This window comes from Talpa europaea (assembly GCF_964194135.1).
Source record: "Talpa europaea genome assembly, chromosome: X".
Taxonomy (NCBI): Eukaryota; Metazoa; Chordata; class Mammalia; order Eulipotyphla; family Talpidae; genus Talpa; species Talpa europaea.
The window spans coordinates 17,762,859-17,907,037 of NC_140081.1; the positions used below are offsets into that span (position 1 = coordinate 17,762,859).

At 41.3% G+C, this 144,179-nt stretch overlaps 1 protein-coding gene and 1 pseudogene across 2 annotated transcripts; both read left to right on the forward strand.

The window, feature by feature from the left end:
- Window positions 1-23,714: 23,714 nt before the first annotated feature.
- On the forward strand, window positions 23,715-86,903 carry GK (glycerol kinase; the record flags this gene model as incomplete). Its single annotated transcript, XM_084258281.1, has 21 exons — window positions 23,715-23,792; window positions 34,651-34,724; window positions 36,765-36,871; window positions 43,457-43,534; window positions 51,351-51,434; window positions 54,705-54,781; window positions 56,948-57,085; window positions 58,874-58,983; window positions 59,456-59,522; window positions 60,583-60,600; window positions 62,756-62,791; window positions 63,202-63,269; window positions 67,329-67,371; window positions 67,851-67,931; window positions 79,017-79,095; window positions 79,492-79,588; window positions 80,124-80,208; window positions 80,706-80,826; window positions 80,939-81,082; window positions 83,588-83,668; window positions 86,779-86,903. 21 exons carry the CDS (start codon window positions 23,715-23,717, stop codon window positions 86,901-86,903), a joined length of 1,791 nt encoding a protein of 596 aa, XP_084114407.1.
- Window positions 86,904-102,748: 15,845 nt separating this feature from the next.
- LOC311187054 (small ribosomal subunit protein uS2-like) lies at window positions 102,749-103,814 on the forward strand (annotated as a pseudogene). The gene has a single exon. The product of its transcript is annotated as a small ribosomal subunit protein uS2-like (transcript).
- Window positions 103,815-144,179: the final 40,365 nt, after the last annotated feature.

Here is a 144,179-nt window from a genome sequence, read left to right on the forward strand (position 1 = left end):
TCAGCATTTGTCTCTACTTTGAAGAGTAAAATTTCTGGAACTGGAACCCTGCACTTAAGTTTCGGCTTAGCTCCCACCTCAGCCACACTGCCTCTCTGAGTAGGTCATGCTTGTTCATGATTAATCGCCCCCATTTTGATTCATATTAACTCCATTTCAGATGATTTTTCTCTGACCTTGTCTTCTATTCTGAGTTGGATACTACTAATTCCATAAAATTAGGGAATATTAAGCTTGGAGGAAAGATACATAACTATTCACCAAAATGTGCATTTGGGACATTGGAAAAGAATCAATATTCCTGAATGTGCAGTGTAATATCGGGTGAAGCCAGAGGTGGGGGTGAAAATTCACCAGACAGTGTGGAGAACTGAAAAGGTGAATTTATTGCAATATCCTTCAAGGAAGCAGCGGGTGAGATGGGAGATATATGTACGCAAGCGAAGGAGAATTTGCAGCTTCTTTTACATTATTTTCGTGGGCTTTCTTACTTGGGGGACCTATTTGCCCCAGTTATCTGCTGGGATGTCAGGTCCCTGGTGCTGGCATTGGCCACAGAATGTGTCCTGGCCCTGCTTCTACATTCCCAGAGCTGGGCTGGTTTTACTCATCCTGGTGGTCAGGCTTATGGCCCAGTTCCCATGGCAACATTATCATTTCTCTTATCTATTCAAGCTTCCAAACCTGCCAGCTGGGCAAGGAGTGGGGCTTAGTTCTAGCCTTATTACCTTATTAAATAATACCCCAACACTGAACAGTGTGATTTTAATTATAGAAGCAATTCTCATATTATCCCTCAACTTAACTTTTACTTCTGAATTTTGCATTGCATTTCTATTTTTTTAAGATTTATTTATGCATACAAGAACTGGGGTTCAGGGGTGAAAGGATTCACCAGAGAGTGTGGGGAGCAGAACAGGCAGATATACTGAAATACACTGCTGAGGGGAGCAGTGGGAGAGACAGGAGAGGTCTGCTGCTCCATGTGGGTAGCTCCCTGGCTGGCTGGGGATCAAACTCATGCTGCAGTGGCTAGCAATAGCTTGATAGTGATGTCTTTAACCCCTGCACCACCAGGGAGGCCCAGCATTTCTATTTTAAGCCAAATTGTATTACTTTCCTTTTCCCATCTAAACCGCCAAAGTCAATTGTGTGTGTGAATGTGTGATATATATGCACCTAAATAAGTGTTGCCAGCGCATACCTTTTGTCGGTGAGAGTGATGATGCCAATTAAGCATACTTCAAGAGAGACTCCAGTGGGTGCTAGAACTTTCTCAGGAAGCATGCCAAGGACAGCACTGTAGCATCATATTTTCACACTAAGGCTCTAGTTGTGTTGGTGGACACCACTAAGGGCAAAACCTCTGATGCAGACATAGAGCCAGCAAGTGAAGTCTGATTGCAGAACAGAGGCTACCAGAAGAGGAGGACTGAGGAGTAAAGGGGGGAGAGGCCCAGTGGACTGTGGTGGAGGATGATGGGTGCTTTGGTGATGGGTGTGGTATGGTCATTGTAATGGTGTGAACCTGTATCCCTAATACATATACACTGTTGTAAATCAATGTTACCTCCATAAACATAATTTTTAAAAAGACACTAGGAAGGGGCCTTCCTGGTGGCACAAGGGTTTGAGCACAGCAGCCTCTGCAGCAGGAGTTCCATCCCAAGCTGGCCGGGGAGATACCCACTTGGCGCAGCACAGACCTCTCCTGTCACGCCCACTGCTCCCCTCAGCAGTGTATTTCAGTAGATCTGCCTGCTCTGCTCCCCACTCGGTCTCTGGTGAATCCTGTCACCCCTGCACCTCTGGCTTACACCCCAGCTGTTGTATGTATAAATAAGTATTTTATAAAAAGACACTAGGAAAAAATAAAATGAAAGAGAATGGGAAAGTGATAAAGGAATGGAGCAATTGAGAGTCCTGTTTGCTTCCTGGTTTGAACCGCAGACAAAACTAGCGTGACAGGGTTTTCTTCAGGCTACACTAGACTGTGGTGCTATGAGCGTGAGATTGCAACGCCACATTCAGCCTTTCCAGATATAGTATGAGCATTCCAGCCCCTCTCTTTGGAACCGTGCCCAGATGGTCCCAGAAGTAGCCATTATCTTCACATCCTGTAGTAGAGAGAATGTGCTTTTCCCCCAAATGTCCATGTTGTAATACTGGGAGCCTGTGAATATGTATCCTCACGTGGTGAAGGAGGATTCAGGTTGAAGTTGAATTAAGGTTGCTGATCAGCTATCCTCATAATAGGGAAATCTTCCTCGATTTTTCTGTGGATCCAGTGCATTCTCATTAAAAGTGGGAGGGGGCCTCCCCTAGTGGCGCAGGCGGTTGAGCACAGCACTGTGAAGCTGTCCGTAGCCTCTGCAGCGGCGGTTCAATCCCGGCTGGCCAGCGAGGGTCCCTCATGGCGCAGCAAATCTCTCCTGCCGAGCCTGCTGCTCCCCTCAGCAGTGTATTTCGTCAGTCTGCCTGTTCTGTTGCCTGCTCTGGCTCTGGTGAATCCTCTCACCCTCCCACACATCTGGCCTGTACCCTGGTTCTCGTATAAATAAATAAATAAATCTTTTAAAAAATGAAAGTGGAAGGGGACTATAAAAGGGATGTGTTGTCATATTAAAAAAACTAGCAACAACAAATGCTGGCGAGGGTGTGGAGAAAAAGGAACTCTTCTACACTGTTGGTGGGAGTGCAAACTGGTCCAACCACTGTGGAAAGCCGTGTGGAGATTTCTGGACCTACTAAACATAGAGCTTCCATATGATCCAGCAATTCCACTCCTAGGTATTTACCTAAAGGACACAGATACATCAATTCCAAAGAACACCTGCACCCCTATGTTTATAGCAGCACTGTTTACATTAGCTAAGCTTTGGAAACAACCCAAATGCCCAAAAATAGATGACTGGATCAAGAAGATGTGGTCCATATATACCATGGAATATTACTCAGCATTCAAAAAAGATAAACACATGCAATTTGCAGCAACATGGATGGCGCTGGAAGGGATCATGCTCAGCGAAATAAGCCAAAAAGAAAAAGAAAAATACCGGATGGTCTCACTCATAGCAGGAATCTAGAAAACTTAAATAAGGGACCAGGAAAATGAATATAAGAAAGTGAAAATCAAAATCAACAAAAAACTATGAACCAGAGACACTTTTAGGGGGGCGGGGGTGGGAGGGGAGGGATTGGGGTCAGAATGGGGGGGCTGCAATTGTATGGGGAATATAACAATAAAATTCATTATTAAAAAAAAAGTGAAAAAAAAAAACGTTAAAACTATTAAAAAAAAAAAAAAGGGATGTGTTGTGAGAAAGACTGGACTTGTCAATGCTGATTTTGAAAATGTCCTACTCAAGGAAGACCTGCAGCCTCTAGAAGTTAGAAGAGGCAGAAAAAAAAAATGGGATTCTCCCCGGAGTCTCCAGGAAAAAAATACAGCCTTGACTTAAGTCCAGTGAGGTCGTTTTGGACTTCTGAACTCAGAATTATAAGATGATAAATATGTGTTGCTTTAATCCATTAAGTTTCTAGTGAGTTGCTACAACAGTGATAGAAAACTAACACAGACCTATTATAGCTTCTTGGTTATATTTTGAATTCTATGTTTTTACTTTACTGGATTTTTATTTTTAAAAAAGCTTTCTGTTCTTCCTCAACAATCCTGCCCATCTAAGGTTATAATGCAATAGTTATCCTTCCCCAGGTTTTTTTTTTTTTAAGTAAAAATTATACTTTGCAACCTGCATTTTTTTTTCACTTAAATTTCCATAGATATTTTTCCACTTCATTTGACAGGAATATAATTCAATATGAACATTAAATTTTTACTCCTAAAATCAGTGAAATATTAAGAAAATATGCAGACAAGTAAAAATTGAAGCAAGAAATATAAAGAATAAACATTGACCCATGATTCCATTAACTACAGAAGAGGTAGAAAATCTATATTGTAGATTGGTACAAGATATTAAGTGAAAACTTTCTTCTTTTCCTCCTCCACTTTCCTCTTTCCTTCCTCCCTCTCTCCAAATGCAGCTACTATCCAAAATTCCTTGTGGTTCCTCATGGTAATCACACATTAATATGAGTGTTTGTGTATATGTGTGTTTGTTTATGTACACACTAGGGACCATGCATGATTGCATACCTTGCCTTTTTTTTCTTAATAATTTTTTTATAGAGGCATTTTTTTATTGTTTGTTTGTTTGTTTTGTTTATACATGCACTGGGTACAGTCAGAAGCGTGGGAGGGTGAGAGAATTCACCAGAGCCAGAGCGGGGAGCAGAGCAGGCAGAAGGACCGAAGTACACTGCTGAGGGGAGCAGCGGGCAGCAGGAGAGGTCTGCGCGCCATGTGGGACCCTCCTCCGGTGGCCGGGGAGCAGCTGGGGATTGAACCCGCGCCGCAGAGGCTGCGGGCAGCTTCGCAAGCCAGCGCTCAACCGCTGCGCCACCGGGGAGGCCCTTTTGTCTTAATAATTTCTTATAGATCTTTCCCAGTTGGACATACACATTCTCATTTTTAGACATTGTATAGTATTCCATCTAAAGTACATTCCCAATTTATTTAAGCAGTTCTTGTTATTCCTGTATTATAATGTTGTAATGAACAACCTTTTGAACACACATTGAAGAATTTTTGCAAGTACATCTCTAGGGTAAATTCCCTAGCAGTGGGATTGCTGGAAGAAAAGTGCCCTCCAAAAATCACAGAAATCACTTCCTCCGACACAATGAGAATGTTTGTTTCCCCAAACTCTCACCATCGCTAAGCATTATAATGGATTTTTAATTTATTACTCATCTTATAAGTGATACACAACATTTTGTTATTTTATTCTTATTTCCTTGATTATAAGCAAGATTGAGGTGATTATGCTTTTTTAAAGATGTATTTATGCGTGCAAGAACTGGGGTACAGGCCAGAGGTGTGGGGGGTAAGAGGATTCACCAGAGACAGAGTGGGGAGCAGAACAGACGGATTGACTGAAGTACACTGCTGAGGGGAGCAGCGGGCGAGTCAGGAAAGGTCTGCTGTGCCTGTAATAATACTTTTGACATTTAATTTTTACTCCATTTGATGGATCATGTACTCGTGGGGGGGGGTCTGACAAATCTGTTTATAAGAAAATAAGTAATGTTTGTATATGATCTAATTTGTAATTGACAAGTCCTGTGACTTTGAGCAGTCCCTTAATTTCCCTGGGCCCCAATGTCTGCATTTTCAAAAACAGAAATGATAATCTCTGTTTTTGATAAAAAAGAAATGATAACCTCTTAGATAATCTCTAAGACTATATCTGTTCAAACACTACAGCTGAGTTGATAAAAGAAAAAAGGACCAAGGTATCACAATTATGAATAGTAAATGTCTTAGTCCATTTAGGCTAATATAGCAAAACACCATAGACTGGGTGGCTTATAAACAACAGAAATTTATTTTTCACCATTCTGGAGGTTGTGAATTCTAAGATTAGGTGTTAACCAATATAGTTCCTGATAAGAGCACCCTTCCTGGTTCAGCTGGCTGTCTTCTCACTATAACCTTATGAGAGCTGCTTATGGAATTCTCTGGATCCTCTTTCACAAGGGCACAAACCCCATTCATGAGGACTCCACCCTCATAATCTAATCAACTCCCAAAGGGACCACCTCCAAACACCATCACATCTGGGTATTGTTTCAACATCAGAAATTATTTATTAGCAGCAGAGTGCCTTCCACTCCTACTGCTTATTCTTTCATAAGGCTTATTTCATATTTTATAAAGCTAATGCCAACATATGTACACTTTGTGTCACTTAACATTGCTTTCTGTGTTTGTCTTCATGTATTTATTGATATACAGCCTTAACATTTGTCATTTCTAATGGGGATATTAATCCATTGCCTAGCAATTTCAACAGAGAGGTATTTCTTTTCTTTCGAAGAATTTCCTTAGTAGAGATTGCCCATATTCACTCAGTAATGTATCAGAATATACTTTTTTCCAAATAATGATAATAACAACAACAAAATTAGCAGGCAACCATAAATCAGAGACATTCTGAGAGGGAGGGGGAAGAAAAGGAATTAAAACTGGGGAGAGAAGAGCACAAGAGACTCTGGTGATGGTTCACGGGTGAACTGGAGGTGGGAATTTTACAGGGAATGCACAATGATGTAAAGATATAAATAATAAATTTTAAAAATATCATTAAATAAATAAATAAAAGGAATATCCTTTTGTTCCCACAACCCTATCAGCAATGACCTTATTCCAAATGATTTATTTTTACTAATTTAATATAATTAAGATACATCACAGTTGCTCTAATTCACAAAATTTAAAATTTTTCTGGAAGTTTAACTTTTGAATAATGCTTGATTATATATTTCTTATTATATAACTGTACATTTATATTCTTTGACCACAATTTCATTAGAAATTAGTTGTTGCCTTTATAAACCAGTAACTCATATATTGGGGAACTAAAATTTCTGCTCCTAAGTATCAATTACAAATATCTTCCTCGTTCATTTCTTTTCACTTGATTATTTATTGTTGTAGGGAAACATTTCACTTCTTATTGTACCCATTTCACCACAGATATTTTTATTACCATAATTGTCAAGAAATTATCCCTTTTTGACAACCAATTTAATACTTATGATTCCATTTTCTTCTAGCTTTGTTTGTAGATGGTGGTGTGGGGAAGAATTGGGGTGTATGTTGGAGGCACGGGGGTGAGAGAATTCACCAGAGACAGAATGGAAAACAGAAAAGGTGGATTTTTTTAAATACACTGCTAAGAGAAGCAGCGGGTGAGATGGGAGAGGTCTGCATGTGAAGAATAATTTAAGGCTCCCTTTTATAATCTGTTTCACCAGATTTTCATGACTGGGGAGAGTTGGTTTGGGTCAGTTAGTGTTGGGATGTCTGGTCTTGTGTCTTGACCTTTGACACACAATATGTCCTGGCCCTGTTTCCACATTCATAGTCAAGGTGGTCCGTCTTATGGCCTGTTTCCATAACAATCTTAACAATTCTCTTTACTATGCAAGCCTCCCAAATCTTCCTGCAGGGCAAGGAGTGGGGCTTAGTTTTTAACTTTAATAAATGATACCCTGAAGGATGGCTTTTTAACAGTTAGCTCTTTTACTAACTGGCTCTTTTACTAATATATTTTAGTTTTGATTCAAGATGTGCTACAATTTTTTTTCACATTCATATCTGTTTTGACACATTTATCAATGATCCATTTTTTTTTTTTTTTTTTTTTTTTTTTTTGAGTTCTTCATTGGTTTTATTTTTTTTTTTTTTATAAATTTTATTGTTATATTCCCCATACAATTGCAGCCCCCCATTCTGACCCCAATCCCTCCCCTCCCGCCCCCGCCCCCCTAAAAGTGTCTCTGGTTCATAGTTTTTTGTTGATTTTGATTTTCACTTTCTTATAGTTATTCATTTTCCTGGTCCCTTATTTAAGTTTTCTAGATTCCTGCTATGAGTGAGACCATCCGGTATTTTTCTTTTTCTTTTTGGCTTATTTCGCTGAGCATGATCCCTTCCAGCGCCATCCATGTTGCAGCAAATTGCATGTGTTTATCTTTTTTGAATGCTGAGTAATATTCCATGGTATATATGTACCACATCTTCTTGATCCAGTCATCTATTTTTGGGCATTTGGGTTGTTTCCAAAGCTTAGCTATTGTAAACAGTGCTGCTATAAACATAGGGGTGCAGGTGTTCTTTGGAATTGATGTTTCTGTGTCCTTTGGGTAAATACCTAGGAGTGGAATTGCTGGGTCATATCCATTTTTATTTTTGTCACTTGATTTGCAAAATAGTGACATCTTATTTTATTTTTTTAAAGATTTATTTATTTATACAAGCACTGGGTACAGTCAGAAGTATGGGAGGGTGAGAGAATTCACCAGAGCCAGAGCGGGGAGCAGAGCAGGCAGAGAAGTACACTGCTGAGGGGAGCAGCCGGGGATCCAGCCGGGGATTGAACCGGCACTGCAGAGGCTGCGGGCAGCTTTGCAACCCAGCACTCAACCGCTGTGCCACCGGGGAAGCCCAAAATAGTGACATCTTAAATGTTATTAGTCTACTTCTTATCTCTATTCTACTTCATCATTCTATTTTCTTTACTAAGATAGTACCAGAAAATGGTCATTTAGAAGTTTGACAGAGTAAATCATACACTACAGTCTTTTTTCCCTAAAGTATTCTTTGTGGCATGTTTTTCCATAAGTCATTTACTATAGTTATTCAAGTTCTGTTAAATACTCCACTGGGATTTTTTAAGACTTTTTTTTATTTATGTATGCATGCAAGAACTGGGGTGTAGGACAGAGGTACAAGGAGAGGGGATGAGCAGTGAGAGGATTCACCAGAGACAGAGTGGAGAGCAGAAGAACAGGCAGATCTGCTGAAATACACTGCTGAGGGGAGCAGCAGGTGAGACAGGAGGTCTGCTGTGCCATGTTGATCAGCTCCCTGGCCTGGGGACCAAACTCAGGCCACAGCTGCTGGCTTGATAGCACAAGACTTAACCCCTGCACCAACAGGGAGACCCTCCACTGGGATTTTAATTGGTAATGTATTGAATCTGTAAATGAACTTGTGAAATACCTTACTATATTGTCTCCCCTAACAAGAGCTTCTATGTTTCTATGTTCAGATTCATTTCTGCCATTCAAGTCATATTCTTATAGGTGAAAGATGTTCCTCAGATTAATACCCAAAGAGTTTAATGTTCTAACTATCCCCTACATTTCTAAAGCATGAGTTGCCAGAATTTGTTGTCACCATCTAATCACAACACATTGTTGATTGCTCAGCACTTTCTCTGCCATTATCTCCTTTGTACATCACACCAACCCTTGAGACAGGTCAAAGTCATGCTTGTGACTTCAGAGATGTAAAAAGTTAGCCCAAGGTCACTCTGCCAATAAGATCCAAGCTCTTTTCCACCTCCTTATTGGATTGTTTGAAGAAAGCAGTAAAAGGCCAAGTTTTTTATTTGTTATTATTACTCATTATCATTTCCTTCACATTAATAGAAACTCATGAAAGGCCACATGGTACCATAGAAAACATAAAAATCTTGGTTTGGTTAATTTTTACTCTTGTTATAAGCAAGATTTTAACTCTTTGAGCTTTATTTTTTTTTTATCTGTTAAATGGGAATACTACCTGTCATGTCTGCTTCACAAGGTTTCAAATATAAATGACAACATGTGTATAAAAATCCAAAAGAGGGCCTCCTCGGTGGCGCAGCCATTGAGAGCTGGGCTGTGAAGCTGCCCGCGGCCTCTGCAGCACCGGTTCGATCCCCGGCCACCGGAGGAGGGTCCCAAATGGCGCGCAGACCTCTCCTGCTGCCCACTGCTCCCCTCAGCAGTGTACTTCGTCAGTCTGCCTGTTCTGCTCTCCCTTCTGGCTCTGGTGAATTCTCTCACCCTCCCGTGCTTCTGACTGTACCCAGTGCTTGTATAAGTAAATAAATAAATTTTTTCAAAAATCCAAAAGAAATGTTATTGGGGAAAGTCACCAAATTTCTCTTAATCTAACTTTTAATGTAAAAGGTGAGGAGTGATCTCCAATTTTTCTTCCAACACACATATTCTATCATTTGAGGCCATTACAATAATTAGGGGAGCAATTTACATTTAGTTTAAGGATACATTGTTTTTACTTGATAACTGCAATTTTCACATTTTACTGAGGGTGGCACTGCCAGTCTCTGTAGAGAATTTTTGGCGTTACAACAATTTGTTAGATTTTTAAATTCCTTATTACCTCTCCTAAAGGTTTTATATGGCATATGTCTATTTTTTTAAGTAGAAATGAAGTGAAACTCTGTTTTCAGCTAGAATATAGTAATATCCTATTTTTTTAAGGTATACCTTTGGGATGTCACTGGTAATGATGGCTAAAATTTCAGTCAGGGGATTTGTGCAACACCAAGCCAGTTTTTTACTCTTGAATGTTATGACATTTTTTCTGGCTGCCATCAGTCACTTCATCCACGTCTGTTCTTTAAGTAGGTTAGAAGTCAGCCTTGCTTCCCCTCCCCCACCACCTTTTTTGTTTTTATTACCTATGTGAACAGCAGTGCCAACCCTTGAACATAGAATGGAATATCCAGGAAGAAAGAAATTAAGGCATTCTGGTCTACCTACTAGGCTTTTGATTTTTGTATACTTCATTAAGCAGTATTGGTCAGGGGCAAAAACTGTAACATATCTGTCATTTGTCTTCCAGCTCCTTACTTTTTTTGCAAAGCTTCTCCTTGACCTTTTGCTCAGTTCTCTCCTATCAGGAGAGCCAGAATGTAGTGGAAAGAGCACAGCTTTGACATCAGAAAACCTGTGTTGTCATCCTCACTCTACTGCTGTGAATTTGATTGACTCCAGATTAATCATTTGAACCCTGAGCCTGGTTTCCTCTTCATAAATTGGAGTTAATGGTGACTTATTAAAGGTTGCCAAAGATATAACAAATAATAAAGTATGTAATTTATACACTTAATTTATTCATTTGCCCGATTTTAAACAAATATTTGATATATTACTCCTTACAGCAAGTTATGATTAACCCCAGGGTATTTGTACAGGCTACTGACTCTGCTGGAATGACGTCTATCCTTTTCCCTCAGGATTCCACTTCTAGAAGGCTGGTTACAGTTCTTCTTAAAGACTCCCATAACACTTTTGCGTACTTCTATTTACTCTTTGAATGAGAATTGTGCATTCCCATTTACTTCTTTGCATCTCCCTCTAGACCATCTGGAATCTTTTGAGAGCAGAGACTTTGAGAACACCTATTTTTTTTTAAATCAGCATAACATTAGCTTACAACACCGCATGTGATTCAGAAGCATTGATTATACCTTCTCAGATGTCTATCACCATACCACACCCACCACCTAGGCACCCATAGTCCTCCACCAAAGTCCATTGTGCCCCATGCCCAGTATGTTTTCCAGTGTCCCCTATCCCATCTTATAGCCTATATTGGACAATCCGATTTCTAGGGTTTGTTAATGGCTTAGTTTTGTCTGACTCTTTGTTTTGTTTCTCTAAATCGGTGTATCACTGAAATCATCCTGTATTTGTCTTTCTCCTTCTGACTTATTTTGCTTACTATTATCCCCTCCAGTTCCATACAGATTGTCACAAATGGCAAGAATTTATACTTTTTATAGCCTAATAGTATTCCATTGTGTATACAGAACACATTTTTCTAATCCACTCCTCTGCCCTAGGACATTTAGGTTGGTTCCATAACTTGGTTATTGTGAATAGTGCTGCAATTAACATAGGAGCACATATATCCATTCAAATTAGTGTTTTTGTATTCTTTGGAGAAATATCTAGGAATAGAATTGCTGGATCATAAGGTAGATCTATTTTTAATATTTTGAGAAGTCTCCATACTAGTTTCCACAGGGGCTAGACCAGTCTACATTCCCACCAACAGTGCATGAGGGTCCCCCTTTCTCCACATCCTCCCCAACACTTGTTATTTCTAGTTTGTTTGATATGGGTCAATCTCACAGGTATGAGGTGGTATTTCTTTGTGGTTTGATTTGCATTTCCCTCATGATAAATGATGATGAGCATCCATTTCATGTGCCTGTTGGCCATCTGCATGTCTTCTTTGGAGAAATGAAAGACATGCACCTTAATAAACCCAGAGAAAATATAGGATGTGGGCCTCCCTAGTGGTACAAGGGGTTAAGCGTCAGCACTATGAAGCTATCCACAGCCTCTGCAGCACAAGTTCGATCCCTGGCAGGCCATGGAGGTGACCCACATGGCACAGCAGACCTCTCCTATCTCGCCCACTGCTCGCCTCAGCAGTGTATTTCAGTTGATCCATCTGTTCTGCTCCCCACTCTGTCTCTGGTGAATCCTCTCACCCCCCACACCTCTGGCCTACAGCCCAGTTCTTGTATGCATAAATAAATAAATCTTCAAAAAATAAATTAAAAAATAAAATATAGGCTGTCCAATAAATAACTAATACAGGGGAAAGAGGAGGGAAAGGATGGAATAAACACATACAGGGAATAAAAGTCATATTTGCTCGGGGAATCTACTTCATACATGAAGTAGAATTGGAGATAGGTCTTGAAGGATGACAATAATTTGACAGGCAAAAATTGGAAAGGCAATAGTGGATGGAAGGAACAGCACAATCAAAATCATGGAATAGGAAGAGAGCAAAACGTCTTTGGGGAATGGAAAGAGTGCTCATTGGCAGTGAGTAGGGTACGGATGGGATGTTGTGGGGCATGAGGCTGGAAAGGTGAACAGGAGCTTACTCCTAATTCAGAGATAAGAAAGTTCTAAAGAGTTCCCACTGCTGCTTGGCCTACCTCTATTCTTCCTATAAGCGCTTGAAGCAAGCTCCGCCCCTATTTCACCTAACACTTAAAATCGGACCATAGCCACCTTTCTGCCTAATGCAAGTAACTAGTTGGCATTAGGAACCTATTCTGAGACTATCAGAGCAAATCCCAATAATGGTTTGATTTGATTGCCTTTTTCTCCTATCATTGTTTATACTTATTGGGTCTTCTGACTTTGTGATCCTGATTTCTACTCCTTAAACAATCAAAATTAGGACCTTCCTGGTGGCACAAGGGGTTAAGCACTGCATTATGAAACTGTCCACAGCCTCTGCAGCATGAGTTTGATCCCCTGCCGGCCAGTGAGCAACCCACATGGCGCAGCAGACCTCTCCTGTCTCACCCGCTACTCCTCTCAGCAGTGCATTTCAGTAGATCCACCTGTTCTGCTCCCCATTCTGTCTCTGGTGAATCCTCTCACCCCCCCATCTCTGGCCTAGACCCCAGTTCTTGTCTGCTTAAAAATAAATTTTAAAAATCTTAAAAATAAAGAAAATAAAAATAAAATATAGTATTGCCCCATTAGCCTTGGGGCAGTGCTTGCTGCCTTATCTCTGACCCCTTCTATGTTGGTCAGACAACTGACAGTTTATGTGTAGCTTTCTTGATGTGCACAGAAGTTTTCTTATTCGAGGGAGTACAGCTATTTCCTGAACAACCTAACTGGTTCCTCTCCACTGAAGGTCTATGTCATGGTATGGAGATTACAACTATGACACCATATTGAATTTCCTGTAATATTGATCCAAAGAAAGTTCATACCCACCATGTCCCTTTAAACTCTGTCATTTTGACTGCTGACAAGTTTACAAACCATTCCTATGGATAAGTTAGTTTTCTCGCCCCCTGGACCCATCTCTTCTAGATCTTCACTCTTAGTCAGCATGACTAGAGTCTCTGTTGATCCAAAGATGAGATATCAAGACATGAAAGGGGAACATTACTAATTGCATTCCCAACTCATCATCCCTACCTGCATGTAGCCACTTGCCAGTTTCATCATGGGTGGAGTGGATTTCCTGCCACTTGGAGTTGGGCTTGGCCCTGGAACTTGCTTTGGTAAATGATATCTGATCTGAGTGATATCAGATGAAAGTGCTAGTGTGATAACTTCAAGTCTGGGCCAATATATGTGTAGCTTCCCATTTGTTCTTGTGTGCTTTTTAACATCACTGTAAGATGAATATGCCCAAGAACAAGCTATCTCCCTGGTCCATGGAGCAGAGCCAACCTATCCACTACACAACCTACAGTGAAAGGGTCACCCAAACCTGAAGTAGTGACACCCACCGAGTCCAGACTATATCAGCAGAACTCCAGACAACCAGGAGATGCACAAAGACTTTTTAAAAAAGATTTATTTATGCATACAAGAACTGGGGTACAGGCCAGAGGTGAGGGGTTGAAAGGATTCACCAGAGACAGAGTGGGGAACAGAACAGGCAGATCTACTGAAATACACTGCTGAGGGGAGCAGCAGGTGAGACAGGAGAGGTCTGCTGCGCCATGTGGGTAGCTCCCTGGCCAGCGGGGATTGAACTTGTGCTGCAGAAGCTGCGGATAGCTTCACAGTGCTGTGTTTAACCCCTTGCGCCACCAAGGAGGTCCTGCACAAAGACTTTTTGCACACCCTTTCTGTCCTGTGTCACCATTGCTAACCAGATCCAGGGATCACTTGATTAAGGGGAAGTTTACTACTAGGCAGGAGGCAAATGAATTGAGCCAACTGAATCTTTCTTTTGAGAGTTTGCATTTGGAAACAGATTATAATCAATAAAGGACATAGTCTTCTGGACATAGAGACTAGGGTGTTGTTTGCAGTTCTGTGCAACTTGATGGATCAGAAGAGCAAGGCAATCCACAAAATGAAGTTGGGAATTAGAAAAGATATTCAAAGAGTTTCAGAAAAAAAAGTCCCGAAAAGAGAGAAAACACATGGGACCTGTAGATTCAGTTCTCAGAAGCTTTTTAGCACCAGCAAACATAAAACCTGGCTGAGCTGCAGATCTTGCATCTAAGAAGTTTTCTGTTTTCAAAGAACTTTTGTTGTCAAAACCATATTTTGCCCCACACTCAGAACATACAAATGTGTGAATGCACACACACACATACACACATTCACACAAGCACACACAGTTGATTTTTTTTAAAGATTTCTTTATGCATACAAGAAATGGGGTACAGGCCAGAGGTGTGTGGGGGGGTAAGAGAATTCACCAGAGACAGAGTGGGAAGAAGAAGCAGGCGGATCTACTGAAATACACTGCTGAGGGGAGCAGTGGCGAGACAGGAGAGGTCTGCTGCACCATGTGGGTAGCTCCCTGGCCGGCTGGGCGGGGCATCGAATTCTTGCTGCAGAGGCTGCAGACAGCTTCAGAGTGTTGTGCTTAACCCCTTGTGCACCAGGGAGGCCCTCACACAGAGTTTAACTAAATTAACTTTTGTTCCTTGAAACCAAAGACTGGACTAAGGTAGTGTCCACACTGGAAGAAGAGTAAAGATGAGTGACCAATTGTACAATTATTGCTCTCTCACATGATAAAGAACCAAACTGACTGCATGTGAACTGTGTCATGTAGATTTTGCTGCATAACAAGCCATCTTGAACTGGAAAGGCTTACAATGACAGAATATTTTATTTAACTCATTCTCTGGGTTGTCTGTGATGGTCGGGCATTTGTTGTGGCTCTTCTACTCTTAGCGGGCTGGGCTGAGCCTGGGCATTGTAGGATGGTCTCACCTGTCTGGTGATTGTCAAGCTGGTTTTCCTCAGAGGACCTCAGTGGCAATGACTGCCTGTTTTGTGGGGTCTCTCATTCTCTAGCTGGCTAACCCAGGTGAAGAAACTCACTTTAAGCCTCTGCTCATGCCATAGTTACTATTGCCCCCTTCGCCAGAACGAGTCACCTGGTCAAATGTAGACTGGGGATGGATGGAGAGTAAGCAAGGGCTTGGATATAGGGAGGAGTGAACAAACTGGAAGCTATTATTGCAACAACATACCACGGACAGCAATGGACGTGAAGGGAGTAGAGAATATTGCTAAGGAACAACCTGGGGATCCAAGGTCAAAGTCCAGGGGACTGGTCTTTTTCAGGGAGTGGGTCTAAGAAACCCTCCAGTGTGTGGTATGTAACTTGACATATATACCTGTGAAGAGTAGAAGATTTTAATTCAGGACTCATAATTGTAAAGCATGGGAACACTGATCTAAATAATTGTGAAATATATATTAAGAATCTGTAGTATTTTCCCTCTCACTGGAGTATATAAGCTGCCTTTCCTCCTTTAGAAAAGAATTTCAGTACAATGAGAAAGAAGGTCACAAGAATGAAAATAGTCGGCCCTGAATGCAGTGCACATAACAAGCTCTCTTCTACCAGATAGCAGAGGAGACTCCCAAACAATAAACATAATTATAGGGGGAAACTATTCTGTCATAAAGCCCTTCACCAGGGGCATCACAGAAGGTACAAAAGCCTCACTTAAAATGGGGTTTGTTCTTTTAAGTTTCATGACCGTCTAGCTGTGAATCATAAGTTAAAAGTGATGATTCTCTTCCCCATCCCTAGAAACATCTGCTTGTCTGGGTGTCTGTATCTGAGAGAGTGGAAGACTAGAGATTTGGGTAGTCGAAGCAATATGGACTCTGACCTGTGGAACATGCAGGCATCCCAAAGTGTCTAGACATAGGCACTACATCAAAGCAAGTTTCCTTTAATAGGCAGAAATGTCGTATTACCCCATTCAGAACAGGGAGCCATGAGCGGGGCGTCATACAAACTATGGTTTCCTCACTAGACACGCTCTCATTTACAAATAGAAGTTATTTCCCCTTTAACCAGTTTCCTCTTAGGACGTTGCTTAATTTCAAACCAACGATTGTGACATCACTATCATTTCCAGACAGCCGGACACAAACTACAAAGAGAAAATTTCCATTCGTAGATGATAGTCTCATTAACCAGCAATAAGGGAAAGGACCGTGAAGAGGAGTAGAGAAGTTAAGGTAAATTTGAATATGGCAGTACAAAGTACTTGAAGTTGTCTTGAATGGCAAGGATTTGGGGACCTGTTTTTTTTTTTTTTAAAGATTTATTTATGCATACAAGGACTGGGGTACAGGCCAGAGGTGGGGGGATGAGAGGACTCACCAGAGACAGAGTGGGGAGCAGAACCAGCAGACTGACTGAAATACACTGCAGAGGGGAGCAGCGGGTGAGACAGGAGAGGTCTGCTGCGCCATCTGGGTAGCTCCCTGGCCGGCAAGGAATCAAACTTGTGCTGCAGAGGCTGCGGACAGCTTCACGGTGGTGTGCTTGCTTAACCCCTTGCGCCACCAGGGAGGCCCGGGACCTATTATTTTTAAAGGAAGAAAAAAAAAACCTATTCTCCAGAAATTAGTGATTTCACATTGTGCCAATATTTTACATAGCCTTATCTTTCAGAAATTATGAAACTGATGATTCAAATATCACTAAAAAAGAATTTAATGCTACTTATTTCATCATAAGCAAGGAGAGATAGCAATATAAGCAGTGTGGTCAAAAGTCAGGGAGGTTGAGACCAGAGGATGAAAGAGGCAATGAGAGAAAAAAGCGTGGTGATTTCTCAACTAAGGTAGTGAACGTTCAGCAACATGCAGTCAGCCAAGGAGGATAAATCAGGGACAGAACCTTCCAATCTCTCAGAACTGTCACTGCAGATTTTTAATAGATTTTATTTTTTAGAGTAGTTTTAGGTTCATTGAAAAATTGAGTGGGAAGGACAAAGAATCCCCACAGTGAGCCCTAACAGCACACATGGTATAGCCCCTCCCCACCTCACCCATTTATTAAAATCTATTAACCTACATTGACATAGAATTATCATCCAGAATCCATAGTTTACATTAAAGTTCATTCTTGGTATTTACTTTCTGTGGGTTTAGAGAAGTGTATAATGGCATGTCTCCACCATTAGCGGACCACAGGGGGTGGTTTCACTGCTCTAAAAATCCTCTATACTCTGCTTATTCATCCCTCTCCTCACTGCCTATCTCTGGCAACCACCAATCTTTTTATTGTCTACAGTTTTGCTTTTTCCAGAATGTCATAGATTTGGAATCAGACATTGTAGGAAGACTTTTCAGATTGGCTTCTTTCACATAGTAATATGAATTCAAGTTTCCTCCATGGCTTTCTTTTTTTTTTTTTTTAAGATTTATTTATTTATTTATTTATTTATTTATTTATTTATTTATTTATTTATTTATTTATTTATTTATTTATGCAAGCACTGGGTACAGTCAGAAGCGCAGGAGGGTGAGAGAATTCACCAGAGCCAGAGTGGGGAGCAGAGCAGGCAGACTAACGAAGTACACTGCTGAGTGGAGCAGTGGGTGGCAGGAGAGGTCTGCGCTCCATGCGGGACCCTCGCCAGCAGCTGGGGATCGAACCGGCACTGCAGAGGCTGTGGGCAGCTTCACAGCCCAGCACTCAACCCAGCGCTCAACCTCTGTGCCACCGGGGAGGCCCCCTCCTTGGCTTTCATGGCTTGAAAAGCCATGAGTTCTATAGTATTCTATTACCTGGTTGTTCCATAGTTAAGTTTTTCATTTACCTACTGAAGGACATCTTGGTTGATTCCAAGATTTGGCAACTAGCAATAAAGCTGATGCCAGTTTTTGTGTGCATATGTTTTCCATTCCTTTGAGTAAATACCAAGGAACACAACTGCTGGATCCTATGGTTAAGAATATGTTTAATTTTGGGGCCTCCCCTGGTGGCGCAGCGGTTGAGCACTGGGCTGCGAGGCTGCCCGCAACTTCTGCAGCGCCGGCTCATTCCCTGGCCGCCGGCGAGGGTCCCACAAAAAAAAAAAAAAGTAAAAAAGTAAGAATATGTTTAATTTTGTGAGAAACTGCCAAGTATCTTCCAAACTGCCATATACCATCTCACATTTCCACCAGCAATGCATGAGAGTTCAAACCAGTGTCTTGGTTGGAACCAAATATGACCAAGAAATAATTTCTGTGAGAAATAGAGAACACACTGAAATATATTCATTGTGTCACATATCTATTGCTTTTGTCAAATGACTCCAAAACCCAGTGGGTAAAAACAGTACCCATTTATTTCACAGGATTCAGTGAACTAGCTGGGCTGAGTGGAGTGGTTTTCCGGTTCTAAGTGATATTAGCTCAGGTCACTCATTCAACTGGGTCACTCATTCGGCAGCTGCAATGAGCTGCGAGCTCTACTGGAGGGCCACTATCCAAAATGGTTGCATTCACAAAGCCGGAAGTTGGTGCTGGTGGGCTAGAGTGCAAAGTTTTCCTTCACGTGGCCTCTCATCTACTAGTAAGTTCGACTGACTTTCTTATGGCGTGGTGGCTGAGTTCCAAGAGGGCAAGTCTCATTTTTCGTACAAGTGCTTATCAAGTCTCTGCTTGCATCACATTGACTGATAGCCCATTGGCCATGCAAGTCACATGGCCCAGGACTAGTCTTTTCTGTACCTGTGATGGGACTGAAGAAAGTTGTGACTAATATGGGTGGCTGAGACTAAGAAGAGTTGTTACAAGGAGAAATGAATGTGTGCAAGGTAATGGATGAGTTTTCCTTGCTTATCAAGGAAAATGATACCATTTCATACCAAAGGTATTAATAAAGGCAACCTTTGACACAATGTTTTCCAAAGAAACAAGTTATATTTTGAAATGGTTCTTACAAGCTTAGACTTTGTACCTATTGCTCTACTTGTGACAGTTATATACTTTTATTATGTATCCAAGCAGTAAAGCCTATACTATAACTTTTTTTTTTTTTAATGTGGGAGGGTACAACACAGGGCATTATTACCAGAAGGCATAATTCATTAGGAGCCACCAATCACATTCATTGATTGATTCCTTTATTCAATAAGCCTTTATAAAAGAACACCCAGACCCTAGGGTTTTTATGATAATCAGGACAAAATCTTCTAGGCTATTCTGATATAGGAAAAGTTCGAGAATCACTGCCTATCCTACCTTTATTAAAACTGCTTAAGGTGACACATCATTTTAGGTGGTGACAGATTATTAACATGCATGTGAGTGGATTCTTCAGCTTTTCTTTTGGGGGGGGTGCTCCCAATTTGGACATTTTTATCGATTTCCTCGGTTACCTTGGGCAAAACACTTCATGTGTCTGCCTACATCATCCCAGTTCCATAAAGTAAGAGTGTCTGTATTTACTATAGTCCTTCCCAGCACTAACTTCCCATATCTAAGTCCCTGTCTAAGTAATAATTAGAATAGCAAGGAACGATTAAGGAAAGGCTAGCTTTGCAAATAGGCTGGACCAGAAAAAATAAGCTGGGCAAATGTGTGAAGGCCAAGAAGTATTAATGGACCAAAATAAAAAAAAAAAAAAAAGATTCTCTAGGGAATTGTCTTTTTGTGTGTGTATAAATTCTGTGTGTATTCACAAGAACAGGAAGAACCAGAGTAGGAATAAGTGGAATACCTTAAAGACTTTACAAAGACAGTTGACTTTGACTCTTGCTCAACCAGCCAGAAATCCTCACAGTGAGCTTTAGGTGACTTGAGCTACTTAAATCATTTGCGTGGACCTTGGTCCTCACTGGTGGGCTTCTTTATCAGAAACAGGCTTACCAGTGAGACTGTGTCTTGCCTTTCAGGATAAACCAAGCTTCCTGGAGATTGCTTGCACAAGCATTATGTCATTTAAGTCTCACATTAACCCATCCAGTCTGTGACATTTTCCCTATTTCACAAGCAAGCAAAAGGAAGCAGCGGAAGGAAACGCGTTGCTCAAGGTGAGGGAAATGAAGTTTGAATAGCAAGGCCAAGGGAAGACCATGGTTCTTACTTTTCCAACCAGTGTTTCTTCTACTGCTTTGCCTTCGGATCTGGGACCACTGGCAGAGAGATCAAATGGGGAGATTCCTTTTCATTCATTTTCCTTCCTTATTTTCCAGTTTCTCTTTCCTCAGGCTTAAGGTGAGAGAAACTGCTTAAGGCGACACATCATTTTAGATGGTTACACTTAAATTATTAACATACATGTGAGTGGATTCTTCAGCTTTTTTTTTTTTTTTGGAGGGGTGCTCCCAATTTGGACATTTTTATCCATTTCCTCTATTACCTTGGGCAAAACACTTCATGTATCTGCCTACATCATCCCAGTTCCTTAAAGTAAGAGTGTCTGTATTTATTATAGTCCTTCCCAACACTAACTTCCCATATCTAAGTCCCTATCTAAGTAATCATTAGAATAGCAAGGAGCGATTAAGGAAAGGTTAGCTTTGCAAATAGGCTAGACTAGAAAAAATAGGCCAGGCAAATATGTGAAGGCCAAGAAGTATTAATGGACCAAAAAAAAAATTCTCTAGGGAATTGTCTTTTTGTGTGTGTATAAATTCTGTGTGTATTCACAAGAACAGGAAGAACCAGAGTAGGAATAAGTGGAATACCTAAAGACTTTCCAAAGGCAGTTAACCTTGACTCTTGCTCAACCAGCCAGAAATCCTCACAGTGAGCTTTAGGTGACTCGAGCTACTTAATGGGCACTTGGCTTGATTTCCTGAGACATCAGTTCTAGGCCCTCTTGCCACAGAAAGCTGGCTGGTCTCAGGTCACTTATGCTCTTTTGGCCTCAGGTTCACCACTGGGACTTCCAACTTGCTCTCAAAGGCAATATGAACAGTGGCACCAGAATATTCGTTGATTTTCATATTTATGTAGATTTGAGTTTCAGACTGCAGCTGAGGCTTGAAGAGATGACAAAGAGCAGATAAGGCAGACAAATGGGAGTATTCCAAAAGAATAAGAAAAAAAAAAAAAACCAGATTTCCGAGAGTCAGAGTAAATATTTAGGGTGTGGACTGAGACAGGCTGAACTAGTTCTCCATTTAAGACCCCCTTGTTGACCTTCCCTGATGGTTAAGAGAAAGCTTAGATGGGTGTGACTCATGACTAATACTCCGGCTGCTGTTCAGTTTTGTTTTGTTGTAGGAATGAGGTTGTGGAATAGACAATTGTGGGAATTTAAGAATCTCTCAAGCACATCTAGCCCTCCTTATTCTGAAATGTCTGAATCCTGATCCCCACTATCAGCAAACAAGTAATTTGCTGTGGTTGTGTTGTAGAGCAACCCCGATACAAAACGGGGTGCCTGACTGTGGGTCCTCACCCGCGCGCTTAAAAGGACTTATCAATGCTCTACTGCAGGCACACGTGAAAGGTTAATAAAAGGTTTATTTACAAGGGAAGGGGAAATGAGGAAATGTACAGCTCTGGGAGAAAAGCGGGAGACAAAGTTTTAAATGAGTCCTACCCGATCCGCGGATCAGGAATCCCAAAATGGCGCTCTGAGAGCTGGCCGCCAGCCAGGAGTGGTGAAGCCAGGAGGCAAGCGATCCCGAGCCAGAGAGAGCCCAAGGCCCACGTGTTTGGTTTTTTATATCCAACCTGGCTGCCCAACTCCACCCTCAGGTCCCAGCCACTCTCCCTTGGTGGTGATGGGATTTGTCTTTCCCAGAGTCTTGATGGCTTTAGTCTGGAGTGGGGGTGGAGTCCACAAAGCCTGTATGGGATTAACTCAGGACATCACTTCCCCCTAACAGTTGGAATTTGAGACTCAAAAGTGCGTGACAGTTGCAACACAATCAATGACTGTCATGGATCAATGTGGCAGTTTGGTGACTCTTTGTACCACACTCTAGATTCAGGGAAATCCTTGTCTTTATCATTCAATTCATGTTTTTGAGGCTGTTTACAGGCAAGTTAGCCTAATTCCTTGACTTTTGCTGGTATGTCTGTATGTGTCTTTTCGTCTTTCTGGAAAATCAGGAATACCCACTCGTCTGCACTGCTGTCTTAAATCAAGCCATTTATCAAGTGCACGGTCTCTCCATAAGCAGGCCTCATCTAGAATATCAGGATCCATTTCTAGACAGAATATGGGGACATCTCCTTCCCGGGCAAATGTGGTAAAATTATAAACAGAGTAAACAGAGATGAACAAGTGAGGTGGGGTAGAGTATGGGGGGTGGGGCACAACACTGAGAAATTGCAGAAAGGGGCGGAAGGAGAGTAGGAATAGTGCAGTTTCTGAAATTGAGGGAACATGGTTTACAAAGTCAATTTAGTGCTTTTCAACCAGCCTTTTTAAAAACTTATATGCAATAGAGTAAAAGAAAATACAGAGTGCATATAGCATGAAAGGATATTGTTTTGGAAACATCTTTCAATGTATGTAAACATCTAAGTGTATTTACATATGTAACTACATTTTATAAGTAAATGCACACGCACACACAACCAAGGTCGTTTTGTAAACTAGTTCTCGGTGAGTCTGGGTCCAAGGTTTGCCAGCCTCAGCAACGTAGGACCTAAAAGGATCCTGGCAAGGTAAGTTCAAGGTCAAATGAGAGCCTCTTTGCGCTCCCTTTGCCGAGCAGCAGTGAACCCGGAGAGAAGAAATGGCGTGAGGGACACCAGTGAGGTCGAGCGGGGCGCAAGGGCACTTCAGGACAAAAAGGTGCCAGGCGCCTTCTGCCCCGGGGTCAATCGAGAGAGGCTGGTTTTGAGCGTTTCCTTTCAATGCTAAATCGAAAGAACGTCCGCGTTGCCCGCCCCTGACAGCCCGACGAAGGAGAAAGCCTCTCCAGGCTCCGGGGCCCGCCGCACCCGGGGGCGTCCCAGTCCGGGGAACTATTACTACCCCGAGCGAGGGGCGGGGAGCGATCGCTCCAGCCCGTCGGGTCCTCGGAGACACTCACGCCGCGCTCTCAACAGTCCGCGGGAGGAGCAAGCAGTGGCGCTTTCGCCCCGTCTTCGGGAGGGGGCCCCGCGCCGCGGGCGGAGCGGCGCCCTTTCCGCGAGCTCAGAGCCAGGGCACCGCCGGCCTGCGCGCCGCGCCCCCCTCCGCCCCCGGCCCTGCGGGCCCGGCCCCCACGTGACCGGCGGCGCGGGCCACCGCCCCCGCCGCGCCCAGGCCCCGCCTCCGTGACGTCGGAACGCCCTGCGTTGGTCGGAACGTTCGGCCTCTCTCCGACGGCGCCGATTGGCCGGCCCGAAGGACAGCGCCCCCCCCGCCACGCCCCCCCGGGCTCGGGAAACGCGCGCGGGGGCGGGGCCGCACTGGAGGGGCGGGGTGAGAAGGCTCCGCGCGGGTAAAGGGGCCGCGGGCGGCGCGGGCCGAGCGTCTACCGCCCTGCCCTGCAGACTTGCCGCCCGCCGGTCCCCTCCCGCCGCCGTCACCCGGGAAACGGGCCGCGACCGCCGCTCGACCCGAAGCTGGTTTCATGGCAGCCGCGAAGAAAGCAGTTTTGGGGCCCTTGGTGGGGGCAGTGGACCAAGGCACCAGCTCGACGCGCTTTTTGGTGAGCCCGGGTGACATTGCAGGAGGCGCCGAGCTGGGGCGGGAGCCTGGGGACGCCGGGGCTGGGCGCCGTGTCCCCATCCCGCGCCTCCCGAGGCTCCGGGTCCCAGCCGCCAGGCAAGGGAAGCAGGCCAAGGCCCCCGGAGCGGGACCTTCCACGCTGGAGCTACCCCGCCCGGGCCTGGAGGACCTCGGCCTCTCGCGACCCCCGCGGCCGGCCGAGCTGTGCAGCCCCGGCCTTGGTGGTGGAGCCGGGTCACCTACTAATACGGGGACTCCTCCCCCAAAGAGAGCTAGGACACGCCGAGCATCCGTGCAGAGCGGCCCGCCTGCGGCCAGGGACAGGTGGCCACGCTGACCGCTACTGCGGTCTTCCCCTGGAGCATTTGGCCCGCGGGGAGCAGGACGTCCTTGGATGGGAGGAAGCTGTGTCACGGCTGTGATAGCCTAATACAGCGTCCTCTGGAGCAGTAGAACGAATAAAAGTATCAGCGTGATGATGCGTTGTCATCCTCTTCCCCAGAAATTGCACAAGGTAGAATGCTAAAGGGAAGAAGGGGTGGCGGAACACATTGAAGGAAAAAGTCACACTACAGTGCTTTTACCAGAATCTATTTAATTTTCAAGACTCCCCAATTTCTGTTCTGATACTTTTCCCATTACAAATAGATGATCGCCTTCTCTTCGCTGCATAGCATACAGCGACAGGGAAATTCTATTTCTCTCTTATTTGCCATGTATCAAAATGACAACAGAGTTTTACAAGGACCGGTGCTATTTAAGTCACTCTCCGCTAATTAATCTGTGCAGTCAGGAAACTAGTTTTTCAAGCCATCTAGCGCTGAGTTCAGTAAAGGGATTTGAAAGTAATTTAAATTTTAAAAAGCAATTTAAATAAACAGTTGTCCATAAAGACCCCATGCTTTCATTGCACATTTGACTAACCTGACAAGTTGTTGTAAATATTTCACGATTATTTAGCTCCTTCTTCACTTTAGCTCAAGTAACCTTTAACATGCATCATGTAGATGTATAATATGTATACTCTATGTATACATTATATATGATATATATATACACACATATATATTTCAAAGTTCTTCTTAGCTGATCACTTGCCTAAAACCTTCATTTGTGCCTTCCTTTTAACACTTGCCTCTCTTGTCTAAAGTTGAAACCTTTCAGTTTTGGTTTGAATTTTATTTAATGACTTATCCTGGTTTGAGCTGCCAAGAGAGTTCCACCATCTCTGGCATTGTTTATCTCTTGATCACCCAGAGCAGGTTTCACTTTGTCTTATATGCATATAAATGTTTATATAAAGTAATCCTGAATCATAAGTAAGAAAGTCTACCTAACTGGATTTAGTGAATATGTAAAATGCAAAGTCAAAATTACATATTCCTAAAGTAAGAAAGATCATTAAGATGTCTGTTAACTGTGGGTTGATTTTTTGAGTCATATTCAAGAATTGCCCACACAAATGCCTGTCTGGCCAGTCTGGTAGAGGCAGAAGGGCAGCCTGAAGAACAGACTCAAGCCAAGGGGACCGCCTGTAGCTGCCAACCAGGAACACAAGCCCAGTGTTGCCAGATCTTCAAATTCTTTAAGAAAAGCTGGTCATCCAGTTTTCAGTGAAATCTTTGTATTCTTAAATGTTGACAGCTCCTTCCTAAAGCTTTGTAGGGGCCAAACCAAACATATCAATTGTCCTCAAGTTTATACAGCTTTTGCCCTTTATGAAAGTGGGTAAAATATTTCCTAACTTGGTAGGTTTCCTTTTTAGAGCCAGCCTCTCTATGCTTGTCTTCCTTTGACTTTTCATGGTCGCTGTCCATATAGTGCAGCAATCTTTATTTACTGCAGGTTGTTCCTGATTCCTCAGATTCTGCTGCCCAAGAGGCATCTTTCTGCATTGATGGGGAAGGAATTAATCAGCTTCATATTGTCATATTCATTTGTCCAACATGAGCCTTCAAAAGTCGGATACTGTTTACTAGGCTCGGTATGATGTGTTCTCAATAAATAAATAAACTGAGGTACAAATTCAGAAGATTCCCACCCTACAATATGGAATGATGTACAAAAGTTGATCAACAAAGTTTTTCTGCTCCTTGAGAAACTTATGAGTGGATGCTTCAAAGGCAGATAAAAGACTGGAAAGTAGAGAAAAACTTGGTAATGGTTAAACAAGTTATTTCATTTTGGTTGTAAGGAAAGAGGTTGCTAAACCACTCCCTGCAAAATGCAAATAATAGATTTGCTGAACAAGTGCTTCAATCACAAGGTGATTCCCAGGACCTGTGCCAGTCATATTGTTCCGTGTTATAGTTATGACTCAAAAATAATTGCTTACCTTCTCAGGAAAAAAGACAGTGGATTAAAACTGTCATAGGAAGCTTTTAATGTTAAATGTATTTAAATAATTCCCTGACCTCATTCATTAAATTTGCATATCTAATTCAACTTTCACACGCCTGTTTTTTCCCTTTTCTCTGCTAGCAATATTAGCTTTCTCCCATAAGGGACACTAGATTTCTTTACTCATGTCCTTTCATTCAAGTGCAGTGTCTTCTGCAGATGTCTGCTTCTTGAAATTCTACATTACCTCCAAATAGTGGCTCAATTACCCTCTCTTAGTAGATTCTTCCTCAAAGCCCTGGACAATGTCTCCCCTTTCCTATTGCACTTTCTTGTACTTCTATTAATAGCTCTTGTCACCTTCTACATTATAATATAAATTTATGTCAGCTGTATTTAAGAGCAGGGACCTCTTTCTAAAGCTTTTTTTAAAGATTTATTTATGCATACAAGAACTGGTGTACAGGCCAGAGATGCAGGGGAGTGAGAGGATTCAGCAGAGACAGAGTGGGGAGCAGAACAGGCAGACTGACTGAAATACACTGCTGAGGGGAGCAGCGGGCGAGACAGGAGAGGTCTGCTTCACCATGTGGGTTGCTCCCTGGCCGGCTGGGGATCGAACTTTCGTGCTGCAGAGGCTGCGGATTACTTCATAGTGTGGTGCTTAACCCCTTGCGCCACCAGTGAGGCCCTCTTTTTAAATCTTGTCCATATGTGTATTTCTTGAAATCTTGTAAGCAACACAGCAAATGGACATGTTTTGGTTAAAGGGAGTACTTCATATGTGACTATTGAATAAATTTTTATTTCTCTTTAATGTAAAGGTCAACAGAGTTCTAGTTCTGGTCATCTTTTCCACTTTGTCCCAAAGATCTGAAAACTTTCTGACTGTGGTATGTTTGATGACCTAATTTGTAGTAGGCCTATGCTTTTAGAACATGTTCGTTTCTTCTTCCAGTTGTCAAGGAATTTATCTTGGGACCCTAGGCATATGCTTTGTACTAAAGAAAAATTTCCCACTTTTCTGATAGGAAAGTGAACTGGGGTTGGCACACCTTACTCAGATTGCAGAGAGGAACTTCTTGGAAAGAGCATTAGTATAACAGGTTTTAAGGAGGGGCGTTTCTTTATAAGACAGAAGTTTTAGCTCAGTCAACTTCCTTCTTTGGTGTGGTAACTTCTTTTCCCCCCCACTAAATTAAAAATGTAAAGAAAACAGACTTGGGATGTGCTGTGACTTGAAATGTGCTAGGTTCTGTGCTGAGGACATCAGAATTATCTTTTTTTTTTTTAAGAATTTTTTTTATAGAGGCATGTTTTTATTTATTTGTTTGTTTGTTTGTTTGCCTATATACGCACTGGGTACAGTCAGAAGCGCAGGAGGGTGAGAGAATTCACCAGAGCCAGAGCGGGGAACAGAGCAGGCAGAAGGACCGAAGTACACTGCTGAGGGGAGCAGTGGGCGGCAGGAGAGGTCTGCGCGCCATGTGGGACCCTCCTCCGGTGGCCGGGGAGCAGCCGGGGATCGAAGCGGCGCCGCAGAGGCCGCGGGCAGCTTCGCAACCCAGCGCTCAACCGCTGCTCCACCGGGGAGGCCCGGACTTCAGAATTATCTCGTTCAATAATTGTCCCAACTACGAGGTAGATAGTGGTGGTAAGCTCCTTCCCATAGGTGATTAGTCTGTGCTGAGGATTGTATTCAAAGTCACAGAGTAACTGGTGGAACAAGGGTTCAGGAAGGAGTGTGTTGTGCTCAGAAAGCTGTCCTGACTCCAGCCTTAGCTCCCCCACTGCCTGGAGCGCTGTGAAGGAAAAGTGAGAGGCTGCGGAAGGCCTCCTACCCACCTAGCACTCAAGCGTCAGGACTGATGATGGTCACACATGAATTTCCTCCCCAAAAAGCCATAGTTAGGGCCTCCCTGGTGGTGCAGGCGGTTGAGCGCAGCGCTGTGAGGCTATCCACAGCCTCTGCAGTGCCGGTCGATCCTCCCCGGCCTCGCAGCAACCCACATGGCACAGCAGACCTCTCCTGTCTCGCCTGCCATTCCCCTCAGCAGTGTGTTTCAGTCAGTCTGCCTGCTCTGCTCCCCACTCTGTCTCTGGTGAATCCTCTCACCATCCTGCGCATGTGGACTGTACCCCGGCTCTTGTATAAATAAAATAATTTTTTTCTAAAAAAAAAGACATACTTAGACATTGACCTTGCAATATGCAGAAACTGTTGCCTGCGAATAAATACACTGGTTTTGACCGTCTTGTGACTCAGTTCCAGTGGGTCCTGGGCAGGGCTCAGGTGTAGTCATTGTGGATAATGGTTGTGTAACCATTTTGTTCCAATAGCCAGCTCCAATGAAGAATGGTTAGGATTGTAGTTCCCTGTTTATCTTGGCAGGAAACCTGACTTCGGCCCCAGTTGTCTCATCATACTTAGAGCTCTCATAAAGCTTAGGGACAGATTTCCGCTTTCTCTCGTTTATTTACTCCACACATATTTACTAAGCACCCATTTGCTAAGCACCCATTAAGGATCAAGGACTAATGAATGGTAAATTTGGTAAAACTCATTTAGCTCATGGCTGGAATGAGGCCACTCTTGTGATAACTGCAGTTGTGCTATTTTGTGGGTTTTCTCCCACGAAGTTTGTTTCTTTCCTTGACCATCATATTGCATAAATGTCAAGAGCACATTCTCGTCAGAGGGCTACTGCCCTCTCTTGCCTCTCACAAGAGTTCAGTGTTCAGAGCTTTCCATGTCGGGCTCCTTGAGGGGCAGAAGAGTGTCTTTTCTTCCTCCAAATCTAACCCAGCATCTGACATGTAGCTGGGACTCATTTCATAAATAGACAACAGCAGAGAGGGGCATCTGGGGTTCAGGTTATTGCCTAGAACTCTTGGATTAAAGACTAGAGGTAAAATTTGTGGGGTCTTGGAAAAAATGGAATTCGGCAACTAGAGCTGTATTAAACGTATGTATATGCAGCTGAATACAATTCATTTGTATGAAAATTAGAATGCCGTTTGCTCTGTTCCCTTTACTTCTATGAGTCGTTGGAGGATACCATTATGCCAGTGGGGGCTGCAATGTAACATATTTATAGCTAGTATTTTTTTATAATAAATTTTATTTTTATATTCCCCATACAATTTCAACCCCCCCATTTTGACCCCAATCCCTCCCCTCCCTCCATCCCTCCCTCCACCTAGTATTTTTATTTTAGGCCTTTCAAACTTATATAGTATCAGTGTTCTAGCGAGGGAGTGTACATTCCTGAAAAATGTTTCATCACACAGTTAAGTTGAATGTGGCATGAAAGAGTCGGCTACTGGGGAATCACATGGGAGGGAAATGAATGTGCATGTTTCTGGTTGCATGACTAAATTCATCATAAGATGAGTAAGGCAAAGGACTGTTCCTTAGTACGGAGAGCATTTCATCTCTCCACCACTCTCCTCCTCAGACAGAATGCATGTGTTGTTCCAGAAAGTTCTTTTTAAACAATCTTTTATGAAAATAATTTTCCTTGATTCCTCAGTTTCTAACTCTCCCCCTACTGATTCGGGAACTGAGTCATGATTTAAGCATAGAGTTATAGAGTTGGTGACTATTAATTCTACCATTTAGAGGTAGCTGCAGTAGTAGGGGAGTAGTGATGATGATCATGATGATGATGATAATGTAGTAGGGGAGTAGTGATGATGATGATGATGATGATGACGATGATGATGATGGTAATAAATGAAGAGAAGAAGAGGAGGAGGAAGAAGAACTCATGAAAAAGAAGAAACAGAAGCAGCAGCAGTAGCTCATGGTACCATCTTTGGTATATGCTCTGCCTGTGATGTGTAAAATTTGTTTCCTACATTAATTTTCCTTGTTACTTCAATATTTAATTGCTTTCCCCTCAAAACAAAATCTAGAATTGAGACAAAACTTGGATTCAGAGATGAATATAGAACTAGTGGATTCTATACTCTAGAAATGGTAATAATTCTAGTATCAATAATGAAAATAGTAGCAGTAGCAGCCACAACAGTAGCAGCGACATCTTTTGGCTGCATACTGTGTTTGCCCTGTTCAAAATATGTTCCATAAATTATTTTCTTTAGTCTTTCTACAGATGAAAAAGTTGAGCCTCAGAAAACTTAAAAGCCAAAACACTAACATGGGCAAGGCTGGGGCTTGATCCCCCACCCACAGATCTGTATACTTCCCAGACCTCTCTATGCTCTTTGCCTCTCTCTTCACCAGGTGTGAAGTTCTCATCTGCCTTTCTGGCTCACATAGCTTTCTGAAAACAGTTCTCCTTTTTTATTGAAATATAATTGACATATAACATTGTTTATAATTGACATGTAACATTGTACACATTTAAGAGGCACAAAGTATTGAATTGCTACATTTATATATTGTAACATGATTGCCACCCTAGCCCGTTTCTAGCAACTCTTATCAAGTCACATAATTATCATTTCTTTTTTTTTGTGGTGGAAACAATTAAGTGCTAGTCTCTTAGCAACTTATAATACCGTATTGTTGACAATAATCACTATGCTGTGCATTAGCTCTCCAAGACTTATTTATCTACCAGTTCCAAGTTTGTGCCCTTAATGAATCTCTTTAAGCTTACCACCTAAAATATAGCAACTGATTGCTGGGTGTCTCCACTGAAGTGCCTAAGTGACATCTCAAACACATTATCTAAAATGAAATAGGCCAGCTCCTCACCACCACTCTCGGCTCCCACCTGTCCTTTGTCTTGCAAACACCTCCTACCCTACCCTGTAACCTGTTGTCCTGGGGTGCTCCTTTTTCCTCTCCCCATCCAAGCACTTGACAAGTCTAGTTGCTTATGTCTCCTGACTTAAATATCACTGGCACAGGTGCTTCATTCCCTTCAACCCTCACTGCCTCTCCAGCTGAGCCCTCCAGGTGTCTCACCTGGATCATAGCAGATGCATCCCTGCTGCTGTCCTGCATCAGCCGAGCCTCCCCAACTTCCTGTCCCACGGGACTCCCTTCTGCCTTCTCCACTACCTTGAGACTTAGTCTAGTAGTTGCTTATTCTAAGGGGCTTTCTCTGATCCCCAAAAATCAAGGTTAGGTCTCTTTTCTCATGTTCAAAATACTGGCAAACCAGTGTTATGAAACTTCTTTGTATTTGTTACCCCCACCCTTTTTTTGAAAAGATTTATTATGCATATAAGAACTGGGGTAGGGCCTCCTCTGCTGTGGAGCTGTCCGCAGCCTCTGCAGCGTGGGTTGGATTCCCGGCTGGCCTGGGAGATGCCCGCATGGTGTGGCAGACCTCTCCTGCCTCACCTGCTGCTCCCCTCAGCACTGTCTTTGGTCTGTCTGTCTGTTCTGCTACCCATTCTGTCTCTGGTGAATTCTTTCACCCTCCCATGCCTCTGACCTGTACCCCAGTGCTTGTATAAATAAATAAATCTTTAAAAAAAAAAAAAGAGCTGGGGTACAGGCCAGAGGTGTGGGGGCTGAGAGGATTCACCAGAGACAGAACAGGTGGATGGACTGAAATACACTGCTGAGGAGAGCAGCAGGTGAGTCAGGAGAGGTCTGCTGCACCATGTGGGTAGCTTCCTGGCTGGGGATCAAACTCGTGCTGCAGTGGCTGCAGACAGCTCCATAGGCTGTGTCTTAACCCCTTGTACCACTAGGGAGGCCCTATATTTGTTACCCCTTAATGGATGTGAGAAGAATCATAATTGGCATGATTTTGTACCAGAGCAGTGCCGAATCAGCATTCAGGGAACCTAGTATTGAGCCCTGTGTGCACATCTTACCTAATCTCTTGGGACTCGCTTTGGAAATATGAGAGTATTGCATTGGGATCATGGGGTTCAGTTTGTGTTGTCCTTGGAACTCCATTGTTAAGCTCTTTTCTCAAGAGTTTCGATTTGGAAGTTGACATCAACAAAATGTGCAATCTAAGGTAGAGTGTGGTCCAGAGACTCAGCAGGGCTGTCTGTCCCTCCTTCCCAGCTTCCAAAGGGTCTCGGAGAGGCAGAGAGCGCCTCTAGCCCAGAGATCTCTGGAATCTCTTCTAGCTCCCATTCACTCATTGTGTCTTAGAATATTATTTTCACTTAATTTTTTCAAAACAGAATCATCTGTTCTGTGCTGTTGTGACTTGGAAGGTTTAACTGACTTCAGTTTGGTGCAATTCAAACTTGAAAAGAGAAACAGATGAGGAGCACCTGTAATGCGGAGATGTTTAATCGCTTGCTATCTAATGTTTTTTTTTTTTTTTAAACAACCATGTCAGAGCTTTTATAAAGCAAACGATATCGCCACTGCCATCTTTCTTTGACGATGGCCTTTGAAATCTACTTGAAAAGAACAAACTAGCTTTCTTACTCCTCGGCAACATGTTCACATATGGAGTTAGTTACTCTCCAGCCGTAAGAGATTATGGAAACATCAACCTTAGCCTTTTTTGTCCTCTTGTCAGCAAGTGGATAGACAGGAGACTTCATTACCATTCTTCACATGAGCCTAGAAAAATGAGAAAAGCAGGATTCCAGAACTTCACTGTCAGTACAATAGCCACTAGCCACCTGTGGTTATTGGTTTCTTCAAATGTGGATAGTCTGAAATGAGGTAGACCACAAGTACAAAGTATATTGCAGATGTCAAAGACCTAGTACTATCAAGTATAAAAGCTCATTTATTTTGTTGATCATATATTGGCTAACAATTCGTAGATTGGTTGGTTTGAATTGTGTAATTTAAATTAACTTCACCTGTTTCTTTTTACTGTTTTTATCAGGAAATTGAAAATTATTTATGAGGCATGCATTATACTTCTACTGGACAGCTGCGCTAAGGAAGTTGCAGATTCTAAAAATATTAAATCTAAAATGAGTTACACAAACTTGGGAGGGTGGGCGTAGGGTCAAACTCTAAACAGCAAAAGGTGACTCTTACCTTCTCCTCTGATTCAGAGAAGAGAGGTCCAGGGTCTTCCTGTCGCGTCCAAATGCTGTGTGGCCAGGTGGTGTCATGGTTTGATATGGCAGATAAAATTTACCAAAATCCTTCCCCTTTCTATGCCTATTCCAAAGGCCTATAAACCCATTTTTTTTAGCATGCAGGTCCTGAAATTAGTCTAGTGAAACCTAGGAGGTGGTAGAAGAGGACTCACACTCCCCTCTGCCCTTAAGCTGCTATTGAAGTCTTTAGGAATTTAACCAGAAGATCCACCTTGTTTCTTCACCCAGAACCCTTTGGGGATTTTAGAGTAGACCAAAGAAGCAGCAGTAATAAGAATAAAAATAATACAAGCATGCTTTCCTACTGGAATTTTTCCAATGCATAATTCATTTTATTTGATAATCTTTCTCCTAATAAGTTCCAGATGCTCCTTAGTTTTTGTTTTGTTTTGTTTTGTTTTTAGAAATTCAGCAAGTATTTATTGAGCATCAACTCTGTGCCAAGCACTATTCTAAACCCTAGAGATAATTGACCAAATAAAACGGGACAAATAGGGGGCCTCCCTGGTGGCACAGGGGCTAAAGTCTCAGTGTTATCAGGCTGTCGCCAGCCACTGGGAGCTGGCCCACATGGCACAGCAGACCTCTCCTGTCTTGCCCCCTGATCCCCTCAGCAGTGTATTTCAGTAGATCTGCCTGTTCTACTCCCGACTGTGTCTCTGGTGAATCCTCTCACCCCACCCCAGCCCCACACCTCTGGCCTACATCCCAGTTCTTGTGCATAAATCAAAATAAATCTTAAAAAAAAAAAAACAGGACACATGGAACAGATGTCCTGGAGATACCCTAATGCTAAGTTGTAAATTATCAGGATAGTCCATGCATGGAATTAAGCAATGAATGACTGTAGTGTTAAAATTGTAAAGGATTGCACAGTACTTCGGTTACTTTCATCCATTGATTTTCATGTTTTATATTAAGGGTCAGCAAAGTACAAATGTGCCACAAAGAATACTCAGCTGCATGCCAATACACACTTCTACTGCTGCTCTGCCTTTGTTTACCTCTTGTAAGATATAGCTGCCTTATTGCACTTCCCTTCCAAAAACTTGCATAGTAAGCTTCCCAGCATGGGCAACAGAGACTTTCAGTCTCCGCATTCACGATGGATGTAGAGGGGAATCTTATGCCATCACTAGCCACATTTTATCACCTTTATTTAATTCTTGGTTTTTCTATTCTCTAAAAACAGCTCATTCTGTTGGTTAGTTAATGTATTAACTTTTCTATATCTGGAACCATTTTTCTTAACAAAATGAAATTCCTTTTGAGCTTTATGTTTAGTAGATTTCTATTTATCTAAAGAGAAGTTATTATTTCTGAAGCTACCTTAGAACTTTTATGATTCTCTCTGAAGGGAAAGTAGAACATCTTGTGTGGCATATCACATACTTTTTTAAAATCAGTGTTAAGCAGTTGCTGCATAACTTTAAACATCTGTGCTTTTGACCTGCTTTTTCATCCGAATATTGTAATGTATTTTTCAGGTTTTCAATTCAAAAACAGCCGAACTACTTAGTCATCATCAAGTAGAAATAAAACAAGAGTTTCCAAAAGAAGGGTAGGTAAATCTTTAATATATATAGATACATCATGTTTATTAGTCTTAACTCACTCTACCTGCCCTATGATTTTGTGAGGTAAACTTAACCAAATACCTTCCAGAGAAGGGTCAAGGGATAGCAGTGACCTGGTAACAAGCTAAACTATATGGGGAGTCAATGGCTTAAGAATTCAATGATAGAAAAGAAGGGATGATAAAGAGATAACACAAGGGAGTATTAAATATCAGAAATTTTACCTTGACTTTGAAGTCATCCAAACTGCTACATTCCTGATTTAACTGTAAGGTTTTTTTTCCCTTAAATAAAGACATATTTTGTGTGTTTTTTTTTTTTTAAAGCATTTGCAGATCTATCATCCTGTTTGGGAATAAGTGTCACATGTAGTAATTATGAATAAATATTAAGTACAGCCTTTAAAATTTAATGTTGATAATTGCAACCACTTTGAAAAACTGTTAATTCCTTATAAATGAACCATACATCTAGAGTATTCTACACTTAGGAATTTATATAAGAGAAATGAAAGAAGCATATGTCTATAAAAAGATTTATACATGAGTTTTTATAGCAGCTTTATTCATAGCATCCCAAACTGGAAACAACCCAAATGTCTGTCATCAGTAGAAAGGATGACAATCAAATACTATTAAGCAATTTTTAAAAAGTGAACTGATTCACACCACAATATGGATGAATCTCATTGATAGAATGGAAAGTGAAAAGAGCTGGAGGCAGAAGAGTACATACTCTTGCATGGCTCTATCTTGAATTCAAAAATAGACTAAACTAATCTAGGATGATAAAAACCAGAAAAGTGGATGCTCTGTGGAGTATGTGACTTATGTGAAAGAGGCATGAAACAACTTTCTGGAATGAGAAAATACTCTATATCTTGACTGAGATGTTGCTTAGCTGGGTGTGTGTGTGTATGTATGTGTGTGTGTGTATATATATATATAAATATAAATTATGAGCTTTAGATCTGTTCATTTCATTGTAAAGTTTATTTCAATTTAAGAAAGCAAAAATGGTTCTTACCAAGTTGTATTGTTTTCTTTCCATGAAAAATGTTCTCCTATGTTTTAGAGAAATCTTTTGTTTTATAATGAAACTATTGATGTGTTACCGGCATTTAAATGATTGTCCACAGACCTGATCTCAGTGCAATTTGAAGAGAAGATACCAGTGTCTTGGAGGGATGAAATTGAGAAATATGTTGAAGGAGATTAGTTTTTTAGAAAAAGATCATTCAGAGACAGAACTCCAAGCTCAGAAAAGGGGAATGTTTAGCAAGGCAGACCTGAAGAAGGCAGAGAGGAAATGCATTTGGAATTCCTTTGCAACTTCAATGTCCCAGGGTAGTTTTCTTTTGGCTTATGTCATTCCAACTTTGGGATTTCCTCTTACTGCCATTTATTTATCCTCAGTTTCTCTTCCTTGTCATTTTTTGTGAGCCTTTTTATCCGTCTGAAGCCTGGTATCTTACCAAAATTGCATTGGGATTGGATCTGAAAAACTTGTACCAATCACTCATCTACATGAAATAGTTGTTTGAACAAATTTAAATTTTTCCTCTAAATTCTAACGAAGTATTTTGTTGGGAAATGCAAAAGAGATTAGTATGCTTACTTGACTTTTCAAAATTCCTTTTGCTAAATAAATTTAGTTAGAAATACCTAGTGAAACATGCATTTTATCAAAATCCATGAAACCTACATGATAAAAGAATTTGGGAACTAATTTGATACTGGATTTGAAAAAAAAATATTTAAAAATAGTTAGAATGCTTGTTATTCATGACTTTATATTCCTTGCTTCCTTTCAAATGATTAATTCCTGTATAAAGAATAATAAAAATATAAGGGAACTAGACTTTTCTTCAAATCCTCTCTTTAGATTATTAGATGTGCTTTGATTTGCCTATATAATTTTCTTTATGTGCCAGCCACACTTTCATAAGTGTACATTTCTAGAGAAATAAATGATATTTGTATTGCTTTCTTATGGACTAACCAAATGCATTCTTTTGTTCAAAGATGGGTGGAACAAGATCCTAAGGAAATTCTGCAGTCTGTCTATGAGTGTATAGAGAAAACTTGTGAGAAACTTGGACAGCTCAATATTGATATTTCCAACATAAAAGGTATTTTTCATAGACTGTTTTACTCCGTGGTGTGATTATCTTAGTCATCGTCATTAATGCATTCACTTGCCTCAAAACTGACGGCAAAGGTCCTGTGGTGGGAATACCCTTGGCACATTCCTGGATGGAAAGAAGGCCAGCAGGCCAAATGTAGAGTAAAATCAGCTGAGGGTTGAGGGTGCTTGAGTGAGGGGTTTCAATAGGACTGGAATCAGGAGAGTGAACAGGCCCTTGGCAGCCATAGTTAGAACTTTGGGGGTGTTCTTAGTGTCACAGGGAGCCACGAGAAGCTTTTAAGCAAGGCAGCAGCAGGTGGTAGTATCTGAATTTGCAGTTTAAAAACAAATTTGTGACTAGGAGTAAGTGTGGACACCAGCACCAGTGTGGTGGTGGCTGTCTCCTCTGAGAGAGGAGATGATGACTTGACTGACAGTGGTAGGGGAGGGGTAGAGGTGAGGATAAAGGACCAGGGCTTGCTAATGGGTGGGATGGAAGGTAGTAGAGAGTGGGGAAGAGTTGGGTTCGAAACAATGGTTGTGGTTTTGCTGGAGCTCCTAGATAGATGGGGATGTTTTTTACTGAAGAGAGACTAGAAGAAGGAGCAGTGGAGGGCTTACTTGGAATCAACAGTTGTAAAATCTCCCTGAATTGTTTGTTAGAGTCTTATAGATGTTTCTGTTAATTCCTCATAGTTTCAATAGACTATCTAAGGTCGGTTTTGTGTCACTCATATACGGGAAAAAATAAACCCTGACATCTAAGATTGATATACTAGTGTAAAGAGCAAAAATGCAATATGATAATTACCACGTTTTTATATTTAAAATTTTCCAAGTTCATCATTCAAGGGCTATTAGTGGTTCTAGATAGGAGAGTTATTAATACTCCTGAGTGGAAACTTGGTTGTTGTTTTTTTTTTTTTTTTCAGGCCTTTCCCTATTTGTATAAGAAGTCTAAACACTCATTTTTAAGAAGTTTAAACACAATCAAACCATTCATTCAGCATGCTCATAAAGCGCCTACTATGTGCTCATGTGCTAGGGATACAATCAAATAGAGTCATGAAGCTTACAATCAATGGGGGAAGCAGATGTTAATCCAGTAGTCACAAATTATTGGAAAGTCATAGCAATAATATTGTTATTTCTGTCATTGTAGATTTTTTAAAAGAAATCAGCTGCCATGTATGATTTGATATTTTGCTAACGGTTTTTAAATATCCTACACTCCTTTTATCCCTGCAGCTAAGTGCAAATGTTCAAACTTCTTTTAGAGTTGCATTGACCATGTTTTAGATGAGTTGTGTGTCAAAGTGATTGTTAGTTGTCTCTTTGAACTGTTCTTACAAACTTTCAGTCTAAACAGCATACACACCTAAGAGGCCTTCACTGCCACACACTTGTCAAAAGATCCATTACCAAAGACGTAAATAATCTAGGTGGCTGGAAGCTATGTTCAGGATGTAGATTCCTGGGATTGGCTGTGGTTTTGATATCATTCTACCCCGCCCCCCTTACAAATAAGGTAGGCTGCCATGTGTTGGTCTTCTGTACCAAGTCACGTGCCAGTCCTTTTTGTCTTTGTTTTTATGGTATATGTAAAGAGGACACATGACTTGTCCATGTGATGGGCCTTCTTCTTGGCCTAGCTGGTGTGTTAGGGTCCTGAACATTCAGCCCTCTTCTCTGCGCTCCTCTGTGTCTGGCGGCTATTGGGAAACCCAAACCTGAGTCAGTGACCCAACCCTTCCTTCTCCACGACTACCAGCCTATGGCCAAGGAAGAGAACTTTCCACAAGCCCCTCCATAGCAAGCCAGTAATGCTATTTCCCCCCACACCAGGTAACTTTATTGAGTTGGCACTGCCAAGGGCCAACCTTTGCTTGCTTGCTTAAAGGATCTTCTGTCATCTAGACCTAGTTGCAAATGAGGGAAAGGGACTTAGCACAGGTGTGTAGCCATTTAGGGTTGGAGAGCATTACAGCATGGTTCCCATCTGCTAGCCCAGTGTTCTTTTTCCTGAACACTGATAGGAACCTCACAAGTTGCTCCAGTTTTTAGTTCCAGTATGGCAAGGAAAGTACCAATTCCTTCATCGACTTTCCTGATCATCATTAACAAAATTCATCATAGCTCCTTGTATCTCTTTTGGTAAATTCCAATTTTATTGGTTCTAGCTGTCCTCATCTGTCAGAAAGTTTGTTGATTCTGGGTCCCTAGGAGCAACGCCTCCATAAGGAAAGCCCACTCTCCAGCTGAACACCACACACATCACCACACACTGCTGCTGCTTTTGCGGGAGACACAGAGTTAGGGCAGCTCTGTTTATTAGCCACTGGACTAAAGAAACTACAAAGTATCACAAATTACAACACCAGATACTCTTATTCATCCTCTCTCAAGTGATACAAACAAAGCACAACATAAACTGTTACAAAGCTGAGAGCATGTAGCAAAAGTATTTCACTATTCTAGAAAAGCAAAACCCCACACCCGTTCCTCCACTGCCTTTCCCTGTCCAACACATCCACACCCATTCCTGTCACCTCTCAGATTCCTGCTCTGAGGGGCCCCAGAAAGACACCCCATTCTTGGAAATAACTCCCCAGCAGCAGCCACATGTTACAATTGTTATGTTACCTCAAGCACACGTATTTCAGAGACCATTTTCTTAAAAACTTTAAACCTCTTTTCACACAGCACTTCTAGTAGCCTCACAGCCTTCTGGGGCTTTTATTATTTGCTATGTGTATTTTCTCAAAAACATGTACCAGGGCCTCCCGGTGGCACAAGGGGTTAAGACACAACCTATGAAGCTATCCACAGTCACTGCAGCACCAGTTCAATCCCCAGCCAGGAAGCCACTCACATGGCGCGGCAGACCTCTCCTGACTCGCCCGCTGCTCCCCTCAGCAGTGTATTTCAGTCAGTCTGCCTGTTCTGCTCCCCACTCTGTCTCTGGTGAATCCTCTCACCACCCACACTTCTGGCATGTACACCAGTTCTTGTATGCATGCATAAGTAAATAAATCTTTTTAAAAAATGCTCCAATTATAAATTATGGTTTTATTTTCAAAGAAGGATTCATGTCATCCATAAATCCTTCAAGGCAGCAATTAGTAATACCCTGGAGCATTTCCAAGGTTCCCCCCCCCCAGTATGTTTTCTTAACTGTGATTATAAATTTTCACAGTCAATTTTAACCAAAATGTAACCAGGTTTTGAATGTAGCATTTAACTAGTTAATTTTACTAGTGACCATATAGGAAAAATACCTCCTGAGAAAGTATATGTAGGTGAAATACAAACCGGCTAGAGAGAAGAGTAATACATTGAGTTTTATCTATGCCAGTGGTTACAGTATCTACAACTAAAAGACTATAAGGCTGGTAAATACATACATGTGACTTTCCTATGCTCCTCAATAGTTTCAATGAACTAGGGTGGAGAAACCTCATCTGTTATTATGAGAAAGAGGGCATGAAAATGAGGGCCTATTAAGAAAGACTCATGTGCTGGGATTAGCAGTCAGAAAAGTTCTCTTCAAAAACCATAGAGGATGTTAGGGGGGAAATGACAAGAAGTTAGAACATCAAAAAAAGTTCAAGCACTGCATAAGAGCTGTGAGCCCTGGGGGAAACCAGTCATGAAGGCATTTGTGGCTGGAAGAGAATCCCAAGAAACTATTTCACTGAACTCTTGATAAGGAGATAAGTGACTGTACTTGGAGAAGGAATGGAATTAGGAGAGGAAATAGGGAGTGGTCAGGGAGGGACCTGGGGTCAAAGAATCAGATCTGAAGAGCTCTAGATTCCATTCTGAATACAAGTTTCAATGAGCCAATAAAGAAGGTAGTGCATGTCTGAGAAAAGAAAGCAAACTCTGTAAAAAAAAAAAATTGCTAATAATAATAATAAGAAGAAAGGTAGCGTTACAGTGACTGAGGGCTGCGGGTAGGGGAACAGCCAGCTTGTTCATGGAAAATGGATGCCGTGGGGAGGAATAGATGTTGTGGGCCACAAAGTAAGAGTGAGCCCACACTGAGCATGGTCACAAAGTAGTGTGTTTACAGTACTCTATCTTAGCATCTGGGGCTGAATCTCTGTTGTGCCCACGGTGCTGCTGGCAAATTCCTTATGTGTCCTGCAAAACTTGGTCTCATTCTCTGCGACGGTTACTATTCTGCTCGCTCCTCAACAGTAATGAGGACATGGCAGCAGTAATATTAATTGAGGCTTTTCCTCTGCCAGGCACTGTTTGAATATGCATTAGCCCAGGGCCACCTCTCTGTAATCCTTTAAGGTGGAAACATTATTATCTCCATTTTAAAAATAAGAAAACTAAGACCCAGGGTCCCACTGCTAGGAAGCAGAGAAATTGGAATTTGCACCCCAGCAGTCTGGGGTTCTGAGCTCTGTGGAACAGTGCCCCATATTCACAATCCTACTTTTGCTGGCTCCATTTCAGCAGATAAGCCTTGCGCTACTTCACAGAGAAAGTTGAGGCACTGGGGCCTCATTCTTCAACTTCCTGTTCTTGAATTTAAATGCTGGCTCTCTAATCCCTTTCCCTCTAGCCGGAGGGAAGCCACAGCCAACCGCCCTGCCTGAGGCACTTCCTCCCAGCCGGGCATTAACCCACACCCACTCCTGCCACTACAAGGATCAGGGTCAGCTCCCATTGGATCCCAGCCCCCGCCCCCTGAGCTCTCCTTTCTCTTCCTTCTTATTCCCCCCAACATTTTTGTCTTCTGTTATTAAAATGACATCTCCAAATCTCCTTTCACCCAATGCCTCTGAATTCCCCTGGAGTCCAATCTCTCATCTTTGTACCTCTAGGAAAGGTGTTAGAGTAAGTCAATCTGCATTGCATGACTATTTACAAGCAAAGTGCTGGTTCCCCTTAACTCTGTGTTAACCAGAGCACTCCTATTGTGTTGTATTTGGGGTGTATGATTTGAATAATACAGGTAGTTACATTTTCCCAGTAGAGAGGGTGAAAGGACTGTAAACCATGCCATAGGGAGGGCAGCTGTAGGTAATGGAATTATTTAACAGACGGGAAGCAAAGACTTAAAGGACAAAATACTTGTTTCAAATTGTGAAAGACTGATATGTGGAAAACGAACCAATCTTGTTCTAAATATCTCCAAAGAATATAGCTAAGATCTGTAGGTAGAAGCTATCAGGAAAAGGATTTTTTTTTTAAATATTGAAGCTGTTCAATAGAGGTTTGTCTGCTTGGAGAGAGATAGTAAATGTCTTGTCACTAGACAAGCTGTTCAAAAGGTCACATGACAGGTGATTCTGTAACAGGGAACCGCCCCCTTTCCTGGGGACCACCCTGTTACAATGCCCTGTTACAATTCTAGAGATATGAGCCCAACATTTGTCATTGATGCTATAACCTTGAAGGCATGTCCTATTCTTAAATTCTGGAAGAGCTCAGTCCAGCAGTGTATTCAATCCGGGCTGCATATTACAATCACTTAAATACCAAATGCTCAGATTCCACCATAAGGCAGTTAAATTGGAATATTTCAGCCAGCCCTGAGCATTTTAATTTTTTTTTTCAAATTCTGCAGTTGATTCTAACACACAACCAATTCAGGAACTCTGAGTCAGCAGAACCATGCTGAATGGAATAAGATGGTATCGATTAGTATATTACTGAGAGTAATTTACTGTAACTATAGCCCTTGAGTTGTATGTAGGTCACTATAATGTAAATACCATTACATGTTGTATTTACACCCGACCCAAACTTGTGTGTCTTGTAACAGATTATTAAAATATAGGAATAAAACTGCATGTCCAACTAACCACACAGGATGAGGTTGCCCAGCTTGAGGGCTTTTTTATCTGTGGCCTTTTTTTCTTTTTAAGATTTATTTATTTATGCATATAAGAACTGGAGTACAGGCTGGAGGTGGGGGGTGGGGGGTGAGAGGATTCACCAGAGACAGATTGGGGAACAGAACAGGCAGATCGATGGAAATACACTGCTGAGGAGAGCAGCGGGTGAGACAGGAGAGGTCTGCTACACCATGTGGGTAGCTCCCTAGCTGGGGATTAACTCGTGCTGCAGTGGATAGCTGTAGATAGCTTCATAGGTTGGGTCTTAAGCCCTTGCACCACCAGGGAGGCCCTGCGGCCTTTTTCTTAAAATGCAGACACATGCACAGGGGAATTTCTTGTAGCAGTCAGTAAATAAAGGAGTAAGGTGAATGGCCTCGTAATAATAAATTGGGTACTATAAATTTGTCAAGTCACTGCATTCTCTTTTTATAAGGCAATCTGGGAGGTTTTCATTTGGATGTTTACCTGGGTCCATTTCATCATGTGCTGGTAGTGAAGTGGGAATAAATCTGTAGAAATAAAATGAAACACTTGACATTGGGTGTTCAATTTTTCCAGGGTCATGCAAAGAAAATAAACACTACAAACATTCCAAATGTTTTTTTTAAATTGTTGTGTTTAGCTATGCCTGTAAAAAAAAAAAAAAAAAAAAACTGTGAGAACTATTCTGAAATAGTTTTCTACTTGTTTAATTCTCTACTCCTGTCTGTTTAACTTTTCCTTTAAAGCTATTGGTGTTAGTAACCAGAGGGAAACCACGGTAGTCTGGGACAAGCTGACCGGAGAACCGCTCTACAATGCTATGGGTAAGCTGGCATGCATGAAGGTCAAATGCGAGGCCTTGCTCCATTCGCAAATGCTGTCACCTAAAATTTCTGGCTAAAAAAGCATGCAGCTGGGTTTCCTTTAATCTGATGGGATGAGAGATGAGTCTTCCAGGAAATTAGTTGTACATATTCACTCTTTCCAGCTATATATTCACATATTGAATTAACTCTCTCCCTTTCTGGATGATTTGTGTTATAAAAATGAATCAATGTTACCAGAACCATTTCATAATCCCTGCAGTTTCTGATACCTGAATGTGATCTCACCTACTCCTCCCCTCAAAAGTGAAAATTACGAATGGTCACAGTCATCTCTCTGTAAAGTCCTTGTATAGATATTCCTCCCATAAAGGAATCTGAATCGATTCTTCTGAGGTTATGAAAATTAAATCTCAGAACCTTAGCACCTGCTACAAATTTGTATATTTCAGCAGGAGTTCCAAAACTCAACATTCCAAACATTCCTCTGTTAGGTATCACATCTCATTAAATGTGAACACCTTGGGTATATTTTAGCATCACTCCTAGCATATTACAATTGAGCACTGAATGATACTGTCACTTGCTAAAAAGAAAATTTTGTTCTAAATCTACAATAGCTACAAGGCATCATTTTGTCACAAATCAAAGCATATCTTTTTTGTGTCAAAATACCGGGTGGGGAGTGAGGGATAAAATCAAGGCAGAAATTGTCAGAGATGGATGATTTACAGTATGAGTTATTTTCACTGTACACTTACTTTAGTGACATAGTTAATTTAGTAGTGATTAGAAGAAAGTAATATTCAAGCAGAAAATATACTGAAAAGGTACTGGTAAGAGTAGCATGAATTCTTTGGAAATATTCTTTGTAGAAAATTAACATAACTAATGTCATTGTGTGTTAAGAAAGCTTTTAGTATATCCCCTGTATTTGTGATTTAAAAAGACTCAAAAAATGTCAAAGAATTGCAGCCAAAGGGCCTGTGACACAAAAGCACGTCTCTTAACTATTTTGTTCTCATTCTCACAAGCATCTTATTTTGAATATAAGTAAAATATAATATTTTAATTGTAATGACTTATCCATAGCAAAGTAGTCTGTCACAGATCGATTTTAGCCAACTTCTTGAACAAGTTGGGGTTTTCCTTTTTTAATTTTTTCCCTTGTAAAAGAAAGGATGTACTTAAGGTCCTTCTAGAAAGTTCCTGTTAAATTTTGAATTGTAAAAAATGCAACTTTGGACTTTGAGTTGTTATTTAATTTATTTTTTTATTTGAGTTGTCATTTTAATATAATACAACTAGGCTAGTTAAAGTTTTGCCTACAGTGAAGGATTTCAGTAAATATTTTACCAAACTTTTTTCCTGTGATGTACTTATTTATTCATATCCTTTTCTTCTGTGTTCCTCTGTATCCCTTCCCCATTCTCTATGCTTTGGAGTATTAATTCAAACTATACCTATGATATATAAGAACTTTTTTCTACATTGAAACCATGTGTATGTTTGAAAAACCTCTCAATTGTTTGGTGCTATGCTTGGTGTTATAAAGGATACTAATTATTGGCTGTTTTGGTAACTGCTTTATAATCTAGTTTTCAAGAGACTAATACAAAATTTGATAATAGTTGCTAAATTATGTGCTGCTAAATTGAATAGAAATGGCAATCGTATGCCAGTATGGAATTTGAATTTTTGGCATATCTCTGGGGGAGGCTGAGCTCTCTTTGAGGAGACTTTGAGAGTGTGTTGGATTACATTAAGAAAAGGCAGAATCGAGGGACAGTGTGAGCAGACTATGAAGGTGAAAATGTGTACACATATTTCACCAAAGAGTGAGGAATCTGATTAGATTCAAGCACCTGATGACTTCCCATTTATTAGTTATAGTAGAACTAGCAGTGATAATAGTGCTCAGTCAGTAATAACTTTTGTTACTATGCACTAGGGTTTGTGCTAAATATTTTATCTGTAGTATTTCATCTCAGCACCCTTGTGTAGCATTTTACTAGCCTTGTTTTAGAAATAAATTATGCAAAAGGTATATAACTTGTCCAATGTCATGTAGCTATAGGGGCAAAGCCACAGTCTAAATATAAATCTCCCCAACCCAAACGCTTATGTTCTAATTTGGACAGGGGTTGGTCAGGAAAGCCAGGCCCAGCAGTATAGACTTGAAACACTGTGAAGCTTGGAGCAAAGTGGGTAGTAAGGGGGTGTTTAGCTTCCCACAGTGGTGGGATTAGTTATTTCAAATCCACATATCTGCTGAGAACAGCTAGAAATACTGGACTCCAACCCTCCAAAAAAAAATCCTCTGACTGGAAGGCTACTAAAGCCACAAGGAATTATAGGAGCAGGATCCAGGAGGGCCCAGAGGAGAGCCCAGAGGTGTAAGCCTGTATTTGGTGTTGCTAATTTCCTAGAGATGTCCATAGATTCTGAAAGGAGTGTTTCAGAGGCCAAGCAGCAATTTCATAGGTTCATGAAGATAGGAAGGCACAAGTTGGCATCAGTGACTGCTGAGGGTTGGGAGGAATAAAACCCTAGACTTTTTTTAAGATTTATTTTATCTATTTATTTATGCATACAAGAAGTTGGGTGTAGGCCAGAGGTGGCAGGTGAGAGGACTCACCAGAGACAGAGTAGGGAAAAGAGCAGGCAGATTGACTGAAACACAGTGCTGAGGGGAGCAGCAGGTGAGACAGGAAAGGTCTGCTGTGCCATGTGGGTTGCTCCCTGGCCGGGGATCAAACTCGTGCTGCAGTGGCTGCGGATAGCTTCATAGTGCTGAGACTTAACCCCTTGATAATCAGACATACAAAAAGTGACATGACTAAATCCAGCAGAAGCAAGTGATATTCGAAACAGCCCATACAAAATCTGATTAGCAGACTCTGAAATAGCCATAATTAACAAGTCCAAGGAATTCAATGACAAGACAAGTAATCTTAGCTAAAAAGTCCTGGAAATTTTAAAATGAAATTTCTAGAACTGTATTAAAGACTCAGTTGCTGAGTTTACATCAGATTAGGCATAGCTGAAGATGAGTTAGTGAAATAGAAGAGAGATTGATCAGAAGTAAACAATCATATTAAAGCACAGAGAGACAAAGATTTAGGAAATACAGGGGGAAATCTGAGAGAAATATGGGACAAAGTAAGAAAGTCCAACATATTTGTAACTGGAGTCCTAGAAGGAAAGGAAAGATAGTGTACTAAGTTTCTGCAAATGCATGGCAGGTATCAAGCCACATATGCGAGAAGCACTATGAGCCCCAGCCAAGATTATTACGATACATAAATATATGCTGAGACCTGAAGATAAAAAGAAAAATTTAAAGTAGCCAGAGGAAAAATAGACTAAAAGCTGTGAGAGAAGGAATAATTAGCTGGGAAGAGAGGCCACTAACTAATGACAAGTCTAGAATCAGCCTTCAATTTTATTTCATCCAGGAAAACACGAAGGTGTCATTTGTCCAGGCAGTTCTTCAGTTGAGAATATCAACATAATAGTAAATCTTTAACAGCTTTATCTTAAAACAACACAGGGTGGAATTGATGGAAACAGATTTCTCACTTATTCTTGTCTTTGAGCTACTTTGTTTATATCAGTCTCTGAGTTTCATGGTTTTTTCCTCTCTCTCTGTATGTTTTCTTCCTTCCTTGTCTCTTTCTCTTATAAATCGCTGCCTCTCTGGGCCTGTCCTTCTTCATTTTTCTCTCTTTGCTAACTAATCATATAACTGATGTGCAATATTTGTTATAGATAAGCAAATGAGAGGAGCAGTCTACATTTCTCTTTTTTAAAAATTGTCTGTTGCGTGGCCTTCCTTCTTATGGCTCAGGGTTCCTTGATAAGCAGTCGGCTCACTAGCCCCTCAGTACAGCACTAGAGATAGAATTTCAGGGTGCTATTAGTGAATGGGAAATAGGCTTGTTGAAGTTTAAGACAGAGAAAGGCTGTTCTTGCCTGCCATAAAGGCATGCTGTTTACTGACATCTTACATAATGGATCTAATTATAAACATAAGAAAGTATAAATACATCAATTGAGGCACAGGCAGCCTGTTTTAGAAGTTTCATATAGTTTTTGAATGCATGTGCTTGATGACCAAGGGGAGCATTGGTGTGGCACCTCAAATGAAGTGTCACTTTGCATTGCCACCTCCCAGTCACCCCGCCATGCTGCAGCCATTTACTCTGGTGACCTTACTGGTAGATGGCAGGAGCTTTGTGGCCCTGGATCTGAAGCAGGTCTTCAGCTTCTCTCACCTTTCTTCTGTTACTCTCATCCCTCTGGTACTTTTCTTTCTCCCATTTAGCATTTTCTTCGTCAATGTTCTCTTCCAAAGGGTTCCCTCACCCCATGCCCCATGTTTCTAAGCATTTTTCTTCCCCAAACCACCTTTTACCTAGTAGTCTATATACTTTGCTGTCTTCTAAGTATTACTGAAAAGGGTTTGAGTTTACCAGTACACACACCACAGGCCAAATCGATAAAGCAGCACAAAACTGCCCAGTGGTTCAAATGTCAAGTGGGGGAAGGTTTGAATCAGTGATATTTAGCATGTTCAGTAGCACATTTCACTGATGTTATCAGGGGCATGTCCTGGCCTGTGGGGTGGCCCACTGCCTCCTCCTGCTTGGCCAGGTTTTGTCTCTCACTACTGCAGTGGATCGGTGTGCATGGCAAGACTGGTGCCATATGACACCCCCCCCCCAGTAGCTCCCAATATAGCACGATTCATGATTTAATATAAAATTTGTAGTAAAGACACATATCCAGGGAGGCAGGAGTCACTGGCTGGAAGACCTTTTGTGTATTCAAGAAAAACACCAACAAATCATTTGTCTCTGAGCCATTCTTCCCTATTGAAATAGGATCATAAACATTTTTTCTAAGATGATGGAGTTCAGGTACCCCATGACATATAATTTTTCATGAGGAGTGCTGCAATTCTAAATACTGCTCATCTCTTTGGCTTTTTTTTTTTTTAAAAAAGATTTATTTATTTATACAAGAACCAGGGTACAGGCCAGATGTGTGGGAGAGTGAGAGGATTCACCAGAGCCAGAGCAGGGAACAGAACATGCAGACTGACGAAATACACTGCTGAGGGGGGCAGCGGGTGCGGCAGCAGAGGTCTAACGTGTAATGTGGGACCCTTGCCCGCCGGCAGGAATCGAACCAGCGCTGCAGAGGCTGCAGACAGCTTCACAGCACAGCGCTCAATCGCCTCTGCCACCAGGGGAGGCCCCTCTTTGGCTTTTTGAATTTTTACATTTTAGTTAACCCTAGGTCTGTGATTAAACCTGGTGAGATAATGGATCTTGAGCTCAAGGTTATCTTTTTTGGAACTGGGTGGTGTTTCAAAGTAGCAGGATGAAAGAGAACCATGATGGCAAACCACCTGCAGCTAAATGCACATGGCCTTACATTAACTAACACATGGTTTTGTTTTTATTGTTTCATTATGGGAGGGAGCTGACTTTTTACATTTGTGAAATCTACACTATTCAGCTTTTTTTTTTTTCATTATTTCAAGTCTTTCATTACATGGTTCTGTGAAAGTCATATATCCTGAACACCTTAACCGTCTTCAGTCCCATAAGGAAATACTGCCATATTTTGCAATGATTGAGCTTTTCAACCCTGGCCATTTGAAATAAAAAGAAACTAAATTATATTTCAACTTTGAGGTCTTAAATCTTTAATATTTCTTCACATTCCATTTAAGGCTATGACTTCATCCTGACTTACTTATGTTGCAGAGGTTTAATTCTGAATTCAGACTCTGGATTCAAATCTTGGCTTTTCTACTTACTATCATTCTGTGCTTGAGCCCTCAACAGTTAAACTGAAGAAATGAAAAAACAGAGTCCACATAAGCTTGTCGTGAAGATACATGAGTTAATTCCTATAGGATACTGAAAACAGGGCCTGGCAGAGTATAAGGCTTCAGTAAGTGTTAGCCCTGCCATTGTTCTGAATTGCCAATAGCCCTTTGTGTCCAGGAATGCCAGAAGAAAATATCAATTTATGCACAACGGGTGAGCCTAGGAAGAATGCAGAGCCCACCTAGGGTAGGTACATTTGTGACAGTCATTGGTTTTTTGGCATTTATATACCTAAGAGCTGAAACAGGATTCAGCTCCCACTTTATTTACACATATGTGTGTGTGTGTGTGTGTTTTAACCCACCCCACTCTCCATTTTTCTTTTGCCTCCCCCACCCTAATTTCTGAAAATATCATTAGGTGAAGGACAGTTATGATATAGTCTCTTCCCCTTTGCATACAACCTTCTTAGAGTGATTAATAGCTAAACTTAAGGCAAATGGTGACACATGGCAATTAAATCTGTCTTACTATCTCTCTTGTGGGGAAACAACACAACGACACTTTGTGTAACTGTCAGCAATCCTTGCTTAGGGTGTGTCCCATCACCCAGACTCTCCCCTTTATCTCATTTCCAGTCAAGCCAGAAGCTCCTCCTAACAAGCCACGTCAAAGGAGATGTACTATTTGCTTTGCTTCCAGCCAATAGAAAATAATTTAGATTATCTCTAATGTGTTTTTCTTAGCTACCGTTCCCTTCTGTTGTTATGGCTAGCCAAAAGTGATGCAAATAACTAGTATTTTTAGACTTGCTTTCTAGAATTTTTTTTAGACTATTACTACATCACTAAGCCAACCCTGGTCCATGGGTATTGAGGCAACTGCATTTGTCTTTACTCTTAAAACTTTGTTTTTCAGAACAAACTAAATCAGCCAGACATAGATTGGATGGGACTTTATTGAATCCAAGTGAAAGCTTGAGAGCATCCAAATTGGTTTATTTCACCTATCCATTTGATGGTCTGGACCCCCTTTTTTTAAAAAAAGATTTATTTATGCATATAAGAACTGGGGTGTAGGCCAGAAGTGTGGGGGTTGAGAGGATTCACCAGAGTGGGGAACAGAACAGGCAGACTGACGAAATACACTGCTGAGGGGAGCAGGAGCAGTCTGGAGCAGTCTGCCGCGCCATGTGGGTAACTCCCTGGCCAGAGATCAAAATCGTGCTACAGATGCTGTGGATAGCTTCACAGGTTGCATCTTAACCCCTTGGTCTGGACCCTTTAAATCCAACTTGCTTGGTCCTAATAAAGGACATGCCTTCTAGAATCAAGCTGTCCAGTGTTCAGGACTCCCTAGTATCTACTTCTTATTTTTTTCCAAATGACTTTGGGACCGAGCAATTCCCTATTTCCACTGGACATGCCAGTCAGTCCTTTTTGTGGAGGGGGCTGCCTCCTCCTGCACCCCCAGCAGGAAAGTGTGTTCTTGGGACCATGCCTTCCCAAACAGCCCTTTCATGTCATCCCGCAGATGCCGCAAGAGGCTGTGCACACTCTTTAGCATTCCTTCCCAACATCCTCTAGATATATGCTCCCTCGCTACATCATGCAGCCTTGCAATTCAGTGGTTGGGTGAGTAATCAATAACCAGCTGAGCCACTTTTCTAAGTAGGACACATATGTTACGAGATAAGTCAGCATCATTCTGAACAAGAAGCGGGTATCTGCCTGGCCCTTGTCCAGCTAGAAATACTATTAAACCAGAGACTCCAACTGGATGGACTGCCTTTGTTCTCCTTCTGTTCCGTGTCTCTTCCTTTTCTTTGACTCTGCTTGAATGTGTAGAAAAGTGTCCATTCTGGTGAACTCGCCCAAGTGATCTACCATTACCTAAGTGGGCGACAAGACAACACAGACCCCGAATCTGGCCATCTCTAGCATGAATTGCCATTATTTCTCCTAATACTCCAGCCGCTCCAGTTTCTCCTGGCCCTTCAGATCCAGTTGCCGTTGCTTCCTCTGGCTCTTCAGTTCCAGCTGCTGGCACTTCCTCAGGTATTGGTGCTCTGGCTCTTGCTCACTTCCCAGCCTTCCAACTCAGACGTGTTGGGGAAAATGCTGCTGCTGGGTCTGGATCCGGCACTTCTTTTGATTGTTCTCAGAAATTACCTCACAGGAGGCCTAGTGCTCCTCGGGGTCTTCTCTTTGGCTTTTGGTGTCTCGATCTGCAAATCTAATTCTGTCATCTTAGCTTCTTTAATGAGTTTTCTAATTTTTTTGTTCTTAATTCAATTAATTTTGAGCATTTGTGAATTAATTAGTAGTGTACCAACTACTGACATTTTTCTCTTTAGCAGTTTTACTAATTCATTTCATGTATTCTAATTGTCTTAAACTCTTGGGCTGTAAAAATCTAGTAAACATGATGACAGTCTTCTGTGATCATGGAATAATGGAAGAAGAGGGACTTTTAGGGACCATGTAGTCCAACTGCTTATTTTATATTCAGGAAATGCGGTCTGGGAAGGGCACAGTGACTTGCTTGAGTCACATAGCTTGTTGGTTGCAAAGTCAGACATAGTACTTCAGTCTCCTGATTTCACATCCAGTGTTTTGATTGTTTCTGGTGAAGGGTTAATTCTGTGGATACCACTGTGGAAAGTTGCAAGCTTTCAGGTAAGGAACTAAGCACCCAGTTACCTTGTCAATGAGCCAGGTCGCCAAGTTACTAGGATTCAGGGAGTGGCCTGATTGTCAGTTTGTCTTTAGTTTTGTTTTTAAATAAATGGTTGGGACAAATCCACTGACCTAAATAACATGCCCTAGGAAGGAGCATCTCAAGTTTTACCATAACACTGAATAAGTCGGGTTACCTATAACAAAAGTAGCAAGACTCCAGCATTCCTTGCCTAGACCCACAGCAAGAATCCTGCAAAGTAGGGCCTGCGATGTGTTATCTCAAAATTTTCAGGTGCTTCTGGCATGCTTTCTGGATAAGAACCACTGCTCTGGAGTCTGACAGTGTTTCTTAGAGTAAGGTGCCTTTAAGAGATTTATTTCTGAACCCTATCTGCAGGCCTATTAGCCTAGAATTTCTGGGAAAGGGGTCCATCTTTAAGCTCCCCAGGGATTGTTATGTCCATGTAAATACACAAAAACACTGATCTAGGTTCTGAGTCATTAAACAAAAAGCCTAGAACAATGACTTTCATGTGCCTTGTTTGTGTCCCCTGGTCAAAAATATACTTTTATGTCATGATTCGGCAAACCCACGTAAACAAATGTCTCACACGTTCAGTCAATCCCGATGTTTGTTATGCTAATCCATTCTGTTTCAGTATTTTTTAATTAGATAATAGACCCTAGATCGATTTTCAACCTCTAGGCTACTTCAGTTTGAAACACTGGGGTTTAAGATGTGCTTGTAATACTATCGAATCACAGATTTAAAACTTTTCTCTCACATTCCTCTACTTTTCCCACTTACTGCTGTTAGGCTGTATAACCTGCTGGGGTGGCTTGCCTGTGAGGAAGGTCCACTCTTGTCACAGTCACACAATATCGTCACTTGAGAAAGTAGCCTGCCTTTGTTTCTTGAACATGGGAGAGCTTGCCAACTCTGTGGTGACGTTGCTAGTGGCTTCTATCAATCACAGCACATGTAATAAATTAGAAAGTGCAACCCCAACTAAATGAAGCAAAAGGGGGTATCAGACAGTATCACCCAGACCCCCACACAAGTCTCTCTTTTCAGGGATGGCTCCAGATGTGGCCACTTCAGCTCTCTCTTCATGAGGGCAGCAGGCCCCAGCCTCCCACTGCCCAGCTCAGCTGGGGACAAGGGCTCAGAGTCTGAGCACAAACCTTGATTAAGCTTCCTAGACCACACGCTGTACCCTGAACCCCCCCCCCCCCCAACCTCAGGACACCGTACTGGAATGGAGGTAGGGGCAAATCTCAGCAAACCATGTAGTTGAAGATAAGGGAAGAATGATTTCCTGAAAAGAATCTGAGATACTCCTCCCAGAAGCAGGGAAAACAAAATGGTTGAGGGCAGCCCATGTAGGTGTTGTCTCCAGCCCCTGTATTTCCATGGTCTTCCTCTTTGTCCTCCTGTTTCTTTGCTGTGATGTACCTTTTCTTGCTGCTCTTCACACCTGTGGAAACCAGTGTAGTGTTCTCAAGTTTCCAACTTAAATCTCGTGTGAAGTAGCCTCTGTCAAAATCAAGTACAAAGACCCTCAAGGGACTTAACAGTTGAAGTCATTAGAAAGTATTGATGAAAATTCACTTCAAGAACTAGCTGGTTGTTAAGTGGAGAGAAAGGACTTGTATAGTTAAAGATGGATGAAACTAGACAGTGCCAGCACTCACATAGGCTTTGGTGCCTTTTAAATATATTAGGGGCCTGGGTCTCTGCAGAAAGCATCTATATGAGCACAGTCGGTGCCTGAAAATAGTGAGTGGTCATGAGACCGGTTTAAATGTTACAAAAGTTAAGTACAATATTTAAATCTGATAACTAAAGCTCAGTCCTGCCCATTGGTTACTTTCACAATTACTTTACTTTCTGTGTATATTCAATCCCTTCTCTTTTTCAAGCCTTCTGACATGAAATAGAATGGAAATACTATTGTATGAGGGGATCAGAAAGTGGGTGACACCTATTTAGTAAGATAAGATTGATCTGTTAAAATGGAGGGTTTTTATTTTTTTCACTCTACAACATGGAGGGAAAATGGTGATCTTTGAATGAGTTTTTAAATGATTCCAGGTTCTAGCCTACTTTGAGAGAGTTGAATGTAAATGAGTATCTCATACATATGAGACAGAATCTTATTTTTCTCTCAATGATATTATCAGCCTCTCTACTTGGTCACAAATTGCTCCCATGTTTGCAAATCCATACTTTCTGTGGGGTTCGGTGATCCTGGGCTATGCATTCTGCATGGGCAACCTGCCCTCTTAGTATTTAGATTTTCTCTGCACTCATGAATGCTTAGAAAATTCCTATCCAAACATATTTTATCATTTTATCTCTACAAAAGGAAACAAAATAAGCCCCCTAAGGTTTGTATTGTTCTCCTAACTTGGTCTGTAATTTTACATAAAAGCTTGAAATTCTCCCTCATAAATCTGTTCTCTCTTCTAACAAGATGCTCATTCATTTCTAATTTTCTAATTTCTGTATTTCAAGAGCTATAGCATTTTAATTGCTTATGGAAACTAATCATTGGTATCCTACTCTTGACAGTGATTTCATTAAGACCTGATTTTTTTTAAATGAAGTTTTTCATATATATGTTTTTGTCTTTTGCTCTCTAGTGTGGCTTGATCTAAGAACACAGTCTACCGTTGAGACTCTCAGTAAAAGAATTCCAGGAAATAATAACTTTGTCAAGGTAAGAGATCTCTTCAAAAATATACTATAAGAATGCTTCTTTTTTTTTTTTTTAAAGTTTAGAGATTTCTCCAGAAAGACTCTTTGGGCCTTGCATCTTACTGCACAATAGTTATTTGATACTACTTCTAGAATATTTCTCATACTACTTCTAGAATATTTCTCCACAGATAACTAAGGCCAACTCAAGTTTTTGCCTTTCTGCCTTTCTTGCCCTGTGGTGGATTGAAGCAATAGTGAGGAAAGTCGGTAGGCTACAGGGGATTAGAAAATGTCCCAGTGAATTTAACCATACTCCCCATGGGTTAGTTACTTCCTGTAATTCAACCTTTCTTTCTCAATCCATCTCTCTTGTTTTCCACTGTCTGTCAGAGAAAGTTCTGGGTGCTTCTGTGTGTTCAGGAAACTGAATCCAAGGAGAGAAAGCAGAAGACATGCCACCCCTTTATTGAACTCCTCTTCCACTTTCTTTATATGGCAAAGACTATTAAAATAACCTTATTTTCAGTTCTTGTATAGAACTCTCTTCACATAAATGGAGAGGCAATTTTTGAAACAGGCTTGGCCTGTTTTCTTAGCAAGGCCAAGGCCAAATTCTTCTAGTATCCAAAAGGAAGATTTGCTTTTTACTGGTTTAATTCCCTTTTTATTTGTCAGTGGAACTCTTATGGCATTTTCTGGTGGTTCTTAGTTCTGAAACTATTATTCAAACCCCCTTATTTGCAGAAATTTAACAAACCATTTCCTACCCTCACTCACCCAAATAACTTCGGGCATGCCCTGAATATACCCGTAACTATTTCCTATTCAGTCTCTTTGTAGCCCTCTCCACGCTCACTGCCACCTCCAGCCATACTTTATTTCAAGGGATGCATGTTTTTCTCTCTGATGCCTCTTGAAGCAACTTTTAGAATTTCTGCCTAAATCATGGAAACAAGGTATTAAGTATCACCTCACTATTGGCTTTGTGGGACAATCCTGCTCCTTCAAATCAAAAAAGAATATTCCCATGAATTATTTGCTGTCATTGTTTTTGAGATTAGTCTTTTTTTTCCTAGGAAGGTTAGAAAATCGTGAGTTAAGACTCTTGTAGGGTGCATGAAAGTCTTAAATCCTTCGCTTTGAGTTTTCTTACTAAACATACCAATAGAAGATAAGAAGGAAAATGTTGTCACTTTCTGTAGTTAGGGATCAGAGGAAGGGAAAGATAGATACATGTATTTTCTTAACCATTTCCATCAGGTGTTATAAATAAATTTTATATTTAATATACTAACAAAAATAAGAGGTAAATCTGATCCTTTTCAAGGAAGATTGATAAGCTCATATTGTGTTTAATTTTTTTAAATATTTATTTATTTATGCATACAAGAGTTGGGGTACAGGCCAGAGATGTGGGGGGGAGAGGCTTCACCAGAAACAGAGTGGGGAGCAGAACAGGCAGATCTACTGAAATACGCTGCTGAGGGGAGCAGCAGGCGAGACAGCAGAGGTCTGCTGCATCATGTCACCTCCCTGGGTGGGGGATTGAACTTGTGCTGCAGTGGCTGTGGATAGTGGCTTCATAGTGCTGTGACTTAACCCCCTGCGCCACCAGGGAGGCTCCAACTCTGCATTGCTTTAATCTGGCATGTCTTTGAGCTCTGCTATAGTTCTCACTAATTTGATATTAACGTTATTTGCATGTATGTGTGTGTGCAAATATAATTTTTTTCACACACATGAATATGTTGTTGTTAAGTCTTCCATGTTTTAAAACATAAAATTTTCTGATATCCTCTGATTTTCAATAGCTTAAATATCACAACCTTGAACACAAAATGAAAAACAGAGTTGGGCACTTGGTTCTGCATTTAGTACTAACTCATCACAAAAGTTAACACATCTCTTTTACTATCTAGATTACAGGGTGCTGTGTCATTTACATTTCTCTTACCTTGCTACATGGATGTTCTTTGAACTGCAAGCTATCACTCTTATCTTTGTTCGGGAACATGCTTTCCTGTTCCACAAGATAGGAAAAATATTTTTACCTCTAATACCGTGGGATTGCCTTTAGGCCCGTTGACTATTTTGCAGTTAGTTGAGTTTTTTTGTTTCTGGTGATTTGTTTATTTTAAACCATTACGAATTTACTGTGCTAGCTGAATTTCATCACTGTTTTTAGTCCAAGACAGGCCTTCCACTTAGCACTTACTTCAGTGCGGTGAAACTTCGTTGGCTGCTTGACAATGTGAGGAAAGTTCAAAGGGCTGTGGAAGAAGATAGAGCTCTTTTTGGGACCATTGATTCGTGGCTTATCTGGGTATGTTTTAATATGTGGAGAAATTTTGTAGACTGCCTTGCCTACTATCTGTTTTGTGCTAAGAGTTCAAACTTTTTGGTTGGCAACACTATTAAAAAAAATTCAAGAAACAGCGCGACATTTCAGTTTCCATTTGAGAGGCATTTTTGCCTACTTCCTCTTTTATTTTTCCTCGCCTTACTTCAGTAACAGTGGAGGATGATTACAAAATCATGTTTCTATATGATTTAGAATAAGTAATTTAGGTATTAGTACCTTTTAGGGGCTTTTCTTTTTTGCCTCTCATGTGCTGTTTTTCCACTACCCATTTCATGGAAGAAATAACTAGTTGGCATGATAAAACACGTAGACTACTTTTTATCATTCACTTTCAAAATTACAGAGTTGTCTCTTATTTAATTAAGCAATAATATAAAAATCATAGTGGAAATTTCTGACATATTATCTTTTTGCCTAAGCTGAGCATGGGTGAGAATTATGAGCATTTCAGATAGTTCCAAAATATATCTTAAAAAGACTTGTTCTCTCTCACCCTCCCTCCTTCATTCGCTCATTTTTATTAGGGACACTGTCAGATATTCCCCACAGCAGAAGGAGCCTATTGTGATGAACCTGCGAGCTAAACCACTCAACTACAGGCAGTTGTGTTTCCACTATACCCACATACTCTTATCCCCACAGATACTTTGAAAGCAAACCCAAGACATATAATTCCACTTGTAAATACTTCATTAAGTATGTCATTATCTGTTCCCCCCTTCAAAGGGAGCTTCTGGAGAATATTGTCTCTACTCTTACTTGCCAGATCAATGGGGCAGGACTTCCAGAACCACTGTCAGGAGCGGTGCCTTCTCCACTCCTCCCTGCACTTGGCCAGGGCAGGCAGTGCTTTGTGCTCATGGCCAGCAGCTTTTACACATCAGTCACCATTGAAAGAGTTCTAACAATTGCCTTGAACCAGAGTGAGGCAGGATGTTGGTATTGGGAGCTATAGGGGACTCAGGGGGCACCATAGGCTGTGCCCACCCCCCGCCTGATTCCATTAGTCCAGGCTTGTTTCTTTCTTGCCTCTTATGGTTCCATCCATAAGAAAGTTTGAAGCACTGCTTTCAGGATAGAGTGTGGGTCAGGGCAGGGATGGCCCAATGAGAATTGTTATTGCAAAACAGGACCGCAAACCATCACAAAAAGCCAAAGCAACAGCAGCAGCTGCACAAGGTTCAGGAAGATGCTCAAGAGGCAGACTTTTCTGCATAGTTCGCTTTGCCAAAGTTAATAAGACTCTGCATTTTCCAAAGATAAGAGGATGAAAACAAAACTGGGTCTTTGTTTAACCATCATTTAATATGTCTAATATGGTAGTCATTTAGCCACATCTACCTACCGGGCACTTGCTGTGGCTAATCTGAATTGGGATGTATTGTGAGTTCACGAGAAATGCACACATCGGCGTATTTCAAGAGTTAGCACCAAAAAAAGGGAAAAGTATCAGTGATATTTTTATATCAAAAGGATATTTTAGATAAATTAAGTTCAATTAAATGAAAATTTCAAATTAATTTTACCAGCTCCTTTATACTTTTTTAATGTGGCTACTAGGAATTTTTATATTACATATGTGGCTCGCCTTTTGATTCTATTGGACACAGCTACAAACTGGAAAATTAAGTAAGTGAAGTGACCCATTCTTCTGCTTTATATGCTCTGCTGCTAATGATGGCCCTTGTCAAATTGTAAATTCAATTGCAAACAATTACAAATCTAACATGTCATTTTTATTCTGTCTAGTGTTTGACAGGAGGAGCCAACGGAGGTGTCCACTGTACGGATGTCACTAATGCAAGTAGGACGATGCTTTTCAACATTCATTCTTTGGAATGGGATAAAGAGCTCTGCGAGTGAGTTGTGCTTGGTCCTCAGCAAACTTTTCCAAATGTATTACCTATTTATAAGCTAAGTCTTACCAAGCTCAGATGTCAGTGAAATACCAAACTTTAATAGTTGATATTTCAACTCTAATGCACAGGTCTATTTGTGTAGTCCTTTAAGAGAAACCGTTGTCTCATATATATAATAAATAAGCAATGTTAAGTCATTGTCTTGATTATTTTTCAAGAAAGTGTAGGTTCCTTTAGAAAAGTACTTTCGATTCTGTGTGCTTTTTACTTTTTGATTTGTTTGCATGAAGTTCAAGTGTTAAATATCTAAGCATTCCAACTATGTTCTGCTGACTTGTTACTGTTTCACTCTATACTCAAATACAACCATTTCGTAATTATTATGTACATTTTCTCTTTAGATACATATAGATGGCTCCAGATCTTTAAATAAAAAAAAACCTGTTATGCATCCATTCTTACCGTTTTTCAGGTTTTTTGAAATTCCAATGAAAATTCTTCCAAATGTCCGGAGTTCTTCTGAGATCTATGGCCTAATGGTAAAAACAAATTTCTTTTCCTTTACAAAAAAACCTTTCCTATTCAGAATTCAAAAGTAAGTTGTATGATATTTTATAGTTTGAGAGTTGTAACATTTGTGTGAATGTTGGCGGTGTATGTAAGGAGAGCTCGGTATTACTTAGTTTTATAATATCTTAGAGTCTTTCTTACCAGTTGATTTTATATTTCATTAACTTTAATTGTCTTTTCTTGGAGGATTATTACTTTTTAAATGTTAGCAAGATCATTTGGCTACAGAGGGAAGAATGGCAATGTTTAAGCCAGTTTATTCTTGTAATCCAAAATAACAGTTTAGTATTGTGATGTCTGCTTTTAATTTATAGGAAGGACTTTCACAGTCTAGTGGAGTTCTTCCTGTTGAATCTCTCTTAGTGGCTAAGCCATGTTTCATATTAGATTCTTTGTGAGCCTGAGCAGAACTTTAGCCAAGAAACAAAAAGCGAAGAATCTGCTTCTAATTTGAGGTTGCTCATGAAACCGGCTTAACACAATGGATGTTTTTACTGTTGATGTTCATTGAAACCCCGAGAAAATGTAGTTTCAGCAAAAAGTGTGCTTATCATCGTTGAGCTATCTCTGATTACACACCAGGGATGAACACCTCTAGGACAATTAATTCCCTGTGTCTGAGCACAAAAATTTGGAATTTATGATAAAACTGAAGAATAAGTCTATAATAAATTACAAAACGGGTTGTCTAGACATTTCATGAAAAATATCAGAAACCCTACTACAGAGTTAATACTAGTGTCAAACACGAAGTGCTCTGGATAAAACTTGAACACAAACTCTTAAGCACTTCTAATAAAGCCTTCAAGGCAACATGGAATTTTTTCAGGGAAGTACAGTCATTGCTTATCCACAATACAAGTACTTTGATAATTTTATAGCTATCAACAAACTGACTTGGGTTGGAGAAAAACTGTTCTTGAGAAGCAGTTTCAGCAGATAGTTGGAAAAAACATTTAACTGGCCTACTTTTCTCTTGCATTTAAAATATTATGCTTCTGTCCCCTTTTTCCCCCTTGCTGACTATAGAAAATCTCTCATAGCCTGGTGAGTAGGTTGCCCACCAATTATGCTACTCATTCATTTGGAAAAGATACAGTGCATTTCCATTTAGTTTTAAACAAGCACAAATCCACTCACTCAACAGATTTGTCTAGAATCTCCATGACCCTTCAAATTCTTATAAGCTCTAGTCAAGCTTTAGGTTTTTAAAAACTTAATCTTATTTGTTTGTTTTCAAGTTTTCACAAGCCTAAGAGTAATGTTTCAAAATAAAAGACTAAGACAGTTTCCCATAAGGAGAAATTCAAAGGAGTGTCCCCCATCACAAAGTACAGCTGTGATGTACTTTGGGCTTTAGCATAACAGGGGAATTATATGTCATTTTTAAATGTCCTAAATGTGTATTTTGAATGATAACCATGACCAGTCTTCCAGGCCAGTTAGTTGGAAATGCACTGTCACTTTTTCTGCATGCTTCACAGGGGACTTTCCCAGGAATCTTCCAGAGCCCCCTCCCTGTGAAGAAAATGGAGCACCTTAAGTGCCTGATCGCACAGAGTAGATCCTGCCGGTTGTCTGCTAATAATTCAGTAGTGTAAGCAAAGATTTCTTTTAGTATTAAATATATTAAGATATATAGCCTCTAGGTTTCCAATTGATTCACTTTCAGTCCTTTATAAATTTTACCTTTACTTCTTATCCATGTTAACCTTTCCTAAGACAACAGCAAGGTCAGAGGCAAGCCAAAATGTGTTTATTTGGGAATAGCAGAGAACTGCAGTTTGGGGAGCACAGGCTCAGGTGGGCAACCCAAAATGTGTCCCCAGGAGGGACAAAGTTTGGGGGTTTCTTTTAGAGAGAAAGCGGAGGATGAGCTAATGGTCAGGTAAAGGAATCACAAGGTAAAATGATGAGGTAGAGAGATCACAAGGTAAAAGTAGGTAAAAATTTCCATTTATCAGTTCTTTTGGGTAGGTTTTCTCATTCTTGCAGACTTCTTGGAATATTGGTGGTTTGGCCCAGTCCAGGGATCTGACCTAGTTTAAAGAAGATGGCAAAGTGACTTTTTCTGCTGTAGCTTGCTCTGACCCCATTTTAAAATGGCTCTAGGGATGTCAACTTTTCACATCCAAGTTTAGATTTTCTAAGAATATATGTGGTAAATAAAAATAGCAGGTCTTAAATTAACCCAAAAGCATAATAGAAATAAAGCATCTAGAGGACATTTTCTATTTTGTAAAGGGTTCTTACAGACATGCTATTATTTCCTTTCCATCGTAGCCATGTGAGGTGGCTTCTGTTCTCACCCTCACTAGAACAGACAGGGAACCGGAAACTCCCAGAGGCTGGGAGCCTGGCTGACGAATGGCGCATGGAGGCGTCATCAGCCCAATGCTTTGGTTTCATGCTCTTCCTAGTATATACATCACACACACTTTGGGGAGCACATTCCTTTCCCCTGGTTCTTTACTACCAGTCCAAATTACTTTGCATTCATGTATGTCCTTTTAAAAGTTAAGTTTGGTAAATTTCACAGCCAACCCCTTAAATTTCATTATTCTTCCTAGAATACTGCTTATACTTGATCAAATAAAAAGCACTGTTCATGATATAAAGTAACTCTTGCTTATCTAAACTTCAAGAATGATGTTTGCTATGAACAAATATAATATCCAATGCCTGAACACTCTTGTGATTCTTACTGGTCAGCTCAGGTAGGAAGAACAGGTGGCAAAATACAGCCTTCCAAAATAAGTATATTCCGAGCTGCTTCGGTAGCTATTTATGTGCTCATTTTAAAGGACATGTTAGTCTTTTCTTCGGAACAGCAATAATAGCAAGATGTTAATTGTCTTTGGTGATCCTGTAGCCCAGGCCCTGTGGCGTAGATAAATAGAGGCCTAGAGAAGTCTCAGCGGCCCACTCAGGGCTTAACACTGACTTACCAGGAGTAGAGCCCACGTCTCCTGACTCCCTGTCCAATGTTTCATGCCCAGTCTCCAGTACCATGTCTCTTCTTGTCATCCTAGGAGTACTTCTAGTATCTGTCTCTGAGTCACTCATGAAATTGAAACACATGCTTTGTCTTGTCTGCCCACATGCTCTGGCATGTTGCTCCTTGTGTTCATTCCTGTTGCAGTTATGTTTGTAGGGCCAAACGCTTATGATCATTCACAATAATGTTTTCAATTTTTATTAGAAAGCCGGAGCTTTGGAAGGTGTCCCAATATCTGGGGTAAGTTTCTCACCAAATGTGTCCCTGCTACCATCCCACCCTTACCTGCACCCCCTTCCAAGTTCTAGCTTTCCTCCTGTATCTTACTCAACTGACTCCTTCCTCAACTGTGGAAAACAAGTAAGAGCAGCAAAATTGGCTACATCTTGTTCTCATAGGACACAGTGTAGGTCTTAGAGAATGGAATGAATAAACTAATTCTAACTTTCCCTTTTCATCGTAGTTATCTTCAGGGGTTTTAGAAAATGGGAAAATGGCCAAGTGAAGGCAATGCAAAAAAAACTTGGGGCAGCTTACTACTTGATAAGTTAAAAAGAGAAGGAAAAATAGACCCTATGGTTCTCCTTTTTATGGAAATTAATAATAATACTGCCCTAGTCCGTGCTCCTTATTGTCATTTATTCTTTCAGTGTTTGGGGGATCAGTCTGCTGCATTGGTGGGACAAATGTGTTTCCAAGATGGACAAGCCAAAAACACGTGAGTTTAAGAAATAAACCTAAAGACCCATGTTGTTCCATTTGTTTTTCCCCTTTGGTGCTCTGAACAAGGAAGACCTTTCGGAATTCATCCAGGTTGAAAGTCAACAGCTTCGCGGTTCCATGTCAATATATAAATTTTTTACCATTTGGTTTTCTCTATTTCTTTCCAACAAAATACATTATGTCATATGTAAACACACTGATCGTGCTTATAAGGACTATAAAATTCAGTACCTTCTCCATCCAAAAAAATACATGCGAATTTAAGATACCTATGTCTTTTGGGAGAGGTTGATAGGGAACAGGGGGAGGCTGAGCATAGGAGAGGGAGGACCATAGTATTCCTGCCCTAGACTTTTCACCATGACTGCAAAGTTATATTTTGGTGGCATTATCAACATTCCTGTGTTTTCTACCCTTTTCCTGGAGTTTCTCCTTTGAGAAGAAGCAGAAGGAATGATGGGAGTAGAGACTTGGTGTATCTTTCTCATAATCTCATCTCTGTACTGTGCATACCTAGTGTTTGCAACCAGCTCCATACCCAAAAGCAGTAAACTAACTCCCACTTGATGATGAGAAAACAGCTATTCAGAGAGGTGAAGCATCTAAGTTAACAGTAAGAGTGAAGGGGCCTCCCTGGTGGTGCAAGGGGTTAAGTCTCAGCACTATGAAGCTATCAGCAGCCACTGCAGCATGAGTTCGATCCCCAGCCAGGGAGATACCCACACGGCACAGCAGACCTCTCCTGTCTTGCCCGCTGCTCCCTTCAGCAGTGTATTTCAGTAGATCCCCCTATTCTGCTCCCCATTCTGTCTCTGGTGTATCCTCTCAGCCTCGTATGTCTGGCCTGCACCCCAGTTCTTGTATGCATGGATAAATAAATCTTTTTTAAAAAAAAAGAATAAGAGTGAAGCAATATTTGCATCCAGAGCCACCTGACTTGACACAGCCAGGGCTCTTAACCTCTACACTCTGTTGACGCCTGTGTGGAGATGTCCATGGACCTGGCAGGACACTGTCTATATTTAATTGTTTTCTTAACTATTTCCTAGTTTTCTTATCAATTTAAACTTTCATGGCTAAATTCTTTTGCAAGTAAGCATTGTTAGCCAAATCCTTAAATGATGAATTTAGGCAAGACTTGTTGAGTGCATTTGCAGCTACTGCAGATTACAGGAGGGAAATAGTAAATTGTCAGATCTTTGGGCTCAGATTCCTCTTCCTTATGGGAAAGAACACAAACACATTTAATCATGTTATAAATTATAACTTATCTGCCATAAGAAACTGAAGTGTAGCTGTTGGATTTCAATGGGAAGGGAAAATATCCTAAAAGATTATTAGTAGTGAAAGATTTTGAAGAATGAGTGATATTGGCAGGTGCACAGAATACTAAACAAAGACACAACCACAGAAAGCAAAGATTTTGTTCAGAGAATATCCTGGTAGAGAAGTGGGAGAAAATAAGGCTCGGGCATGTTGTCAAGCCCTGCATTTCAGACTGAAGAGTTTTTTCTTGATAGCCAGTAGAAAACCTCTGAAGCTATGAGCCGGTATACAGAGGTGACAGGCGTTGTCCATAAATAACAAGGCAGTCCTGGGTCAAAGTGAGGAGAAACTTGAAACTTGAGGCAAAGTGGCCATGGAAGAGGCCGCTACAGCATCCTGGTAATGGACAAGATTAAAAGATGGGGGACCGCCCTGGGGTCGCAAGGGGTTAAGACGCAGCACTATGAAGCGATCTGCATCCACTGCAGCATGAGTTCAACCCCTGACCAGGAAGCTGACCCACATGGCACAGCAGACCTCTCCTGTCTCACCTAGTGCTCCCCTCAGCAGTGTATTTCCGTAGATCTGCCTATTTTGCTCCCCACTCTGTCTCTGGTGAGTCCTCTCACCCACCCCCACCCGCACACCTCTGGCCCACACCCCAGCTCCTGTATGCATAAATAAATAAATATTTTTCTAAAAGATTAAACGATGGGCACACAGCGGGAGGCTGTGGATGGTCACCCTCAGCACTGCAAAGGAACAAGAGAAAAGCATGGAATCCAGTCACGTGGGCCCAGTGTTTCAAGTTAGCCAAGGTCAGTGGAGGGTCTGAGTAGGAGAATCTCTGTTCAGGATGTTTGTGGAACTGATGGGTTATCTGTCGCAAACATTTAGGAACGTGAGATGAGTTCAGTAGAATGGTAGAGATTTTGAATTTCTCCTGTGTAGAGGTGATGTTTGAAGCAATAGAAATAAATGGAATTAACAAGAAAAAGTAGGCAGGTAGAGGAGATATTGAGAAGTGGGATACACAGGGATAGAGAATTCATAAGAACAGAACGCAGTTATTCATTCATGTGGAAATCCAGGTTAGAGATATTTAAGAGGGAGGTTTAGTTTTAGTGCAAAATACCACAGAAAACTCCAGGGGGTGAGAATGAGAACAAACCATTGTACATAGACATGTGTCCACTCTTCATCAAGCAAGTCAAGACTATATTTGGGTGAGAATAGGTAGAATGTCTTGAGATAATTCTTACTCAGAACAGTGGTGCCTGGAAAATTGTTTATCAGAAAAAATTGTCCTTGGTTTCTTTTTTTTTAAGATTATATATTCATACAAGAGCTGGGGTATAGCCCAGAGGTGTAGGGGGTGAGAGGATTCACCAGAGACAGAGTGGGGAGCAGAACAGGCAGACTGACTGAAATACACTGCTGAGGGGAGCAGCGGGCAAGACAGGAGAGGTCTGCTGTGCCATGTGGGTTAGCTCCTGGGTCAGGGATCGAACTCATTCTGCAGTGGCTGCGGATAGCTTCATAGTGCTGGGACTTAACCCCCTGCGCCACCTGTCCTAGGTTTCTGTTTGCTGCCCAAAACACACCTGACTGCTAGTAGCTTCTGCTGGGATCCCTCTGCCCAGCCCCGGACTGAGTGTTCCCCCTTCCCCCCACATGCATCTTGTGTCCGAGCACAGCAGCAAGGCCTGAGGGGGAAATCTCGGCCTCCAGCTAGACAGCTTGTGCAGAGCAAAGGGTAACCTTGGCAGCCAACTCAGTTGAAAATTATTTTCCCTGTGACCCTTGCGGCTATCAGATCGGGCTGTTTATCTGCCTGGCACAAGTCAAATCTACTCCTGTCTAAGTAACTGATTTGTTGCAGAGTCCAAAGCTTATGCTGATAAGGCTGTCACAAAATGAATTTTGTTCCTCCGTGTCAGCCTGGTTACATTCGGAATGTCTCTCCTGCCACCGTCACAACCCCCTGTCCAGCAGAACAGATGGGAAATTGAGGCCTGGAATAGCCTTCCCCTTCCTACCATTCCTGTCCCTGGTAGAACTAAGCCCCTTGGTGAATGGTTCAGTATTGTCATTTCATTTCACGTGGATTAATAGCAGCAACTGTCACTGAATATAGAATTTGTTGTAACTCGTGGTATTTTATAAACACAGTCCTGGGCTAAGACTGAGTAAGCGCTAAATACTGAACAGGCTCACCGTGGCTATATTGCAGATTTGGTTCAGGACCACTTCAGTAAAATGAGTCACGTGATTTTTGGTTTCCTGATGCATACAAAAGTTAGGTTTATGCTACACTGTGTGTTTGGTCTGCTAAGTGTGCAGGAGCATTATGGCTTAAAAAACAATGTACGAAACTTCATTTTAAAATGTCTTCTTGCTAAAAATGCTAACAGTTATCTGAGCAAATGGCGATGTTTTTAGGGGTGGAGGGTCTTATGAGAAACACGTCTGTGAAACATGATAAAGTGACATGCAATAAAACGAGGTATACCTGCACCTGCTGATAAAGCGACATGCAATAAAACGAGGTATACCTGCACCTGCATTTTCCCATTAAGATCGCACTAAGTAGATTTTCTTCTAGATTTATCTTTAAACCTTATTCCAAAAGTTTATTAACTTTTGGAACTTTTCTAAAACCTTGACGTGATGGCTTTTATTGCACTCAGTTAAATGTCAATTCAAATAATTTGTATTATTAGTATTCCATCATTTATTTTTATTTTTAATAAAATTGTCATGCTGTTTATGCTTCCCCCAACTATAGGTACGGAACAGGCTGTTTCTTACTATGTAATACAGGCCGAAAGGTTGGTTTTTTTTTTTTTTAATTTAATTTTGTTGTAAGTCTTCTTTATTTTCATATAAAAATACTTGAACATCATTTGCTATTAAGTTGCCTTTGAATCTGCAGCTTATATTTAACATTTATACGGATTCAATTTAGAGCTCAGTAAAAATTATGAACATCACTAAATTCGAATGACTCTGAGTAAGAACCATTCTAGGTTCTTTGGAATTTATGTGTGCATTTTAGTTATGTTGGTGGGATATCTCCTAGGGTCATGTCAGATTCTTAATGCAAATCTAATTTGGAACAAGGGGTCAACTTTTTATACTATTTAGGTGTGTTGTTCTTAATACTGGTAATTTTGAATGTTAGGGTTTATTTTTTCAATCAGTATATTTATTGAATTATTTTGAACCTAGGTTATTTTAACTTAAAAAAAATTAATTCATGCTATCTTTTTATTTTCCTCATTACTGAAATATTTTCTCCTCCCTACAGTGTGTATTTTCTGAACATGGCCTTTTGACCACAGTGGCTTACAAACTTGGCCGGGACAAACCAGTTTATTATGCACTAGAAGTAAGTTCTTTTCAATCACTATGGATCATATTACAAACATCCAAAGCAAATGAAAATTCTAGTTTTTTCTGACACCTTTTCTGTTAAACCTTAATATAGAGGACTCAAAAACCTTCATTTTCCATTTGGCATTTGGTTGAGTGGAGAGAACCTGGGGCTGAGCTAAGGGTCTGAACTCTCAGGAGACCTTGAGTATTTTATTTTTACATTAAGTTCCCCAGTTCTTTTACCAATTAATTGTATGACTGGGTGTGTTATGTAACTCTCCACACTGTGAGTCTCTGTCTCCCAGTGTAATGATGAGGTGAGCTCACTTGCTAACTTTTCTTTCAGCTTGAAAATTCTGTTTTTTTATGACCTCAACACCCCAGTGTTCCAAATAGAACCACTGAGGACAAAAAGGCAGATCAATTGTCTTCACTCATCTCCCATAAAATTAAATGATTTGTCACTTTTTGATGTGGGAAAGAAAGTGAAGAGATTTATGACATTTTTCACTTAAGTGTTTGTTTCAAAATGTTTATAAATTCTAATAGGAATATGTCAGTCTAAGTCTGTAGAATATGGTTAGTTTATATTACAATCATTTATTTTTAAAAGACAAAGCTGCAGCACTCTTTGTGAACTCAGATACGTTTGTTAAAAGCATTTCTTTGAAATTCATTTTAAAAGGCTCTCGTATAACACACAGATAGACATTTGATCTGAAAACTTAGTGAGGTTTGTTTCCTGGAGTATCTGATAACAATTCAGTCACAAGTTGTAAACTTCTGTTTATAGTTAAAATATTTCACTACTTGTTATGCCTGGAGCAGAATTTTCGTTATTTCTGTTTTTCTTACTCCTTCCCTACATAAGCAGTGTAATCTCTCCATGAACCCCTTTTCTATGGAAAATAGAAGCACTTATGAAATACTTGGTCTGTGTATTCAATACTTCTCAGAACTTAAACTCTTAGAAGCTTTTGCCCCTCGCCCCCCCCACATCCCCCTGGAAAGTGCTTAGTATGACACTCAGCGCTAGAATATGTACTTGATTTGCGTTCCCTGTAACAGCAACAACACACTGCTTGCTTTTTCCTTATGCAGGAGACCATCAATGGTTTTGAATTTTAGATGCCTTATACCTGGAAAGGTGGCAGGGATTGGGGTTACCTGACGTTAATTTCATTCTCAATATGAAAAGCCTTCTCTTCTGTCCTTTACCAATAGCCTTCCAACTTCTGTTTGACATTAGCACCGAAAACTGCTTTTCAGTAACAACTTCCGTTGGACCTAGGTCAGATGTTAAGAACATTCAAATGCAAAACAGGGTTGGAAACAGCACAATTTTTCTGAGTCTTCCTACTCTAGGATAAATCTCTCCCATGTCCTGATGTCACATGGTTTCTAGACTTATAGTTTTGGGATCCCTTCATTAGATGAATTCCAATTTGTAAGTGTCTTCCAGAACAGTATAGAATAGTCTCCATATAATCTGGCCAGTGTTCACCTGTGTGATTTGTGCCTCACTGACCATAAACCACTGCTTCAGCTACTACTTCAGCCCCAGAGTTCATTAATTTAAACTGTAACCCCATCTATCATTGTCTGAGAAGCAGCTGTTAAAATATCTAACTCCTTTTCAAATGAATTACTGTCCAGCCAAGACTGCTCCTTTCTGTATTGGTGTAGAAGACTTGTTAATCTAAATTCAAGTTTTTGTTTCTTCCTGTTCAATTTCATGATAGTGATTTCATCCTATTCTGACAGTCTGAATTCCTTTTCTTTTTTTTCTTTTTTTTTTAATTTTTTTTCTTTTTTTATTTTTTTAAGATTTATTTATTTATTTATTTATTCAAGCACTGGGTACAGTCAGAAGCGCGGGAGGGTGAGAGAATTCACCAGAGCCAGAGCGGGGAGCAGAGCAGGCAGAAGGACCGAAGTACACTGCTGAGGGGAGCAGTGGGCGGCAGGAGAGGTCTGCGCGCCATGTGGGACCCTCCTCTGGTGGCCGGGGAGCAGCCGGGGATCGAACCGGCGCTGCAGAGGCTGCGGGCAGCTTCGCAACCCAGCGCTCAACCGCTGCGCCACCGGGGAGGCCCTGAATTCCTTTTCACTCTTTACTGTTGCTCTTCCAGTTAGTCTCATCTGGAGAGTTATAAGCGTATACTTTCTGATTTTGTTTCAATCCATGTGCTTTATTTTTATTTTAATTTTTTAAAGATTTATTTATTTATGCATACAAGAACTGGGTTGGAAGCCAGAGGTGCAGGGGGTGAGAGGATTTACCAGATACAGTCGGGAGCAGAACAGGCATATCTACTGAAATACACTGCTGAGGGGAGCAGTGGGCGAGGGGCGAGGCAGGAGAGGTCTGCTGTGCCATGTGGGTTGCTCCCTGGCCCGCAGGGGATCAAACTGGTGCCGCAGTGGCTGGTGAGAGCTTCACAGTGCTGTCTTTAATCCCTGCACCACCAGGGAGGCCCAAGGGAGTCTTTAAATTTTCAGATATTATTTGATCTGCTGCCTATTTTCCTAACATTGTTTATAGCTATTTGGTCTTTTGGGTTTTTTGTTTTGTTTTTTAGATAGTTAGTATTTTTAACCTAACAAGTTAAACCATGATGAGGAGTGAGAATGAGTCACCCTTACCACCTCCACCAGCAATCATGTTGCTGTATTTAAAGTTTTCATTTTGGGCCTCCCCTGGTGGTGCAGGCGGTTGAGCGCAGCACTGTGAAGCTACCCGCAATCTCTGCAGCACCGGTTCAATCCCGGCCTGCAGGCGAGGGTACCACATGGCACAGCAGACCTCTCCTGTCTCACCTGCTGCTCTCCTCAGCAGTGTATTTCGTCAGTCTGCCTGTTTTGTTCCCCGCTCTGTCTCTGGTGAATCCTTTCACCCTCCTGCGCATCTGGACTGTGCCTTGGTTCTTGTATAAATAAATAAATCAATCTTCAAAAAAAATAAAGTTGTCATTTCATTTCATTAACAAGTCTTCTACACCAATACTAATTACATGCAGTAATTTGTACTATTTTCTTTTCAGTTGATAGTAAACCTTGTGTGTGAGCTTACTTTATCAATTTCTGTAGCCAGTTTCCTATCTTTGGCCCCTTACCTCTTATGTCACTACTCCCCTTTATTCTTGCTGAGGGACACTCCTACATAAATCTTTGAATAAGAGGCTGGGCGACTAAGCTTTTTCTTGCTGGTTTTGTCTTTATTTTCTCCTCTCTCCAGGAATGGGTATAAAATCCTAGATCAAAGCTGTTTTCCCCACATCCCTTTTGGCCATTTTTGATGCTGATGAGATCTGCTGCTCTGATCTAACTGTGGTAACTTTGTAGATAATCAGGCTTATTGTCTGGGAGCTTTCAGCATTCTCTCCTTATCGGTGATGTTCTATCCTTTTTCTGTGATGTGTCCGGGATTGGGTTTATTTTTATTTATCCTGTTAAGTTCTTCGATACAAGTCAGTCTGCAGTTCTGGAAAAGTCTCAGCACCTATCTCTTCAAATTGGTATCACTGCCATTACCTTCATCTGCTTTCAGAATTGCTCTTGAATGGGATACAGGAACCCCTGAACCCATCCTCCATGTCTCTTTACTGCCCTTTTTTTATGTTGCATCCCCGGTGAGTTTCATACATCACATTTCCAAATGCTCTCTTTAAACACACACACACAAACCCCCCACAATGTTCTTAGTGTAAAATATAAGACACAGAAAAATGTGTAAAACCTGAAATTACAGTTTAACAAGTTGTTATATAAAGGAGGCCCGTGCAGTCTCTCCCCAGGTCAGGAAACAGGACCCCCATGTGCCTTTCCCAGCCATAGCCTCCTCCCTCTCCTCTAAGGAAACCACTGCCCTGACTTTTATTATGATCACTTCCTTGCTTTTCTTTATAGTTATAACACTCAAATGCACAATCCTAAACACCAGAGTTTAGTTTGGCATGCTTTAAATACTCTATATATTAAAAATAGGAAGAGAGAATAAGCAAGGGACTGAGCCAAACAATATGTATTATTTGATTTGGCTTCTTTTGTTCAACATTCTCTTTGTGAGACTCATCCATGCTGTTAGATACAGCGATTGCTTCACTCTTTTTTCATTACTATGCAAAAATACCACGGTTTAGCATTTATCCAACTATTAATGCCATTTGAGTTGCTTTCAGGTTTTAGATATTAAGAGAAATGCTGCTGTGGATAGTTTTGTACATGTCTTCCGTGCCCACCCTTCTGTAGGAGTAGAATATCTCAGCATGGATGGTGTATATCTGCACTTTAAGTAGATAATACAAATGAGGCCTGCCATACTCCCACCGGCAGTGTTTGGAAACAGTAATTTACTGTTCATCTGCGCTTCTCCTAAGCATCTCATCTATTTCATTTTTAAATTTCACTCAGTAATTTCATTTCTAGACTACAAAAGTAGTCTTGCTTATTTTTCCCATCCACTTCATTTTGCTTTATTCTCTTTTCTTTTGATTCATAATTTCATGGTTTTTTAAATGGAAACTGTGCCTTAACTTATCTCTATAAGTACTTTAAGCACACGGGTATTTTAATGTCTTTGTCAAAATGCAGTGAATTCTATTCCAGCTGTTAAGTTGTGCTGGCTGGTGTCTTAATAACCAGCTTCTTCATGTATTTTAGAATTTTTGCTTCCATGCTCCTCTTCCAGGAAGCCAGAGACTCAGCCAGCAGGTAGACAATTGCTTGTTTTTCCAGCATCCCTGCACAAGCAGAAGCATACCACCTAGCACTTAACTTCAAACACCGAAGCTGATTCTATTCTTTCACAAAACATTTTGGAGGAGCCAGTTCTGGATTCTCTGAACCATCCCCAAAAATGAATCAGAGCCCATCATGTTCGTGGCTTCGAGTCCTGCTTGGCCCAGCATTTCTGTGTCTGTCCACCTCCATCTCTTCTGTATTTGAGCCAGCCTGTGTCTTGGTTTCTCTTTTTACATTTTGTCTGTTATCCTGTGTGTTTAGAACCAGCGGGATGGTTGAAGTTCAAGCTCACCATCTCTGTTGATGTGGCCATCGACCTGTTTTTCACAAGATAAAGCTTTTTTTCTCCCAACCCCCTTGGAATGTGATTCATTTAGGCTTGACATTTTAACTTCTTTAGGTCTTTATTTCCATTATCAATAAAAAGGAATTGGGGCACATGATCTCTTAGTTTTTCTACGCCTTCAAATTCATATTAAACTGTTTAAAGATGTCCTACTCTTTCTATTTGGGTGATTTTGCTTAGTGGTGGAAGAGACCGCAGAACAGTTGAGTAGCTCCGCCTCCTCTGCCATCTGTCAAAAGTGTACCTACTATTTCCTCAAGCTGTGTTTCTCCCTTTCCTTATTCACCTTTTTCTAAATATTATTTCACAAATCAAAAATCCTTTAGGGGGCTTTTGATTTAATTATGGACTCAAGCTTACTTAGGATTTGAGACTTCTATGTTCTGTATTCTTTTTTTTTAAATATTTTTAAACAATATTTGCTTCCCCCCACCCCCTCAGATTGAGTCCCCATAGATTTCCTTCCCCAAGGCACCCGTGCACCATCACCAAAGTCCCCTGTGCTCCTCCCTCCCTCCCTATGATCCCTCTCCCTCCTCCTCCCCTGCAGGATGTCTCTGGTTTGTAATTGTCTGTTTTTGCTTCGTTGTGTTTTGTACTGTTATTTTTTTTTTATACCAATGTCTTATTTGGTTCCCCTATATTCCTGCTATAAGTGAAACCATCCGATATTTTTCTTTTTTCTTCTGGCTTATTTCACTGAGCATAATTCCTTCTAGCTCCATCCACGTTGCTGCGAATGGCAAGAGTTTATCTTTTTTGATTGCTGAATAATATTCCATTGTGTCTATGTACCACATCTTCTTGATCCAGTCATCTATTTTGGGGCATTTGGGTTGTTTCCAGGTTTTACCTATTGTGAATAGCGCTGCAATAAACATAGGGGTACAGGTGGTCTTTTGAATCACTGTTTTTGTGTCCTTTGGGTAAATCCCTAGTAGTGGAATTGCTGGGTCATATGGTAGCTCCATTCTTAGTTGACAGAGGAACCTCCACACACCTTTCCATAGTGGTTGGGCCAGTTTGCACTCCCACCAGCGATGTAGGAGAGTTCCTTTTTCACCACATCCTCGCCAACATTTGTTGTTGCTTATTTTTTTGATATGCGCCATTCTTACTGGTGTAAGGTTGTATCTCAATGCGGTTTTGATTTGCATTTCCCTGATTATAAGGGATGTTGATATGTTCTGTATTCTTTCGCTAGGATGTAAGTACCCCGAGACCAGGGTGCTGACCTGACTTGCTTACCACTCCCTACCAGCAGGCTGGCCTTTAGTGGACACTCAATAAATATTGTTTATATACCAAATCCTACATTATGTCATTTTTGTCTATTTATATATGAGCTTCAAAGAGGGTTTCCCTTTATGCCCTATTGATGCCTTTCAAGGTCCCATCCCCCAGTTCTTCTTTGGTATGACTTATGTTAAGGTTTCCTTTAAAATTTTTTATCCCCTCCAAGCCAGATATTTCATTCTAGCTGTAAGTCTATATATGAGTTACCTGCTGCTGTATAACAATATTAGGACAAATGTAAGTGGCTTAAAACCACACCCATTTATTATCTCACAGTTTCCATGGGGCAGAACTCCAGCACAGCTTCGCTGTGTCCTGCTCAGGGTCTCACAACTCTGTGGTCAAGGTGTCGGCTGAGAGTTGGTGTCATCTAAGGCTCCATCTGCTTCTGGGCTCACTCAGGTTATTGGCCGAATTCAGTTCCTTGTGGTTGGAGAAGGGAGGGTTTCAGTTTCTTTTTAGTTTTCAGCCTGAGGCTGCCCTCACCCCCTGAACATCACTCCCAGTTCCTTCCCATGTGAGGATTCAAAACATCACCCTCTGCCTCCTTAGAACCAGTGAGGGGGGGGGGGGGGGAGTCTGGAAAACAGGCTCCATAATCTTACACAACATAATCACATACTCATCATCACATAGGTCCTACACATTTGACATACTACTGGTTAAAAGCAAGCCATGGGCCCCAGTATATTTAGGAGACGGAGTCATGCAGTACACGAACCCCAAGAGGCAGGAATCGTGGAAACTGCCTTAATTAAGAATATATGCCACAGGGGCCTCCCTGGTGGCACGAGGGGTTAAGACACAACCTATGAAGCTAACCACAGCCACTGCGGCACAAGTTCGATCCCCAGCGAAGGAGGAGACCCACATGGCGCACCAGACTTCTCCTGACTCATACGCTGCTCCCCTCAGCAGTGTATTTTCAGTCAGTCTGCCTGTTCTGTTCCCCACTCTGTCTCTGGTGAATTCTCTCACCCCCCACACCTCTGGCCTATACCCCAGTTCTTGTGTGCATAAATAAATAAAATCTTTTAAAAAAAAGATTATATGCCACAACCTATAAACATTGTTTATATACCTTTGTAATGTACTTTCTTGGAAAGTCTGCTTGCTGAGCAATAAATGCTTTTAACCCCCCAACTTGTTACTGAAGTATTAATGATATAAATTACATTTCAAAATTAATACCCCCCCATTTCAGTTCTGTGTACCTTTCTTCTTTTCTATGCATTTAAAAATGCAAGAGTTAGACAACATTTGTAACCTAATATATACAAATTAAGTACAGTGTAAATTATATATGTGAAAACAGTACTGTAGCAAGCATAAAACTATGTTTACTCTGCCTAATGGATGATTTTAAGCAATTTAAGGAAAATCTGAATTTAACATAATTTTCTCCACACCTACTGGTTTTAAGCACTGATTTTAACTGCTTTGTAAGACACAACTCCCCTGCATCCCAAAACATCTACTTTAAATGGATAGCATTCATGGGAATGGCATTCATGTCAAGGAACTTTGGAGGAAAAGTGTTTCTGCCTGCTGTAACATCACATCAGACCTACTCAATTTATTCCTTGTGTCCTGTTATGATTTAATTTACTCTTCTTTATTATACTCTCTTACTTCTATTATGTCTTTCTTAGAGTGCAACTATTAGGTTTGCATACCCCTTTCCCAAAGGGTCATGACTTAGAACAAAGGTTGATTCATATTTGTAGCTGTTGCACTGAAGTGTTGGATCTTTCTATTTAGGATATAATTGATAGTAACTTAATTCGATAGCCTATCAGTTTAGGTTTTTACTCACCATATATGTCCCTGCCCATCTTCAAATCATTACACCATTTCTACTTTATATCCTGAATTTAGAAGACCGCATCTTTTGTGAATTCAGAAGTTTTTCTCATTTTTATTTATTTTTTTTCAAGATTTATTTTATGTATACAAGAACCAGGGTACAGGCCAGATGCACGGAGGGTGAGAGTATTCACCTGAGACGGAGCGGGGAACAGAACAGGCAGACTGATGAAATACACTGCTGAGGGGAGAAGCGGGGGAGACAGGAGAGGTCTGCTCACCATGGGGGTTGCTCCGAGGCCAGCGGGGATCGAACCAGCACTGCAGAGGCTGCGGACAGCTTCACAGCGCTGCACTCAACTGCCTGTGCCACCAGGGAGGCCCTTTATTTATTTTTTAAAGATTTATTTTTATTTATGCATACAAGAACTGGGGTGTAGGCCAGAGGTGCAGGGGCTGAGAGGATTCACCAGAGACAGATTAGGGCACAGAACAGGTGGATCTACTGAAATACACTGCTGAGGGGAACAGTGGGCGAGACAGGAGAAGTCTGCTGCACCATGTGGATTAGCATCCTGGCCTGGGATCAAAGTCATGCTGCAATGGCTGGTGATAGCTTGACAGCGCTGAGACTTTAACCCCTGCACCACCAGGGAGGCCCTCATTTTTATTTTTTAAAGGTGAGCTGATACCATATATTATATCCTGATACCACAAATAATATACTTCTTTCCAATACATATTTTTAATCTACTTGTTATTTTCTTATATCGAATACATTTCTAAGCTTTGAATAACACACCCCTGCACACTCCTGATGACCAAATTTAAAGTAATTTTCTTCTGGAAACTTGACAGTGACTTTGCTTTTTTTTTCTTTTATTTTAATCTAAAAAATGCCCTCTGGTTCTCAACCAGTTACCACTAATTAAAACCTCGATTGTCATTTTACCAAAACTTTATTTCTTCCTTACAAAAAAAATTGCCACAGCTTGCAATAGCCTGCCCTTTTCTTTCTTTTTTTTTAATTCTTTTTTTTTTTTAAAGATTTATTTATTTATTTATTTATACAAGCACTGGGTACAGTCAGAAGCGTGGGAGGGTGAGAGAATTCACCAGAGCCAGAGCGGAGAGTAGAACAGGCAGAAGGACCGAAATACGCTGCTGAGGGGAGCAGCAGGCGCAGCAGGAGAGGTCTGCGCGCCATGTGGGACCCTCGCCAGTGGCTGGGGATCGAACTGGCGCTGCAGAGGCTGCGGGCAGCCTCGCAGCCCAGCGCTCAACCACTGTGCCACCAGCGGAGGCCCAATAGCCTGCCCTTTTCAGTGGAAATGAAGTACATCAGCATATGGTTTCCCAAAATATAAAGTTCCACTAGCCAATAGCCATAAAACCACTCTACTAGCCTTCTGGCACTTTTAAATTCACAATTTGCTCTCCTAAAATTATTAAAAGTGTACAAATTTCTGGATTTGATTCCACCTAGAGTCAGTATCTTTTATATAAGGAGAAGGAAAGTCCGTTTTTTTCCAATTAGATCTAGAACTGTGCTGTCCAGCATGGTAGCCTCTAGTGTGATCACTCTGCACTTGAAACGTGGCACTTCCAAATTGAGATTTGCTGTAGGATAAAATATATACACCATCTCAAAAACTTAGAAAAAGTACAAAATACTTCAATCATTTTTTTGCTTATGTGTCAAAATATTTTAATATATTGGCCCAGACAAAATGTGCTACAATTGATTTAACCTGTTTCTTTTTACTTTTTTAATATGGTAATTACAAGTTTAAATTACATATGTGGCTCACGTTTTCTTTATATTGAACAGCATTGGTCTAGAAAATCTTATATTACATTTACTGGTCTTTGGCAGCAGCTATCTCTGAATTGTTTTCAAAGGAAATTTGAGAATAAAATTTTCTAAGTCTAAATTAGTCAACTAAGCAAATGTTTCCTTAGTTGTCCTTGATGGTCCTACTAAGTACCTAAATATCAGAGTTAGGAAATACATTAAAAAAACTTCTTGGAGTGAGGATGATTAATTTCTCATTAGATATTTATTTGAATGATCTTTGTCCCGTTTTTAAAGTGTGGTTATATTGAAATAAAAATGTCAAATCTATTCCTCAAATGACTTTTTATAGCTAAAAAAAAGCCTCTGGACAATGAGAATAAACATGGTGTTCTGTATCTTTGTATTAACTTGTTCTCATAGAAGCTATGAATGATCCACTGTATCAACATATTCAGCACCTAGTTTGTATACATGCTAAAAACCAACAGCAAGCAAGGATAACCATTTGTAATTCAGTTCATTGAATTGGGAACAAGGAGGGTAGAAGACAGATGAAAAAGATGTTCTGCGTCCTACAATTCACATCACCTAATGTTATGGTTGGGGTAACTCTGTGGAATTAATTTTCAATAATAAAAATATATGGAGGCCTCCCTGGTGGCACAAGGGGTTAAGCGTTAGCACTATGAAACTATCCCCAGTTACTGCAGCACGAGTTTGATCCCCGGGCAGGGAGCTACCCACATGGCACAGCAGACCTCTCCTGATTCGCCCGCTGCTCCCCTCAGCAGTGTATTTCAGTCAGTCTGGCTGTTCTGTTCCCTACTCTGTCTCTAGTGAATCCTCTCACCCCCCCGCATCTCTGGCCTGTACCCCAGTTCTTATATGCATAAATAAATAAATCTTAAAAAAATAATATATATGAGTTAAATATCAGAACCAAAAAAATGTCTTTGAAGTTCCTAATGGTTTATACTGACCTTTTTTCTTACCCTCAGGATCTTTTTATAACAGCTTTATTAAGATCTAATTCACATATCATACAATTCACCCTTTTAAAGTATATAACTTCAAAACATATTCTTTTTCATCTTCCTTTTTTTCCATAGGGCTCTGTAGCCATAGCCGGCGCTGTTATTCGCTGGTTAAGAGACAATCTTGGAATTATAAAGACCTCAGAGGAAATTGGTGAGTATGTTCAAATGAGGGGCTAGACTCTGAGTAATAAAAAATTTTAATATTTTGTCTTTGCAATCTGTTAATACTTGTGCATTTTGCCATATGTGACATTAAATTATATGGATCCTATTATGAATGTGATTTATAGATAAAAGACTTGTGATGATTTTAAAACAACAAATTGACGTAATTAGTGGTGTTTATTAATCAAGGCAGGTTATAAAAATTACCCAAGTGTAAAATTGAGCACCAAAGATTGCTAGAATCTGCAAACAAAGTAGTTCAGTTAAACTTATCTGATGGAAAGAGCCCTAACTTTCAGTTTCAAGCGAGCATTACAAGTTTATTACATTACAGTAAGTAGGATATATTTCAGTGATTTTTGTTTTTGTTTTTCCATGTTAGAAAAACTTGCTAAAGAAGTAGGAACTTCTTACGGCTGCTATTTTGTGCCAGCGTTTTCAGGGTTGTATGCACCTTATTGGGAGCCCAGTGCGAGAGGGTAAGAATTGAAAATAAGGTTTGCTTTTGTGGGTTTCGATTTATTTCCTCAGTTAGCTCATAGCTTATTCATTAATAGTTTCCTACCTATTTTCAAATGGTTTTAAAGTGTGAGGGAATTCTTTCCTATTTGAAGAGTATAATTTCAGAACTTTTGAACACCAAGAAGTTTAACTCATCTGCCAGGAAAGCCGCTGCCATCCTCATATTCATGTTAATGTTACTGCCTTTTATCTTCAAGTAGCTGCAGGTTGCAGAGTGGAGGGGCGTTATCAAGATGAATGCACATTTGGTTTTATATTACCACCATCTATTCAGATGAATCATGAGTTTTTCATATGTGGATACAGGATTATGTACTATAAGGGCTTTCTAAATTACTTACTGTTTATGGCCAAATTTTGGGGGGTTATTTTTATTTCTAGACTTTTTGTCTGCACATTTCTATCTGCCAAATTCAACCCTTCCATATTTAGGGCATTTCAGATTGATGACTCATTTGTTCTATTCTAATCTTAAAATCTTTGTATTTTTAGGATCATCTGTGGGCTCACTCAGTTTACCAATAAATGCCATATTGCTTTTGCTGCATTAGAAGCTGTTTGTTTCCAAACCCGAGAGGTAATAAATATGTGCCTGTTTTCTTGTAGTTAATCCAACTTTATCAATCTTAAATGAATTATAGATTAATGCTTGAAATGTATTAAATACTGGAAATGTACATAATCAAAAAGCCTGCCTAAACACAAATCTAACAAATGTAATTTTCATTCATTTTCCAGCTAATTTTCTGTTCCCTGCCAGGTGCCTGGCATATTACACTTGGTGGGCCACTGAGTGGTACCTATTAGTGCAAACATAGGCACTGAAGCATGAAAGCAGGGTATAACATAGAGTTGACTGGTGTGGCTGGATCTCAGGATGAGCGCAGAGGTGTAGTAAGAGAAAAGGTTGGTTGTGATCAGATCAAGAGGGCTTGGAAGACCAGAATCAAAAAACTAAAATGCTACTCTGAAGGCTTTAGGGAGCTATTGAGTGTTATTAAGTACAAGATCACCACATTCAGAGATGTTACTAAGAAGTAGGCTCACTATGCTCTTTGCCTTGCTTTATTTAAGATTTTGGATGCCATGAACCGTGACTGTGGAATCCCACTCAGTCATCTGCAGGTAGACGGAGGAATGACCACCAACAAGATTCTCATGCAGCTACAAGCAGATATTCTGTATATCCCAGTAGGTTCGTAAGTCCTCATGCTTTTATGCCCCAAGAGTAATGTTTCTTTGGGAAGAACTGCTTTTTGTTAGCATTATGTAAATACAAAGATGCTGATGCAGCACTCTCCCCTCAGTGAAGCCCTCAATGCCAGAAACCACAGCCCTGGGAGCTGCCATGGCAGCTGGAGCTGCAGAAGGGGTTGGTGTTTGGAGTCTTGAACCCGAGGATTTGTCGGCTGTCACAATGGAACGGTTTGAACCCCAGATCAATGCTGAGGGTATGTTTAAAGAATGAAACTTTTTTTTAAGATTTATTTATTTATGCATACAAGAGCTGGGGTACAGGCCAGAGGTGTGGGGGAGTGAGAGGATTCACCCAAGACAGAGTGGGGAACAGGCAGACTGACCGAAGTACACTGCTGAGGGGAGCAGTGGGCGAGACAGGAGAGGTCTGCTGCACCATGTGGGTTGCTCCCTGGCTGGCCAGGATCGAACTCGTGCTACAGAGGCTACGGATGGCTTCATAGTGCAGTGCTTAACCACTTGCGCCACCAGGGAGGTCCAAGAATGAAACTTTTTGATGGTGTCCTGTGAAAACCTTAGTGAGAGAGGGTTTGCCTTCCTGTTTGTTGGCAAGTTAAGAAACTAAGTGGTCTAGCAAATGCTGTTTCAGATTCAGCTACTAAGCATGTTGCACTCCACTGAATGAGTGTGAATGAGAGATATATTTCCTTCGTAAAGCAACTCTATAATCACATTTTTACCATTCACTTCTACTGCGTACAGTCCTTTCATGTAGGAGGGCAACACTGCCACTATCTGTTCTAGCTCATTGTAATAGTCTATTTTAAAAGGGAGAAGGAAGATTTATCAACCACCCAGCCCTAATGTCTACACTGGATCATTTTCCATGCCAACAGCTATGTCAGGACATGATCTGCTGGGCAGAAGGAAACTCTGGTGGTAACTTTTAAGCACATCAGTGTAGCCTGATAAAAACAGCAACAAGTTGAATAAATGAATGTTAAATATGTGATTCACTTCTTAGCAAATTAAGCTAATTCACAACCTCTAACAAATACCTTTATTGAACTATAATGATGTATCTATTAAATTGAAATGAATGTGCATATAAAAATAAGGTTTCATATATATTGAATTTGGTTTTATAGCTTTTTGAAACCTATGCACAAATAGTATGAAAGTGGATTTTAAGCTATTGGAAAATATGCTTTCAAATCTGTTTTTGTTTAGTTTTCTGGAAGACTACACCAGCATTTCTTAATTTTATTGGTTCTTTTCCATATCCAAGAAAACAAATGCTAGTAATTTTATAGTCAGGGAGTATGCCATGTACCTTGATATAGAAATGTGTTTCAAAATCTGATATTCTGTCTGTAAGTAATTTTTAGCTTTTGCAATATTGGATAAAATATGAAGTCCAAGCAATGCGTGCACTTCTGAAAAAAAAAAAAAAAACCCAACTTTTTAATAATCAAATAATGTTAGAGCAGAGTGTATGTCTCAAAATGCTAATCACACACACACGTGCGCGCACACATACATGCAAATAGATGCTCATACATGTATGCACACGTATGAATGGGTACCTGCCTAGAGGGGGATAATTCATTCTTCCAGTAAACATTTGGTTAGAGCTGACTACAGGTCAGCAACGTTACCAGTGTGTGGCTATAGAGATGAATGAGACTAAGTCCTTCCCTTTGGGGGACTCAAGTATGGTGGGAAAGGCAAACAGAACCATGAACATTCACCGTGGTACTTGGTATCCTGAGGTGTGTGTGAAGTGCAATGGGAAGTGGAGGAGGGGACAAAAGTGGGGTGCTGGAGAACTTTCTGAACACGGTGTCTCATGGGTGTTGCAGACTTCTGGTGCTGTGAAAGGCTGGGAGACTTGAGAAGGGTAGTCCCATGCGTGGTTCCATATCATATCATTAGGAGGACTATGGTGTGTGTATGTGTGTGTGCTTGTACATGTGCCAGTTTTCCATCATTGTTTATTCTTCCTAGTGTCAGTTTCCATCTTAAAGAATTCTGTCTCACAAGAATGCAATTTGAGGGCCTCCCTGGCAGCGCAGTTGGTTGAGCACAGTGCTGTGAAGCTGTCCGCAGCCTCTGCAGTGCGGGTTTGATCCCGGCCAGCAGGGGAGACACCCACATGGCACAGCAGACCTCTCCTGTCTCGCTCGCTGCTCCCCTCAGCAGTGTATTTCAGCCATTCTTCGTGTTCTATTCCCTGCTCTCTCTGGAGAATCCTCTCAACCTCCTGCACATCTGGCCCGTATCTGGGTTCTTGTATAACTAATTTTTTTTAATCTTTTTTAAAAAAAGGAATGTAATTTGAATCTTATAAGAAATAAGTATTTGTTAAATCCTTTGGCTGAATCAAAACCAATTTTTCTGGGTTTTCCATATTATGATGTACCCCTTCCCTTATCTCAAACTATCCATCCCCCTCCAAAAAAAAAAAAAAAAAACAAGAGAGAAACATCAATTGGGATTCCCGCTTATATATGAATGGGCCGCCCTTAGCAGGTAGCCTGTCTCCCAAGTTCCCTTCACCCTGCAGACCCTCCTGAATTTCCCCAGCACCTTCTCTGAAGCTTCTTTTCTAGTCACTGGCCATCACATCCTGAGACCTGGGGAAACCCGCACTTTAATACATGTAGCATTTTTTCAAGAATGCTGAGTGACACAAAGATGGTGCTTAGGAGGTCTCAGTAAACTGGCCTTCATATATGTGTTTTTCCTTGTATTACTAGAAAGTGAAATTCGTTATTCTACATGGAAGAAAGCTGTGATGAAGTCAATGGGTTGGGTTACAACTCAGTCTTCGGAAATTGGTAAGAATGCTGTTATTATTGTTGTTGATTGATTTTAGTGTGTTAAGTAGCTCATTTAAGTTTCTGACCATTTACATTTAATAAGGCTGCTTTGAAGGAAAGCATTATCATATGGCCAGAGTTTCTAACATTTTGAAACACTTGAAAGTTCTAAACATGAAGTGTAAATTATCAGGTTGATATACATACTTCATTCTATCGTGCCATATCTTTTCTTAGCTTTGGGCCTGGTCCTTCAATTTATTAGTGTTCTAAAAATAAAATTACTTCTAGTTTCTGCTTAATGGGAAAAAAATCAACTGGGGTCTTCTTTTTCTTTTTTCCCCTTTTAATGTCTTACTTTATCTTTTTGAGAGGCTGTCTTCATGACCTGAGGCAATGGAAAGCTATCTCAATTTGAGAATATATTTTGGCCACTTCCTAGGCTGATTCCACTATCTTAGCAAGTCTTCATCATTGGAATTCATTAGAATCAGAGAGGAAGAAACCATATCAGAGAGGAAGAAACAACATAGTAAACTAGAAGTACCATAATAGATTGGGAAATAGATTTGGCAGAAAATACAGGACTTTTTTTAAGTCGCCTGGATAAGGAGGTATTAGGCTTAGGTAAACCATGTAGTTATAAACAGCATAAGCTGCTTGAATATTCAAATAATCTGTCATGCCTCTGGTGTGGCATAATATTTTAACTCTTTGCCAAACATAAGACTTAGAACTTAAGCAGTGAAACAATGGCCAATAATATATTGAAGCACATACTTTAATAGACAAGAGCTTATAAATGAAATATAATCTGCCTTCCAACCCCAAAGTGATTATGGACCCACCTTTAATGTATCTGGCTTTTAGGAGAAGCTTCTGGAACATCCACTGCCAAAGATCACTATGATCTATATTTTCATTTTTGGACATTCCTACTTGAAGCTTTTTTTTTTTTCTCCTAGATAAACTTAAGATCATTTTAAAATCTTTTGTCCTGAGACTCAACTTCATTTCCAAGATGATGGCAACGATTTTCTTGCTAAGACTATTTGTAATTATGAGACCTTTTATAATTAAACTTCCAATCATAAATATTTTTCTAGCACAGTGCTAGTTGCTGTGTTAAATAAAATGTGTGCCCTGATTTCCTTTCTGGTGCCATCCTCCTGAGTCTTTTCTGACCACCTCAAACCCTCCCTATCCCCACCCTTACCACCCCCCCACACACACACACACTATTCCGCATACTGGCAGTTGAGGATATAATTTTAATTACAAGTTTCCCACCATTCCTACTGGTCATTTATCTTTTAGGTATCTCTCAATGAATTAAAAATGCCAAGAAAAAGTTGATGAAAGAAAATTACATGATTTATTTTATTTCTATCAGCATTTATGATAAAAAGTAACTGATTTTTTTATTTTAGATTCTTTTAATTTTGTTTTCATTTCGATTAGATTGTAGTAGATTTGAACCAACATTTGAAAATGTTTTTTTGAGTAGATTTATGAAAATCACCTTAATGTATAATATTTTAAGATCTTTGAGCTATATAGCAAACTGAGAATAGTAATATGTAGTTATTGAAATGTTAATTGTATTCCTTTGAGCAATATAAGGTATATGATATGATTCTATGATATATCAATGAGCTACATAACAAAAGCAGTACTGATAGCATCCTGCTTTAATAATCTTGAAATGATGAAATGATATTAGAATTGCTACCACTTATCATAAATGATGAGTTCTTGGCTTTCCACTCAAAATCCAGCAAAATAACATTTTGAAAACAGGTTGGAGTGGTTTAAAATGCACTATACCGCTATCAAATAACAAGTAAATTATATTTATGTATCTTACCATATCAACCGAAGGGAAATATTTTCATTAAATAGATGCTACCTAAACTGATAAGGACTTATAAGCGCAGATCATCCTCAGGATTTTTTCAAACTAGAACTCACTGTAGCCCCATCAGAAAAGCAGCTATAGTAACTTAGAGCTGTTGGTTCTAAACAAACTAGAAAATAGGTTCCCTTTGCCAAAATCAAATTAAAATATGGTCTCTACAAATATGGAAATAAAAGGTAACCATGTTTTTTATTTGAAAAATAACATAAGCTGTGGGTAAATGAGGGCAATGGTTTAATTCCCTGTTTTATGAAAATATTCCTTCTAAGGGAAAAACTACATGGTGAAGGGAACAAACCCTCTCCCAAAAAGCAAAGAAATAAGTGTCACTAGTTTATAATATGAAAATATGCCCAGTGCAAATGTTAGGATGCATTTTAATGAAACTCATTTATCTAATGGTTGTAGTTTCTTAACTCTTGGGAATTAATTTTGTTGATTTTCTTACATAGCTTGCATAGCTGTACTTACATAGCTATAAAACTTGGGGTTACATTTTCACACCTCTATATGTGCACATGCTTAAATACACTTCTTTCTTAAGAAGTGTACAATAAGTGTTAAATAATCTCGATATATAATTTTTTAATTCAAGTAAAATATAGAGTATTCTTTAAACAAAAGATTCTAATAGAATCCAGATTAGAAAATATCAAACCAACCATGTTCTTGGCAATTTTTTATAAACATGGATTAATACAATTTAGCTTTAAATTACAGTAATCGTGTCAGGTGCATTTCCTTACATATTAAATTTTATTTAAAAAAGAAAACAAAACCAATGCCTTAGATGACTATAACGTTCCTCTGATAGCCAAAGGAACTATAATCTGACCTTGGGGTGCACTGCAGTGCTCACTTAAGGCTTGATTGTTCTGGAAGGATCAAGAAATCTCAAATCAACAGCCTCCCAAAAAGCTTTCCATAAGCTTTCTTTGGCTTTGCCATTGGAAGGCTTATGTTGATCTCTATGTATTATGTTCTTGGCTACCTGTGGCATGCTATCTGTATTGTTTGTTAACTGTCATAAGTCTTCAATATTGATTATATTTTTGATTTGAAGTAATAACACTTTGCTATCTTTTATGAATATACTATTTTATAACTTATTTTGTTTTGCTATCATGTGATTCTTAACACAAATATTGTAATTATGTGTCTCTCTTTTGGTTTGCTTGACTGGAATTCCCTTCTACCTGGATGGCCACAGGTGACCCTAGTATCTTCTGTAGTCTGCCCTTGGGCTTTTTTATAGTGAGTAGCATGGTAATGTTAATCGGAGCAAGGTACATCTCAGGTCAGTTATTCTTTAAATTAGACAATTTTATTAGTTAGCTTTGATGTGTTTATATATAACTCAGCAGAGAGGTTTCAGTGTTTTCCATTCTAACTATGATTAGAAACCTGGGAAAAAAATTTAAGGTCTAATTATTCAGACCAATTAATCTATTGGGGCAGTCAGAATTAAAGACTGTAACTGTACATAACCACTTTTTAATTTTTAGTACATAATGATTTCTTTGCTGGGCTATATTTGAGGGGCTGTCAGCTAGAGCAATAATCAAAAATGAAAGTACGAATGTTAATGCTTACATGAAAGGACTTTTGGAGTAACAGAGGAAAGTTATTTTTGACTTTCATTAAATTGGCTTTCAAATGTATATAAGTTGTTTTTCATACTTTGAAAAATTGCTAAGCAAGTTTTAATACATATTTCAACTCTGGGAAAAGTTTCAGCCAGAACATATTAGCAGAGTTCCCATAAAACTCTTAACTGGGAAAAATATATAATCACTTGTGTTTTAGTTGGAAGAACACATTTTGTGAACTGAGATTTTTTTCAATCATTGTTTCAATAAATTGGGCTTGAAAGTTTAAACTAAATTACTTTAGCACTTTAACTTCTACTGAATATTTATAAAAAATGAAAATGCTTAGCATTTCTTGAAAGACATGGCATAATCTGTTTGAATTTAATTATAATAATCATTTTTGGAAGGTGTTTCTGATGATAGCTCAATTTTTCTTCAAATTAATGGCTGAAATGGAAATGACTTGTTACCAGGAAAGTGAACCATTTTATAATCTTCACAATGCCAGAAAGAATTTAATTATTTCTCTTAACTGGAGATGATGATCTGGGTTTAAAATGTAAAATTTAAATGTGTTAATATGGGGGGACATCTATTTGTAGAAATCTGACAAGCATTAATTCAGTTGGCATCATCAGTTTAGTGCTATATAAATATGGAATGAAAATTGTTTATATCTTTATATCAGCAGAACATTAAATTACTTTTAATTAATGATCAAATTTGAGTTGCTTGAAAAAGAATTTTAAGCTTGTTTACCTTGTTCTATGCCCTTCATATTTAGGATAAATTTATTTAAATATTTTGCTTCCATAATAACAATGTCTTATGTTGATATTAGTGTTTGATGCCTTAGCAAGGGCTTCTGCACACATAAACCTATGTGGAGTCAGCAGATGTCTGTTTTCATTCTGCTTCATGGGAATGCTTGGTGGAAGAGCCCAAATATTCCCCAGAAACACTGTGATCTGACTGTATAAGAAGCCTATATACTGTTTTAGGAAAAGTTTGTTTTTTTTTTTTTTCTTCGTTATCCTGGGTCCTTTTGGCTGTATAATTAAGGTCCGGAAAAGAAAAATACATAGCATCTGAATGTTTTCTTTGATTTTTTTTTTTACCCTTTTCCCTTGTGGTGCTATGACAGATTAAAAAGGCCAAGTCTCTGAAGTTGGAACATAAAGCATTTCTCCAAGTGAGGGGATGCATGTGTCCAAGTCCCTAGGCTTCCAAAATGCCTATGGTTACTGACTGTCTTTAGTTTCTCTCTTGGTAACAGTGGGATATTTTGCCTTAGTGAATAATTGGCAACGTTGTTAATATTTGCTAATTTTTGACCTAGTTGTTTTGGTTGCATTTTAACTGTGAAACAATATTTAGAAATCATGGGGAATTTTTAGCTCAATAAATGATTAAATAGTCTTCATTGCTTTAACTCCTTAATTACATGTATTTATTATTGACATATATGGTTTTTGTCCCCTGTTTTAGGTATCCCATAAGTAATACCAGCTCATGGATTCAAAAGATGCGAGCTTTTTACCTAACAAGAGAATTCAGCGATTATGTCTTTTAATGTGATGACACTATTCATAGACTGATTTTATTTTTAAGCCACTTGCTGCATGACCCTCCAAGTAGACCTGTGGCTAGAAATAAAGAAAATGCAGCCGAAAGAATGCTATAGAAACATTTGGTGTGTTTTTTAACATTAACAGTTAAGATTGGACCAGCCACCTTTCAGGCTGACCCCTCTGTTGCCATCACTTCTAGCTCAGTTCCCTGTAAGATCCAGGAAGCATTTGGATCCTGTCCACTGGAATCTTTCATCAAACATATTCAGATGCTGATGGGCCAGGATTTGATTCTCTGCACTACATACACTTGATGGGTTATTACTAACTGGCTAATCATGAGCAACTTTTTGTTTGTTTCTTTTGAACACCCCCCCTCCACACACACACCCCCGCAAAATTCCTCTTTTCTGCATATTAGGGACATCTTCATGATTGTTTTAATGTAAATCTCTGCTAAATTCTTAACATGGAAATTTAGCACTCTCATAGCCTAGATATTTTTCTGAAAAGGACTTGCCAAAACTAAAATTCTTTAGACATTTTACATATTCTCACTAACTACATTGAAATTGCTGCCTGAATCTCATGGGGAAAGATGTTTTTTCCTTTTTGTCATCTCTCCTTTTTATATTTTTTACTTTGTATGGATAATACACCTGCCTATATATTTTATATTACAGGGCAGCCCATTTGTAAATTGAGTACATTTTACACAATCTCACTAATTACGGTGAATTTCTGTCTGCATCTTACAGGGAGAAACACTTGCTCTTTTTTTTTCTTTTCATCTCTCCTTTTTATATTTCTTACTTTGTATGTATAACATACACACCTATGCATTTTTTTTTTACCGAGGATAGCCCATTTATAAATTAAGAGCACATTGAATTCATTAGGTTGTAATGGGGCTGGTCTTAAGTGGACCACTATGTGTATAAATATTTTGGGGAAAACAGCTGTGTACATTTTGGGGCAATGGTTATGCATAATTATTTACCAGGAGAAACTTTTTCTTAAAGAGTCAATATTTAAAATTTAATCAAATGTTCTATGTCAATAAAAGAAAATGTACTTTATTGTGACTTCAACTATTTTTCTTATACCTTATCTTTTAATTTAATTGTTTTCACTGGATATATGCTAGAGAAAAAAAAGAAAAGCCTGGAATACTACAGTAAATATTGTTTGCAAGCACTAGTCCATATGAAGTTATTTTTCCTTGACCTAGTTTTAGACACATTTGGGATCCTTTTTAACTTCAAAAAAATTAAAAACCTAGGTAGAAAAAAACTTTCTTAGGAATAATGCCAAGAATACTCTTCTCATTCAAATATATTATCAACTACTGATAAGCAATTATAATATTGGGGATGACAGAATTATCTCTGTTTAATGTCATATTACAAATGAAAAGAAATATTTACCATTAGAAATGACTTCTAATGAAACCAAGAATTTCTCAAAATATTTAGTATGACATGTTATAAAAATTTACCTAATCTAGTTTCTTAATATCATTTTTAAAATATCTTAGTTTGTGTTTAATACACATAAAAAATCGCCTCAATTATTTTCTTCAATCACTGCTGAAAATGGGGAAATTTTTATATGTTAATATAAAAGGTTTTGTTTGGTTTGGAATTAATAGTTGCTTGCATTTACAGTTCTGGTTGTGCTATTTCTAAATTATTAAATCTACCGAATTTTAGACATGCAGCTGCCATTTTAGTGACATTAAATATTATAGAAAGGTTCTGTGAAATTATTACTTTGTGGCAAAGATACTTTTAAACATTATTTCTACAAAGGTAGCTTGAGTTCATTGTAAATAGTTGTGAAAAACACTGTTCAAACAATTTTAAGATTGATTTTCTATAAATGGCAATATTTATAAATACTTGAAATTGTACATGTTGATATTTAATGATGAATTTGCATAAAATAAATTGACCCCTCATTCTTACTTGTATTCCTCATTTACAGGCTACAACTTAGATCAAAGTTAATTTAAGAAAAATGTTTCAAGAAATGGAAAACTCAGTTGTTAGCACTTGAATCAGGCACATCCTGAAGAATTAACCAACAGTCAAAGAAGTAATTTCTGAAATCATGAGTACCTTAATCATTCTGCTAGAAAAGATGACAGTGTCCTATCTCAGCCTCCAGAAAATACCTTGGCAAGGCTAATGCCATATCAATACAGTGTCTCAGAGCAAGCTATTTCACTCTGTAGCATTCGGTTTCGCTTCACCTGGTCAGTCTGTGGAGCGAGGTACACAATTGTTCTCTCAACTCAATCTCTGACTCAAACTAATTAGCAAAACAAGTCGTTCATCTTTGTCTCTGAAATGATAGCTGAGATTATTTTTCATGTATTTCTTTTGAAGTACCCAAGGTGCACTTCTTTGGAATGTTTATGGCTGTTTTGTATCATGTGAGAATCACAAATGATAGTTTTTTAAGAAAAAACATGAAACAAAAATTGTCATAGTACCAAAACTAACAGCATTGACAGTAGAGTAGGTAGCATTGAACTCATAGTGCCTACCTATTAGTCGGTAAAAGTACAAAAATTATTTTTCAAAAGCTTTAGTAAGGTATTGTTGATATACAGAAAAATGCGCACATTTAATAGATACAATTTGATGAGGTTAGGCATATGTATCTATCTACCTGTGATACCATCACTACAGTCAAAAGTATCCATCACCTCCAAAAGTTTACTGGTATATCTTGTGTGTGTGTTTATGTGTGTGTGTGATAACAACTCTTGACATGAGATCTACTCTCTTCACAAGTTTTTAAGTACTCAACACCATATTGTTATTTATAGGCACGGTGCCATACTGTATATAGGTGTAGATTTCTAGAATTCATTATACCTATTGAACAACAACTCCCCATCTCCCCAGCCCTTGGCAACCACCATCTAATCCTTTCCTGTATTTGACTTTTTAGATTTCAGACATAACTGAGCTCATGCAGTATTTATGTGTCTGTCTGATTTCTCTTAGCATAATATCTTCCAGATCCGCTGCTGTTGGCACAAATGGTAAGATTTCCTTCTTTTTTTTTCTGCCTTTTATTTTTTTATTATTATTTTTTTATTGATACTCTTTTTTATTTAAATTTTATTTTTATATCCCCCATACAATTACAATCCCCTTATTTTGACCCCAATCCCTCCTTTTCCCACCCCCACCCCCCATAGAGTGTCTCTGGTTCATAGTTGTTTATTGATTTTGATATTTTCTTTCTTAGAGTTATTCTTTTTCCTGGACCCTTATTTAAGTTTTCTAGATTCCTGCTATGAGTGAGACCATCCGGTATTTTTCTTTTTCTTTCTGGCTTATTTCGCTAAGCATGATCCCTTCCAGCGCCATCCATGTTGCTGCAAATTGCATGTGTTTATCTTTTTTGATTGCTGAGTAATATTCCATGGTGTATATGTACCACATCTTCTTGATCCAGTCATCTATTTTTGGGGCATTTGGGTTGTTTCCAAAGCTTAGCTATTGTACATAGTGCTGCTATAAACATAGGGGTGCAGGTGCTCTTTGGAATTGGTGTTTCTGTGTCCTTTGGGTAAATACCTAGGAGTGGAATTGCTGGATCATATGGAAGCTCTATGTTTACTAAGTCAAGAAATCTCCACACAGCTCTCCATAGTGGTTGGACCAGTTTGCACTCCCACCAACAAAGCAGGAGTGTTCCTTTTTCTCCACATCCTCGCCAACATTTGTTGTTGCTAGTTTTTTTAATATGTGCCATTCTCACTGGTGTAAGATGGTACCTCATTGTAGTTTTAATTTGCATTTCCCTGATTATTACAAGTGATGTTGAACATTTTTTCATATGCCTGTTGGCCATTTGCATTTCCTCTCCAGAGAAGTTTCTTTTTAGCGCTTCTGCCCATTTTTTTGACTGGATTATTTACTTGGTTTTTGTTGAGTCTCATCAGCTCTTTGTAGATTTTTGTGATCAGTCCTAAATCATTAGTGTTGTGTGCAAAAATGTTCTCCCAGTTGGTGGGGTTTCTTCTTTGTTTTGGTTATTGTCTCTTTCGCTATGCAGAAGCTCTTTAATTTGATGTAGTCCCAGCTGTTTATCTTTGCCTTCACTATCATTGCTTTGGGTGATGTGTCTGTAAAGATGTCTTTGATGTGCATATCATGTAGTGTTTCACCTATATTTCCTTCTATGTATTTTATGGTTTCAGGTCTTATGTCTAGTTCTTTAATCCATTTTGAGTTGGTTTTTGTGCATGGTGTTAGGTAGTAGTCAAGCTTCATTCTTTTGCATGTTTTCCCAGCACCATTTATTGAACATACTTTCTTTGCTCCAGTGCATAGTCTTTGCTCCTTTGTCAAAGATTAGTTGACCATAAATCTGTGGGTTTATTTCTAAATTTTCTATCCAATTCCATTGGTCTGTGTGTCTGTTCTTGTTCCAATACCATGCAGTTTTGATGATTATGGCTTTGTAGTATAGTTTGAAGTCTGGGAGTGTGATGCCTCCATTCCCTTCTTTTTTTTTTCAGGAGAGCTTTGGCTATTTGGGGTTTTTGGTGATTCCATATGAATTTCATCAATAATTGTTCTATTTCTTTGAAGAATGACATTGAAATTTTATTGGAATAGCATTGGATCTGTATATTGCTTTTGGTAGGATGGCCATTTTAATAATGTTTATTCTTCCAATCCATGAGCAGGGGATGTCTTTCCATTTCTTTGTGTCTTCTTCTATTTCTTTTAACAGTGTTTTATAGTTTTCTTTGTAAAGGTCCTTTACCTCTTTTGTTAGATTTATTCCCAAGTATTTGATTTTTTTTTGTTTTGATAATAAAAGGGATTTTTTTTATTTCTTCTTCTTCAAATTTATTGTTTGTGTATAGGAAAGGCTACTGACTTTTGCGTGTTGATTTTGTATCCTGCCACTTTACTGAACTGATTGATGAGTTGAATTAGTTTTTCTGTGGAGTTTTTGGGGTTCTCTATGTATATTATCATGTCATCTTCAAATAGTGATAGTTTGACTTCTTCTTTTCCTATTTGGATTCCTTGTATGTCTTTCTCTTGTCTTACTGCTCTGGCTAGGACTTCCAGTATTATATTGAAAAGCAGTGGTGAGAGTGGACATCCTTGTCTTGTTCCAGATCTTAATGGAAATGCTTTCAGCTTTTCACTATTGAGAATGATACTGGCTGTTGGCTTGTCATATATGACCTTTATGATGTTGAGGTATGTTCCTTGTAGCCCAGGAATTTCAAGGGCTTTTATCATGAATGGGTGTTGCACTTTGTCGAAAGCTTTCTCGGCACCTACTGATATTATCATATGGTTTTTATATTTCTTTTTGTTGATGTGTTGGATAACGTTGATTGATTTTCGGATGTTGAACCATCCTTGTGTCCCTGGAATAAATCCTACTTGGTCGTGTTGAATTATCTTATGGATACATTGTTGGATTCTGATAGCTAAAATTTTATTGAGGATTTTTGCATCAGTGTTCATTAGCGAGATTGGCCTGTAGTTTTCTTTTTTTGTGTTGTCCTTGTTCGGTTTTGGTTTTGGCTTCATGGAATGTGTTTGATATTATCCCTTCCTTCTCAATTTTTTGGAAGAGTTTGTGAAGGTTAGGCACTAATTTCTGAATGTTTGGTAGGATTCATTTGTAAATCCATCAGGTCCTGGGCTTTTGTTTTTGGGAAAGTTTCTGATTACCATTTCAATTTCGCTGCTTGTAATTGGTCTGTTTAGGTGTTCTATTTCTTCTTTATCTAGCTTTGGGTGATTGTAGAGTTGTAGGAATTTGTCCATCTCCTCTAGATTGCTGAACTTGTTTCCATATAACTGTTCATAGTAGTTTCTGATTATTCTTTTGATTTCCTTCTTTTTAAGACTGAGTGATATTCCATTGTATGCATGATACATTTTCCTTCTTCATTCATCTGTTGGTAGATATTTGTATTGTTTCCCTATCTTCGCCCTTGTAAAAAGTGCTACAGTGAACACAGGAATGTAGCTGTTTCTTTGAGATTCTGATTTCAATTTTTTGGGATATATACCCAGCAATGGGGTTCCTGGATCACATGGTGGTTTGAGTTTCTGTTTTTTCAGACACCTCAGCTCTGTTTTCCATAGTCACTGCATCATTTTACATTCCCACCAACAGTGCACAAGTTTCACAAAGTCATCTATCTTGCTTATAAATAACAGAAATTTATATCTCATAGTTCTGGATAAAGTCCAGGGCGCTGGCCTGGGTAACCCCTCTTAAAGTGCACACTTCTGACTCCTCTGTGTCCTCACACTGTGGAGGGGCAAGGGAGCCCTCTCAGACCTCTTCCGTAAGGGCGCTAATTCCACCCATGCGGGCAGAGCCCTTTCACAGTATCCTCTCCACAGGCCCCACCTCCAAATACCATCCCCCCAAATTCTTTTTTTTAAAGATTTATTTATTTATTTATACAAGCACTGGGTACAGTCAGAAGCGTGGGAGGGTGAGAGAATTCACCAGAGCCAGAGGGGAGAGCAGAACAGGCAGACCGACGAAGTACACTGCTGAGGGGCGCAGCAAGCGTGGCAGGAGAGGTTTGCGCACCATGTGGGACCCTCGCCCAGTGGCTGGGGATTGAACCGGTGCTACAGAGGCTGCAGGCAGCTTCACAACCCAGCGCTCAGCCACTGCGCCACCAGGCAGGCCCCCCAAAAAGTCATTTTTTAAAGATTTTTATTTATTCATGCATACAAGAACTGGGGTGTAGACCAGAAGTGCGGGATTGAGAAGATTCACCAGAGACAGAGTGGGGAGCAGAACAGGCGGATTTACTGAAATACACTGGAGGGGAGCAGCAGGCAAGAGAGGAGAGGTCTGCTGTGCCATGTGGGTTAGCTCCCCGGCCAGGGATTGAACTCATGCTGCAGTGGCTGCTGGTAGATTGATAGTGCTGAGACTTGCCCCACCAACAGAATTATTTTAAATTGTCATTTATATAAAATAAACAAATGACAAGCCCCTAGTTGCATGTGAGTTTATAATCCCTGAAATGATTATCCCTCTGAAGAAAATGAATTTTTTTTTACTCCTTGGAAAATGAAGGCTAATAATTTAACTCCTTTTTAGATTCCACTTTGACTAACTTTCATGCATCTAATACTCGAAAGAAGGAAAATGCTTTAGTCACTAACACATAAAAGATGGGACACAAGAGCTGGCTTTCCATTCACCTTCCCAGGGATTTTCCTGGCCTGTCCAATAAAATATACTGACATTAAAGGATGCAGCAAACTCATTTGCCCCAAAGACTTGATAAATGAGAATACAGTCTTCTGAAAATATTAGACCAAAATATATTACCATAATTATCACTAACTTGACTTTTCCCTAAGTGAAAACTTTTAACTGCCATCTCTTAATTTTCTTCAAGATTTTTTTCTTTTTTTAAGTTAGAAATGAACTTTTATTGGGCCTCCCCTGGTGGTGCAGGCAGTTGAGCGCCGCGCTGTGAAGCTGCCCACAGCCTCGACAGCGCGGTTTGTTCCCGGCCAGCTGGCGAAGGTCCCACATGGTGCAGCAGACCTCTCCTGTCATGCCCGCTGCTCCCCTCAGCAGTGTATTTCGTCAGTCTGCCTGTTCTGTTCCCCGCTCTGTCTCTGGTGAATCCTCTCACTCTCCCGCGCCTCTGGCCTGTACCCCAGCTCTTGTATAAAAATAAATAAATCTTAAAAAAAAAGAAATGAACTTTTATTGTAGGTGAAAGTACATACTCAGGAGTGAGTGTGGGCAGATTCAGAGGAATATCACCCTTTAAGGTTTTGTTTCCTCTTTCCCCAAACTGAATTTAAACCTCCAGCCTTTAATTAATTTACCATATTTTTTACTTTACAAAGTTTATGGGGGTAAGTCAGAGGTCTGTTTGTCATTTACTTCAATTAATTGTAAATCTAATACCAATGACAGTGATTATTTGCAAGTTGACGCGCCACCTCACTGGTTTCTCAGCAGCCAAGGGAGTGCCTTTTAAAAGATTTTTTTGATCAAATGTTTGCTAAAAGATAAGTAATACTTCTCAGGAAAAACTTAGAAAAAAGATTAGAAAGAAGAGTAGAAAAATCACCCATCATCCTAAAATAAAACCTGTGGTTATTTTGATTTTCTTCCCCAAAACTTTAAGGAAGTGTCCATAGATCTTGACTACTCATATCTTTATATAAAAATTTGAACATACAGGGGCCTCCCTGGTGGCGCAAGGGGTTAAGCACAGCACTGTGAAGCTGTCCGCAGCCTCTGCAGCACGAGTTTGATCCCCGGCCTGCCAAGGAGTAACCCACATGGCACAGCAGACCTCTCCTGTCTCGCCTGCTGCTCCCCTCAGCAGTGTACTTAGTCTTTCTGCCTGTTCTGTTCTCCACTCTGTCTCTGGTGATTCCTCTCACCCCCTGCATCTTTGGCCTGCACCCCAGCTCTTGTATGCATAAATAAATAAAAATTCCTAAAAAACAATTTGAACATACAGGACACTACTGAATGTTGTTTAGGGACACAGGGACACAGAGAAGTGTAAAACTTGCATAGGGATGACAAATGCCAAGTTTAGGATGGTGGTTCACTCTGGAAGAGGGAGGATGGAATGAGGAATCTGAAAAAGTTCTGTTTCTTAAAAAAAAGTGCTGGGTCTCCCTGGTAGTGCAAGGGTCAAAGACACAGCACTATCAAGCTATCACTGGCCACTGCAGCACAAGTTCCATCCCCGGATAGATTGTTTGGATTGTTCTATGACTTCTATGTTATCTTTTTGTATCCTTCCTACATATTGGGTTCGTTTATTGCCTTATTCTCTAATTTTTTAAAAGATTTTTTTATTCATGCATACAAGAACTGGGGTACAGACCAGAGGTGTGGGGGTGATAGAATTCACCAGAGACAGAGTGGGGAACAGAACAGGCAGACTGACTGAAATACAATGCTGAGGGGGGCAGCGGGCAAAGCAGGCTGCGCCATGTGGGTTAGTTCCCTGGCCAGGGATTGAACTCATGCAGCAGTGGCTGCGGATAGCTTCATAGTGCTGAGACATGACCCTTTGCACCACCAGCGAGGCCCTATTTTCTAATTCTCTCTTAAATATGTGTGTATGTCTGCTCTTTAGCTGCCCCTTGTCTCCCTCAGAGACACTGTGTATGCCAGGCCCACACAGGGCTGTGCTGTACCACACAGGGCTTCTTTGAGTGTTCTGAAGCCTGTTTGAACTTATCACTGTTTCCTAAAGAAACTTAGATGACTGTTTATGGCTAATTGAAATGTGTTCACTGGTGAACACATTGGCCTCCCAAAAAGAGTTTCCTTTCAAAACTGAGGCGAGAACATGCTCACCTCATAACCATCCCCATGTCCTTGATATGAGCCAAGCAAGGGCGCAGTTCAAGCCAAGGATCTCTTCTACAACTGGAAAAAGAACTGGGGAATCCACACAGGTGTTACCATATGTTCCTTTCATCTGATCAGAGTAGACAGGTTTGCAAATTTAATGGTCGTGGGTTTTCTCATTCAGTTTGAATGACCACGGACAGATGCTGAAGTATTTCTGTCCAGTCACAATTTATTAAGTCATGTGTACCGTACAGTAGCCCCTCTGTTTTCAAAGTCAAACTCTTGTGATCTAAAATCTTTCATTGGCTTGCTAAAGAACTGATGAAGCTATGTAGAAGAGGATTTAGGGAGTGATCTGACCATCTTTTGAAAAACTGGTTTCTTGTTAGAAATAAATTCAGCCCCTAGGTGGCGCTGCTTTCCCCAATTACGCTGTTCTGTCTTCTCAGCGGAAGGTGATTCTTCCCATCAGCATGGTCTGAGGAACTTGCTAGGGTACTTGTTTGGTTTTGCTTTATTTTGCAGTAATCATCATTACATGGAAGCATTGTAATGACCCTGTGAAATCTACAGGATGCTTTCATGCCAGGATCATAAAAACCAAAGGCTTAAGTGAAGCAAAGCTGTCAATTCATTTACACTTTGCTGCAGCTTTGATTCGTCTTTTTTTCAGCTCATATAAAAACCAGATTTATAGCTAATTCTCTTCATAATCTATAATGTAACATTCGAAAATATTTTGTTCATATCTAATTGCCCATTATATACCCTTCTAAATTTAATCAATTAGAAAGACCTTTTTAATCACAACCAATTTTCTTTCTTTTTAAACACCTCTGTTTCACAGTTGACTCATCATGGAAATAGAATCAACAAATTTCAAGGCCAAATTGTGTCCGCATTTTTTTGTCAATACCAATGAAATTATTTTTCACCTTTCCTTATTGTTTTTGCTTTCTACCTATTTGGCTCTAGGAAATTATAAGGAAATGATCTCTTTATAACAATCTATAAACATCAAATCAAGACAAAATTGTGTAACTGATATCTTATGTGAATAGCTTCATTATTGTCTCAATAATAATGCCTTAATTCTCATAATTACCCTTCATTATTATGTTTTATTTCTTAACTTTTCATTTGGACGTTTCCAACATGCATGCAAAGCTGAGAAAATGGAGCAATGAACCCCTGTGCCATCCGTGAGTGGAAAGAATTTATCCACATTTTGTCAATCAAAAAATTTTGTTTTGTTTATATAACCTCCATGCCATTAAATTAGTTAATGCTGTTTCCACTCTGACAAGATAATTTGTTGAGTTAGTAGAAAGCGTTCTGTTCCTAATGGATTTTTATTTTATTTTTTTACTTTCAGCACTGGAGGACTTTATGCTTGGGAGGAGGGGGACGGGATAAATGCTTCTAACGGCAGTGTGGACAGAAAGGAAAGGCAAGCAAGAGTTCACGAAAGAGGCAACACTGAGATTCTACTCCCTACAGACACTAGGGGCCGGAACATCAGCGGGTGTCCTGGGTGGGCAGGAGTGGTGCTCTAAGAGATAGATCCATGGACTAGAATCTTCCCCAGGAACTGAAAGCTCCCCAAATCCCCCAAATCCCAGCTCAGTGAAGTTGAGTGATTTGCCAAGGTCAAAGCTCCAATGAATAACAGAACTGAAACTTAAGCCCAAGCATGTCAGACTCCAAAGCCAATGCCTCCAACTAGTCGACCACATTTCTTAGCAATGCCAATTATGTGTTGTCCGGTCATATGCATTTCTGGAGTAAAAAACTGGGTGATGTACACATTCAGAAATGTTACCAAGAAGTGTTAGTAGGTAGGCCTCCCTGGTGGCACAGGGGTTAAATGTCTCAGCACTATTAAGCTATCACCAGCCACTGCAGCATGAGTTCGATCCCCGGCCAGGAAGCTGACCCACATATGGTGCAGCAGACCTCTCCGCCTTTTCTGATCCCCATTCTGTCTCTGGTGAATCCTTCCACCCCCACCATACCTCTGGCCTATACCCCAGTTCTTGTATGCATAAATAAATAAATCTTTAAAAAAAAAAAAGTGAGGGTCTCCCTGGTGGCGCAAGGGGTTAAGCCGCAACCTATGAAGCTGTCCGCAGCCTCTGCAGCGCAAGTTCGATCCCCGGCTGGCCAGGGAGCAACTCACATGGCGCAGCAGACCTCTCCTGTCTCTCCCCCTGCTCCCCTCAGCAGTGTATTTCAGTCAGTCTGCCTGTTCTGTTCCCCACTCTGTCTCTGGTGAATCCTCTCACCCCCAACACCTCTGACCTGTACCCCAGTTCTGTATGCATAAATAAATCTTAAAAAAAAAAGTGTTAGTAGAAAAGCAGATGGTCTTATACAGTTCAGTCACCTTCCTGAAACCCTATTGGGTTAGCGCTGATGCCACATTTTAGTCTATGACACAGGCTTGCTTCCTGTGTGGTCCACTTTCACTCAATAAAGTTGAGTGATGAATCTTTGCAGGTATATTACATACAAGCTTTTATTTTCTACCTCAGTGACCTCTGCCATCAATATTTACTATTAATCCATAAAACATACATAATTGAACCTAAGTAGGTGACCCTAAATTTGCAGATTCCTATCCCATCAACCGCAGAAGATTTATCCATCCTAGGAGTAATTATTATTTTTTTTAATCACTGATTCTCTGGGGGGACTTCAGAGCTGCTTTTCAGGGCCGTTGCTTCTCAGATAACTGGCAAAAAAAAACCTGAGCAGCCTTTGAAAGTGCTGGATGTTTGATAAATGTCTAGGACTTTCATTTAAAGTTAAGGACAGAAGGTGATCCTTCCTCTGTGAATAATAATGCCAAAAAAGGAAGAATGCCCTGATATACTTTGGATAAAAAGGGCACAGTGAGTGATTCACTTGATAACTTAGTTTAGTGAACAAATTTACCCACCTGCTCTGGCAACTGACAAGTATGAAAATAGTAGACTAACATCTCTATGAATTCCATAAATTAAATGGATAATAGTCATCTCAGATAAACAACTATCATTAGGAGGGAAAGGGAAATAATAGGTCAATGAAATAATCTACTGTGTCTTAAAACATTTTTTTAAGGGGCCTCCCTGGTGGCGCAAGGGCTTAAGACGCAACCTATGAAGCTGTCCACAGCCACTGCAGCACGAGTTCCATCCCCAGCCAGGGAGCTACCCACATGGCCCAGCAGACCTCTCCTGACTCGCCTGCTGCTCCTCTCAGCAGTGTACTTTGGTCAATCTGCCTGTTCTGCTCCCCACTCTATCTCTGGTGAATCCTTTCACTCCCCACACCTCTGGCCTGTACCCCCGTTCTTGTATGCATAAATAAATAAATCTTTAAAAAAAAATTTAAAACCACAATTTAAACGTGTGTGGGGGCTTGAGGAGAGAGAAGCAAAGCAACCAACCCAGGAATTCACTGTGGCCAGTGGATTTAAAAAATAAGTCAGGGCTTCCCTGGTGGCGTAAGGGGTTAAGTCTCAGCACTCTTAAGCTATCACCAGCCACTGCAGCACGAGTTCAATCCCAGCCAGGGAGCTGACCCACATGGCACAGCAGACCTCTCCTGTTTCACCCGCTGCTCCTCTCAGCAGTGTATTTAGTAGATCTGCCTGTTCTGCTCCCCACTCTGTCTCTGCTAAATCCTCTCACTCCCCCGCAAACCTCTGGCCTACACCCCAGTTCTTGTATGCATAAATCTTTTTTAAAAAAAGAAAACTCTAAATAAAAAAAATAATAAAAAATAAGTCAGTATCAAAAACCCTGTATTAGGTAACCCCGTGGTTCAAGGACAACTAGAGACACAGGGAGCTGACTTTGATCCAGCTTAGATCAGCAAACTCCCCAGCTGATCCACAGACACCTGAGCAAAATCAATGCTTATTGTTATATGCCATAGAAATTGTGCTTTGTCATTACATACCAATAACTGACTGATAAAATTGTTGTCTTTCATAAAGGACTTTTTTTTAATGGAAAATTTCTATAAGCAAACATATAGTGAGCCATGAAGTGCTTTCAGTCAAATACAAGCTATTGGAGACAAAAAAAAAAAATAATTCAGTTTCCTCATTAGAAGCATAAAATCTACAAACTGATACTGCAGTAGGTGGAGAACCTACTAGGAAGTGAAACCAACAAAACCACAGTGACGAGGAGCACTATCATGTGGATGAGCATAACTTACCAGCACGATCTTTTGGTCAACGCCTGACCGAATGGTGGCCCTTCTGGACTCTACCACCAAGCCTAGGTGTGTGGTAGGCTATACATGTAGGTTTGTGTCATTACACTCTGACCTTCACACTATGACAAAATCACCTAAGGACACATTTCTCAGAATGGAGCCCCTACTTGAAGCAATGCATGACTGACACTATGCTATGGTGTTCACTACTAAGGCCATACATTATGTCACTTGAGCTAGACACTTGGTCAAGTACTCCCGAGCAAATAGTGGTTGTCCTAGGTAACAATGCATTGACTCCACATAGAAGTAAATAAATCCCTGAGGTCGTGGGAAATCCCCCACAAGTTTGCTGTCACGCAACAATGAAGCCACGTGTAGCAGGTGGTTTCAGTAATCATCCCCAATGTGTTCATTGCTCCCCCTATGCAGGCTCCAGAGCGATGCTCTTGTGTGATGACTCTGGGCCTTGACGATGTGGCTTGTGTTGTTTGAAGGGACAATAATGAGATGTAAACAAAAGCTTTAATAGTCATAGCATTTTTCCTTTCTGCGCTACCCAGGGAGCGGTCTATGTGGCATCGTCCTGGGTTCCAGTTGTAACTTAAAGGGAAAATTTCACAATGTCTGGAGCCCTTGATTTCCTGCAAATGAAGGAGGGTGTCCTCAAATTCCTTGCAGCAGGAACCCACTTAGGTGGCACCAACCTTCACTTCGAAATGGAACAGTACATCTACAAAAGGCAAAGTGATGGCCTCTATATCATAACTTTGAAGAAAACCTGGGAGAAGTTTCTAGTGGCAGGTTGTGGCATTGTTGCCATTGAAAATCAGCTGATGTCAGTGTCATACCATCCAGGAACACTGGCCAGCGAGCTGTGCTGAATTTGCTCCTGCCACCGGAGCCACTCTTGTTGCTGGCCGCTTCACTCCCAGAATCTTCACTGACCAGATCCAGGCAGCTTTGGGGGAACCAAGACTTTTGGTAGTTACTGATTCCAGGGCTGACCCCCAGCCTCTCACAGAGGCGTCTTATGTTAACTCGTCAAACATTGCTCTGTACACAGACTCTCTTCTGCATTTTGTGCATGTTGCCATCCCCTGCAACAATCAGGGAGCTCACTCAGTGGGTCTCACCTGGTGAATGCTGGCCAGGGAAGTTCTGCACATGTGTGACACCCTCTCCAGTGAACAAACGTGGGGGGGGGTGGTCATGTTTAATCTCTACTTCTAGGGCATCCCAAAGAGATTGAAAAGGGAGAGCAGGCTGCTGCTGAAAAGGCTGTAACCAAGGAGGAATTTCAGGGTGACTAAACAGCTCCCGCTCCTGAGTTTACTGCTACTCAGGCTGAGGTGGCAGACTGGTCTGAAGGCCTGAAGGTGCCCCCTGTGCTTACCCCGCAGTTCCCTACTGCATATAAAGGGCCAGCCTGCCCCTGAAGACTTCTCTGCAGACCCACTGCTCAGGCCACTGAGTGGGTAGGAGCAACCACTGAGTGATCTTTCTTTTTTTCCCCTAAAGATTTATTTATACAAGCACTGGGTACAGTCAGAAGCGCAGGAGGGTAAGAGAATTCACCAGAGCCAGGAACAGAAAAGGCAGACTGATGAAGTACACTGCTGAGGGGAGCAGCGGGCACGGCAGGAGAGGTCTGCGCGCCATTTGGGATTCTCGCCGGCGGCCAGGATCAAACCGGCACTGCAGAGGCTGTGGGCAGCTTGGCAGCTCAGCGCTCAACCGCTGCGCCACCGGGAAGGCCCAACCACTGATTGATCTTAAGCTGTTCTTCCAGAGACTGAAACAGAAAATGGAAGTAAGGTTAATGGAAAACAAAGTTTTTAAAAGTTGAAAACAAAAAAATAAAAGTGATAGCATTTGGGGCTAATTTGTTATTCTTTGGAACCCTGAGACCACTACCTGAAAAGCCCAGGTTAGCCTACTGGATCACACAGCCAACACGCTTTCTCAGCTGGGGGGCTGCCTTCCAAAACGGGAGTTTCCCGCCCCTACCCCATCCCCCCCAATCCCCCCCCACCTCCGGCTCCTGCAGAGGAAGCAGCAGGTGCCGCAGCCCACAAGGCAAGGCCTTAGCCTAGTGAGTGAAGGATGGCGGTGGTGTAAACCATTACATTTGGGGCCTCCCTGGTGGCGCAGGGGTTAAGACAGCACTATCAAACTAGCGACAGCCACTGCAGCAAGAGTTCGATCCCCAGCCAGGGAACTAACCCACATGGAGCAGCAGACCTCTTCTGCCTTGCCCGCTGCTCCCCTCAGCAGTGTATTTCATCAGTCTGCCTGTTCTGCTCCCCACTCCGTCTCTGGGGAACACACACACACACCTCAGCACCTGTAGCCTGATCCCCAGATCTTGTATGCGTAAATAAATCTTTTTAAAAAAACAATCCATTACATTTGGGGCGGGGTTTGTGACACAGTGGCACTACCGGTGACAGTGCCGGGATGACCTCCTGGATAGCCATCGCAGTTACCCTAAAGAGAATGTTTCCATCACTGAGAAGTTGGTAGTGTGCGACTGTGATTTATTGTAGAAGAAATTGTATTTGGGTTTTCTCCGTTTCCAGCACAGAGCTCCTAAAACCCTTCCAATTCCTTGCGAGGCGAGTAGCGAGGTGTTTTTGTTGTGTTAATGAGGTGACTTGGAAAATCCAAGACGGGGTTGGGGGGTGTTTGCCAGTGAAGCCAAATAAGTGATGTGCGGCTAGAAAGCTCCGTCCCCAGCCCCCGGGCAGGAGGGCAGCTGGAGCGTGAGTTCAATCACCGGTGACTAATGACTTCATCAGTCTCGCCTGTGTAACGAAGCCTCCATAAAAGCCCGAAGGGCCGGGACCGGACAGCTTCCGGCTTGCCGCACACTTGCAGCTCGGGGAGAGAGGCGCGCCCAGGGGCGCGAGCCGCTCGGCACCCCTTCCCCGCCCTTGACCCTGTGCGCCTCTTCATCTGGCTGCTGCCGAGTTTTGTCCTTTCAAGATGCGCCGCTCATCAAGTAAGTGAACTTTTCTGAACTTTCGTGGGCCGCTCACGCAAATCTGAAACCGATGAGGGGGCGGTGGAAACTCTGCTTTCGCCGGTCAGTGAGCAGCGCAAGCCACCAGGGGACTTGCCGTCGGCGTTTTGGAAGCGGGGAGCTTTGTTGAATCGATTCCCTTAACTGTGGGGGGGTGGGGGTCAAGCTGCCGCCAGGTGTCAGAGCTGAGTTGATTTGTGGGACGCCCGGCCGGCGTTGGGGGATGGCATGGTGGGGTGGGGGGACATGTTGGAATTGGGTGCAGAATCCTAGGTGGAAACCTTAGTAAATGTGCCATTGAACTGCATGGGAGACCCAGGAGTCCACTTCGAGGCTTCCCTCTCAGCCTGCTTATCTCCATCACCAAAGTCTATTGTTTGTGCCGCCATCTTTTCTCCATTTCCACCGCACCACCCTCAACCAGCCCCACCTGGACTCACAGGAATGCCTCTTGAAGCTGATCTGCCATCAGCCCTCTATTCCAGCTTCCTAAACCTTCCTGCTGGTCAGGGGGTGGGGACTTAGATTTTAACCTTATTAAATGATGCCCCCAATACCATCTACACTCTAAATTCCAGAAAGCCAAGCTCTGCTCACCCTGAGAGCACTAATGCCTGGCATAGTAGGTATTTGTTGATTGAATGAATGAGTTTGATATGCAGAGTTTCAACTGTGCTTGACATAAAATAAATGAAAGATATCTACTGAATGAATAAGGTATAAATGAGTAAGCCTGGTATAGGAAAGAGATAGCAAATGGGAAATCCATCTTAGATGGCCTCGTTCCTTGCACATGATCAACTATTTTGGGAATAAATGGGTAATCTAATTAGAGGTACTTAAAGGTGTAAAAAAATACGGGCAAAAAGGATTAAGAATTTGTTAACTTGAAATAGTTCAGGGGTCTCCTTCGTGTGGCTGTGGAACTATCTTATAAACAAAAATACATGGAAATAGGTAGTTCTCTAAATGTCGCTCTGTGAACACAGATGAGGTTCTGTGAAATATCACCTTGTGATCACAATTACCTGACATTTCCATCAAATCTATGGGGTGAGTTCCCTTGGTTTATATGACACTAAACTCTTCACAGCAGAGAAATGAGCATAAATTGACGTCAACCTAAATGAGTCAAAGTCAGAAATTGCATAATATATTGCCTGTCCTGTGATCATTCTCCTTATCAACCTTGTTTAAAGCCTCATTTTGTGTACATTTGAGAGATGTTTAAAAAAAAATCACTGGGGCCATAGCAAATCTACCCCCAGCTTCTGAGGACAGATGGGGAGGAGAAAATGAACTCCTCTGCAGTAATGCCCCCCCCCCATTTGTCAACACTCTCCTGCGTCCACACCTGCTGCTGCTCCCAAAGTGTACTCCTTAGCGCTTATTTGGTTCCTGTTTTTTTTTTAGACTGGCCCCTCTACCAGTTTTCTAAACTTGAACCTGATGTGCTGCTACACTATTTAAGTGTCTTCTAGTTTCAGTGGTGGCCATGAGGCCGAAACTGTGAACTCTAATGGAGTTGGGGCTGAATAAGGCCTCTCAGAAGAGGTCAAAATTCATTCAGGAGTTCGATCTGATTTGTGTGTTTATCAGAGAAAGTCCCAATGCCTGTGAAATTATATGTTGCTATATAGAGACTAATCTAGGGGCAGCTTCTCAGCTTAATTAAAAAAAAAAAACCAAAATATGGAAGCAGACATTAAAATATGGAAGCAGAGATTGAGGATTTTTTGGCTACACAGTGACTGAGTTGAAAAGTGTTAGGGAAGGAAATGTCAGCGGGCATTTCTCCTTGTTGAATTTCTGTTCAATGCATACTCGGCATCTTCATGCAATACTCAGTTTGGATGCAACCCCCCCTCACATTGTTAAACAGTGATAAATAGTTCCAGATGCTCTACTTTAAAAGGACATTTTAGTTAATGTTCCTTGAGGAGAAGCAATAGTAACCAGTGTTGCCCATTTGTCTGGTCATTCTGGGCTCCAGATGGCCTCATGCTTGAGGAAATAGGAATGTTTTATTGAGCTGGAGGATTAAATAATATGTGCTGAGCCACTTGTACCACTTCGGGAGGGGTTTAAAGTTTCTGCCTCTGGCATTTCTGGTAAAACTCACACCAAGTGTGACAAAGTAATCAAAACTGCTGTGTTGCAACTGGATGAGTGAGCTGTTACTGTTTTTCCCACAAACAATTTATAGAACTGTAGCTCTTTGCCTACAGGCAGAAAAGCCTTTCCTAATATTACCAATTAAATGTACAAAGGGAGTTGTTTAAGGACAAAGGAAAAAATACACCATATACAATGTGTGTGTCCTAGATCATTAATTCCATGCCTTATCCAAAGTCCTTGAAAATGGGATTATCCTGTTAAAATGCCAGTAAGGATACTGCTTTGAAGTTGCTGTTGGTTTATAAACTTCAAATATATTTCCTGTAAAGTTTGATGAGTTAGGTGGTGGTTGTGCCAGCGAGATAGCACTATAAACATGATTCCACATGAACCGTTTTTGGAAAATTAAAAATTTCCATCAGTAGTTGAGCAGAAGTGATGGGAACTCAATTTGAATGATCTAAACCCAATTTGAACTGCCTGGGGTAGAACACAAAAGGCCAAATTCTTTTCCTCCCTTTGCTAGGTGAGCTGGATTGATCATGTGACTTGTTTTGGTCAAGGAGACACTAAAAAAAAGGTGGAGCAATCAAGTTTGAAAAGGGCTTGCACTTGGGGGCTCACTCTATTTGTTTATGGAACCCTGTCATTGCCACATGGAGAAATCTGAGCCGGCCTGCTGAGGCCGAGAATGTATGTGCCCCAGTCACTTCCAAGCATGCCAGTTGACAACCATCACCTGCAGGTGTGCGAGGTCATCCTCAAGATCAGCTGCCATGAGCAACAGGGATGAATTCAGGTGAAAACAGTTAAAGCAACCAGTCTAGAATCCTCTAGCTGACCCACAGTACCTTGAGTTAAGTAAAGACTGGCTCTGAGCCTCTGAGTTTTGTTAGTTTGTTATGCAGTAAGTTAACTGCTGCACAGCTTTGCCCAAAGAGACCCCTCTATATTCTGAGGTTGAGCCCCGTAGAAAAAGGATACATTTGAACCTCAGGAACAACTGTACCAAAGACTTGAACACCAGCACAAAAGAACACTCACCCTTGAAAATATTTTGAAAGGTTCCTATAGCTCGTAAGCAACTAAGAACTTCAAATGTTGGGCCTCTCCGGTGGCGCAGTGGTTGAGCGCTGGGTTGAGAAGCTGCCCGCAGCCTCTGCAGCGCCAGTTCGATCCCCTGGCCACCAGCAAGGGTCCCACATGACGCGCAGACCTCTCCTGGCGCGCGCTGCTCCCCTCAGCAGTATACTTAGTCACTCTGCCTGTTCTGTTCCCCGCTCTGGCTCTGGTGAATCCTCTCACCCTCCCGTGCTTCTGACTGTACCCAGTGCATGTATAAATAAATAAATAAATCTTTAAAAAAAAAAAAAAACTCAATTGTTGACCTAAGGAGAACTCCAAATCCCCCCTTCAAAAACAATGCCTACCTGAGTGGAGCAAAAGAAATAATCGGCTTGGATGAGCCCTCACATTGCCCCCGCCCACATTCACAAGAATGGGTACTGCCTGAGTGCCCAATAAGCAACTCCAATCTGCATCAGGGATCATGATTCTGGTTCGGTTTTTCATGAAAAGTAAATGCATATTAATCTCACAGAATCCAATCAGAATGTTTTCTTTGGATCTTCTCCTAGGCATGTATTTTATTTTATTTTTTTTTTCAAAAGATTTACTTTATTTATGCGTACAAGAGCAGGGGTGTAGGCCAGAGGTGCAGGGAGTGAGAGGCTTCACCAGAGACAGAACAGGGACCAGAACAGGCAGATTGACTAAAATACACTGCTGAGGGGAGCAGCGGGTGAGACAGGAGAGGTCTGCTGCACCGTGTGGGTAGCTCCCTGGCCAGGGCTCACAGTCATCCTGCAGTGGCTGCAGATAGCTTGATAGTGCTGAGACTTTAATCCCTGCACCCCCAGGGAGGCCACAATAATGGCAATTTTAATCTTCCTACTTGAATGCCTATTTCTTGTCTTGCCTAACTGCTTATAGCTGGGACTTCCCATACTCTGTTGAATAAGAATGGAGAGAATGGGCTCCATTGTGTTATTCCTGATCTTAGGAGAAAAGCTTTTCTGTTTTCTGCCATTGAGTATTATGTTAGCTGTGATTTGTCATAGATGGCCTTTATTATGTTGTTATATGTTCCTTCTATACCCAATCTTTTGAAAGTTTCTTTTTTAATCATGAAAGGATATTGTATTTTGTTAAATCCTTTAGAAAGGCATCTATAGATGTGATTGCTCCAGTTTTGTACTATTTTTTTTAAAGATTTATTTTCACTTATGCATACAAGAACAATATGTAGGCCAGAGGTGCGAGGGGTTTTTTATCTTCAACTTTATTGATGTGGTTGATTACATTGATTGACTTGTGTATCTTGAACCATCCTTATACCCCAGGGCTATTTCTCATTTTGCTGTGCTGTATAAACCTTTGTTGGGGCAGGAATGGGCACAGAGCAGGTTTTCTATGATCCCAGCAGACGGTGAAGGAGGAGGGAGTCCTGGAGCCCTCAGCTGCTTTTCAGGCTGTTATTGGGATGCCAGGTACATGGCAGGCAGGGGTGCTGGGGGGCCGGGAGGCTGGCAGGCCTCCCAGCGCCCAGCAAGTCTTTATGCTATGGGCTCTCCGGTCTTCTCTGGTGGTCTCTGCTGCTCTGCTCGCTCATGGTTCTTCTTCCTTTCTGCTGATGCTTCTCCTCTGCTTCTCACGGCTTCTGCTGGGCGTCTCCGTGACACCGCCCTTAAAAGCCCAGTCTTAGCCTAGGTGAATCCCATCTACCTATGCCCACACCCTATTCCAGGTGTACCCGCCTATGCATACCCACACCCTACTCCAGGTGCCGCCATCAGGCATGCATTCAGGACCGCAGGAATCCCTCATCAATCCTAATGGCAGGAGGGCAGAAAAGCCTGATACTTTTTACCTTACCCTACAACCTGTTAATATGTTCTGGAATTCAGTTTGCTGACATTTGGCTGAGAATTTATGCCTCTGTTCATTTGGGATCTTGGCCTACAAGTTTTCTTTTCTGCTCTTTTCTTATCTGCTGTGATTACCTGGGGTTTTCCCAATTTTTGTAATGGGTACACCTGCTCTGTTCTTATTGCTCCCTCTGGTGGCAGAACTCTTCAACTTTTGTGTCTTTTCTGCTTCTAACATTTCTCCAGGCTGGATACTGGAAGCCTCTTTTGTTTTCCAGAAGGTGGCAGTATAGCTCAAGGTTTTGGTTTCTCCCTTGCCTGTTTTCTGAGACTTCTCATTGGAGCTCTCCCCCTGCAGTACTGAGGAATACACCAGAATAGGCAGCTGTGTGGGAGGAGGTGTAGCATTAGCAGGGACCCGGGAGGGGGATTCCCTGTGGAGTACTCCCTTCAAGGGTGGAGTTTCTGCTGGGGCCAGTCAACGGGAGCCACTTCTGCCTCCTTCCCCATCCCTCCCCCCAGTCATGGAGGCCCCAACTCAGTACTCTGGGTGCCTGCTGGAGAGAAATTTTTGTTTTTTCCTTTTTTCCAGCTGTGTCCTACCCAGCCGTAGTGGCTGGGCACCCACTCACCAGTCTCCCTTTCCCCCAGTGAGAGACATTGTCACCATGTGATAGTTGAGCCCCAAAACTGTTACCTTGGGGGTGGGAGAAACTGTTATAAGCTCGCCTTACCGTCTCCAAATGTGCATGTATGTATATGCACATATGTCTCTGTATGCACATGTATAATTTTTTCAAACCTATTTAGTTCCAATGGTGTGTTGCAATCTCCCCCTTGGGAAGGCTGTGCTTGCGCAATCTTTCCTCCCTGGGTTCCTGCCCAAGTCAGCACCCTCTGGGTTTTTTCCTGCCTGCAGCAACGGGGTTCACTGGTTCCACATCCTGTATCAAAGTCTACCTGCGTATTGCCAGGTGCACAGTTGGGCAAGAGTTCTTGTAGATCCCTTGGCATTTCGTACTGGATCCCATTACCTTTCCTGACAGGGAAAGTAATGTGGGTCAGCTCCTTGGCCGGGATTGGAACTCATGCCACAGTGGCTGCTGGTAGCTTCATAGAGCTGAGACTTAACCCCCTGTGCCACCAGGGAGGCCCCTAATAATTTCTTAATAAAAATAATTCTTACTGGGGAACTATATAAAAGTATCTGTCTTTACAGTTGGTTTTGTGGTAGAAATGTTTAGATTACACTGAGATTTAGAGGACTGTAAGAAGGGATGCATAGGCTCTGGGTTCTGACAGATGGTTCAGCTATGCCACCATCTAGTTCTGTGACCCTGGCGTTGTCCTTAAGTATAGCTTCTTAAGGCTATAGATACTTTGCCTGAAACATTAAATATTCAATGTGAACAGTATCTAGAATATATTAGGGCATTAACACAAGAAACTTTGTTCTGAAATTAAGTGAGGATAAACCTTGTGTATAAGAGTATGCATTAAGGGCCTCCCTGGTGGCACAGGCGGTTGAGTGCAGTGCTGTGAAGCTGTCCGCAGCCTCTGCTTCTCCGGTTTGATCCTGGCCTGCCGGCGAGGGTCCCACATGACACAGCAGACCTCTCCTGTCTTACCCGCTGCTCCCCTCAGCAGTGTATTTCGTCAGTCTGCCTGTTCTGTTCCCTGCTCTGTCTCTGGTGAATTTTCTCACCCTCCCGCGCATCTGGCCTGTACCCCGATTCTTGTATAAATAAATAATAAAAGAGTATGCATTAAGATGATTTGAAAGGAAAGATTTCTCCATCACTACATGATTTATTTCCTTTGGAGTAAAATGACTGTATGTCCCTGACTAGTGGACATGCCTGAGTTTATGATTGGGGCTCATTCTACTTAGTAAAGAGACACTTGGAATAAACAAATCTTTGGTTGTAAGCAACAAAAACTAGCTTTAGCTGAAGAGAAAAATATGCATTTATTGGCTGGACCTTAAGTTAATCTTGGACCCCAGGGATGGGGAAGATAGTTCAGCCTCACGTTATATTTTAGCCAAGAACTAGGTCACCATCAAATCCTTATTGCTCCTTCTTTCTCTGCCATCTAAGATCATTCTTCTGTCAGTGTAGGCAAGCGTGATCTATTTCTAATTCACAGTGGACAAATTATGACTTCCACAACTGCTCAAGTTTTATGTTACATTTAATGGCCAGAGGGAGACACTGTATCACTCTCTTCTCCCTGCTGTGGAATCAAGTGTCACTATAAAGGGTCCTTCAGTCTGACTCCCTGTGGAGTGGAGCAGAAACTCGAAATAAACTTTTGGTTTTTAGTCATTGAGATTTAGGAGTTGTCACATAATCTAACATATTTTGGCTAATAGAATACCCTTGTTGTCCAGGGGCTTGAGAGATTTTTTTCCTTAGCCTTAAGACAGAAACACATGGACAATTTTGGAGAAGAGGCTTAAGCTGAAGAATAATTAGTGTCCTCAATACCAAAGTTTGCTTTCATAGTGATCTTAATCCTATGAACAGCAAATCGACAAGTAGATGAGCTAGACACTGTGGAAATGATCTTTCTTAGGAAACTAGTTTGCTCATTGTTTATAGAATATTCTTTTTTTTTTTTTTTTTGTGGGACCCTCGCCGGTGGCCGGGGATTGAACTGGTGCTGGTGCTGCAGAGGCTGCGGGCAGCCTTGCAACCCAGTGCTCAACTGCTGCACCACCAGGGGAGGCCCTATAGAATATTCTGGGGCTTAATCTTGCCTATTAGTACACAGCACAGTATTTGAAAACTGTAGAAGTTTCATTCACTTCATACAATCAATCAAAAATTGAATAACAATACAGGTGTTGCCTTAAATAGATTAGAAGTAGCAAATTATAAATCCATATTCCAGTTCACCTAATATTACTAATGTAGCAAATGCTGAATAGATGGAATTGACCAGGTTTAATAGAACTGCCAGGTCATATATTGGATAAGTTCAAAGCTATATCCCATCATGGCTCTAGTGCAGCTGCATGCTACCCATATCAACTAACTTCATGGCTTCCAGACTGTGGTTTTCTATTTTTGTGAATTTTGTGTTTATAAATGACAACGATGCTTTACTACCTTCATAAAAATACTATTTTAAAAAATTAGCTTATAACTGTCATCTTGGTTAAATATAGTTTTTCTTCATCATTGCCCAGTGCATTCCAGAAGTACAAATTATGTGTGCTTACACTAATTCAAGAATATTAAATGCATGAATATTTTTGTTATTAAACAGAAACGCACTCTTTCCAAATTATGTTTTAGGAAAAAAATAATGGTGAGAATAGCTATTGGCTAGTATATTATCTTCTGTGTCCAGAATTCCGGAGCAGTGTTTAAAGCATTCCATGAATGTGTTCATTGGGGATATTCCTTGCAACAGACTGATCAAAACACTTATGGCAGAGGGCGGAGAGAAGAGGTGGATCAGGCATTATCTCATGTAACCACCCAGGAGTGGAGCTGGATTCATAGATACAAAATCATTACTGATGTGTGCCCCTACCCACTCCCCCAACACACACACACACACACACACACACACACACACCCCAAAACAAGATGTTTTCTGATTCTCTCTACCTGCTGGTCTTATGTATCTATCACAAGAGAATCTTTAAAACATTTTATTTATGCATACAAGAACTGGGGTGTGGGCCAGAGGTGTGGTGGGCAGGTGAGAGGACTCAACCAGAGACAGAGTGGGGAACAGAACAGGCAGATTGACTGAGATACACTGCTGAGGGGAGCAGCAGGTGAGACAGGAGAGGTCTGCTGTGCCATGGGGGTAGCTCCCTGGCCAGGATTGAACTCATGCTGCAGTGGCTGCACATAGCTTCGTAGTGCTGTGACATCCCCTTGTACCACCAGGGAGGCCCCAAGGAGAATTCTTGATATATGGGAATCCTACAGTGTTCTGACCAAGGAAGGAAAACTCTCCAGCCACAATCCAGAAGTCTGGGGAAGAATTTTGGTTCAGCTGGGGCCATTTTTCCACCCACAGACTACTTGTGGTGGACAAGGTGAAGGAGGAACTGTAGTTGGCAGTTTCAGAAACAAACTGGATGAAATGTGGATCCTTATTCTAGTGAGATAGATGATAAATGTTCTCCAAATCCAATCTGTAGTCCAGTTGTGAGCCAAGACGTCTACAAACAAATACAAGGCAAAAAGTCTTACAAAGCGTTAAAGTACTGATCACTATATTATGTTTCAATTTTCAGGAAAAATAACAATGATAAATTTTATCCACTTAATACAGTCTCCATATTGTAGAGAAAAATTTTGTAAATACAAGGATATATAAGCAAAGTTATAATCATAGTGGGAAATATTAACAAAGTCTTCTAGTTTAATATATCAAGAAGATAAAAACTGAGAACAGACATTCGAACAACATAATTAATCACATTTGATTTAATACGAAGAAATACAGTACCCAATACTGACAAAGTACATACCCTTTTCAAACATACAACTTACAAAAGTTGATCCATAAAACATGTCAACATATTCCAAAGAATCAATATCGTACAGATCGTGATCTCTGAGCAAATGTAGCTCAGTAGGAATTCCACTTCCAGTATGGTTCCTAATGAAGTGACCCTGTAACAGATAACTAAAATCTCAGGACAAGATACCAAAAGCATTTATGTGAAGACTCCAGAGAGTGAACCAAAGTAGGCATATTTTGAATGGAATAAAGCTCACCCAGAGTGACTTCACCATTTTTATGGGTTTTCACTTAATTTTTTTAAGGATTTATTTATTTATTTATACAAGCACTGGGTACAGTCAGAAGTGTGGGAGGGTGAGAGGATTCACCAGAGCCAGAGCAGGGAGCAGAACACGCAGACTGACGAAACACACTTCTGAGGGGAGCAGCAGGCGCGGCAGGAGAGGTCTGTCGCGCCATGTGGGACCCTCGCTGGTGGCTGGGTATTGAACCAGCGCTGCAGAGGCTGCAGGCGGCTTTGCAGCTCAGCGCTCAACCGCTGCGCCACGGGGAGGCCCCACTTTATTTTCTTTAAACAATGTGCCCCACTTCATCATAAATTGCTTGATGGGGGAAATTGATTAACTTGAAGGAGAGATTTGGCTAACTACACTGTAGATGTCTTTTTATTATGAAAATTAAGTCTAATCTCACCACCTCCTGAATAATCCATATGATAGTCAAAAAAATAAAATCATTCCCAAAAGGTACATAGTTACATAGATATTATAGAACGTTGACCCCAAACCTTCATGACCAGGAAGCTAGAATTTATTTGCTAGTCCTTCTCCCTTTTCTCCTCTTTCCCTTCTTTCCTTTCCAGTAAGATTTATCTCTGGGGCCTTCCTGGTGGTGCAGGGGTTGAAGTCTTAGTGCTGTCAAGCTGTGGCCAGCCACTGCGGCATGAGATCAGTCCCTGGCCAGGGAGCTACCCACATGGTGCAGCAGACCTCTCCTGTCTCGCCTGCTGCTCCTCTCAGCAATGTATTTCGGTAAATCTGCCTGTTCTCTACTCTGTCTCTGGTGAATGCTCTCACCACCACCCCCACCTGAGCCCTGTACCCCAGTTCTTGTATGCATAAATAAATCTTTAAAAAAAAATTCTCTCTGAAATCATCCTGTTAGTTTAGTAGTAGGTCACTAAGTCAATGATGGGTGTATAATTATGATAAAATTCTATTCTATTTGCCCATATTACTTTTTTAACCATGTTAAAAATCTCTTGGTAATGAAGTAGAAATTTGGTAAATTGAGACAACTTAAATAGTATTTGTGTGGTTCATGCACATTTCTTATTTTTTTATAAAAAGATATATTGGGCCTCCCTGGTGGCACAAGGGATTAAGACTCAACCTATGAAGCTATCCGCAGCCTCTGCAGCACGAGTTTAGTCCCCGGCCAGGGAGATACCCACATGGTGCAGCAGACCTCTCCTGGCTGGCCCACTGCTCCCCTCAGCAGTGTATTTTAGTCAGTCTGCCTGTTCTGTTCCCCACTCTGTCTCTGGTGAATCCTCTCACCCTCCACACCTCTGGCCTGTACCCTGGTTCTTATATGCTGCATTGGCTGTGGATAGCTTCATAGTGCTGCATCTTAACTCCTTGCACCACCATGGAGGCCCCTCATGCATATTTCTGACAATTTTGAATGGGAAAGACCCCCAGGACATACCAATACACTTGTGAAAAGTCAGCTAGAAAGTCAATTGGAAATTCACCAGGGCAGCCAAGACTGAATAAGCAGCACTGGGAAAACCAGAAACTGCTGAAAGGATAGAATATAGTCTGTTTTAAAAAAAAAAATTGCTTTAAAAAGGAGGAGCTGCTTTTCCCTCTTGCAGGGAGGAGGTACTGTTGGCAAAAGGCCCTCACAATGAGTCAAGGAAAGGAAATGTTTTTGATTATATGAAGAATTTTTTTAAGAAAGAAAATAGGGCATATTTATTTATAACTTGTCAGTAATTGTGAGTTTTATGGCTGTGACTTCTTGTTTGCTGCCAAACTAGCAAGTGAGTGTTTTTCTCTCTTCTGGCGATCTCTCAGTCACACCATTCCTGGTGCTCCCCTAGCAGAAATGTAGTGGAATGCCAGTAAGTTGGTTCTTATTGCAACACACAAATGTTTTTAATAAGTTTTAAAAGTGGGGAAGAGTTAAATTCACTTGGTCTTTCAGAAGATATTTTAATTTTGCTTGGAAGCAATTAACAAGGTTGAAATCTCTAGGGAAAGAAAAAATCCATAGAAAAGCAGGTTGAAAAGGGATCTGATACGTTAAAAGTGCTTCTCTCTTGGGAATGGGATTTGAATCTTTTCTCTTTGTACTTGGCTATACTTTTGTACTGGAGAAATAGATTTTATTTTTATTTTTTTTAAAGATTCATCCATTTATGCATACAAGAGCTGGGGCACAGGCCAGAGACAGAGCAGGGAGCATAACAGGCAGACTGACTGAAAGACACTGCTGAGGGGAGCAGCGGGCAAGACAGGAGAGGTCTGCTTCACCATGTGGGTTTCTCTCTGGCCGCCCGGGCATCGAACTCTTGCTATAGAGGCTGCAAATTGCTTCATAGTCCAGTGCTTAACCCATTACACCACCAGGGAGGCCCAAGGAGAAACAGACTTTAAATCAGGAGAAAAAAATTACATTAAAATGGAAAACATTTATGACAGAGGGCATGTGAAAATCAGTCTATTTTGCAGAGCAATCATTTTATTTATGTAAGCAGATAATTACAGACATCCTTATATCCTCCATAGTTTCTAGTAAGATAAAATAAGAAAAGGTTTACAGGCTTCCCTGGTGGCCTAGAGGTTAAGTCTTGGTGCTGTCACCACAAAGGCCCACTGTGCCTGCTGCCACAGCCTGTGTTTGATCCCCAGTCAGGGAGCTAACCCACATGGCACAGCAGACCTTTCCTGTTTTGCCTGCTGCTCTCCATCTGGTGCTGCAGTGGCTGGTGATAGCTTGATAGCACTGTGTCTTTAACCCCTGTGCCACCAGGGAGGCCCCAACACTGGCTTGATTTTAAAGTCAACCCACGAGGCTAAAGCATATAGAATCAAAATTACCCTTGTTAAACACCTTAGTAGAGGAAACAGCCATTGCAAAGGCCCTGTGGGGAGATAGAAAATAGGCTTAGAGAAGTAGGCAGGCAGGTTCCTGCAGATCATGATTGAAAAGCCTTGGTTGACAAGTACAACAAAGTAAGAATGGATTTTATTCAATAGAGAAACAAATGTAGATTCCTAAGCAAAATTGTAGTAAGAAGAGCAAGCGGTCAGTGGCAGGAAGAAGACATGGGGCATAGTTGCAGTCATTGAGGGTGGAAGTAGGTGACGGTCACATTTGGTGGAAAGGATGCAGCAGATTCAAACCTGCTGCCAAAGTTGAATTGTCAGGACATAGTGGCTAAGTAGGTGTGGCGGGTAAAGTTCAGGGAAGAAACATGAGTGACCACCATTTGGCAAAGTGCATGGAAGGGGAAGTGGTTTTTGGGTCGCTGCTTTGTGCCAACTGCTTTACACTCAGTGCCTCTTTACATTTTTATACCAATCCCGGAAGAGGTAAACATTGGAAGACTATTGTACAAAAGGGAGAACTGAAGATTGCAACAGTTTGGAAAGTGTACCCAATTTCAGGGCTTGGTGAAGTCAATTTGAACCCAACTCTGTGTAACATCTGATTAGGTGAGGAAATAGTGGCCACATAAACACAAGGCAGTCTGGAGGGATGAGTTGAGTTGAACTTAAAACCTACTGCAACCGCTGTGCCGGTAAGCATTCAATATGGGTGTTCAGTCATGGGAGGAGCAAGGACTCCTGGGGGTCTTGGGGTCAGCTGCATTTGATTGGCTTATACAGCATGCTAATATATACACTGGCACATTCTTCTTACACATTAAAATTTAATTCTAAGTAAAACCGTGCATAGCAATTTGGAGTCTAAGTAAGTTATCAAAAAATTTAAGCCCACCAGTTAAATCTTTATTGCTCAAAAATAAAAGATTTTTTTTTTAGAGATTTATTTTTTTATGCATACAAGAACTGGGGTACAGGGCAAAGGTGTGGGGGGTGAGAGGATTCACCAGACACAGAGTGGGGAATAGAACAGGCGGATTGACTGAAATACACTCCTGAGGGGAGCAGCGGGCGAGTCAGGAGAGGTCTGCTGCGCCATGTGGGTAGCTCCTTGGGCGGGGATCGAACTCATGCTGCAGTGGCTGTGGATAGCTTCATAGGTTGCGTCCCAACTCCTTGCGCCACCAGGGAAGCCTAGTGCTATTATTTTGTGGTCAAATTCATTCTACCCAATATGATGACTTCAAGGTAACTTTTAGATCTACAATTAGTCACACTACAGTTAATAAAAGAACTGAGCCTTGAACTCAGTTCTAAATTCATGTGTTTTTTCTGGTATAGGAATCTGCTTTATTTAATGTTCCATTTTATATTTTATTCATTTATTCATTAAATTTATTGGGAATATCTACAATGTAGTCATTTTCTTAAGCAGACACTAATGCCCCTAGTCCATTGATGGTATTTTGCAAGAATGATATCAAAAAGGACATGCAATCAGCTGATATTTGCCTAAATAAAGGTTGAAGGTTTTGATTGTTTTTTTTTCCCACCCAGTTATGTGGTCCAATATAGAATCATAAATAATTTTTAGAAACTTAAAGTTGGAAAACACTGAGCCAGCACCATTTGATGATAACCAAATGGTTCAGTTCTAATTAGGCCAAACAGAGTACTTCTAGTTTGGCTGGAAAAAAACAAAGTTGCTGTGACAACCTCAAAAACAAATACTCTCAGATCACATCAGAAACATTTGGAAGCTATATGCTACTCAAAGTTTATTCAGGGCCTCCCTGGTGGCACACAGGGTTAAGATGCAACCTACGAAGTTATCTGCAGTCTTTGCACAGCGAGTTCAATCCCCGGCTGGCCAGGGGGCAACCCACATGGTGCAACAGACCTCTCCTGTCTCGCCTGCTGCTCCCCTCAGCAGTGTACTTCAGTCAATCTTCCTGTTCTGTTACCTACTCTGTCTCTGGTGAATCCACTCACCCCCCACACCTCTGGCCTGTACCCCAGCTCTTGCATGCATAAATAAATCTTTTTAAAAAAATTGATTCAATTGCCCTTGATTCAGAATAACTTTTTTTTAAGATTTATTTTATTTGCATAAAAGAAGTGGGGTGCAGGCCAGAGGTGCAGGGAGTTAGAGGATTCACCAGAGACCGAGTGGGGAGCAGAACAGGTGGATCTATTGAAATACACTGCTGAGGGGAGCAGTGGGTGAGACAGGAGAGGTCTGCTGTGCCATGTGGGTTGGCTCCCTGGCCAGGGATCGAGCTCAGGACGGTTATAGCGTGATAGTGCTGAGACTTAACCCCGAAGCCATCAGGGAGGCCCCAGAATAACTTTTTCATGAGATGTTTTCTTTTTCCTTTCTATTCACTGTGAAGTCAAAACTGGCTGGTATACTAAGGAAACATTTGAGACTAAAATATATGAGGAAGATTTTACTTAATGGAACCAGTGATCTAGGAAGTATTTTAGAAAATTATGAATAAATCTGAGAGCCAGAGGGAAATTGAAATATGATAATCTGGGTCATTTATGGACAGATGGCAATGTCAGGAAACCAGAATATAAAAGTAGTATTAAGAAATAATTCTTGCTTACTATTGAATTAATGACAATATGGCACCTTGGAATCATTTTTTCAATTTTTAATTGTAAGAAGTTTGTGAAATAGACGGATACAAAAAATAAACCTTAGAAAAAAGGAAGGTAACAAGTTTACGATGTAAGAGTGTCAAGTTAAATGTTCTGTCTAGAGAATAAATTATTTAGAAAAGGAGTATTTATGTTAGTAGAGAATTTTGTTTTTAATATCTTTTTATATTGTATATGATACACTAAAATATTTTGGATATTCAGCTTTTTAAAGATTTATTTTTATTTATGCATATAAGAACTGGGGTGGAGGCCAGAGGTGCGGGAGTGAGATGATTCACCAGAGACAGAGTGGGAAGCAGAACCAGCAGATCTCCTGAAATACACTGCTGAGGGGAGCAGCAGGTGAGATAGATAGGAGAGGTCTGCTGCGCCATGTGGGTCATCTCCCTGGCCTGGGATCGAACTCATGCCGCAGTGACTGGTGATAGCTTGATAGTGCTGAGACTTTAACGCCTGCACCACCAGGAAGACCCTAGGTGTTTAATTTTTAATTGACTTTGTATCCTGTATCTTTATTGAATTAATCGATTAGTTCTAATAGTTTCTTGGTGGAGCCTTCAGGTTTCTTTGCATATAATATTTTATCTTCAAATAGACCATTTTACTTCACTTTTTAAAAAGATTTATTTTTATTTACTTATGCATAGAAGAATGGGGGTGTAGGCCAGAAATGCAGGGGTGGGTGAGAGGCTTCACCAGAGACAGAGTGGGGAGCAGAACAGGTGGATCCACTGAAATACACTGCTGAGGGGAGCAGAGGCCAAGGCAGGAGGTCTGCTGGGCCATGTGGGTCAGCTTCCTGGCCGAGGATTGAATTCATGTCATGCCTCAGTGGTGTAGTGGCTGGTGATAACTTGATAGCGCTGAGACTTTAACCCCTGAGCCACCAGGGAGGCCCAGTTTTACTTCATTCTTTTGACTGATGCCTATTTCTTTTTCTCGCATTATTGATCTCAGACTTCCAGTGCTGTATTGAATAAAGGTGGTGAGAATGGACATACTTGTCTTGTTACTTAGGAAAGCTTTCATTTTTTTACTACTGAGTATGATGTTAGCTGTGGGCTTGTAATATGTTGGTGGCCTCTGTTATACTGAGGTACATTCCCTATAGACCCTATTTACTGAAACTTTTTTTTACATGAAACACCGTTGAATTTTGTCAAATGTTTTTGTACATGTATTGAGATGATTGTATGATTCTGTCTTTCATTTTGTTAATGTGGTGAATCACATTGTTTTGCATATGTCGAATCATCCTTTCATCCTAGCAATAAATCCCACTTGCTCATGGTGTATGATTTTTTTAATATACTGTTGAATTCAAATTAAGATTTTATTGAGGATATTTGCGTCTTTGTTTATCAGAGATATTGGCCTGCAATTTTATTTTCTTGTAGTGTCTTATTGGTTTTGGTATCAGGGCAATGCAAACCTCATAAAATGAGTTTGGAAATTTTCACTCCTATTTTTGGAGGACTTTGAGATGTTCTCTTCCTTCATGAGTTAGTCTTGATACATTCTATGTTTCTAGGAATGGATCCATTTCTTTTAGGCTATATAATTTGTTGATCTATAATTGCTCATAGTAGATTTTTTATGATCCTAGTATTTATGTGTTATCAAAGATATCTAATTTGATTTTACTTGAGTGTTCTCTCTGTCTAGTTAAAGATTTGTCAATTTTGTTTATATTTTTTAAAAGCCAGGGCCTGATGGCGCAGGGGGTTGAGTCTCAGCACTATGAAACTACCTTCAGCCACTGTAGCGCGAGTTCAATCCTGGCCAGGGAGCTACCCACATGGCCAGCAGACCTCTCCTGTCTCACCCACTGCTCCCCTCAGCAGTGTATTTCGGTAGATCTGCCTGTTCTGCTCCCCACTCTGTCTCTGGTGAATCCTCTCACCCCCCCCCCAACACCTCTGGCCTACACCCCATAGGGTATAGTAAATTTATGCATAAGTAAATCTTTTTAAAAAATAAGCCAACTCTTCATTTTGTTCATCTTTTTTTTACTGTCTTTCTAGTCTCTACTTCATTTATTTCCACTTTTGTCTTTATTTCCTTCCCTTAATTTTGGATTTAGTTTTTTCCCAGTTCATTGGGGTATCAAGTTAGGTTGTTTATTTGAGATCTTTTTATTCCTAAACTAGACATTTCTATAAACTGACAGCCTAGAACTGCTTTTGCTACCTCCCATAAGTCTTGGGATGCTTTTTCACTTTCATTTGCCTCAAGGTATTTTTTTTAAAGATTTATTTTATTTATGCATACAAGAGCTGGGGTGTAGGCCAGAAGTGCCAGGGGGGAAGAGGATTCACCAGAGACAGAGTAGGGAACAGAACAGACAGATCTACTAAAATACACTGCTGAGGGGAGCAGTGGGCAAGACAGGAGAGGTCTGCTGTGCCATGTGGGTTGGCTCTCTGGCCAGGAATCGAACTTCATGCTGCAGTGGCTGGTGATAACTTGATAGTGTTGAGACTTTAACCCCTGTGCCACCAGGAGGCATGTCTCAAGGTATTTTTTGATTGCTTCTTTGACACATTGTGCTGGAGCATTTTGTTTAATTTCCACATATTTGTGAATTTTCCAGCTTTCTCTTGTAATTACTGCCAGTTTCAAATCATTGTAGTTAGAAAAGATGATTGATATGATTTCAAAATTCTTCACTGTATTAAGACTTGTTTTGTGTCCTAACATATGGTCTATCCCAGAGTATGTTCCGTGTGTTTGCGTGTATACTCTGCTGTTGGATGGAATGTTCTGTATATGTCTGTTAGGTCCAGCTGGTCTAATGTGTAATTTAAGTCTAATGTTTCCTTATTGATTTTTTTCCATCTGGATGATATACCCATTGATGAAAAAGTATTGAATCCCTCTTCTCTTTTTGTATTGCTATTATATCCATTTTATGAATTGACCATTTTATCATTATATAATGACTGTCTTTGTCTCTTGAGACTGTTTTTGATCTATTGTCTATTTTGTCTGATACAAATAAGTATAGCTATCTCTGCTTTCTTTTGGTTTCAAATTACACAGAATGTCTTTCTACCCCTTTATTTTGGAACTGTGTGTGTTCTAAAAACTGAAGTAAAGCTCTCATAGCACCTTGATGCATGCTAATTAGAAACTGGATCCTCAGTGTGCAGCTTGTAAAGTACACACACTTGCTTTCCTGGGCCCAGACTGGGAGATGGGCACTTCTGCCTGCCCCCCTGTGCTGAGCCTGGCAGGTATATCTGCAGTGAGCGCTTGCATGCCCATTGACAACTGCTGCTTTGTTTGCTGTAGTCCTGTCGGACTTTTGATTGCAAACCTCATTGACTTTCAGACTTGGGTGACTTGGGGACCAATCCCTCAAGTTGATGCCTTAAAAGTTGGGGCACTAGATGTGTGATCCATCATCAAGGTGAGGCTGGGAGTTGAGATTTCCCTTCCCATTACATTGCACCATGCCGAGATGGGGTTTATAGAGAGTGTGTCTCAGCCTTTCCTACCCATTTCGATGTGGTTAATTTGCTCGGTTGTCCAATATATAGGAATCACTCAACTTGTTTCTGGATTTCTCTCAGAGGAAATTGCTCTGTTTGTAGCTATAGATTCTGAGAATTTGTGGGAAATTCAAGAGTCTTTTATGTTGCCATTTTTGCCTAGAGTCTCTTCATTTTTTGGATAATATTTCTTGAGAACAGAAGTTTTTACTTTTAATGTAGCCCAATTTATCTGTTTTCCTTTTGTTGCTTATGTTTTTGGTGTTGTATAGAGAAACAAAAGTTTACTCCAAAGTCAGATTTATTCTTATGTTTTCTTCTAAAAGTGTTATGCATAAAGATTTATGTATACAGGGCCCCACCCTGGTGGCGCAGCGGTTGAGCGCTGGGCTGCGAAGCTGCCGCAGCCTCTGCAGTGCCAGTTGGATCCCCGACCACCAGCGAGGGTCCCACATGGCGCGCAGACCTCTCCTGCTGCCCGCTGCTCCCCTCAGCAGTGTACGTGGGTCCTTCTGCCTGTTCTGTTCCCTGCGCTGGCTCTAGTGAATCCTCTCACCCTCCCGCACTTCTGACTGTACCCAGGGCTTGTATGAATAAATAAATAAATCTTTAACAACAAAAAAAAAAAGATTTTTATGCATACAAGAGCTGGGGTGTAGACCAGAGGTGGGGAGGGGGTGTGAGAGGATTCACCAGAGACAGAGTGGGGAGCAGAACAGGGGGTTCTACTGAAATACACTGCTGAGGAGAGCAGTGGGTGATACAGGAGAGGTCTGCTGTGCCATGAGGGTCAGCTCCCTGGCCATGGATCCAACTTGTGCTGCAGAGGCTGCTGATAGCTTCATAGTGCAGACTTAACCCCTTGCACCACCAGGGAGGCCCTCAGATGTACACTTTTGACAGAAACACTAAGTGACATTTCTTCTGAGGATGTCCTGTCAAGAACCACACAAAGTAGATCAGTCACATCACTGGTGATATTCCCATTTGATCACTTAAATTGGTCTGCTAATTTCTTTGATGTTAAGCTATTTTTTTAAAAGATTTATTATTTATTTATACAAGCACTGGGCACAGTCAGAAGTGCGGGAGGGTGAGAGAATTCACCAGAGCCAGAGCGGGGAATAGAACAGGCAGATGGACTGAAATACACTGCTGAGGGGAGCAGCCGGCGTGGCAGGAGAGGTCTGCGCGCCATGTGGGACCCTCTCTGGTGGTCGGGGATCCAACTGGCGCTGCAGAGGCTGCGGCAGCTTCGCAGCCCAGCGCTCAACCACTGCGCCACCAGGGGAGGCCCTATGTTAAGCTATTTTTTTTCCTTTGTAAGTTAAGGTATTTGTGAGGAGATCAGAGTATTGAAGGGTGGAGAGGCCTTGAGTATAGTTGAGGAGCAAGGAACCAGTGGAGAGGCAGAATTAGGGAAGGGAACTGAAAGCATGGGATGGGGGAAGGATGAGGTGCTACTGTGTGAGTGAATGCTTCTGCTGAAAGTATCATATAAAACAGTTGCCATCCCCAGGTGAGGCACGCCATTCATTTATTCACCAAGGACTGTCGATCTGATTCACATTATTTCAGTGCTTTTAACAGCTTAGTGCTTCTTCCAAAACTGGTGACAGGACTTGGCACTAGGGAGAACTGAATAGGTGAGGGACAACAGTGAAGGGGACAATTTTCATTCTGTGCTTTTCTGGAACACTTGGATGATGAGCTTTTTGGTTACATTATTGATTATAAACTATACATAGCAAAAAAAAAAAATCTTTCTGATAATCCTGAAAAGTAATTGATAACTTCTTTTCTTTACAAGTTGGTTGGCTCAGGAAATCAACATTAATACAGATTACAGCTATCAGATCTACTATTTTTGGCATCATCCATGTATTCTTTGAGCACAACTATTTTTCCAGTTATTTGCCTTTTTTGTCTATAAGGTTTTTTTTTGTTTATTTATTTGTTTATTTGTTTGTTTTTGTTTATACATGCACTGGGTGCAGTCAGAAGCGCGGGAGGGTGAGAGAATTCACCAGAGCCAGAGCAGGGAGCAGAGCAGGCAGAAGGACCGAAGTACACTGCTGAGGGGAGCAGCAGGCGGCAGGAGAGGTCTTCGCGCCACGTGGGACCTTCCTCCGGTGGCCGGGGAGCAGGCGGGGATCGAACCGGCACCGCAGAGGCCGCGGGCAGCTTCGCAACCCAGCGCTCAACTGCTGCACCACCGGGGAGGCCCTTTTTTGTCTATAAGTTTTTTGGTTACATTTTTCATTTTGAGACAATTGTAGATTCACGTGTAGTTGTAAGAAATAACAGAGCAGTCTTGTGCAGCCTTTCCCGGTTTCTCTCCATCTTGAAAAAAATATATCATTGTAACACGTGAAAATTTTTTAATTAAAAATCACATTGCATTATAACACCTTAGAAGTGTCAAGTGTGCATCATTATAAAGCAAATGTATATACTAAGTTAAGTTCACCACTAAAAGTCCAGTTCTGTCCTCATACCATTGACCAGTTTTACCCAATTTGCTCAACTCCTTAACCTCCCTTCCCCTTTGGTAACCACTAATTTGGTCCTTGATTGTAATAGTTTGTTTTTGTTCAAATTAGTCTGTTTGGTTCTCCACATACCACATATGAATGAAATCAGAGTTTGTCTTTCTTGTTAGGATTTATTTCACTTGGCATAATACCCTCTGGGTCCATCCATGTTGTTGCAAATGGCAAGATTTCATCTTTTTAAATAGCTGAGTAGTATTCCATTATCTTCATACACACATTACATCTTCCTTATCCATTCATAGTTAGTGGGCACTTAGGTTGTTTCCATTTTTGAGCTAGTGTAAATAATGCTGCAATGGACTTAAGGGTGCATAAATCTCTTCAAATTAGTGTTTTTGTATTCTTTGACAATTGTATCACTGATAATTAAGATACAAAACAGGGGCTGCCCCAGTGGCGCAGCAGTTGAGCACTGGGCTGTGAAGCTACCCGCAGCCTCTGCAGTGCCGGTTCCATCCCCGGCCCCTGGCGAGGGTCCCACATGGCACGACAGACCTCTCCTGCCATGCCCGCTGCTCCCCTCAGCAGTGTATTTCGTCAGTCTGCCTGTTCTGTTCCCCGCTCTGACTCTGGTGAATTCTCTCACCCTCCCGTGCTTCTGACTGTACCCAGTGCTTGTATAAATAAATAAATCTTTTAAAAAAAAAGATACAAAACATTTCCAACATCACAAGATCCATCATGTTTATAACCTCACCCACTTCCCTCCCACCCTCACCGCTTCTCAATACCTGTGAGCCCAATTACTTAAAATGTATTAATGTGTATATATTTAATGAAACAAGGATCTTTTCAGGTGTGTGCTCCTGTGATAAAAGAAAACGCGTATCATTAATTCTTTTCTTTGCCCTCCCTTAATATTAGTTACTAATTTGGCTGGTCAGTCTTATTCTGTGTAATAAGGTCATGTAAATAGCAAACATTCATGATTTTATAGAGCAAAGGCTAGTGGAGCTCACTGCTTTATTTGTTTAAATTTTCTAGATTTACAGAAAGGTTATAAAATAGTACAGCGTTCCCATATACCCCTCCCCCAGTTCCCCTAATGTTAACATCTTACACAACCATGAAACATTTGTCAAAATCAGGATATGAATATTGGTACATTACTCTTTACTAAATTCCAGACTTTGTTTGGATTTCTTCAATTTTTTCATTAAAGTCCTTTTTTGGTTGCAGAATCCAATCCAGGATATATTATTTGAAAATTATCACATTGTTTTGATTATAGGAATTTATCCAGTGCACATTATATAGACAAGCTTATCTAACAACAATACTATTTATGACCCTAAAATATTTGTGTGATGAAATGATAGCCAAATCCAGCCATTTAGTAAATAATATTGGGTTTTTGCCAGGAAAAATCTGCCCTAGTACCCAGAGAAAAAGTTGAACCATGAAACTGATGGGCTATTAGGTATTTCAAAACTGTCTGGGGAATTAGGCTCATATTGTTGTATGGCTACTTGCTTGAGAGAGAATTAGAACTGGAATATTTTTAAAAATAAAAGGTGAAGGTTCGCAAAAAACAAATACCATCATCCTTCAGGTTATTCCCATTTTCTGGGTGGTAGAAATAAAATATGATCATTATGTTCAGAATCTTCCTTCACACTTACTTGCGTTTGACTTAATTCAACATTCTTTGATCAGGTATTTATTGAATGCCAATAATATGCTAAGCGCCATGTTAAACCCTTGGGACCTGTTAGTTGGTGCAAAGTCGCTTCCTGAGTATAAAGGGTTCTCAGTGTCCACTCATGAATCACATTCACCGTCTTAATTGCTCTAGCTTTTCTTGATCTCATTTACCTCTGCAGAGATTCATGTCACACTGAAATATTAAACATTCACTCTTTTCCAATGAGAGTATGCTCATGACAATCTCTTTTCAAATGAGCAGTGTTTTCCTTAGCTGCTATGAGAAAAACCCTGGCTTTTCTTGGTAGAACACTTGCAGAGTATGACTTGGAAAGGTGTTCTTTACAGTCTATTCCCCCCCGCTCCGGACCCCACCATCAAACATCTTATGGTCTGTGGCAATCTTTATTTAAAAACCCTTCTGCACACACAATGTTGTGATTCCTTTGTATAAAGCTCAAAATGGGCAAAGCTGATTTATGATGTTTAAGTGATGGTTACCCTTTGGGGAGAACTAATCTGGAGGTGTTACAGGGCAGGGAGAAGGGCACCCCAGAATCCCCAAACCTGCCTGCTCTAACTAGGTTCTGCCATCCCCCGCATCAACACAAAACATGTAAGACTTTAATGGAAAGAAACTTAATACAATTAGTGTGCAATACAGAAAGAAAAAGAATCTAGTTTCTAAATCAAGCGCCCAAAGTTACCCGTCCCCTCGTGGGTAAAAGTCCATCCAAATGGGACTGGCCCAGAGCAAGGCCCGAAAGCCTGCCACAAGTCTAAAGCACCTTCCGGTGGAGACCCACAGAAAAGGATCAGAAACAGCCAGACAAGTCTGGGTGGAAAAGAGCAAAATTTAAATCAAGATAAAAGCTGCTATTGTCACCTCCCCGCGGGTCTCTCACCCACATCTGTTTCAACCAATCCACGACCAAAAGGCAGTGCAGTTTTGTTAGGGGGAAAAGGATGTCCCAAAGCAAATTTTATATAGGCTTTGTGGACTCCACCCCCACCCCAGGTCAAAGCCAAAGACACTGGGAACTCCAAATCCCATCACCACCAAAGGGAAGGTGGCTGGGACCTGAGGGTGGGGTTAAGCAGCCAGGTGGATATAAAAGGCAGACACGTGGGCTTTGGGGGACCCCATTTTGGCTCCCCGCCAGCTCGCAGTGTCTGGCCAGCTCTGAGAGTGACTTTGGGTTTTCAGGTCATTGGATCGGGTAGGACGTATTAAAGACTTTATTTTCCTATTTTTTTCCTGAGTTGTACATTTTCCTTATTTTTTTTTCTCTTGTAAATAAACTTTTTATTAACCTTTGTGTGTGTGTCTGTAGTAGAGTATTTATAAGTCCCTTTAAAGCACGCGGGTGAGGACCCACAGCCAGGAACCAGTTTAATATTGGGGTTGTTCTATAACAGCTTGGCGCCCAACGTGCTTTGCAAGTTTCACCCGTGGTTGACCAGTCCAAAGTAATTTTTCTTGTGTTGGTCACCATAAAAGTGCATTACAGTTTCTTCAGGTGTCTCTCGGCTCCATGTGCCTCCTCCAGGTCTCCCGCTGGCTCTCCCCCCCCCCCCCCTGCTTCTTTCTTTCCCAGGCCTCCTCTCCAGCTTCTTCTCTCCCTGCTCAGTTCCACCCTCCTTTGGGTAGGGCGGGAAACCCGGGGACCACCTTTACCAAGGGGCCACAAAAGACCCTTCTAGGTACTGAAAATAGTGCATATTTTGTTGTGGTTGATGCTTACATAAACATCTATATTTGTGGAATTTTCTATGCTGTATGATTAAGATTTTTGTACTATTCTATGCCATCAGCAACTTAAATAAGGACGCTGACCCACATCCTCTCTAATTAATTTTCCTGTCTGTGATATTGTCATTTATAGTGAGAAATACCTGTTAGGTCTTTGTCCCTTTCCTGGCACTGAGTTCCCCAAACCCCTGGAATTTCCTGTGGAAGGAGAATGATAAAGGTGTCTTAGTTATGTTAATGAGGTGGCTTCAGGAAAGCCCCTAGGTCACCCTAGGATGGGGGTGGGGGGGGGTGTTGGGTTTGGTTGCTAGGGAAACCAACCTTGTGATGAAAGGGTTGGAACTCTCAATCCCACCCAGGCCCCCAACCTCCCTCTGGGGAGGGGAAAAGGGCTGGAGATCGAGTTCAGTCACCCACCAATGGCCAATGTTTTAATCAATCATGTTTATATAATAAGCTTCCTTGGAAACCCAAAAGAACAAGGTTCAGTGAGCTTCCGTTGGCAAACACGTGAAGATTTGGAGGAGAATGGAGATCCCTGCTCCTTCCCCCTACCTGTGCATCTCTTCTGCCTGGCTGATCCTGAGTTAAGTCCTTTTATGTTTTTATTTTTTTAGAATTTTTTTTTTTTAAATGGAGGCATGTTTTTATTTGTTTATACAAGCACTGGGTACAGTCAGAAGTGCGGGAGGGTGAGAGAATTCACCAGAGCAGGGAACAGAGCAGACAGAGGGCGCAAAGCACACTGCTGTAGGGAGCAGCAGGCGGCAGGAGGGGACCCTCCTCCGCAGGAGAGGTCTGGGACTTGTCCCTCTGCAAGCCAGGGAGCAACCGGAAATTGAACCTGTGCTCCTCCTCAGGGGAGGTCTGCGCGCCATGTGGGACTCTCCTCCGGTGGCTGGGGAGCAGCCGGGAATCGAACCAGCGCTGCGGAGGCCGCGGGCAGCTTCACAACCCAGCGCTCAACCGCTGCGCCACCGGGGAGGCCCGGTTAAGTCCTTTTAAATAAACCAGTCATCTAGTAAGTAACTGTTCTCTTCAATTCTGTGGGTCAATCTAGCAATTAATTGAACCTGAGGGAGGTCAGGGGCATTTCAGCTCAACAGCCTGTTGGTCACAATTTCCCTTGTGATTGGCTTCTGGGGTTGGGAAGCAGTCTTGTGGAGCTGAACCCTTAACCTGCGGGATCTGATGCTATCTCCTGGTAGTGTGAGAATTTTGTTAAGTTGTAGGACACAACATCGCTTTCCACTGAGACCTGGGATGGTGTTGTGGAAGGACAAATACATCATTTTGTGTATTTTTGATAGTGTAATTTCAGGTTTTCAGGCCTAGTCTCCCAGCCTGGAACGGGGTCCAGGCCGCGGGGGCAGTGCTGCGTCCCAGCCACTAGACCACCGCGGGTTGGTATCTCAGGAAGCCACAGCAGGAACCTCACTGAGGCTCAGGCAGGCAAGGGAAGAGGTAGATTTCTTTAGAGAAAGAAAAAAAAAATTATTGAGGAGAAAAGGAACAGAAATAAAGTGGGACTCCCAGGCCAGGGAGGGGCAAGGAAGCCGAAATGGTCGTCCTTCAGAGATTATGCACCTTCTTTCCCTAATTATTCTAAAGCTCCACCAGTCTCTGTGATTGGTTAGTTCTCTCTCACTGTCTTTAAAAAAAAGATTTATTTATTATGCATACAAGAACTGGGGTACAGGCCAGAGGTGTGGGGGGAGGGTGAGGGGATTCACCAGAGACAGAGTGGGGAGCAGATTGGGGAGCAGAATAGGCAGACTGACTGAAATACACTGCTCAGGGGAGCAGCAGGCGAATCAGGAGAGGTCTGCTGCGCCATGTGGGTCACCTCCCTGGCCAGGGGAATGAACTCATGCTGCAGAGGCTGCTGATAGCTTCATAGGTTGTGTCTTAACCCCTTGCGCCACCAGGGAGTTCCTCTCTCACTGTCTTAATGTCTCTGTGCCCTGAACTAAGTCTCTGTTCCCAGCCCTTATCTTAGCAGACTTTTCTTTATTGCCCTTGTCCAGGAACCTCCACTGTCCTGGTCCTGGGGTGTTTGATTACCCCCATTTGGAAGTTGTCCTTATCTCTGGAGCTTCTCTTAGTCCTTTTGTTGTCCTTATCTCAGAAGCCCCTTTAGCTCCCCCCATTCCCCTGCCTGACTGTCCCTGACCGCCTAATTAACCCTAAGTTGCCCGAGGACTCAGTTCTATCTCTATGGAGGTTTTGCTGCTATCTTTGCATGCTTGTTTACATGTGTTTTACTTACAAATGCCTTTGTGCATTAATCTCCTTTAGCTTGGAATTATGGATTATTAGTAAATCCCTGGCTTGATTACATGATGGGGAATCTGGAGTAGGTTAGAACAGGATGGAGAATGAAGTTGTCTGTTTAAGAACAGAAACTCAAAAACCACACAGAGAATCCATATACTTCATACGCCATCAGCTAGGACTCAAGGTATTCTAGAACTAAGAGGAAGATGTGGAAATGAATTCTGTGGGATGGTTAGGGGACTGTACCACACCAGGTATTTCTGGGACCCCTCCCCTCAAGACCCGTCACATGCATATACCATGCTGGTGGATGGGAGGCTGGTGTGGTGAGAGATCTGGGACTCGGCTGCTGAAGCGCGGTGCCTCCGTGCCACTGGAGCTGATGTTCTTGGCTGTGCTTTTGTGTTCTTCCCTGACTGTGTCCCATTATTGATATTTAAGTCAGGCCCCCCCCCCATCCATATGACTTTGTTATTGTCACAAGGGGACAAAACCGCTACTTCCTTTCAACCCTCAGCTAGACGGGTTTGCTGCATCAAGCTTCTCCTTCCCCTTTGACATTATTTCTCAGTGGTTCTGCTGTTCAGTCATAAAACATGACTATTGTCAGCCCCGCACCCCCACCTGCCCCCTCCGCTCATTCATTCATTCAATCAAGCCTTTAATAAGCATCTGTTGTTTGCCAGACAATGTTGGCACTGTACGTACATGTATATACAACATCAGTGGGGACGTGGGTTGAGGTTTCTTTTTCTCCTAAGTTGCTTCTCAGCTGTGTAGAAATCAGGGGATGCAATTCAGTGTTAGAAGATGTTGCTTAAATCTGCCTACCCTAAAGAAGACTTGGTCTCAAGTCAGCCAAAATGCTCTGCTAATTTTTCTCATAAGGGTGGAAACCTAGAATGTTCTATGTAGAAAACATCCTCATTAACCATAGGTCATGTTTATAGCAGTTCAGTGGTGATTATGGGAAAGCAACAGGGCTCTGATGCTAAAATTGTGTGTGAGTGTGTGTGTGTGTGTGTGTGAGAGAGAGAGAGAGAGAGAGAGAGAGAGAGAGAACACGTGAGCATTCCAGTGCACTTTTTTTTCCTTGTGCTAAAAACAGCACAAAATTTATCAGTGTTGAAAAAGAAAGTTGCACATTAGGGTACTTCAAGCCAAATATATTTTGAAGAGTGTGTGACTCAATCAAATGACTCACTTCTAATGAGGATGCATTTAAAAATCTGAGAGGGATGGAGCCCGACTCTTCATGGAAATGGCAAAGTGAAATTGTCAAGGCAGTTGCTTCAGGCACACAGGATCTCAGGTGTTGGCCCGAAGCAGTTGGTGTGTGAGGAGGAAGAATTCTAGTGCTCAGCCTTTTCAAAGTAAACAGGCTGGTCTTGTTCAATGGTTCTGATCCCTGGCTGGAGAAAAGGATAACCTAAGGAGTTTTGTTAAAAAATACTGAGTCCTGTGTTGCCCTCCACACACCCTACCTGTCAATTGTGATTCCAGTAGAGGAGGATGAGGTCCTGTAGAGAAGCACTGAGCCTTGGAAGGTTCAGGAATAAATATGTTGTCCACATTGGTTGAAAAAAATAATAAAGGGGATAAAACAGCAATCGATCCACCAACTGAAATTCTAGAACTCTGGCAGTCTTAGGGGACCCTGTCATTAGGTGTCACGCTCTAGACATCCTTATACACAAAACCAAGGACAGAGGTCATCTTCTCAAAACTGGAATATAGAACTTTATCTTAGCACATTTCGATGGTAGATGAGGAGGCATGGGGCTCTGTCAGTGGAGACCTAAGGACTGGAAATCACATCAGCAGACGCCTTTGTCAAAATACACACTTGAAAGAGTTACACAGAACTCAGGAACAGAAAAAAGCACTTGTGAATTCATCAGCCAAAGCTTACCCAATCCTCTTCCTATAAACGTAATCATTTTTAGCTTGGTTTTGAAACCACGAATTTCCCTTCAGCCCCATATTGGAATTCTTTTTAAGGCTTATTTATGCATACAAGACCTGGGGTGCAGGCCAGAGGTGAGGGGAGTGAGAGGATTCACCAGAGACAGAGTGGGGAGCAGAACAGGCAGATCTACTGAAATACACCTGCTGAGGGGAGCAGTGGGCGTGTCGGGACACATCTACTGCGCCATGTGGGTTGTCTACCTGGCTGGGGGTTGAACTTGTGCTGCAGTGGCTGCTGATAGCTTCATAGTGCTGAGACTTGACCCCTTGCACCACCAGAGAGACCCCCCCCATATTGGAATTGTAAACTTATATTTTATTATGGGAAAATTCAAAAGCCCCCCACCGCCAAAATCAGACACATTGTAAGTGATAGCATGCTAGGCACATGAGCTTTCATCCCATCTCCCTAAGGGGAGAGTATGTAGAGGGAGTAATTTCAAACTGGGGAGTAAGTCATGATCTATAAGAATTGTTATCAGGACACACTGATTTTGGGGGGAAAACAGAAATCTAAACAAGGTCCATCTCTTTCGTCTCCATTCATAGATAATTATAGGACGATTCACATCTCCAACTGCGCAGATAACTGCAAATTTGAGGGCCATATTTTTTTTAAGAGGTTTTAAAACTCAAAGTAGGATTCCTCAATGAATCTTTTTTATTTTTTTTAGAGGTATGTTTTATTTATTTGTTTTTTATTTATTTATTTATACAAGCACTGGGTACAGTAAGAAGCGCGGGAGGGTGAGAGAATTCACCAGAGCGGGGAGCAGAGCAGGCAGAAGGACCGAAGTACACTGCTGAGGGGAGCAGCGGGCGGCAGGAGAGGTCTGCGCGCCATGTGGGACCCTCCTCCGGTGGCCGGGGAGCAGCCGGGGATCGAACCGGCGTCGCAGAGGCCGCGGGCAGCTTCGCAACCCAGTGCTCAACCGCTGCGCCACCGGGGAGGCCCCATATTTTTTTTAATGAAATGTTTAATTTTACTTTTTTCATTCAAATGTGTTTGACATAACTGTGAATTTAAGATGTACAACATGTTAATTTGATACATTATATATACTATGACTGTCATTCTAGTAATAATTAGCACTTCTGTCATGTATAATTCTTTTTTCGTGGTTGGATTAATGCCATATTTAAAAAACTCATGATTGAAAGGAATAACGAAATAGTTCTTTGGTATGTGTTGAGAATATCTCTATAATTAGGTTTAAAAATCAAGGTGGAAACTCGATTACAATTCCATTGTATTAATGTGAAGTTCAAGAGTATAGATTTTGAAAATCATTACAGAACTCTTCTAAATGAGGGTTAATAAACAAGCTTGAAAACAAGATCTTTTCAAAATAAATCACTTTCGAGGGCAGGGTTATGGTTTGTGTACCTAAGAAAATTTGCTATCTTTATAAAATTTTGATACCATTTTTTAAAAGATTTATTTATTTATACAAGCACTGGGTACAGTCAGAAGCGCAGGAGTGTTATAGGACAGGGAGAGGGGCAGCCCAAACCCCGCAAACCTGCCTATTCTAAATGGGTTCTGCCATCCGCCGCATCAACACAAAACATAGGAGACTTTAATGGGAAGGAACTTTAATACAACTAGGAAACAATACAGGAAAGGTAAAGAGTCTAGTTTCTAAATCAACAACCCAAAGTTACCCGTCCCCTCGTGGGTAAAAGTCCATCCAAATGGGATTGGCCCAGAGCAAGGCCCCAAAGCCTGCCATGAGTCTAAAGCACCTTCCAGTGGGGACCCACAGAAAAGGGTCAGAAACAATCAGACAAGCCCAGAAGGAAAAGAGCAAAATCAACATCAAGATAAAAGCTGCCATTGTCACCTCCCCACGGGTCTCACCCACATCTGTGTCACCCCGTCCACGACCAAAAGACAAGTGCAGTTTCTTCACATGTCTCTAGGCTCCATGCGCCTCCTCCAGGTCTCCTGGCTCCATCCTGCTTCCTTCCTCAGTCTCTTCTTCTGCTTCTCCTCTTCCTGCTCAGCTCCACCCTCCCTTGGGTGGGGCAGGGAACCTCCCCCTTTCCTGGGGACCACCCTGTTACAGGAGGGTGAGAGAATTCACCAGAGCCAGAGCGGGGAACAGAACAGGCAGACTGAGGAAATATCCTGCTGAGGGGAGCAGCAGAAGAGGTCTGCCGCGCCATGTGGGACCCTGGCTTGCTGGCCAGGGATGGAACCGGCGCTGCAGAGGCTTCGGGCAGCTTCGCAGCCCAGGGCTCAACTGCTGCGCCACCAGGGAGGCCCATGATACCATTTTTTCACTTTGAATTGTAGACTTTCAGGAGTAACAAAATAGCACAGAGTCCCATAGGCCCTTCTCCTAGCTTCCCCCAATGGTATTATGCATCTGGTATAATACCATGATACCATTTTATGTTAATAATGGTTTCAAGTTTATTCAGGATTTGCAGCAGAGGAAACAAGCTGATTGGCCAAATAAATTCATCTCAGATGTAATTTCATCTGGTTCCATTGAAGAAGTTTGCATACACAATGAAGGGTGACATGCTCTTTTAAGATAAATGACCTTTAATCATAGATTATGTAAGAGATGGTAATTTGTGTATGCAAGAGAACCCTTCATTAGTTAGAATATGTTCTGTTTAAACTTCACCTACTTTACATTTAACATAGTACGTAGTGGTTAGCTGATCAACCTTTGGTTCTCTCCAGATTCGTATATCCTCACAATTTGAGTCTTCTGTATTCATTTTGCCTATAATTAAAGTGACAATCCTTAAGTCATACCATAAGACATTCAATTTTGTAGAATAAATTGTGCTATTCTAAGAGATGATGTGGCAGTTTAAAATCTAATGATACTCCTACATATTAATGTCTCAATATAAATAATCATTATATTCACTATCTGAGATCTGCTCAATTGAAGTATATATAAATATTTTGGCAAAGCAGCCCATTCACATGAATGGATGAACAGAGCAAGATTTCCAGTATCTTGCTTTAGATTTATAATCTTTTCTTGTAGGCATCTTAAATTTGCCTCCCAAGGCACACTGAGACCTCAGTGATAAGAATTAATAAATTGAAGAAGAGAACTATCAAGGCCAAGTCCAAGAGAGCTAATTTCCCACACACCTGCTTGTAGGGAAGCAAGTTTAGCATTTTTAAACAATCTCCACAACTGAATCCTTAAACATGTTGTTTTGATCTGTGCATCTGTTTTTCTTTCTTTTTTTTTTATAATTTTTTTTAATAGAGGCATGTTTTATTTTATTTATTTATTTGTTTGTTTGTTTGTTTTGTTTATACATGCACTGGGTACAGTCAGAAGCGCGGGAGGGTGAGAGAATTCACCAGAGCCAGAGCGGGGAGCAGAGCAGGCAGAAGGACCGAAGGACACTGCTGAGGGGAGCAGCGGGCGGCAGGAGAGGTCTGTGCGCCATGCGGGACCCTCCTCCGGTGGCCGGGGAGCAGCCGGGGATCGAACCGGCGCTGCAGAGGCTGCGGGCAGCTTCGCAACCCAGCGCTCAACCGCTGCGCCACCGGGGAGGCCCTGCATCTGTTTTTCTAGGGGAGGAAGGAAAAAAAAAACTTCTGCAGAAGAAACATCCCTAATTCAGAGCACATCATTTACTTTACCTTGCTATGTCCAAAAGCAAGTGAGATAATTTCAACCACATTTTAAAGAAATATCCCTTACGTGGGGATTTGCACTGAGCTGACCTCTGCTTCTTGTAGACTGTGGTGTTGCCAACCTAGTTGGCTGGAACTCAGGACATAGTCTGGATCGAGAAAAATTTTAAAGGGTGGAGGAAATCTATTTGTGTTGTAAAGAAATGATGTTGATGTTTAGGACTCCGTCAAAGTTTTTGCTTGCACGGAAGTTTTACTTTGCATTCTGAAATGTACCAACTGAAATGTTTATTACTTGACTTAATAACATGAAATTAATAAGAAAGGAAGAATTGCCAGATGATAAAATCTAAGTGATATTTCAGAACTAGTACTTGTTCTGTTGGACATCGAAAGCCCTCTAATTATGCCAAGCAGGAGCTATTTAATACATATTGGAGTTATTTAACACATTGAATATAGAGAAGTAGGGCCTCCCCGGTGGCGCAGCGGTTGAGCGCTGGGTTGCGAAGCTGCCCGCAGCCTCTGCAGCGCCGGTTCAATCCCCGGCTGCTCCCCGGCCACCGGAGGAGGGTCCCGCATGGCGCGCAGACCTCTCCTGCCGCCCGCTGCTCCCCTCAGCAGTGTCCTTCGGTCCTTCTGCCTGCTCTGCTCCCCGCTCTGGCTCTGGTGAATTCTCTCACCCTCCTGCGCTTTCTGACTGTACCCAGTGCTTGTATAAATAAATAAATAAATCTTAAAAAAATATATAGGGAAGTAGATGCTTACACAATCATTGGAAGGATCAGAGGTAGAAGTCTTGGGGGGAATGGGCGTCTGCTGTGCTCTCTTAGATCACACTGATAGGACTGAGATCCAGAAATGAGGAAAGGCCGGGAGACTCCAGAGAAGCATCTAGTTTCCCTCACCAAGCTGGAATGTAAAGAATGTGTGGAATCTAGTATATTGAAAATTCATATCTGAAACAAATAAGCTAAATAAAACAAAAATAAACTTAGACTCTAAGACCAAGGTAGTGGTTACCAGAAGAATAGGGGGTGGGAAAGAATAGGGAGAGTGGGTAAAAGGGTCAATTGTATGGCAAAGGATAGAATTGGACTCTTAGTGCTGAACTTTTTTTTTCCTTTTTTTAAAGATTTATTTATGCATACAAGAGCTGGGGTACAGGCCAGAGGTGTGGGGGGGGGTGAGAGGATTCATCAGAGACAGAGTGGGGAACAGAATAGGCAGACTGACCGAAGTACACTGCTGAGGGGAGCAGCGGGCGGCAGGAGAGGTCTGCTGTGCCATGGCTCCCTGGCTGGCCGGGGATCGAACTCATGCTCCAGAGGCTGCGGACAGCTTCACAGGCTGCATCTTAACCTGTTGTGCCACCAGGGAGGCCCTCTTAGTGGTGAACTTAATCTAGTACAGACAGATACTGATTTATGATGTACACCTGAAATTTACATGTTATAATGCAATGTTACATCAATTAAAGTCACACACAGATTTCCTATCAGTCCCCCCTGCTGTGAGATATGTCTCCTCAGATGTCCAGATCTCACATGAGAATTTCAATTTCATTCCCTAGTGGAAGGCCCTCTGGGAAATAAGGTTTTCACCCCTCTAAACCTTTGTAATAGGAGGAAGCATAAAGAAGGGATGGAACAAGTCCGAGCGTTCATGGAACAGTGTCTGGGGCACAAGGGACATGAATGAATGCATTGAGAAATCCCGTCTATAAGGTCTGTGATTCAACATGTCCCAAAGAATACTTCATGGAACATGCATTTTGCAGTCATCAGTCAGGAAGAACTGGGACTTGGGATCAAAGGCCTTTGGAGACCCCTGCCTCCCCATCCCCTGAGAGGCCCTGTGCACACTGGCCTCAGAGACAAGAGAGGGTCCCTGGCGGAGAAGCCAGCTTTCCCTTTCTGGGAGCACTGGTTTTCCTCCACAGTGCTGATCTGTGGCAAGTGGCTTAGGGCACCAGGGGACCCATATTTGTCACATGAAAGAACAAATTCTTCTGAATAAAGAGAATTTGATACAGTGGTGAGAAGTTGGCATTTTTTAATAAAAATAAAAGGTGCATTTTCCCTCTGTCTAAAATTCAAATAGGAGAATTTCAGGTGTAAAGCACTGACAGTGAGATCTGTGAGCCCCACGGAGGAAGGGGCCCCTGTGACATTTACAAGCAGTGTTTCTCAAAGACAGGTCCTTGTATCAGAATCACTTGCGGGAGGAGTATCCTATTAAGCGAAAATTCTGAGGGCCTCCCCGGTGGCGCAGCGGTTGAGCGCTGGGTTGCGAAGCTGCCCGCGGCCTCTGCGACGCCGGTTCGATCCCCGGCTGCTCCCCGGCCACCGGAGGAGGATCCCACATGGTGCGCAGACCTCTCCTGCCACCCGCTGCTCCCCTCAGCAGTGTACTTCGGTCCTTCTGCCTGCTGTGCTCCCCGCTCTGGCTCTGGTGAATTCTCTCACCCTCCCGCGCTTCTGACTGTACCCAGTGCATGTATAGACAAAAACAAACAAGCAAATAAATAAATAAAACATGCCTCTATTTAAAAAAAAACAACAAACGAAAATTCTGAGCCCCTCTTGAGATTTACTGAACCAGAATTCCTGAAGATAGAATGTGATTATTCACGTTGTTAAAACAGAAGTCCCATTGGGCCTCCCTTGGTGGCGCAGCGGTTGAGCGCTGGGCTGCGAGGCTGCCTGTAGCCTCTGCAGCACTGGTTCAATCCCCGGCCACTGGCGAGGGTCCCACCAAAAAAAAAAAAAAAAAAATAGAAGTCCCATCATTTTCATTTTTCCCCATTTTTTTTTTTACATTGCAGTAAAATAAAGTGCACGATTCAGTGATATTAATAATACTCAGTGTTGTGCAACCTTTACCACTGTTTCCTAGCTTGCATCACTCGGAACAGAAACTGTAATCGTGAAGCAATAGCTCTGCTCTCCCCATCCCCCTGGTAACCTCTAATCGACTTTCTGTCGCTATGAATTTGTCTATTCTAGCTCTGTCATGTGAGTGGCATCGCACCATGTGTGTCCTTTTGTGTTTGGCTTGTCTCATTTGGTGCAATGTTCTTAAGGTTCATCTCTGCGGCATCAGAACTTCATTCCTTTTTGTAACAAATGGTGGAATAACATTGCAGTGTCTGTAGAGGCCACATTTTATTTTCCATTCATCTGCTGCTGGACTCTTCTCTCACGGTTTGGCGGTGGTGAAGACTGCTGCCAGGAACGGTGCTGTACAAGTACCTGCTTGAGTCCATTGTCAGTTCTTTTGTGCGTATAGCCAGGAGCAGAATTGCTGGGTCATATGGTAACTTTATGTTGAGCTTTTTGAGGAATTAGAAAGCGGTTTTCTGCAGCAGCTGCACCACTTTAGATCCTACCTGCAAGCACAGTTGTTCTCGTTTCTCCATATCCTTGGCAACAGTTGTTCCTTTTTTTCTTTTTATAGTCATCTGTTGATCATAGGTTTGAAGTGGTTTCTCACTGGTTTGGATTTGTTTTCCCCTGATGACTAATGATGTTGATTATCTTTTCATGTGCTTATTGGTCATTTGTATATTCTCTTTGTACAAATGTCTATTCAAGTTGTTTGCCCATTTTTTAAAGATTAATTTATTTATGCATACAAAAGCTAGGGTACAGGCCAGAGGCATGGGGGTGGGTGAGAGGATTCACCAGAGACAGAGTGGGGAGAGGAGCAGGTGGATGAAATACACTGCTGAGGGGAGCAGCAGGCAAGACAGGAGAGAGCAGCTGCGCCATATGGGTAGCTCCCTGCCTGGAGATTGAACTCGTGCTGCAGTGGCTGCGGATTGCTTCATAGTGCAGTGCTTAACCCCTTGCACCACCAGGGAAGCTCCTGTTGTAGCCTTTTTAAAAATGAATTTGCCAAGGATGCATTGTTTATTTCTGGACTATCATTTCTATTTCTGTGACCTACCTGTCTACTCTTAGGCTAGTACCAGACTGTTTTGGTTACTATAACGGTGTAGTAAGTTTTGGCAATAGTAAGTTGAGTCTTCCAACTTTGTTCTTGTTCAAGATTGTTTTAGCTATTCAGACTCCCTTTACATTCCATATGAATTTCAGAATCAGATTTTCCATTTCTTTAAAAAAAAAAGTTTTGGAAAATTACAAAACACAAAGTTTTGTAGTTTTCAATATGCAAGTCTTTTTACTTCCTTATTTAAACTTATTGCCAGGGGCCTCCCCAGTGGCGCAGCAGTTGAGCGCTGGGTTGCAAAGCTGCCCGCAGCCTCTGCGGCGCAGGTTCAATCCCCAGCTGCTCCCCGACCACCGGAGGAGGGTCCCACATGGCGCGCAGACCTCTCCTGCCGCCCGCTGCTCCCCTCAGCAGTGTACTTCGGTCCTTCTGCCTGCTCTGCTCCCCGCTCTGGCTCTGGTGAATTCTCTCACCCTCCCACGCTTCTGAGTGTACCCAGTGCTTGTATAAATATATAAATAAATCTTTTAAAAAAATCAACTCATTTAAAAATAAATAAATAAACTTATTGCCAGGTATTTTATTCCTTTAGAAGTAGTGGTAAATGGAATTGCTTTATTTTCCTTTCTAGATTGTTCATTGCCAAATATGGAAAAACAGCTAGAGAGAGAGAGAGAGAGAGAGAGAGAGAGAGAGAGAGAGTGTGTGTGTGTGTGTGTGTGTGTGTGTGTGTTTGCGTTTGCTGTTCTTGCACCTACCATCTTTACTAAATTATTTTTCTAGAAGCTTTCATGTGAATTGTTCGGGATTTTCTATATGTGGGATTATGTTATCTGAGAGTACAGATTGTTTTAGCTATTCATTTACAACATAGATGCTGTTTCTTTTCCCCATTGCTCTGGCTGGAACTCTCAGTACAATGTGGAACTGCAGTTGTAAAAGCAGCTATTCTTATCTTGTTCCTGATCTTAGGGGGAATGCTTCTAGTCTTTCACCATTGAGTATGAGGTTAACTGTGAGATTTTCAAACATGCTCCTTATTGTGTTGAGGAAGTACCCTTATATGCACAGTACTCAGTGTGTTTTTTAAAGATTTATCTATTTATGCATACAAGAACTGGGGTACCGGCCAGAGGTGTGGGTAGGTGTGTGTGAGAGGATTCACCAGAAACAGAGCGGGGAACAGAACACCAGGCAGATTGACCAAAACATACTGCTGAGGGGAGCAGCGGCGGAGCCAGGGTGTTCTGCTGCACCATGTAGGTAGCTCCCTGGACGGGATCAAACTCATGCAGCAGTGGCTGCGGATAGCTTCATAGGTTGGGTCTTAAGCCCTTGTGCTACCAGGGAGGCCCAGTATTGTTGAGTGTTTTTATCATGAAAGGGCATTGAGTTTTGTCATATGACTCGAGTCCATTGAGATGGTCATGTGTGTCTCCTCCCTGCCCCCCCCCACTATTAATATGATGTACTACATCAGTTGATTTTCTTATATTGAATCACACTTGCATTCCTGGGATAAAATCTACTTGGACATAAAATATAATTCTTTTAATATGCCATTGGATTCTATTTGCTAGCATTTTGTTGATGATATGGGTCTGTAATTTTCTTGTGATGTCTTTATCTGCCTTTGTTATCAGTATAATGCTAGCCTTGTAGAATGTTAGAAATTCTGCTCTCCACTTCTATTTTTTTTTTTTTTTGCAAGGGTTTGAAAAGGGTTGGTATTAATTCTTCTTTAAATGTTTGCCAGAATGCACTAGTAAAGACTTCTGGTTCTGGACTTTTATTTTGGGGGAGAATTTTGATTACCAATTCAGTGTCTTGGCTTGTTGTAGGTCTGAGATGTATTACTTCTTGAATCAATTAGGTAAATTGTGTGTGTATCCAGGAATTTGTCCATTTCATTTAAGTTATCAAATTCATACTATTCTCTTACAATCCATTCTAATCTGTTAACATCAGCTGTATGCCCACTTATATTTTTGATGTGAGATTTTTGTATCTCTTCTCATAGCTCAATCCAGTTAAAGGTTTGTCAATTTTGTTTTTCTTTTTGAAGGGCCAACTTTTGGCGTCATTGTTTTATTTTTCTCTATCTCTGCTCTAATATTTCATTAGATCAATAAAATCTACTAGAAGGATTTTCCTTGTTTTGGTTTTCATTTTTCTAACTCATCTATGTGTAAAGTTAGGTTACTGATTTGAGGTCTTTGTGGATTTTTTAACATAGGCTTTATTTTA